This window comes from Lolium perenne, chromosome 7 (assembly GCF_019359855.2).
Source record: "Lolium perenne isolate Kyuss_39 chromosome 7, Kyuss_2.0, whole genome shotgun sequence".
NCBI classification, from domain to species: Eukaryota; Viridiplantae; Streptophyta; class Magnoliopsida; order Poales; family Poaceae; genus Lolium; species Lolium perenne.
Genome location: NC_067250.2, coordinates 272,370,544 through 272,514,722, shown reverse-complemented (window position 1 = coordinate 272,514,722; position 144,179 = coordinate 272,370,544). Strand labels below are relative to the sequence as shown.

The 144,179-nt window shown below is 44.3% G+C and overlaps 2 long non-coding RNA genes across 5 annotated transcripts; one reads left to right on the top strand and one right to left on the bottom strand.

Moving 5' to 3' along the window:
* Positions 1–34,610: 34,610 nt before the first annotated feature.
* On the bottom strand, positions 34,611–80,388 carry LOC139833353 (uncharacterized). Its single transcript, XR_011748963.1, has 3 exons — positions 79,847–80,388; positions 78,580–78,680; positions 34,611–35,071 (listed from the first exon to the last, which is right to left on the bottom strand). It is a non-coding gene; the product is annotated as an uncharacterized lncRNA (long non-coding RNA).
* A 14,407-nt stretch (positions 80,389–94,795) lies between these two features.
* On the top strand, positions 94,796–99,840 carry LOC127312895 (uncharacterized). 4 transcript variants are annotated; one of them, XR_011749056.1, is made up of 5 exons: positions 94,798–95,436; positions 95,579–97,055; positions 97,171–97,604; positions 97,797–98,021; positions 99,223–99,840. It is a non-coding gene; the product is annotated as an uncharacterized lncRNA (long non-coding RNA). The 4 variants fall into 4 exon arrangements; XR_011749055.1 differs by having other exon boundaries at positions 99,219–99,840; XR_007858659.2 differs by lacking the exon at positions 99,223–99,840 and having other exon boundaries at positions 94,796–95,436; positions 97,797–99,212.
* Positions 99,841–144,179: the final 44,339 nt, after the last annotated feature.

Sequence of the window (144,179 nt, the reverse complement as noted above, 5' to 3'; positions counted from 1 at the left end):
ACATCGCCAGGGTCATCTCGCCTTGATCTTATACCTCAATGCACTACATACCGGGCATGCATTCAAATTCTCGTACTCCCGCGGTAGAGGATGCGGTCATTGATGCATGCATGTATCTTCTCGCACCTCTAATCCTAGAGGGCAGACAACCTTCTTTGCTTCGTACGTGCTAGAGGGCAACACGTTCTCCCCTGGAAGCATCTTCTTTATTATTTTCAGCAACTTTTCAAATCCCTTGTCGAAGTACCATTCTCTGCCTTCCATCGCAGCAATTCCAGCGTGGTACCCAGCTTTTTCTGACCATTTTCGCAATTTGGGTACAACAGTTTGTTGTGATCCTCTAACATTTTCTCCAACTTCAACCTCTCCTTTTCATTTCCGCAGTTCATCTTCGCATCAAGAATGGCCCGACCCAAATCGTCATCCGGGTCATCAAAAATCGGCTCATCGAAAATGAGCTCTTCTTCAGCTTCGTCTTCCCCCATTCTACTACCACCGTCTTCAGTGAATAAGCTGGGATAGTTGTCACTATCCTCTTCTTCTTCGTTGTCTTCCAATATAACCCCTCTTTCTCCGTGCTTGGTCCAACAATTATAGCTGGGCATGAAACCATTCTCCAAGTGGACGTGAAGGGTCTTCGAGGTAGAGTAATCCTTCATATTCTTACAGGAACTACATGGACAATACATGAAACCATTCGACTGCCTGTTTGCCTCAGCCACGTTGAGAAAATAATGCATGCCAGTAATGAACTCGGGATGGCACCGGTCACCGTACATCCATTGTCGACTCATCTGCATTTTATATGTATATCACAAATCATTAAGTACACAACATCATGGATATATGAGTGACCAACTTAATTAATATTCAAGTTCATCACATAAAACTAAGTTTTTTTTATAAAAAAGAAGAGGCTCACCGAGGTTGTACGGTGCCGGCTAGGGGACGACGCTAGCGATCGACGGCGGTGAGGACGGGGATGATACTAATTAAAACCTACAAAATATACCATAATTTCAGCTCAAATTGATTATAAAAAAAGTAAAATCCCTAACTTAGGCATTTCATCAAACACCTTGCTAGCACTAGAAAAATAGTACGAGTTAAACTACCAAAGAAATGTGCTAAAATTAGGAACGCCGGAAGAAAGGATGATATTGCTAACCCTTGGATAGATGAGGTCGTTAATCTTGTTAAAATGGTGGAGAAAAATAAAGATTATTGGAGTGTGAGAGGTGCAAAATATTTGGAAATGTGAGAGGAGAAGTGAGAATTGGAGAATGATATGCAGGGGGCTCGGGCGGGTTGGCGCGTGCTGATATAGGGAGGACCCTTTAGTACCGGTTCCTTAGATGAACCGGTACTAAAGGTGTAGCCCTGGCCCCACCTCAGCCTGGAATTTGGGCAGAAACCCTTTCATACCGGTTCGTAACACGAACCGGTATTAAAGGTCCATTACGAACCGGCATAGATGTCCCACCCCTGGAACCGGTACTAATGCCTCCTTTAGTACCGGTTCGTAAGGGAACCGGTACTAAAGGCTTAGATGGATGCTCCATTTTCTACTAGTGGTACGTACATAGCTGCAATCGTCCGTGCATCATCTTATCCTAGATAGAGCGCAGTATAGACGATCGCCTACTTCAAAATCCTCATACAGCATAACTTGAGCTTGTCCCGAGAGATCAAGTCTCTAAACTCCTGATTCGCACTTTGAAGCCCTTTAAACTCGTTAAGTGGGACAGTTAGGTCCCAAAGTAAATCGAGCACTAACAAGACAGGTTGACCGTATTCAGCGTGGCATGTTGACCAGGGCAGCGGAGTCGTGTGTGGTACTGTAGGCGATGTAAACATGCCATTATTTCCACCATGCATGTTCTTTAATCCCATTTTATATTATAGATTCACCCCACACCAGAAGCATCTCTACAGACTACAGCCTCATTGCGATCAGGTGCTACCCAGAGCTAGGGCCTGACGTCAACCGCCTAGCTTGCTTGATTGTACTGACCCATGTGTTGAAGAACAACAGTATAGCTGCCATTTGGACCCGGCCGAACAACCGTATTGGCTACATAGGTATGTTTGGAACATAAGCAATCTAGAGAGCGTTCTTTTAAGACAAACAAATTTGGAAGATGAAAGGTGAAAATGTCGAGATGTGAAAGATCGAGGTCTAACGACTAGAATGAGGAGAATAAGGAATTACAAAATTTACTTAGAAATAGAGCAAGTAAGACTAAAGAAACAGGAAGTAAGAAGAATCTAGCAATAAGATTTGACAAAGACTGCAAGAAATATTGTGGTGCAAAACCATTTGCAGGTGAAAGTATCAAAGAATTTAGCGGATGGCACCAACCATCCTGAAATTTGGCGTGAGGCCCGCCCAACCCAAAATTTGTTTTGTTGCCCTCAGCCGAGCGAGGCGACATAAAACATGATTTTTTTATGTCGCACGCTTCTGCATTTCACGTACCTCATCTCTTCGCACACTTCTCTCATATCCTGCACGACAAGGTCTAGATCAGCCCTTTTCCTCGGTCAGCCTCACACCTCCTTCTCTCCCTCGTCGGGGTCTTTTATAAGTAAATAAAGAACTAAATGATAGCTTTAAAGATGTTGGATGTTTCCCAATGTTCAAGTTGTTGGCAACAAACCCTACATATATATTGGAGAGGCTATGCACTGGTACCCTCCAAATTCACGGACTTAACCTTGTTTTTCTTGAGCTCAATCACCGGGGTGGATCTCGAGGTGATCCCCAAACATTCATGAACATGCTTGAGGATTTTTTTTCCACAAATCAAAAAACTCCTAAACACTACCTAGCTTGCTAAACGGTACCAAATTTCTAATAGTAACAAGTGAAAGCATCTAGGCTAAACGGTGCACTTTCTTTATGTTCCAACTGAGGTCCACATTCGTTCCTCTCTTAAAATTTGCTCAAGAATGAGATTGGGGACTTTCTAAGAGGAAATGTGAATGAATCTCCGATCTGAAAGTCACAATCCGGCATAGCCCGCAAGGGTCAAGTTCCTTAAATAAGAAAGGAGAAGAAAAGAGTTGTCCATACGCCATATGATAGGGAACACATAACATAATTCATGTACATTTTTTATATCTAATTTTTTTATTCATTAAATAGTATTTAAGGTGTTGATTTCATTGTGGTGAATCTAGTCATGCCGGAACCCCGATTGGGCAAACAAGGTGCACCCTATCTTTGTTCTTTAGAGCTAACATTCCATTTTGTTGGAATTATCTTTTCAATCAAGTGACGTATAATTTGAAAGTTTTAGTGTTTCAAGTCTGAGTCAAATTGCAATATCTCATTTGGACAATCTATGATATTTTTAATGTTGGGTTCTATAAGCACTAACACTTCAATTTGCATTTTTCTTAGTTTGAACATTCTAGAGGTGCTAATCAATTTCAAGACTCTAACTTGTATTTTCGAGGTTTTGCACCTCCAATCAATATGTTGTTTAGGCGAAGACGATCAACCACGATCTTATTATTCTTCTCAACTGTTACCCAAGATCAATTCCGACACTTACCACATGCAACTAGTTCAATAACCACAATAGTTTTTACCCTTTTAGAATAATTTTACAACCAATATGTTTCTCTGATATTCAATGCACGCACAATTCTCTTGGATACAAGATAAATAGTGAAAATTCAATAGATAATTTGTGTTGATTCATATAGAAGAAAATGATAGCAACGGACTATTTTTTTTTTGTCGAACACATCTTCTTTGTACATGAAAATGATAGGGGAGGTACACCCAAGTGTGTGAGTTCGCTCACCTATGCTATACTTGTATTAGAACTTAAAATATTTGGGGGAAAAGTAATGGCAAGAAAGATAAATTGAGTATGTTTCAAGTCTATTTTTAATACAGTTCTTCATGTTTAGGGCTCCTTTGGTTCATATGATTTTTATACGAATTATGTATGAAGATCCTATGAAAAAATTGCTATACAAGTTGTTTGATTCATAGTACTCCCTCCGATTCATATTACTTGATGTTAATATAGATGTATCTAGACATATTTTAGTTGTAGATACATCCATTTTAACATCAAGTAATATGGATCGGATGGAGTAACATATCTCATAGGAACTATTGCTATTGGAATTATGTAGTGTAATTTCTATAGGAAAAACGCATTAGATCATATCTCATGGCAAATTTTCCTTGATGCAATCAAAGAGAACTCATCTTTCCATAGGATTCAAGTAGCCTTGATATCTCAATCCTACAATTTTCCTATAATTATGCTTTTATTATCCTATAAATCAAAGAAACCCTTATTTTCTTGCCTGGGACATTCAGGCTAATTTTCTTAGGTACATACTCCGCATGCGATGAATATCCACGAAAATTTGGATATCAAATTATTTTTTGAAAATAAAGAAACTTAGTGCACAAAATCCCTTGAATTTGAAAAAAAAAGGACGAACGGAAGGAAACGGGTCTGGACGAGAGAATGCAGCCGCGCGCTAAGCTGCTAGAGTACGCGCAGCCAGGCGGGGTTTAAAACCCCAAGGCGTGTCCTGCTAGCACGGGACCATCGCGGCCGTCTAGGCAGCAGCGAACGGTGCACATCTCTTCACGTGGCGTGGCCCTAGGCCGTCAGAGCCGCTGCCTTTCCTGCCAGTGAGTAGTGAACAGTAGTAATTATAGCGTGAGAAGCTTCATCAGTGGACGGATGGGGTTCATGCTAGTGCTAGCGTATGTGGGATGTGGCCTTGGCGTTTACAGTTGGTGTCTGTCTCGTTGTCGCTGTGTGCCCCTGGCTCTCTGCAGCAGCTGCTGCTCCGGCATGGCATTGACACTACTTTGGTCTAGAACCTGTCAGTGCTCTCCATCCCTTCACCTCTCCTGCCTCGAAAGCCTGGTGATCATCATGCAAAGCACCCAAATGGCCAGGATCTTCTCTGCACTATCTACAGAGAAAGGATGAAATTTGCTGTCGTTCCGATAGTATAGAAAATGAGCGGCCTAGATGTTGGGGTCAGGTGAAAATATGTGCAAATTCTTTTCGGCGTTTGAAATTTGTTTTTTAAGGGAGCATACGTGCTATAAACGCGACAAGCAATAACGAGGAACAAGAAAATTACAGCAGGAGACACAAAATTTAACATGGAAAACCCTCTCCAACAAAAAGATTAAAAAACACGGACATCAGCTAGCAAAATAATAACAAAAAGATTAATTTAATTTAGATCCCAATATAACAACTCCACCAGATAAATTCCTTCTTGTAGCACAATAATCTCCTCAATAACAAACAAAACACTTGTTGGCGCCAACAGCCAGTTAGACTAAGCAGTTTTACCAACCAAGGTCAAGGAAAGCTCAAGCAATTTGAACTGGTTTTGTCATCATACCAGCAGTATTACCATGAGTACTAATCTTACAGATCTTTAGTTTTCCTTGTGGAACAGTGCCGCAAACATAATGGTATTTGGCACAATGTGTTTCGTCCTCTCATGAAACATTTGATCTATATTAAGGCATATCACACTTTGACTGTCACAAAATAGATTAATGCAAGAATCATCTCCGCAAAACTCGGCAGACAAATCTTTCAACCAAACATAATTTTTGCAAGCTTCGGCAATAGCCATGTATTCTGTCTCAACTATAGATTGGGCAACAAGGCTGTAACATTGCCTTCCAATTCATAGCACATCCACCAATAGCGAACACATTATATGTGAGGGATATCCTCTTATCCAAATCGACAGTAAAATCTAAGTTCACATAGGCATTGAGTCCCTCGCCGGTTTTGCCAAACTTCAACATTTGGATGTGCCATGAAGGTACGTGAAAATTCATTGAATAACTTTCCAATGTTCTTTAACAGTATTAGCTATGTATCGACTGATCAAACTCATAGCATATAAAAAATCAAGACGAGAACAAACCATGCATGGCATACATCAAGAACCAACAACACTAGAATTTGCAAAACGTGACATGTACTCAATATCTTCATCAGTACTAGAACATTGCAATGCTGACAATTTGAAGTGCGGAGAAATATGAGTACCAATAGACTTTGACGCATGCATATTAAAACGATGAAGAACTTTTTTAATGTAATTTTAATGACTAAGAAACAACACACAAGATTTTATATCCCTTAAAATTTCCGTACCTAGTATTTTTTAGCCACACCAAGATCCTTCATCTCAAACGCAGTACTTAATTGAAAATTTAAAGTAGTGATCTCTTTCTTTCTCTTGGCAGTAGTCAACATATCATCAATATATAACAATAAGTATATAGCTGATCCATTAACAACCTTGATGTAAACACAGCTATCATACTGAGATTTCTTAAAATCATGTGCAAGTATAAATGAATCAAACATGTTCCACGAAGGGACCTCTTTAACTTGCAAACAAAATCCTCCTTACTAGGCACAACAAAACCTTCAGGTTGATCCATGTATATCCCCTCTTCAAGTTATCCATGCAGGAAAGTAGTCTTCACATCTAACTGCTCAATCTCAAGTTCATGCACAGACACAATACCAAAGAATGAGCGAATGGAATATGCTTCACAACCAGAGAGAATACATCATTATATTCAATACCTGGAAAAAGGCTGAAACCTTTTGCTAGTAACCTTGCCTTAAACCTTGGAGGTTCATTAGGAGACACGCAAGCCAACAAGTTCTACTCCTCGAGCCAGTTTGGACTCAGCCTTTTGCGTATTTACTTCGGCATGAACACCTGACGACCCAGCAGAAGCACGGCATATTGTACGCCAATATAAGGCGTACACAGTGGTAGCAGGCGAACTCTACAAATGAAGTATATCGGGCATATTCCAACGATGCATCGCACTCGAAGATGGAAAAGCTTTATTGCGAGAGATCCATGAGGGCAGGTGCAGCCACCACGCGAGCAGTCGAGCACTTGTCGCCGAAACTTTCAGAGCTGGGTTCTACTGGACAACACCAGCCGCAGACGCTAGGGAGCTAGTCATGAAGTGCGATCCATGTCAACACTTCGCGCCAGAACCACACGCTCCAGCCACGGACCTAATGATAATCCTCTTGCGCTGCCCTTCGCACAGTGGGGACCGGGTCAAGTCGGGCCAATGCCGAAATCTTCGCCGGGGGGCATACTTTTGTATTGGTCGCAGTCGACAAATTTACCAAGTGGATAAAAGCTATACCAGTCACCAATCAAATAGCTGCAACAACTGTCAAGTTCTTCAACGTGATCACTTGTCGCTTCGGTGTACCGCATAGCATCATCACGGACAATGGAAGCAACTTCGCCTCTGACGAGTTCCATAAATTCTGTGAAAAGCTCGGCATCAAGCTCAGCTTTACTTCGGTCTCACACCCTCAAACCAATAGTCAGGTGGAGAAGATTAACGGTCTAATTTGTGATGGAATAAAGAAATATCTCACAAAGGCAGCTAGTGCGTGGGTCAAAGAGCTTCCATCAGTACTTTGGAGTCTAAGCACCACGCCAAACAAATCAACACAACAAACACCCTTTTTCCTGGTGCATGGAGCCGAAACTGTTATGCCTGCCGATGTCCAATTTGAAGCATCTTGGGTTGTTGCGTACAATGAGAGCACATCTGTTCAAGGACTCCAAGACGTCGTGGATCTAGTAGACGAAGCTCGCGACACCGCCTTGGCACGTAAATATCGCAGCCGAAGGGTACGCACCCAAAGATTTAATGGACCTAGTGTTACGGCTGAAACAAAAAGGACATCTGAAGCTAAAATCTCCATGGGAAGGACCGTACATCATCACCGAAGTCATCATCCCAGGAGGTGCCTACCGCATCAACCAATACTACAACTGGTTTGGTGGAGGGCAACCCATGGAACGTTGCGCTGCTGTGACGATTCTATGGTTAGGACTTTCCCCTCCTTTATTTCATTCAATAAGGCTTCTTGGCCACATCAAAGACAATGTGTACATTAGTTGCAGATTATCAATACAGTTCAAAGTTCGTCCATATAAGTATTATTCATTTTTATCAAGACACCCCGAAGTCACTCGGGAGCTCCATGAAGCTTTTTTGATTGTCACGTCTACTCCCATCGGAAGTGCTGACCCACAAAATAAACATCGTTTACGCGATAACATCTTCTGAATTATCGACGAAGCAAGCATACCCGAGCGCTCCAGCAAATAAAATATCAAACACTAAACGTACGGCTCCGCGTGACACATCATCTTCATGATAAAATCGTTACGAGTCCGTAGAGCCTCGTAGTGCACCTGAACATTCGGAAGTTACCGCCGAAAAAATCCTACATAAACAACGTCTCATGCCAAAAACATCGTTCTTAGGATACTTGTGTTACGAGCATGTCGCGCGTACAATCCCTCGATGACTCGAGGGCTACTGCCGATGCAATTCAAAAATAAGTCCGGCTCTGCAAGATGCATTGTTGCAATGAGTCTGTCGAACTTGCAACATGACTTGATCACTCGTAAGTTGTTGTCGACATTATACAAACTAAAATACAATTCCGCGCCGAAACATCGTTTTTACGATGCTCGAGCCACGAGCTCGTCGAGCTTACGACCCACCCAAACACTCGGGGGCTATCGCCGACACCCGATACCTCTAATATGGTCCTACAAAGAACATCGTTGTCACGATGAAGTTTACTACGGGTCAATCGGCAATGTGACTCCATCATTTTTGTGGACTTCCCTGTCAAACAAAGTCATGACACGAAGAATTGGCTCGCTAATAATTACATCGTTTGCGCGATAACGATTGCTTCCAAGTTTTCATAGAATTACAAGCACAACCCAACAATCAGGGGTCGAAGAAGTAAATATGATTCATCGATTCCAAGACAAGTATCGCACCATGTGCACGAACACCTGACGTATTCTTGGCATGCGCTAATTTGAATTTCATGTCCCTTGATTAGTCTGGGCCCGCAAGTCCGCCTCAGTGCCTACATCCAACCTTGCAACTATAATTGAAGCAGGGCGCCTCGCGATATGGTAATACGGATGCAGCTCCACATTGGCCTTGGCAATCAGTTCCAAATCAAGCGTCGGGTAGCGAGCTAATACAAAGGCTAAGGCGAGTTCGGCTTCGGCAAGAAGTTGATTGCATACCAAAGTCCGAACACTGACAGCATTTTTGAATTTCGCCATCAAAACCAACAAAGTTGACGGGAAGGGATCAAGTGGAAACATGGTTTGCCACACCATGGTCAAGCTTGCATGACACTTATCAAAAAAAACATGCACCTGCTCCACCCGATATTGGAACTTGGCAACAATTGCAGCTTTTGGTATGCTAGTCCAGATCGTGTCGTGCGGTTGTGACAGGTTGGTCATAGATTTGATCTTCTCATGAACACGTTTGTTCTCTTCAAGTGCGTTCAAAGCCATGACTGCCGAAGGAGAAGGAAAATCAATCCACAAAATAATAAGGGCACCTGAAGAACCTAAGAGACAGGAAAAATCGACTATTTACAATTCAAGTTTTCATTAGCCTTCTGCATTTTGTCTAGTGCGCACTACTCGGCTTCGGTGGATAGTTCACCCTTCTTCTTCACCACTGCTTAGCGCGATCCCAACCAAATCTTTCTCCATTTGAGATAATTTTCTGCGTAAATACTGCACGTGCTCAAATTCATTGCCAGTTGCAGAACCCAAAGAACTCTCGGCATGTGGAATAGTTGAAGCCATCTGCAACATATCATCGGGCCTTCATATTCAGAAAATCAACGACAGGATCACAGATTTCAACTCCCATCGGGAGCGTCAAAATAAACAGTTGATCCAAAGGCATTCAAGTGTATCAGTTACAGCTAAGACATAGCAGGTTCAAGGGGCCTAAGTTTGTGTTGATGCACTTGGGGTAGCTTCGGAAGCCGTTTGTTTCTTATGAGCCTCTACCAACTTGAGGAGCTAGCGTGCGCACTTGCGCACCGGATCTCTGTAAATACTAAGGTCGACAGCCATGCCATCCTTGTTCTTTGCCACCGCTTTCGTTAGCTGCTCCATGTCGGCTTCGAAGCCATACCCCATCAAGAGCTGGAACGCAAGGAGCGCTCCATAGAGGTGCGAAGTGCGTTTCAACACCTCGATAGTGCCATCGGTGTTGATGAAGAAGGCATTCACCAGCTCATCCAAGGTTTTCTTCTCATCCAACTTCAGGAATATCAAGGCAAACAGCTTTGCCAGAGCTCCCTTGATCTTTTTTAGTAGTTCTTGGATTTGGTCGCTGGAGTCCATGGTGAAGGAAATAGCATCAGACATAGAGTCGACCCGAAGCCTCTTTGCGCACGCGGTCGACGGGCATATCGGCAGCGCCTGAAGCAATATGAAGATACACATTATAAGTTAAAGCAATTTGGCAAGGGAAGAGGAATAAAAGGAGCTTAAGCCATTTACCTAGGAGGGTCTCGATAGATTTACGGAGGTCACCCTCCTTCTTATATGCTCGGATCTAGGCCTCCGTCCTCTGCTTCTCTTCCTCCTCCAACATCGCCTTCGCTTGGTCCAACTCCTTCAACTTTGCAGCCTCTCGCTGGGCTTCGATTGCCTGTTTGTTCGCCTTCTCAAGTTGTTCAGATGAAGACTTGGCGGCTTCTCGGAGCTGGGTGTTCTCGGCTTCAAGCTTGACGAACTGGGCGGCAAAACCCACTACCATGTCCACTATGGCTTGAATAGGCTACAACAAATAAACAAAATATTTGTTAAGCATTCGAATGACCTTCAAGCCAACACTCGGCTGCAAGCAGTCAACTGTAGGCTCGAGGGCTACTCGGGTATGGACTATCATAAAATATAAAATATAACGACACTTACGGTCCTTCCGAAGACGATGGATTGGGAGCATCTGCTGAAGGAATAGCTGTTGGAGGACTTTCCTTTTGCTTCTTCAGCATCCTCTTCGGCAGCGGAGGAATAATCGGCACCTCTTTCGATGAAATTGGCACCTCTACTCTCGTCGTCACCGTCCTTTCGGAGATGGTCTTCACTTTCTTTGTAGGTGGAGGATCCATCTTCCCATCGGAACTGCATAAAAAGTATGATTACATCGGCTACATGGATGAAGATTATTAGGAATTTCAATAAGACATGCAAGTAAAGATGCTTACGAGCCGGACGACAAATCATCTTTGTCAGCAAAGAAATTCGACGGCTTCTTGGGTGGCGGAGCGGTCAACGCCTCAGGAACTTCCGTAGCAGGAGGGATTCGATCAACATCATCATCATTTTGACCACTAGGGCTTGACTCCATGATACGTCTCCGACGTATCGATAATTTCTTATGTTCCATGCCACATTATTGATGATACCTACATGTTTTATGCATACTTTATGTCATATTTATGCATTTTCCGGCACTAACCTATTAACGAGATGCCGAAGAGCCAGTTGCTGTTTTCTGCTGTTTTTGGTTTCAGAAATCCTAGTAAGGAAATATTCTCGGAAATGGACGAAATCAACGCCCATGGTCCTATTTTTCCACGAAGCTTCCAGAACACCGGGGGAGAAACAAAGTGGGGCCACGAGGTGCCGACACAGCAGGGCCGCGCGGCCAGGGCTAGGGCCGCGCCGCCCTGGCGTGTGGGGCCCTCGTGAGGCCCCCGACTCTGCCCTTCCGCCTACTTAAAGCCTTCATCGCGAAACCCCCAGTACCGAGAGCCACGATACGGAAAAACCTTCCAGAGACGCCGCCGGCGCCAATCCCATCTTCTTGAAATATGCAGGGATGAACCACGGGGGCATCCCCAAGAGAGGAGGATGATATATGATTAAGAAGAGTGAAAAGTCTAAGCTTGGGGATGCCCCCGTGGTTCATCATGTCATGTATGTGCATTGTCATGCCCTCTCTATTTGTCAATTGCCCAACTATAATTTGTTCACCCAACATGCTATTTATCTTATGGGAGAGACACCTCTAGTGAACTGTGGACCCTGGTCCATTCTTTTAATCGAATACAATCTACTGCAATACTTGTTCTACTGTTCTCTGCAAACAATCATCATCCACACTATACATCTAATCCTTTGTTACAGCAAGCCGGTGAGATTGATAACCTCACTGCTTCGTTGGGGCAAAGTACTTTGGTTGTGTTGTGCAGGTTCCACGTTGGCGCCGGAATCCCTGGTGTTGCGCCGCACTACATCTCGCCGCCATCAACCTTGAACGTGCTTCTTGGCTCCTACTGGTTCGATAAACCTTGGTTTCTTACCGAGGGAAAACTTGCTGTTGTACGCATCACACCTTCCTCTTGGGGTTCCCAACGGACGTGTGTCTACACGCCATCAAGCATACTTTCTGGCGCCGTTGCCGGGGAGGAAAGGTAAAAGGCACTCATACTCCGGTCCCAGGTAAAAGTACTTTTCTGGCGCCGTTGTGTGTGTACTCGAAGCTATTTCCTTTAGATCCTGCAATTGCATCTTTTTGTTTCTTGTTTACACTAGTTAGGCATAATGGAAAACAACAAAAATATGAGAGATCTTTATGAACTTTATCTTGAATTAGGACATGATGTGTTTGAAGAGAGAATTAAGAAACCCATGGAACTTTATATGCATGCTAATGGGAATGTTATTACTATGAATGCTTTGAACACCATTGTTGCTAATGCTATGGAAAATTCTAAGCTTGGGGAAGCTGATTTTGATGAGCATGATATTTTTAGTCCCCCAAGCATTGAGGAGAAAATTTACTTTGATGATACTTTGCCTCCTATTTATGATGATTATAATGATAGTAGCCTTTTGGTGCCACCTACTATGGAGGATAAATTTGATTATGATTACAATATGCCTCCTATATTTGATGATAGCTACTTTGTTGAATTTGCTCCCACTATTACTAATAAAATTGATTATGCTTATGTGGAGAGTAATGATACTTTTATGCATGAGACTCATGATAAGAATGCTTTATGTGATAGTTATATTGTTGAGTTTGCTCATGACACTACTGAATATTATTATGAGAGAGGAAAATATGGCTGTAGAAATTTTCATGTTACTAAAATGCCTCTCTATGTGCTGAAATTTTTGAAGCTACACTTGTTCTATCTTCCTATGCTTGCTACTTTGTTCCTCATGAACTTGTTTATTTACAAGATTCCTTTTCATAGGAAGCATGTTAGGCTCAAATATGTTTTGAATTTGCCTCTTGATGCTCTCTTTTGCTTCAAATACTATTTCTTGCGAGTGCATCATTAAAACTGCTGAGTCTATCTTAATGGCGATAAAGAAAGAACTTCTTGGGAGATAACCCATGTGTTTATTTTGCTACAGTACTTTTGTTTTATATTTGTGTCTTGGAAGTTGTTACTACTGTAGCAACCTCTCCTTATCTTAGTTTTATTGCATTGTTGTGCCAAGTAAAGTCTTTGATAGTAGAGTTGATACTAGATTTGGATTGCTGCGCAGTAACAGATTTCTTGCTGTCACGAATTTGGGTTGAATTCTCTGTAGGTAACTCAGAAAATTATGCCAATTTACGTGCGTGATCCTCAGATATGTACGCAACTTTCATTAGTTTTAAGTTTTCTCATCTGAGCAAGTCTGGTGCCTCTAAAAAATTCGTCTTTACGGACTGTTCTGTTTTGACAGATTCTGCCTTTTATTTCGCATTGCCTCTTTTGCTGTGTTGGATGGATTTCTTTGTTCCATTAACTTCCAGTAGCTTTGTGCAATGTCCAGAAGTGTTAAGAATGATTGTGTCACCTCTGAACATGTGAATTTTGATTATGCACTAACCCTCTAATGAGTTTGTTTCGAGTTTGGTGTGGAGGAAGTTTTCAAGGGTCAAGAGAGGAGGATGATATATGATTAAGAAGAGTGAAAAGTCTAAGCTTGGGGATGCCCCCGTGATGCACTTATCAGGTCACTTCTCTTGAAACTATATTTTTATTCGGTCACATCTTATGTACTTTACTTGGAGCGTCTGTTTGTTTTTTGTTTTTGTTTTGTTTGAATAAAATGGATCCTAGCATTCATTGTGTGGGAGAGACACACGCTCCTCTATTGCATATGGACAAATATGTCCTTAGGCTTTACTCATAGTATTCATGGCGAAAGTTTCTTCTTCGTTAAATTGTTATATGGTTGGAATTGGAAAATGATACATGTAGTAATTGCTAAAATGTCTTGGATAATGTGATACTTGGCAATTGTTGTGCTCATGTTTAAGCTCTTGCATCATATACTTTGCACCTATTAATGAATAAATACATAGAGCATGCTAAAATTTGGTTTGCATAATTGGTCTCTCTAAGGTCTAGATAATTTCTAGTATTGAGTTTGAACAACAAGGAAGACGGTGTAGAGTCTTATAATGTTTACAATATGTCTTTTATGTGAGTTTTGCTTCACCGCTTCATCCTTGTGTTTGTTTCAAATAAACCTTGCTAGCCTAAACCTTGTATCGAGAGGGAATACTTCTCATGCATCCAAAATCCTTGAGCCAACCACTATGCCATTTGTGTCCACCATACCTACCTACTACATGGTATTTCTCCGCCATTCCAAAGTAAATTGCTTGAGTGCTACCTTTAAAATTTCCATTCTTCACCTTTACAATATATAGCTCATGGGACAAATAGCTTAAAAAACTATCGTGGTATTGAATATGTACTTATGCATCTTATCTCTTATAAGTTGCTTGTTGAGCGATAACCATGTTCCTGGGGACGCCATCAACTATTTCTTTGTTGAATATCATGTGAGTTGTTATGCATGTTCGTCTTGTCTGAAGTAAGAGTGATTTATCATGATCAAATGGTTTGGGTATGCATATTGTTAGAGAAGAACATTGGGCCGCTAACTAAAGCCATGATCCATGGTGGAAGTTTCAGTTTGGACAACAAACCTCACTCTCTTATGAGAATATTATATGTTGTTGAATGCTTATGCATTAAAGAGGAGTCCATTATCTGTTGTCTATGTTGTCCTGGTATGGATGTCTAAGTTGAGAATAACCAAAAGGGAGAAATCCAATGCGAGCTTTCTCCTTAGACCTTTGTACAGGCGGCATAGAGGTACCCCTTTGTGACACTTGGTTGAAACATGTGCTATGCTATGATAATCCATGTAAATCCAAGCTAATTAGGACAAGGTGCGGGCACTATTGGTATACTATGCATGAGGCTTGCAACTTGTAGGATATAATTTACATAACTCATATGCTTTATTACTACCGTTGATTAAATTGTTTCTTGTTTTCAAAACCAAAGCTCTAGCACAAATATAACAATCGATGCTTTCCTCTTTGAAGGACCTTTCTTTTACTTTTATTGTTGAGTCAGTTCACCTATCTCTCTCTCCACCTCAAGAAGCAAACACTTGTGTGAACTGTGCATTGATTCCTACATACTTGCATATTGCACTTGTTATATTACTTTGCATTGACAACTATCCATGAGATATACATGTTACAAGTTGAAAGCAACCGCAGAAACTTCATCTTCCTTTGTGTTGCTTCAATACCTTTACTTTGAATTATTGCTTTATGAGTTAACTCTTATGCAAGACTTATTGATGCTTGTCTTGAAGTACTATTCATGAAAAGTCTTTGCTTTATGATTCAATTGTTTACTCATGTCATTTACATTGTTTTGATCGCTGCATTCATTACATATGCTTACAATAGTATGATCAAGGTTATGATGGCATGTCACTCCAGAAATTATCTTTGTTATCGTTTACCTGCTTGGGACGAGCAGGAACTAAGCTTGGGGATGCTGATACGTCTCCGACGTATCGATAATTTCTAATGTTCCATGCCACATTATTGATGATACCTACATGTTTTATGCATACTTTATGTCATATTTATGCATTTTCCGGCACTAACCTATTAACGAGATGCCGAAGAGCCAGTTGTTGTTTTCTGCTGTTTTTGGTTTCAGAAATCCTAGTAAGGAAATATTCTCGGAAATGGACGAAATCAACGCCTAGGGTCCTATTTTTCCACGAAGCTTCCAGAACACCGGGGGAGAAACGAAGTGGGGCCACGAGGCGCCGACACAGCAGGGCCGCGCGGCCAGGGCTGGTGCCGCGCCACCCTGGCGTGTGGGGCCATCGTGAGGCCCCCGACTCTGCCCTTCCGCCTACTTAAAGCCTTCGTCGCCAAACCCCCAGTACCGAGAGCCACGATACGGAAAAACCTTCCAGAGACGCCGCCGGCGCCAATCCCATCTCGGGGGATTCAGGAAATCGCCTCCGGCACCCTGCCGGAGAGGGGAATCATCTCCCGGAGGACTCTACACCGCCATGGTCGCCTCCGGATTGATGAGTGAGTAGTTCACCCCTGGACTATGGGTCCATAGCAGTAGCTAGATGGTTGTCTTCTCCTTATGTGCTATCATTGTCTGATCTTGTGAGCTGCCTAACATGATCAAGATCATATATCTGTAAAGCTACATGTGCGTTTGTTGGGATCCGATGGATAGAGAATACTATGTTATGTTGATTATCAATCTATTACCTATGTGTTGTTTATGATCTTGCATGCTCTCCGTTATTATTAGAGGCTCTGGCCAAATTTTTACTCTTAACTCCAAGAGGGGGTATTTATGCTCGATAGTGGGTTCATGCCTCCATTAAATGCAGGACGATGTGACAGAAAGTTCTAAGGTTGTGGATGTGCTGTTGCCACTAGGGATAAAACATTGATGCTATGTCCGAGGATGTAGTTATTGATTACATTACGCACCATAATTAATGCAATTGTCTGTTGTTTGCAACTTAATACTGAAAGGGGTTCGCATGATAACCTGAAAGTGGACTTTTTAGGCATAGATGCATGCTGGATAGCGGTCTATGTACTTTGTCGTAATGCCCAATTAAATCTCACACTACTCATCATGTCATGTATGTGCATTGTCATGCCCTCTCTATTTGTCAATTGCCCAACTGTAATTTGTTCACCCAACATGCTATTTATCTTATGGGAGAGACACCTCTAGTGAACTGTGGACCCCGGTGCATTCTTTTAATCGAATACAATCTACTGCAATACTTGTTCTACTGTTCTCTGCAAACAATCATCATCCACACTTGATACGTCTCAAACGTATCTATAATTTCTTATGTTCCATGCTACTTTTATGATGATAATCACATGTTTTATACACATTATATGTCATTATTATGCATTTTCCGGCACTAACCTATTAACGAGATGCCGAAGAGCCGATTCTTGTTTCTGCTGTTTTTGGTTTCAGAAATCCTAGTAAGGAAATATTCTCGGAATTGGACGAAATCAACGCCCAGGGGCCTATTTTTCCACGAAGCTTCCAGAAGACCGAAGAGGAGATGAAGTGGGGCCACGGGGTGGCCAAACACTAGGGCGGCGCGGCCTGGCCCTTGGCCGCGCCGACCTGGTGTGTGGGGCCCCCGTGTGGCCCCCTGACCTGCCCTTCTGCCTACTTAAAGCCTTCGTCGCGAAACCCCCAGTACCGAGAGCCACGATACGGAAAACCTTCCAGAGAAGCCGCCGCCGCCAATCCCATCACGTGGGATTCAGGAGATCGCCTCCGGCACCCTGCCGGAGAGTGGAATCATCTCCCGGAGGACTCTACACCGCCATGGTCGCCTCCGGATTGATGTGTGAGTAGTTCACCCCTGGACTATGGGTCCATAGCAGTAGCTAGATGGTTGTCTTCTCCTCATTGTGCTATCATTGTCTGATCTTGTGAGCTGCCTATCATGATCAAGATCATCTATCTGTAAAGCTACATGTGCGTTTGTTGGGATCCGATGGATAGAGAATACTATGTTATGTTGATTATCAATCTATTGTCATATGTGTTGTTTATGATCTTGCATGCTCTCCGTTGCTAGTAGAGGCTCTGGCCAAGTCATTGCTTGTAACTCCAAGAGGTAGTATTTATGCTCGATAGTGGGTTCATGCCTCCATTAAATCTGGGACAGCGACAGAAGGTTCTAAGGTTGTGGATGTGCTGTTGCCACTAGGGATAAAACATTGATGCTATGTCCGAGGATGTAGTTATTGATTACATTACGCACCATACTTAATGCAATTGTTTGTTGTTTGCAACTTAATACTGGAAGGGGTTCGGATGATAACCTGAAAGTGGACTTTTTAGGCATAGATGCATGCTGGATAGCGATCTATGTACTTTGTCGTAATGCCCAATTGAATCTCACAATACTCATCATGTCATGTATGTGCATTGTCATGCCCTCTCTATTTGTCAATTGCCCAACTGTAATTTGTTTACCCAATATGCTATTTCTTATGGGAGAGACACCTCTAGTGAACTGTGGACCCTAGTTCATTCTTTTACATTGAATACAATCTACTGCAATACTTGTTCTACTGTTTTCTTCAAACATCATCTTCCACACTATACATCTAATCCTTTGTTACAGCAAGCCGGTGAGATTGACAACCTCACTGTTAAGTTGGGGCAAAGTACTTGGATTGTGTTGTGCAGGTTCCACGTTGGCGCCGGAATCCCTGGTGTTGCGCCGCACTACACTCCGTCACCAACAACCTTCAACGTGCTTCTTGGCTCCTACCGGTTCGATAAACCTTGGTTTCTTACTGAGGGAAAACTTGCTGCTGTACACATCATACCTTCCTCTTGGGGTTCCCAACATCACAAGGAAGCTACTACGCCCACATCAACTGTGCGCAAGCAGCTAATTTTCTGGCGCCGTTGCCGGGGAGATCAAGACACGCTGCAAGGGGAGTCTTCACAATCCAATCTCTTTACTTTGTTTTTGTCTTGCTTTATTTTATTTACTACTTTGTTTGCTGCACTAAAACAAAACACAAAAAAATTAGTTGCTAGTTTTACTTTATTTACTATCTTGTTTGCTATATTTAAAACACAAAAAAATTAGTTACTTGCATTTACTTTATCTAGTTTACTTTACTTACTGCTGCTAAAATGAGTAATTCTGAAGTTGTAGTTCGTTCGTTTAAACAACAAGGTGGAGAAAGTTTTAATGATTCTTGGTATAGAATTAGTAATGCTCATCATAGGTGCACTAAGAAACACTCCACTATTATCCTACTTAGGAACTTTTATGTTGGTATATCTAGTTGGAATAGGTATGTTCTTGATACTCTTTCGGGGGGTAATTTCCTAGGTACTCCTGCTTTAGAAGCTAGTTGCATCATTGAGAGTCTAGTTGGAATACCACCTTTTAATGAAACTAAAAGCGAAATCTCTCTTGAGGATGTTATGAAAAAATTGGAAACCATAGAGAAAAAAATTCCAAGTGTTGAAACTAAATTGGAAATGTTACTTGATAAAACTGATGAACTTGATAAATCCTTAGAAGGAATTGATGAAAGAATTAGTGTTCTAGGAACTTGTGTTGTCCAAGATAATCAAATCAATAGGATTGGAGAACTTGAAGAAGCTATGGGAACCTTGGGTTCAACTTTTTCTTCTCTTAAGTATAAGGAGAAAGCTTATGTGGGTAAGGAACAAAAGTTTATGTATGTCTATACGGTGCCTAAACCAAAAAAATATTATTATAGGCCTAAAATTGACAAAGCCCTTAGTACTACTATAGATGGGGGAGCTAATGATATCAATGCTTCGTCTCTTGATAATACTTGATATACACTTTCTGCGCCTAGCTGAAAGGCGTTAAAGAAAAGCGCTTACGGGAGACAACCCATGTTTTTACTACAGTACTTTTGTTTTATATTTGAGTCTTGGAAGTTGTTTACTACTGTAGCAACCTCTCCTTACCTTAGTTTTATTGCATTGTTGTGCCAAGTAAAGTCTCTATTAGAAGTATGATACTAGATTTGGATTACTGCGCAGAAACAGATTTCTTTGCTGTCACGAATTTGGGTCTAATTCTCTGTAGGTAACTCCGAAAATTATGCCAATTTACGTGAGTTATCCTCAGATATGTAAGCAACTTTCATTAGTTTTAAGTTTTCTCATCTGAGCAAGTCTGGTGCATGTTAAAAATACGTCTTTACGAACTGTTCTGTTTTGACAGATTCTGCCTTTTATTTTGCATTGCCTGTTTTGTCATGCTTGATGGATTTTTCGATTCCATTGACTTTCAGTAGCTTTGTGCAATGTCCAGAAGTATAAAGAATGATTGTGTCACCTCTGAATATGTGAATTTTAATTGTGCACTAACCCTCTAATGAGTTGCTTTGAGTTTGGTGTGGAGGAAGTTTTCAAGGATCAAGAGAGGAGGATGATACAACATGATCAAGGAGAGTGAAAGCTCTAAGCTTGGGGATGCCCCGGTGGTTCACCCCTGCATATATCAAGAAGACTCAAGCGTCTAAGCTTGGGGATGCCCAAGGCATCCCCTTCTTCATCGACAACATTATCAGGTTCCTCTAGTGAAACTATATTTTTATTCCGTCACATCTTATGTACTTTGCTTGGAGCGTCTGTTTGTTTTTGTTTTTGTTTTGTTTGAATAAAGATGGATCCTAGCATTCATTGTGTGGGAGAGAGACACGCTCCTCTGTTGCATATGGACAAATATGTCTTTAGCTTTACTCATAGTATTCATGGCGAAAGTTTCTGCTTCGTTAAATTGTTATATGGTTGGAAACAGAAAGTGCTATATGTGGTAATTGGTATAATATCTTGAATAATGTGATACTTGGCAATTGTTGTGCTCATGTTTAAGCTCTTGCATCATATACTTTGCACCTATTAATGAAGAAATACATAGAGCATGCTAAAATTTGGTTTGCATAATTGATCTCTCTAAGGTCTAGATAATTTCTAGTATTGAGTTTGAACAACAAGGAAGACGGTGTAGATTCTTATAATGTTTACAATATGTATTTTATGTGAGTTTTTCTGCACCGCTTCATCCTTGTGTTTGTTTCAAATAAACCTTGCTAGCCTAAGCCTTGTATCGAGAGGGAATACTTCTCATGCATCCAAAATCCTTGAGCCAACCACTATGCCATTTGTGTCCACCATACCTACCTACCACATGGTATTTCTACGCCATTCCAAAGTAAATTGCTTGAGTGCTACCTTTAAAATTTCCATTCCTCTACCTTTGCAATATATAGCTCATGGGACAAATAGCTTAAAAACTATTGTGATATTGAATATGTACTTATGCACTTTATCTCTTATTAAGTTGCTTGTTGTGCGATAACCATGTTCCTGGGGACGGCATCAACTACTCTTTGTTGAATATCATGTGAGTTGCTATGCATGTCCGTCTTGTCTGAAGTTAGGGAGATTTACCACTCATTTAATGGTTAGAGCATGCATAATGTTAGAGAAGAACATTGGGCCGCTAACTAAAGCCATGATCCATGGTGGAAGTTTCAATTTTGGACATATATCCTCAATCTAATATGAGAACGTTAACTGTTGCTACATGCTTATGCTATAAAGAGGAGTCCATTATCTGTTGTCTATGTTGTCTCGGTATGGATGTCTAAGTTGAGAATAATCAAAAGCGAGAAATCCAATGCGAACTTTCTCCTTAGACCTTTGTACAGGCGGCATAGAGGTACCCCTTTGTGACACTTGGTTAAAACATGTGCATTGCGATGATAATCCCGGTAATCCAAGCTAATTAGGACAAGGTGCGGGCACTATTAGTATACTATGCATGAGGCTTGCAACTTGTAGGATATAATTTACATAACTCATATGCTTTATTACTACCGTTGACAAAATTGTTTCTTGTTTTCAAAACCAAAGCTCTAGCACAAATATAGCAATCGATGCTTTCCTTTTTGAAGGACCGTTCTTTTACTTTTATGTTGAGTCAGTTCACCTATCTCTCTCCACCTCAAGAAGCAAACACTTATGTGAACTGTGCATTGATTCCTACATACTTGCATATTGCACTTGTTATATTACTTTACATTGACAATATCCATGAGATATACATGTTACAAGTTGAAAGCAACCGCTGAAACTTCATCTTCCTTTGTGTTGCTTCAATACCTTTACTATGAAACTATTTCTTTATGAGTTAACTCTTATGCAAGACTTATTGATGCTTGTCTTGAAGTACTATTCATGAAAAGTCTTTGCTTTATGATTCAATTGTTTACTAATGTCATTTACCATTGTTTCAAATCGCTGCATTCATTACATGTGCTTACAATAGTATTGATCAAGATTATGTTGGTAGCATTGTCACTAAGAAATTATCTTTGTTATCGTTTACCTACTCGGGACGAGTAGGAACTAAGCTTGGGGATGCTTGATACGTCTCAAACGTATCTATAATTTCTTATGTTCCATGCTACTTTTATGATGATACTCACATGTTTTATACACATTATATGTCATTATTATGCATTTTCCGGCACTAACCTATTAACGAGATGCCGAAGAGCCAATTGCTGTTTTCTGCTGTTTTTGGTTTCAGAAATCGTAGTAAGGAAATATTCTCGGAATTGGACGAAATCAACGCCCAGGGGCCTATTTTTCCACGAAGCTTCCAGAAGACCGAAGAGGAGACGAAGTGGGGCCACGGTGACGAGGGAATACCTCGGCAATGCCTACGTATTGTAGACTAGGGTTTCGGGAGAGAGCGACGATGGAGATTCCGGGGACGAGATTAGGCACACGACGTACCCAGCTTCGGGTCCCCTCGGTGGAGGATCCCTACGTGCTGCTAGCAATCCAGTATATGAGCATAATATGTTTACATGGTGTCGCCATAGGCGTAGCTATGTTGTCTATCTCTATGTCTATATGTTGGCCTCCTTATTTCGGGTGCCCTGGCTAGCTTTATATATGCAACCAGCCTAGGGTTTTACAAGAGTCCTAGTCGACTACTTCTTCGGGTTGCCTTGTTGGGCCTTCTCCATATTGCGCCTTCTCCATATTGGGCCGAGCCTGGTATACTAATAATGGCTACCCGAAGGGTATGCCCATGTCAGTAGCCCCCGAGTTTATAGGGAAGTCGAAGACTTGCGTAGAAACTCCAAGCATAACCATCTTCGATGTCGAAGAAATACAAGGCGAGGTCCATGTCGTAGATCATGTGTAGCGTAGATGATGTCGACGATTCTTGAAATTATCGGGTGCGCGGCAGCGCTCCCGATGGGAGTAGCCCCCGAGTCTATGGGCAAGTGCTTGCACTTGGGCATAGACTCAAGTTGCACTACTCGATAAAGAACTTAACTATATTTCTGGAAGACTTGATGAAATCCATGTGCTCCCGATGGGAGTAGGCTCCACTCGAGTCGTAGAATCGAGTTGAGTCTACAAACCTGAATTGTCGTAGATGCTGTCGAAGTTATCTTTCTATCGGGTGCGCGACCAGCGCTCCCGATGGGAGTAGCCCCCGAGGCTACAACCAAGTGTTTGCACTTGGGTGTAGGCTCAACTTGCTTTTAATCGACACCACAATTTTTCCTCTTTCTTGTATCTTATCGGGAGGGTGAACAATACTCTCGATAAGAGTAGCCCCCGAGCCTATGGGAAGGTGCTTGTACCTAGGCATAGGCTCAAGTTGCACTACTCGATAAAGAACTTGGCACAACCCCTCTTTTAATTGACTCCAGGCCGTTGCTATTTTTATTTGACATCCATATCTATATTGTACAGGGATAACGGTAGTTGGGGCTAGTTCATCTGACGGATCAGGTACTAGTTAACTGCTCTAGTGGCAATCCGCAAAAACCTACTTCAAGATCGCGTCCCTGGACATGATCTCGGGATACTGGTGTAAACTTCGACAGGTGCCGCTTAAGGTCTTACCATTCTGTCGAGTCCCAGTCATATTTATCGGGTACCTAACGCGTCCGTTAGGATTTTTCTTCGTATCTGTTGATACGGATAAAAGTAGCAGAGCGCAGTCTTTGGCGATGCCACGCCCAGCAGAACGGATCTGGGGTCTTACCTTCGCAAATTTTTGCGGCATTCAGAGATTGATCGCAACTTTGGCGCTCTGAGAATATATTGTCGAGTGCCTTGTTCGACTGATGCAATGACCCATTTTGCGGGCTCTTCTATATTTTCCTTAGGCGTGATGAGACATCCGAATATAATGTGTTCTTCTATATTGTCGGGTACATCACCGATGCTCTTGCTCGGAACAAATGACGAGTCAAAGGACCCGAAGATTTGCCTGTCCTCTTTTTTTTTTTTTTTTTTTTTGGTTCCTCCTTGATGACAATTTCATCGAGTTCCTCCTTCAAGAAAATTTCTTCGGGTCCTCCCTAATTCTTCGGGTCCTCCCTGAGGACAATTCTTCGGGACCTCTTTGAGGATAATTCTTCGGGACCTTCTAGGAGATAATTTTTCGGGACCTCTTAGGAGATAATTTTTCGGGACCTCTTTGAACATAATTCTTCGGGTTCTCCTTGAATAAAATTTCGTCGGGTTCATCCTTGAAGAAGATTTCGTCGGGTACTCTTTTCAATTCGTCGGGTTCTCTCTTGAAGACAATTTTGTCGAGTGCTTTTTTTGATTTCGTCGGGTCCTGTCCGGGACAATTTCATCGGGTACTCTTTTGATTTCGTCGGGTTCCTCCCTGAAGATGATTCTTCGGGTTCTCTCTTATATACTTTGAATTTTGCTTTCTCCTGCACAAATAAACAAACTTTTTCTATCTTTTCCTTGACTCTCTTTTTCGCATGCGGTGTCAGATGCTCAGATTCGATGATATCTAAAGTGAATATACGCCGCGCAGCCCCCGAGTGTCGGGTGCGGCAAAAGTAAACGATAATCAACTTTGTGCAAAATAAAAGAACACTTAGCTTTTTGGACATGATGAAGTCGATGCATGATGAAGTCTTCGAGTGTAGATAAGAAATCTAACCAAAGTAGAAACCACCAAATAGCAAATAATGGATGCCGCCAAATTGTTGATGAAGAAATAGTTGAGCCCCCGAGCACTGCTGGGGTGACATTATGATTTGTTACTTAGATGCGACCCGAGGCGAAGTCATGGTTGAGCCCCCGAGTGTTAGCCATGATGTCGAAAGAAGTTGACATAATCGCGGCGTCATATAAGGTGAAGCCATTTAGGATGAAGCCATTGTCAATAATCTAATATGAGTCCACGAAGAGGAATCCAAGATGAAGTATTTGAGATGAATCCATATTGAAGATGGCGCCATTAAATATAGAGCATATATTGAAGAGGAATCCGCCGATATCATAGAGGATGAATCCATTGGCCCGAAGAATCCAGTAATAACCGTAGAAGATGAATCCACTGATATCATAGAAGATGAATCCATTGTCCCGAAGAATATAAATCCAGTAATAACCATAGAAGATGGATCCATTGACCCGGAAACGCATCGGGTAGTATTGTATAAGAGTAAACCAGTAATATCCATATAAATGAATCTTATAAGATGAACCCGATGAAGAAAAAATCCAATAAGCCGAAGAAGATGAATCCACTGAGCCGAAAAAGGTAATTTCACTAAGCCGAAAATAAATCCACTGAGCCGAAGGAGATATATCTAAAGGCGAAGAAAATAAATTCACCAAGTGATCGAGTGCATTTGTGATAACAAAGTAATGACACAGACCCATTGTTGGGTGAATTTGCTCTAATATTACAATGGCACAGCCCCCGGGTATTCGGGTGTGGTGAAAGTAAAAAATAATTGACTCTCGGGAGAATAACACTTAACTTTTTTATCGGGTGCGACGGAATCGTCGCTGAACCAGGTCGTGCAACGGAGACGGTCGATGTGGGCGCGCAGCTTCTGGCTGACTGTTGTGTCGGATCGCAAATTTGCGACGGCAAATCCCCCGAACGCAACGAGTTTGTTGATGATGGGTCCCTGATTTTTTCCCTGGGTCGTCAGTCATCCTTAAATCCAATATTGTTCTACCAGCCAGCTTCGAAGAAACATGAAAATACAAGATAACCATATGTCGCACGTGAAGGGTTAGATTATATATATAGCAACCAATGCCTAGAAGATCAATGAGAAAAACTATAAAATTGAATAAGAAAAAGGAAATCAGCCAAGGGTCAAGTTCGTGTGGTAGCTTCCAATGATGATGGATGACTCCAATCGATCGAATCAGTTTTTGCATGAGGTCTCTTGCACGTGCCTGGCGTCTCCGTCTGCTCCCAACGGAATTCAATGCGTGATTTTTCAGCCACGAGGGAGTTGTGTGTGCACACGCATTGCAAATCATTAGATCGCCAATTTTTTACGTAGCGTGGCTCTTCCCTGGCTTGATCCTCTTTGCCTTTTCTTCGTGTAGAACGCGGCAGCTTGGCATCCGATAGATCGGCGAATCGTCCGTCGTCCGCCATAAAGTCGAACTCGTATTGAAGAGAACCAATCTGACCAGATGCGATCTGACTTCTATTTGAGATGATGGTTAAGGATCTCGCCCGAATAACAAAATCCAGTCGCCGCGATTCCCACAGACGGCGCCAATTGACGAGGGAATACCTCGGCAATGCCTACGTATTGTAGACTAGGGTTTCGGGAGAGAGCGACGATGGAGATTCCGGGGACGAGATTAGGCACACGACGTACCCAGCTTCGGGTCCCCTCGGTGGAGGATCCCTACGTGCTGCTAGCAATCCAGTATATGAGCATAATATGTTTACATGGTGTCGCCATAGGCGTAGCTATGTTGTCTATCTCTATGTCTATATGTTGGCCTCCTTATTTCGGGTGCCCTGGCTAGCTTTATATATGCAACCAGCCTAGGGTTTTACAAGAGTCCTAGTCGACTACTTCTTCGGGTTGCCTTGTTGGGCCTTCTCCATATTGCGCCTTCTCCATATTGCGCCGAGCCTGGTATACTAATAATGGCTACCCGAAGGGTATGCCCATGTCACACGGGGTGGCCAAACACTAGGGCGGCGCGGCCTGGCCCTTGGCCGCGCCGACCTGGTGTGTGGGGCCCCCGTGTGGCCCCCTGACCTGCCCTTCCGCCTACTTAGGGTCCGTTCGGTTTCAGAACCAGCTAGAATGGAATGGAACGGTTCCACACCTGGAACCCATTCTCGTGTTCGGTTAGACAGAAAAATGGAATGGAACGGTTCCACGAAATGGAATATTCTATCTAGATGCGGAATGCACTCGTCCGGCCAAATCGGCCGGACCGAGTGGAACGGGCCGCTTTCCTCTCTCTCACCTCTCCCTAATCCTCTCTCTCTCATCCCTAATCTCTCTCACCTCGTGCAGCCGGGCGGAGCAAGGCGCGGAGGCCGCCGGAGCCAGGCGTGATGACCGGAGGTTGCTGGGCGGAGGTCGTCGGGCGCGGCGACGCCGGCCTCGTGGTGGCGCGGAGGTCGTCGGGCGCGGCGAGGTGGAACCGCTCGCTCGCGGCCAGGCGGCGGCGGCCCAATCTCGAGCACGGCGCGGCGGCCGGAGGCCGGCCACCTCGAGCACGGCCGGAAGCGCGGCGACCGGAGTCCGCCCCAGCCACGGCCCGAGGCGCGGATGCGACCAGCCACGGCCGCGGAGGTCGCCGGGCGCGGGCAGGCGACGGAGCGGGGACGGTGGCCTCGTCCAGGCGTGGGGACGGCAGCCGCGTCCAGGCACGGCGCGACGGCGGCCTCCACCAGCTCCGGCCCCGAGCCTCTCTCTCTCCTTGCTCCCGCCTGGCCGCCACCAGCTCCGGCCCAGAGCGCGCCGGCGCGGCCCGACTCTGCCACCCGGCCACCTCCTGCTTCGGCTCCATGCGGGACCTGCACCCAAGGTCGCCGGCGCCCGGCCGCCGCGCTCCCCCAGCTCGCGCCCAAGCTTCCTCGACCAGCGCAAGGACGAGGTCGCCGTCCCCACGCCTAATTAGGCTCTAATTAGGCTATAATGAATAATGTTTATATTAATTAGGCTCTAATTAATTAAATTTTAGATTAACTCCATGTGGTTCCATTCCCTCCTTTCCAGATCAACCGAACGCAAGTATGAAGTGGAATGGAATGGAGTGGAATGGAATGGAATGGAATGGTTCCATTCCATTCCACTTCATCCTAAAACCGAACACATCCTTAAAGCCTTCGTCGCGAAACCCCCAGTACCGAGAGCCACGATACGGAAAACCTTCCAGAGACGCCGCCGCCGCCAATCCCATCTCGGGGGATTCAGGAGATCGCCTCCGGCACCCTGCCGGAGAGGGGAATCATCTCCCGGAGGACTCTACACCGCCATGGTCGCCTCCGGATTGATGTGTGAGTAGTTCACCCCTGGACTATGGGTCCATAGCAGTAGCTAGATGGTTGTCTTCTCCTCATTGTGCTATCATTGTCTGATCTTGTGAGCTGCCTATCATGATCAAGATCATCTATCTGTAAAGCTACATGTGCGTTTGTTGGGATCCGATGGATAGAGAATACTATGTTATGTTGATTATCAATCTATTGTCATATGTGTTGTTTATGATCTTGCATGCTCTCCGTTGCTAGTAGAGGCTCTGGCCAAGTCATTGCTTGTAACTCCAAGAGGGAGTATTTATGCTCGATAGTGGGTTCATGCCTCCATTAAATCTGGGATAGCGACAGAAGGTTCTAAGGTTGTGGATGTGCTATTGCCACTAGGGATAAAACATTGATGCTATGTTCGAGGATGTAGTTATTGATTACATTACGCACCATACTTAATGCAATTGTCTGTTGTTTGCAACTTAATACTGGAAGGGGTTCGGATGATAACCTGAAAGTGGACTTTTTAGGCATAGATGCATGCTGGATAGCGGTCTATGTACTTTGTCGTAATGCCCAATTGAATCTCACAATACTCATCATGTCATGTATGTGCATTGTCATGCCCTCTCTATTTGTCAATTGCCCAACTGTAATTTGTTTACCCAATATGCTATTTCTTATGGGAGAGACACCTCTAGTGAACTGTGGACCCTGGTTCATTCTTTTACATTGAATACAATCTAATGCAATACTTGTTCTACTGTTTTCTGCAAACATCATCTTCCACACTATACATCTAATCCTTTGTTACAGCAAGCCGGTGAGATTGACAACCTCACTGTTAAGTTGGGGCAAAGTACTTGGATTGTGTTGTGCAGGTTCCACGTTGGCGCCGGAATCCCTGGTGTTGCGCCGCACTATACTCCGTCACCAACAACCTTCAACGTGCTTCTTGGCTCCTACTGGTTCGATAAACCTTGGTTTCTTACTGAGGGAAAACTTGCTGCTGTACACATCATACCTTCCTCTTGGGGTTCCCAACATCACAAGGAAGCTACTACGCCCACATCAACTGTGCGCAAGCAACACTATACATCTAATCCTTTGTTACAGGAAGCCGGTGAGATTGACAACCTCACTGTTTCGTTGGGGCAAAGTACTTTGGTTGTGTTGTGCAGGTTCCACGTTGGCGCCGGAATCCCTGGTGTTGCGCCGCACTACATCTCGCCGCCATCAACCTTCAACGTGCTTCTTGGCTCCTACTGGTTCGATAAACCTTGGTTTCTTACTGAGGGAAAACTTGCTGCTGTACGCATCACACCTTCCTCTTGGGGTTCCCAACGGACGTGTGTCTACACGCCATCACTCCACTGTATGAGTTAATTCATCGACAGTTGCCCTCCGGCGCTTGGCAATAAATCGCACGACGTCATAATCTTCTTCTTCTTATTATTCTTTTTCTTCTTCGTCTAAAGAGGTGTCTCTATCTTCGACCACCTTGAAGTTTTCCTCAACATTTCATGCGAGATCGTCATTTTCGGGAGCCACTCCAGTCTCGGGTGCAGGAGGATAGCACCTTACAACGGTGGAGACCTGGCGAGATAGAGGAAAATCACCAGGTTAAAATAAAAATATCGAGTACAAGCATCGAATCAGGTATGGAACATCCAAACAATAAAGTCACCTTGGCTGCAAGATGACGGAACTCATATGGATCTTGGACAACCACCTGGCAAATGGACTCCTCTTGGCTGAAGTGCGTCAGACGGCTAACTTCATCAAGGAGCTCCTTTTTCGAGAGATCTGCGGCGTTGATCCAAGTCACATCCTTAGGGCCAGTATACAACCAGATCTGGTGTCTCCTGGACATCACTTGCTGGATCCGACGCCTAAAAAACAAAGCAGCGACCATAGTGTCGGACATCATCCGACCGCCAGCATTCTTTAGGTCCAGAACCTTCTCATACAAATTGTCGGCTATAGCCTTTTCTTCGACAGTCAAGATATTCCACCAAGACTTTTTCGGCATTACCACCAGGATATCTTCAAATGCTGGCAGGTTGGAGTGGTGACCCGAAGCCGGTCGGTCCCTGAGGTAGAACCACTTTGACCGCCAGCCTTGAACGGATTCTCTCATCGGGAAGTTGAAGCGGTTAACTTCCTTCTGAGCGACGAAGTCGGCCCCTCCGACAACATGGGGGCCGTCGCCCCCGCTGTGGTGCTTGACGAAGAATATTTTCTTCCACATACCTCGGTGGGAGTCGATGCCAAGAAAGGCCTCACAGACAGTGATAAATATCGCCAGATGCAAGATAGAGTTCAGCGTCATCTGGCAGATCTGAATGCCGTAGGAAAAGGGAAGGCAACGAAGGAACTCGTTGGCTGGAAGGGACAACCCACGGTGCAAGAAGGCAGGAAACATGACGGTAAATCCATCAGGGGGACTAGGACGAGATTCGGAACCTGGGAAGCAGACGTCTTTCTCGTGAGCAGAAATCAGCCCCAAGCTCCTAATTTTTTTCATCATGCTTGGTCATGGAGGAAGCTATCCAATGGCATTGAAGATCTCTGGCGACGGGAGTGTACCTTTACACGGCGTTGGAACACTTTGAACCAGTGGCGCTCACAGCGGTGCTGGAAGACACGGTGGTCCTTTTCTTTCCCATGACACTGGGGAGTTCTCTTTCGAGCTTTGGAGACTTGAGTAGAGTGACAATTGCGAACGGGAAGCAAGGAAGAAGACAAGCAGTGGAGGAGGGGTGATCTAGATTAACCCTTATCTCCCTTCATAAGGAAAAAAGGTTACTTTAGATCTTGACCGTCAAATCTGCATCGCCGAAAATAAACGGAAATCTAACTCTACACGTGTCGCAAGGGGAGAGAAACAGGCGGTCCACTACCCCACTACGCACGAGAATCAAGAAAACATCTTGGTCAACGCGCAAGATCCGGTCATTTCCTAACTGACCGCACATACGTGGGGTGGCCCACTAGGTCACGTCATGTCAGTCGCGTCGCAGCAGTTGCCACACAGCTAATGACAGCATCAAGATTATCGGTTCCTGTATGACGGAGCACCCGAATAATATTGGAACTAGAAGAAACTTATGATATTCGACTGACCAACTTGTTTCCTACGCATGACTACTTCGAAGTCATCCGCAAGCTCGCGGGCTACTCCCATCGGGAGCGCTGGTCGTGCATACAATAAAAAGATAAAAGCCTCGATGACAAAAAGCATTTAAGGAAAAACGGACCCGAAGGTTCTAGCAATCTAGGTTCGAGCTCGGGACTTGAACCTGTGTAGGGTAAAGTTGTTTTGCTTCGGCGGTTAACCAGTCTCGGTTCGCCGAGTAAAGCTGGGCTCGTTACTCTTATCCCTTACGCACGATCAATTAGTTGGCTTCTCTCGAAGTCTACATTCCTTAAGGACCCGATACATTCAAAAGACATCGGATGAAGAAGAAGATTAAAAAAACATCAACATCAAGATCTTCGAGTAGTACAACTTGAGTCTACGCACGGTTCCAAGCATCCTCCCATAGACTCGGGGGCATCCCATTGGAAGCGTTGTTCGCGCACCCGATAGCAAACGATTTTAATTTTACAACGAGCACAAGATTCAACCTTCTTCAACTGACCAAGACGTTCGGATGAAGACACCTTTAGTCCCTGCTCGAAGCTTCGCTTCGGCCAGTCACTCGGGGGCTACTGATGTGGGCATTACCCTTCGGGTACCCAACATTGGTCTACCTCCTTTGGCCCAACAAGGGGCCCATGAGAATCATCGCAACCCAAGATGGACCAAAATGTCGGTTGCAATGGTGGAAAGATAGAAGGAGACAGATTGTTGATGGACAAGACACGGAAACATCTAATAAGGAAATGATATATTAGATCTCACTGTAACATTGTTGAATCCGAGCAGGACTCTCGGGACCTGGCCTCCTATATAAAGGCCAGGAGAGGGCCTGCTGGAGAAAACTGATTCAACCTACACAATCCACGCATACATCAAACCGAGAAACCTTGCCTTATGGTGAGTTAACCACAACGCATTCTATCGGCTACCTCATTGTAACCTTTTTCATCGATAAATCTAGATCAGACAAGCAGGAGTAAGGGTTTTACCTAATCGAGGGTCCCGAACCTGGGTAAATCTCGCCTTCTGTTCGTTTGGTATCTGATGTCTCGTGCTAACCTGCAGGATTTCGTCAACCCTAAGCCCCTCATGGTGGCATTGCCGAGGAGCCCCCTCGTCACATGGTGGGTTGGGAGTCATTTATTTTGAGAACCAAAATAAAGCTCTATTACTCAAGCAGCTTCACAAATTTTATTGCAAAGTTTATCTTCCATGGGTCAAACTTTTTTGGTCTTTATATACTTTTGGTATAGCTCCTCGTGCACAATCCAGTCGTGGATCCTTCTGGTGGCGCGATATTTTCTCGCTATATACATAAGCATCACAACTAGCAGCGTTGGCAATGGAGAAACAATTCTCTTTTGGAAAGATTTTGGCATGATGATGTTCTCTTATGTGATAAATTCCCTCGCCTTTTCTCTTATACTACTGATGAAGATACCACCATTGAAAAATTCGTTTCCCATCCTCGGCTAAGCAATAGGTTTTCTTTACCTCTTTCGGTTCAAGCCTTCCAAGAATGGGAAGAAGTTCAAGGCATGGTCCATGATTTGGCTATTGATCAAAATGAGATGGACAGCAGAAAGTTTACCTGGAGCTCACCCGGTCCTAATGGCAGTTTGGAAGTCAAAGTGCTTGCCGAAGCTCAGAGTTTTTTGCTTGGCTCCTGTTATGGATCGTCCCAATACTAAGGTCCTCATGCTTCATAAACATTGGCAGTTTGATTGTGATTCTTCATGTGTTCTATGTTGTTCTCTGCAATTAGAATCAATAAATCATCTTTTCTTCGAGTGTGCCTTTGAAGCAAAATTTTGGGAAGCAATTGATATTCAATGGGATAATTCCTTGCAAATATCTGAGTGTTTCATATCTGCACAACATGCTTTCTAGGGTCCTTGCTTCAAAGAGATTGTTATATCTGCTGCATGGAATATATGGAAGGACCGTAATGACTTTATCTTCAAAGATCAAGCCCCCTTCCTTGGCCAGGTGGAAAGTACGATTCAGAAGCGACATGCTGCTCCACCAATATAGAGTTAAATAGAGGCTGGTTCAACCCCTTCTAGCTTCGGTTTTCAATATTTTTCTTAATGTTGCCCTTATTTTGTCCCCACTTCTTCCCTCCTTAATGTAGTTCTCTCCATGTACTTTGTCTTGTTAATAGAAAATATACACCGTAGGGATTTTTCCCTACGGTAACTTGGTCACAAAAAGACAAGATTGCTTTTGATGGATGTAATTCTTGGTTTTAGGGGTGAATGCCTCCAATGCAATTTTTTGACAAAAAGGAATATATTGTTCTTGCGAAGATACCAATTTCACCCAACCTCACAACAACATAGTGCCCTAATAGAAATACGGAAGCACACAACTAAAAAAAGAAAGAAGAATTATAGAAAATAAAAGTTCCTCTATAATGATCTATTCCTTTGAAGAGTGGACCAAACACACCACCAAGACGACACCAGAAATGCATCTTCTCCAAATGTGATGCCTCCAAGAAGGCAACAATGCACATGTGTCGGCATTTCCCTAATCAAAGATCATAGGTTTTCACCCAGAAGAAAGTTCACGCTCACAAAACAATGCCTTCAACAAAGGACATTGTCACATAGAAGCAATTAAGGTTAGACCTTGAGTTTTCACCCTGCATATTTAGAATCTGAATTTCTCCTGTATTGTCACCCCCACTTGCAGATGTCGTGGCTCGTAGTCACGGTTCACTAAGCCAAAACCTCATTTCTACTAGGACTGGAACCACCATTACTAGTCCACAGATCTCGACTTCCATGTCATTCTCTAGGGCTAACTTCATCACGTGACAACAAAAATGTACCACGATGGCAACAAGATGCGAAAAAGCACGGATGCGCGTGAATGAAACCCATCCGATCTAGCAATCTCCAGGCATGTCGTCCATTGGAGTTCATCACTTATACAACATGTTCATCACTTAGAGCCTTCCGAAACTCGACAATCCACTAGAGCAATAAAGACATGCATCTGGAAAACATTTGTCATGGCGTCAAAGGGATGAGACTCGTTGAAACTAGGCTGGTAGATCGATAGATGGGATCCAAGATCCACACCACCACCTCTTCCGCAATATCCCACAGAAGTGCATCGTCGAGTAAGTGGATCAGCGCCACCACCTCGACAAGAGGACTCTGCCTCATCCGCCGCGCTCAACGGGAGGTGCTCACGCCGCCCTAGCCGTGCTTGAATGCCATCGCCCCAAGTGATGAACATGTTGTATAAGTGTTTATTTTAAAATAAAAAATATATATTCTTTTGTTTTACATAATTACCAACATGGTTGACCATATCAGCAGCTGACATAATAGCTAGTATGTGTGTCCCATCAATTGTACCATTGAAACGAGCTCAAATCTTGAGTCATCTAGTCTCTCATGCACTATTGAGGAATTGTGCATCAATAGATTTGATGATATCTCCGGCTAACACATTCATACTATGTAGCACAACAGAAAACTTCCTATTTGTTTCCTCCTTAGATCTCTTGAACCGGTTAGGAACTTGAGTCACAACTTGTGGACTACCAACAGTCCACAAAAGCATTTGAATCGCCTCCTTGGAACACATGCATGATGACCCGTTCAAGAGATAGTTTTCAAACAAAGTTTCTTGCAAGGAATGAAAGAATGACGATGCATTCTAAAGATGTCATAACATTTCTTTGACACACCCAAGTAATCAAATACCCGCTAATTTTACCGTGCATCTTGGTTGCTACCTCTTTTTGTTCATAAGATGCTTCTCGGAATGTGAAAGAATATAATAAATCATTGTAGATCTCGTCACCGACGTGCCTTCCTAAATCCAAAATTAGCATAAACGACAATATATTTGATACAAACAACCATAAATAAAAATAAACCTTATACATAAGGGATTTCAAATATGATGGGTGCATAAGAAAGTATTAAACATAATGGTAGCATAAGGATGCAATCTCTCAGCACTAAGTTGGGTAGAAAGATGCAAATAAAGTATCTATAATTGCATCTTCAACCAACTAAATTTGCCAAATAGTTTTGTTGCTATTTAATTCTCAACACTAACCTCCAGTGCCCCACATTCCACAACATATTTCATTATGGCTTTAATGACTTAAACCAAGTGAGTCGAAGATGAGAAACTGAGATCTTCAAAAATGCAATGGACAACCCAACGCTTGGAGTCTTTCTGCATCATTTTCTTCATTTTATTGTTTGGGGAGTACAGAGCTGCCTAATTACACATGTCGGTAGGGATTATATGGGGATGGGGAAAATTGTATATGTAGTTTTAAGTAGGGCATTTCAGTTCATCAAACTCAATGATGCAACTTGGGAAGCACATCTTGCCTCGCTTTCGGTCTCCTAGCGCATTTCACAAGCCATGCTTCTAAGCAAAACTTTCACATCATTCGGGTGTTTGTTTAGATTTTTTGGACTCAATATCATAAGCACGAGCACAAACAAATAGACACCAGAGGGATTCAACAAAAATCTCATAAGAAAACAAATAACAAAGTACACAACATTGTGTATCTCCTAAAAGCCTTCTTAAATGCCCTATACCTTGAGCTCAAACAAAATACGAAGTGTATCCAAAGGCCCGTTTCGAAGTGCAAGAAGCCAAAAAAAAGGAGAAATCTAGATTATAACCATAACCGGAAGGTCTGCACTAGAATTCTATCCAGATTTCTTAGTTTCATATATGGAGAGTTGCTTGTGACGGTAAAGCACACGTCCGTTGGGAACCCCAAGAGGAAGGTGTGATGCGTACAGCAGCAAATTTTCCCTCAGTAAGAAACCAAGGTTATCGAACCAGTAGGAGATGAAGGCCACGTGAAGGTTGTTGGTGGAGGAGTGTAGTGCGGCGCAACACCAGGGATTCCGGCGCCAACGTGGAACCTGCACAACACAATCAAAATACTTTGCCCCAACTTAACAGTGAGGTTGTCAATCTCACCGGCTTGCTGTAAACAAAGGATTAAACGTATGGTGTGGAGAATGATGTTTGTTTGCAAAGAACAGCAGAGAACAATGATTGTAGTAGATTGTATTTCAAATGTAAAAGAATGGACCGGGGTCCACAATTCACCAGTGGTGTCTCTCCAATAAGATAAATAGAATGTTGGGTGAACAAATTACAGTTGGGCAATTGACAAATAGAGAGGGCATAGCAATGCACATACATATCATGATGACTACTATGAGATTTACTTAGGGCATTACGACAAAGAACATAGACCGCTATCCAGCATGCATCTATGCCTAAAAAGTCCACCTCCGGGTTAGCATCCGCACCCCTTCCAATATTAAGTTGCAAACAACAGACAATTGCATTAAGTACTGTGCGTAATGTAAACAATACAAATATCCTTAGACAAAGCATTGATGTTTTATCCCTAGTGGCAACAGCACATCCATAACCTTAGAACTTTCTGTCACTATCCTAGATTCAATGGAGGCATGAACCCACTATCGAGCATAAATACTCCCTCTTGGAGTTACAAGTATCAACTTGGCCAGAGCCTCTACTAGCAACGGAGAGCATGCAAGATCATAAACAACACATATATGATAGATCAATAATCAACTTGACATAGTATTCCATATTCATCGGATCCCAACAAACACAACATGTAGCATTATAAATAGATGATCTTGATCATGATAGGCAGCTCACAAGATCTAAACATGATAGCACAAGAGGAGAAGACAACCATCTAGCTACTGCTATGGACCCATAGTCCAAGGATGAACTACTCATGCATCAGTCCGGAGGCGGGCATGGTGATGTAGAGCCCTCCGGTGATGATTCCCCTCTCCGGCAGGGTGCCGGAGGCGATCTCCAGAATCCCCCGAGATGGGATTAGCGGCGACGGCGTCCCAGTAACTTTTCTCGTATCGTGGCTCTTGGTACTAGGGTTTTCACGACAGAGAGATTATATAGGCGAAGGGGCAGAGTCGGGGGACGCTCGAGGGGCCCACCCCATAGGGCGGCGCGGCCAAGGGTGGGGACGCGCCCCCTAGGGTGTGGCCGCCTCGTCGCCCCTCTTCGTCTCCTCTTCGGACTTCTGGAAGGCTCCGTGGAAAATAAGACCGTGGGCTTTTGTTTCGTCCAATTTCGAGAATATTTCCTGTGTAGGATTTCTGAAACCAAAAACAGCAGAAAACAGGAACTGGCGCTTCGGCATCTTATTAATAGGTTAGTGCCGGAAAATGCATCAAAATGATATAAAGTGTATATAAAACATGTGAGTATTGTCATAAAACTAGCATGGAACATAAGAAATTATAGATACGTGATACGTCTCCATGCTTGTTTTATGACAATACCTACATGTTTTGCTCACACTTTATAATGATTTCATGCATTTTCCGGAACTAACCTATTAACAAGATGCCGAAGTGCCAGTTCCTGTTTTTTGCTGTTTTTGGTTCCAGAAAGGTTGTTCGGGCAATATTCTCAAAATTCGACGAAACGAAGACCCAACATCTTATTTTTCCCAGAAGCATCCAGAACACCGAAGGAGAATCGGAGGAGGGCCAGGGGGCCACCACACACTAAGGCGGCGCGGCCCCAGGCCTGGCCGCGTCGGCCTACTGTGAGGGGGGCCCAGGCACCCTCCTGCGCCGCCTCTTCGCCTATTTAAGCCCTTTCGACCTAAAAACGCGATACGAATCGACGAAACTCCTGAAAGACTCCAGGGGCGCCGCCGCCATCGCGAAACTCCAATTCTGGGGACAGAAGTCTCTGTTCTGGCACCCTGCCGGGACGGGAAAGTGCCCCCGCAAGCCATCTCCATCAACGCCACCGCCTCCATCATGCTCCGTGAGTAGTTCCCCCATGGACTACGGGTTCTAGCTGTAGCTAGTTGGTACTCTCTCTCCCATGTACTTCAGTACAATGATCTCATGAGCTGCCTTACATGATTGAGATTCATCTGATGTAATCGGTGTTGTGTTTGTCGGGATCCGGTGGATTGTTACATTATGATTAGTCTATCTATAAAGTTTGTGAAGTTATTGTTGCTGCAATCTTGTTGTGTTTAATGCTTGTCACTAGGGCCCGAGTGGCATGATCTTAGATTTAAGCTCTATATGGATTGCTTAGATTGTATCTGCAAGTTGTTTGCACATATTGCTGTCCGGAACCCGAGGCCCCAAGGTGACAGAAATTGGGACAACCGGAGGGGAAGGCTGTGATATGAGGATCACATGTTTTCACCAAGTGTTAATGCTTTGCTCCGGTGCTCTATTAAAAGGAGTACCTTAATTTCCAGTAGATTCCCTAGAGGCCCGGCTGCCACCGGCTGGTAGGACAAAAGATGTTAAGCAAGTTTCTCATTGCGAGCACGTATAACTATATATGGAAAACATGCCTACATGATTAATAATCTTGATGTTCTATCTTAATGCTATTTCAATCCTATCAATTGCCCAACTGTAATTTGTTCACCCAACACTTGTTATTGGAGAGTTACCACTAGTGAAGATAGCTGGGAACCCCGGTCCATCTTTCATCATCATATACTCGTTCTACATGTCATTGGAAGTAGTATCAACTATTTTCTGGTGCCATTACCTCTGTGTTACTATTACTGTTGGTGTTTTACTGTTACTACTGCTCTCATATTACTGCTGCTTTCACATCACCCCTGTTACTAGTGCTTTTCCAGTTGCAGCTGAATTGACAACTCAGTTGTTAAGGCTTATAAGTATTCTTTACCTCCCCTTGTGTCGAATTAATAAATTTGGATTTTACTTCCCTCGAAGACTGTTGCGATCCCCTATACTTGTGGGTTATCAAGACTATTTTCTGGCGCCGTTGCCGGGGAGGCATAGCTCTACTCATAAGTTCACCTGGGGAGTACACTCTACATCTCTCTCTATTTTTGTTTTATTTTATTTTGTTTTGCTTAGTTTACTTTTTCCTAGTTTATTTGTGCTTAGTTTATTTCTGTCTAGTTTTATTTTGCTTAGTTTTATTTTGTCTAGTTTATTTTTGTCTTGTTTTATTTCCCCTATATACCCAAAAATCCATAAAAATTTGAAAAACCGGAAAATTAAAAACTGCTATTATGGGAGAACCTACAACCTATTTGGAGCTTATAGAATTATATAATAATTATAGAGAATCAAGAACGGGTAAAGTTATGAGTGCTGTGATAGAAAAACTGAATACAATTGCTAAAATCTTGCTTAAACGCCATGATATAAACTGTTGCTCTCAACAGGATACTAAACATCTTAAATTTAAATGTGGCTTTAGTGAGGAAGTTTTAATTAAGAGCTATAATTGGAATAGCTATATTCATTTTGGGTTCGAAGAAGTAGAACAATTTGTTTTGTTTATGGGAGCTTCTGAGATCGAATCCTTCATTGCTAAAAATTATGAAACTTGTGTTGTTTGTAAGGACCTTAAAGATGATGTCTCTTCTATTCTTAATTTTTGCATAGAAAGTTACAACAATAATCCTTATATCATTGATTATAAAGAGAGACTCATTAATGCACAAGAATGCACTCACAATTTGCAGGAACCAGTGGATGAACCTGAAAGCTCATTGGATGAAAAAGAGGAGGAAATTGATGAACCTGAAAGCTCATTGGATGAAAAAGAAGAGGAGAGTAATGAACAAAAGGAGGAAGAATGGATTAGCTACCCATGCCAACCTTCTAATGAGAGTAACTATTTATCTCTTACACTATTTGATTGTCCTCCATGCTTACCAAAGGAAGTTGAATGTTATGTTCCCGTGGATTCTCTTGAAATATTCCCTATGAGTAAAACTTGTGAGAATAATTATGCTACTGTTACCTATGATAATCCATGCTACTTTGATAAATCTTATGATAATGCTTTGTTTGTGCCTGATGTCGAAATGCATGGTACTAAAGAGTTTTGCTTGGCAAATGTTTATGATAAATCTCTAGATGATGGTCCTATGTTACTTGATAATATTAATTTTACTACTAATGAAAATGGGATTAGAGAGATCATGACTTTATCTAGGAGTCCCATATCTTTTAAGATTGGTAAATCATCTTGTTATATAATTGACAAAAGTGGGTTTGAAAGTTTTAACCCTATGATGTTTGAGCTTGATAAAAATTATGTGTTTATGGATCATAAAAAGCATGCTTTATGTGATAGTTATGTTGTTGAGTTTGTTCATGAAGCTACTGAAAATTATTATGAGAGAGGAAAATATGGTTGTAGAAATTTGCATGGTACTAAAACACCTCTCTACATGCTGAAAATTTCGAAGTTACTCTTGTTTTATCTTCTTATGCTTGTCACTTTGTTCTTCATGAATTTATTTGTGTACAAGATTCCTATGCATAGGAAGTGGGTTAGACTTAAATGTGTTTTGAATTAGCTTTTTGATGCTCTCTTTTGCTTCAACTCTTATTTCTTGCGAGTGCATCATTAAAATTGATGAGCCCATCTTAATGGCTATAAAGAAAGCACTTCTTGGGAGATAACCCATGTTTTTATTTTGCTACTGTTTTGTTGTGTCTTGGAAGTTGTTACTACTGTAGCAACCTCTCCTTATCTTTATTTTATTGCAATATTGTGCCAAGTGAAGTCTCTAATAGAAGGTTGATGCTAGATTTGGATTTCTGCGCAGAAACAGATTTCTTGCTGTTACGAATTTGGGTATGATTCTCTGTAGGTAACTCAGAAAAATCTGCCAATTTACGTGAATGATCCTTAGATATGTACGCAACTTTCATTAGTTTTAAGTTTTCTTATTTGAGCAACGGAAGTACCTCTTAAAAATTCGTCTTTACTGGCTGTTCTGTTTTGACAGATTCTGTCTCTGTTTTTTGCATTGTCTCTTGTGGACTTTAAGCAAGGCTTTCTAGACATGGAGAGCTGTAGCTAATGTTTTATTGAGTTCTTTCAATGTGTCACTACAGGACCAAGGTGGATTAAAGTTTTTTGACTACTAACCCTCTAATGAAGTTTATGAGAAGTTTTGTGTGAAGGAAGTTTTTAAGGGTCAAGAGAGGAGGATGATATATGATCAAGAAGAGTGAAAAGTCTAAGCTTGGGGATGCCCCCGTGGTTCATCCCTGCATATATCAAGAAGAATCAAGCGTCTAAGCTTGGGGATGCCCAAGGCATCCCCTTCTTCATCAACAATTTATCAGGTTTCTTCTATTGAAACTATATTTTTATTCGGTCACATCTTATGTGCTTTACTTGGACCGTCTGTGTGTTTATTTTCGTTTTGTTTATGTTTGAATAAGATCGGATCCTAGCAATCCTTGTTTGGGAGAGAGACACGCTCCGCTTTTTCATTTGAACACTTGTGTTCTTCGCTTTTAATGTTCATGACAAAAGTTGGAAGCTATTGCACTTGTTGTTATTTGGTTGGAAACAGAAAATGCTTCATATTGTATTGGATAATTTGATACTTGGCAATTGTTTTGAGCTCTCAAGTAGATCATGATTAATCTCTTGCATCATGTAGTTTGAACCTATTAGTGGAGAACTACCATAGAGCTTGTTGAAATTGGTTTGCATGATTAGTCTCTCTAAGGTCTAGATATTTTCTGGTAAAAGTGTTTGAGCAACAAGGAAGATAGTGTAGAGTTTTTTAATGCTTGCAATATGTTCTTATGTAAGTTTTGCTGTACCGGTTCATACTTGTGTTTGCTTCAAATAACCTTGCTAGCCAAAGCCTTGTACTGAGAGGAAATGCTTCTCGTGCATCCAAAACCTTGAGCCAAAACCTATGCCATTTGTGTCCACCATAACTACCTACTATGTGGTATTTTTTCTGCCATTCCAAGTAAATACTTCATGTGCTACCTTTAAACAATTCAAAACTTTATCACTCCTTATTTGTGTCAATGTTTTATAGCTCATGAGGAAGTATGTGGTGTTTTATCTTTCAATCTTGTTGGGCAGATTTTCACCAATGGACTAGCTTCATCCGCTTATCCAATATTTTTGCAAAAAGAGCTGGCGCGGGGTTCCCAGCCCCCAATTAATTAACTTCATTAATAATTCTCTTCACATGTTTTTCTCTGATTCATCAGTAAGCAACTTAATTTTGCAAATAGACACTCCTCCATGGTATGAGATTGTTGGAAGGCACCCGAGGATTCGGTTAGCCATGGCTTGTGTAAGCAAAGGTTGGGAGGAGTGTCACCCATAAATAAAAACTAAAGTACATGTTTAAACAAAAGAGAAGAGGGATGATCTACCTTGCTGGTAGAGATAACGTCCTTCATGGGAGCCGCTCTTTGAAAGTCTGTTTGGCAAGGGGGTTAGAGTGCCCACTACCATTCGTTGACAACAACAAACACCTCTCAAAACTTTACTTTTATGCTCTCTATATGATTTCAAAACCTGAAAAGCTCTAGCACATGATTTAATCCCTGCTTCCCTCTGCGAAGGGCCTTTCTTCTACTTTATGTTGAGTTAGTTTACCTACTTCCTTCCATCTTAGAAGCAAACACTTGTGTCAACTGTGCATTGATTCTTACATATTTGCTTATTTGCATTCATCATGTTACTTTGTGTTGACAATTATCTATGAGATATGCATGTTGAAAGTTGAAAGCAACTGCTGAAACATATATCTTCCTTTATGTTGCTTCAATGCCTTTACTTTGAATCTATTGCTTTATGAGTTAACTCTTATGCAAGACTTTTGATGCTTATCTTGAAAGTACTATTCATGAAAAGTTTTGCTATATGTTATCTATTTGTTAGCAACTATAGATCATTGCCTTTAGTCACTTCATTCATTTCATATGCTTTACAATAGTATGATCAAGGTTATGTAAGTAGCATGTCACTACAGAAATTATTCTTTTTATCGTTTACCTACTCGAGGGCGAGTAGGAACTAAGCTTGGGGATGTTGATACGTCTCCAACATATCTATAATTTCTGATGTTCCATGCTTGCTTTATGACAATACCTACATGTTTTGCTCACACTTTATAATGATTTCATGCATTTTCCGGAACTAACCTATTAACAAGATGCCGAAGTGTCAGTTCCTGTTTTCTGCTGTTTTTGGTTCCAGAAAGGCTGTTCGGGCAATATTCTCGGAATTCGACGAAACGAAGACCCAACATCTTATTTTTCCCGGAAGCATCCAGAACACCGAAGGAGAATCGGAGGAGGGCCAGGGGGCCACCACACACTAAGGCGGCGCGGCCCTAGGCCTGGCCGCGCCGGCCTACTGTGAGGGGGGCCCAGGCACCCTCCTGCGCCGCATCTTCGCCTATTTAAGCCCTTTCAACCTAAAAACGCGATACGAATCGACGAAACTCCAGAAAGACTCCAGGGGCGCCGCCGCCATCGCGAAACTCCAATTCGGGGGACAGAAGTCTCTGTTCCGGCACCCTGCCGGGAGGGGGAAGTGCCCCCGGAAGCCATCTCTATCAACGCCACCGCCTCCATCATGCTCCGTGAGTAGTTCCCCCATAGACTACGGGTTCTAGCTATAGCTAGTTGGTACTCTCTCTCCCATGTACTTCAATACAATGATCTCATGAGCTGCCTTACATGATTGAGATTCATCTGATGTAATCGGTGTTGTGTTTGTCGGGATCCGATGGATTGTTACATTATGATTAGTCTATCTATAAAGTTTGTGAAGTTATTGTTGTTGCAATCTTGTTGTGTTTAATGCTTGTCACTAGGGCCCGAGTGGCATGATCTTAGATTTAAGCTCTATATGTATTGCTTAGATTGTATCTACAAGTTGTTTGCACATATTGCTGTCTGGAACCCGAGGCCCCAAAGTGACAGAAATTGGGACAACCGGAGGGGAAGGTTGTGATATGAGGATCACATGTTTTCACCAAGTGTTAATGCTTTGCTCCAGTGCTCTATTAAAAGGAGTACCTTAATTTCCAGTAGATTCCCTAGAGGCCCGGCTGCCACCGGCTGGTAGGAGAAAAGATGTTATGCAAGTTTCTCATTGCGAGCACGTATAACTATATATGGAAAACATGCCTACATGATTAATAATCTTGATGTTCTGTCTTAATGTTATTTCAATCCTATCAATTGCCCAACTGTAATTTGTTCACCCAACACTTGTTATTGGAGAGTTACCACTAGTGAAGATAGTTGGGAACCCCGGTCCATCTTTCATCATCATATACTCGTTCTACATGTCATTGGAAGTAGTATCAACTATTTTCTGGTGCCATTACCTCTGTGTTACTATTACTTTGCGGTGATTATCAGCATTACTGCTCTCATATTACAGCTGCTTTCACACCACCCCTGTTACTAGTGCTTTTCCAGGTGCAGCTGAATTGACAACTCAGTTGTTAAGGCTTATAAGTATTCTTTACCTCCCCTTGTGTCGAATCAATAAATTTGGGTTTTACTTCCCTCGAAGATTGTTGCGATCCCCTATACTTGTGGGTTATCAATACGTTTGAGACGTATTAAGAGTACAGAGTGTTTCACGGAATTATAACTGGGACACCTATATCCCCCCCTCCATCACTTACCTTGAGAATTACGTATATTGAATCATTCTGATTTTTTCCAAAAAAATCTTATTCTTGTTTAAATTATTTAAATAAAATTTTTTCTGTGATATTTTATAGTGTCCCTTTGAAAATATTTCTAATCACCGCTATGTTATTAGCAAGGACCAAATTTTATTCTATCAGAGTTTAAGGTCACAAGATGTATGGTCTATTGTAGTTCAAGGGACCCAAAATAGAATTTCTTTCCTTTCAGCGCACTTTGTATCGTTGTTTGTGTTGCCATGCATGTGAAACCCACTGCCACATTATCTATCAAAACTTGTCGGGTTGGGAAAGGGGACAAATATGTCCGATTGGAGAATTCAGGGTTTATGTTCACTAGTAGAAAATGGCGCATCAATACCGGTTTCAGAGGGGCTTTTGTACCGGTTAAGCAACCGGTACAAAAGATCCGGTACAAAAGCCCCCCCCCCCTTCGTACCGATTCCTTACGAACCGGTATTAAAGGTCCTCCACGTGGGCTTCTGCTTGTGGCGTACTACAGGGATTGTAACGGCGCCAGAAGGTAGCTTCCTTGTGACGGTAAAGCACTCGTCCTTTGGGAACCCCAAGAGGAAGGTATGATGAATATAGCAGCAAGTCTTTCCTCAGTAAGAAACCAAGGTTTATCGAACCAGTAGGAGATGAAGGCCACGCGAAGTTTGTTGGTGGAGGAGTGTAGTGCGGCGCAACACCAGTGATTCCGGCACCCACGTGGAACCTGCACAACACAATCAAAATACTTTGCCCCAACTTAACAGTGAGGCTGTCAATCTCACCGGCTTGCTGTAAACAAAGGATTAAACGTATGGTGTTGAGAACGATGTTTGTTTGCAAAGAATAGCAGAGAACAATGATTGCAGTAGATTGTATTTCAGATGTAAAAGAATGGACCGGGATCCACAGTTCACTAGTGGTGTCTCTCCAATAAGATAAATAGCATGTTGGGTGAACAAATTACAGTTGGGCAATTGACAAATAGAGAGGGCATAGCAATGCACATACATATCATGATGACTACTATGAGTTTTACTTAGGGCATTACGACAAAGAACATAGACCGCTATCCAGCATGCATCTATGCCTAAAAAGTCCACCTTCAGGTTATCATCAGCACCCCTTCCAGTATTGAGTTGCAAACAACAGACAATTGCATTAAGTACTGTGTGTAATGTAAACAATACAAATATCCTTAGAAAAATCATTGTTGTTTTATCCCTAGTGGCAACAGCACATCCATAACCTTAGAACTTTCTGTCACTGTCCCAGATTCAATGGAGGCATGAACCCACTATCGAGCATAAATACTCCCTCTTGGAGTTACAAGTATCAACTTGGCCAGAGCCTCTTCTAGCAACGGAGAGCATGCAAGATCATAAACAACACATATATGATAGATCAATAATCAACTTGACATAGTATTCCATATTCATCGGATCCCAACAAACACAACATGTAGCATTACAAATAGATGATCTTGATCATGATAGGCAGCTCACAAGATATAAACATGATAGCACAAGAGGAGAAGACTACCATCTAGCTACTTCTATGAACCCATAGTCCAAGGATGAACTACTCACGCATCAATCCGGAGGCGGGCATGGTGGTGTAGAGCCCTCCGGTAATGATTCCCCTCTCCGGCAGGGTGCCGGAGGCGATCTCCATAATCCCCCGAGATGGGATTGGCGGCGACACCGTCCCAGTAACTTTTCTCGTATCGTGGCTCTCGGTATTAGGATTTTCGCGACGGGGAGAATAAATAGGCGAAAGGGCAGAGTCGGGGGAGGCACGAGGGGCCCACCCCATAGGGCGGCGCGGCCAGGGGTGGGGCCGCGCCCCCCTAGGGTGTGGCCGCCTCGTCGCCCCTCTTCATGTCCTCTTCGGACTTCTGGAAGGCTCCGTGGAAAATAAGACCCTGGGCTTTTGTTTCGTCCAATTCCGAGAATATTTCCTATGTAGGATTTCTGAAACCAAAAATAGCAGAAAACAGGAACTGGCGCTTCGGCATCTTGTTAATAGGTTAGTGCCGGAAAATGCATCAAAATGATATAAAGTCTATATAAAACATGTGAGTATTGTCATAAAACTACCATGGAACATAAGAAATTATAGATACGTTTGAGACGTATCAAGCATCCCCAAGCTTAGTTCCTACTCGCCCTCGAGTAGGTAAACGATAACAAGGATAATTTCTGAAGTGACATTCTACTATCATAATCTTGATCAATACTATTGTAAAGCATATGAGATGAATGAAGTGATTCAAACAATGGTTAAGATAATGACTAAACAACTGAATCATATAGCAAAGACTTTTCATGAATAGTACTTTCAAGACAAGCATCAATAAGTATTGCATAAGAGTTAACTCATAAAGCAATAAATTCTTAATAGAAGGTTTTGAAGCAACACAAAGGAAGATATAAGTTTCAGAAGTTACTTTCAACTTCAACATGTATATCTCATGGATAATTGTCAACACAAAGTAGTATGATGAGTGCAAATAAGCAAGTATGTAGGAATCAATGCACATAGTTGACACAAGTGTTTGCTTCTAAGATAGAAAGAAGTAGGTAAACTGACTCAACATAAAGTAAAAGAAAGGCCCTTCGCAGAGGGAAGCAGAGATTACTCATGTGCTAGAGCTTTTTATTTTGAAAACATGGAAACAATTTTGTCAACGGTAGTAATAATTCATATGTGTTATGCATAAAACATCCTATAAGTTGCAAGCCTCATGCATCGAATACCAATAGTGCTCGCACCTTGTCCTAATTAGCTCGGATTTCCATGGATTATCATTGCATTACATATGTTTCAACCAAGTGTCACAAAGGGGTACCTCTATGTCACATGTACAAAGGTCCAAGGAGATAGATCGCATTTGATTTCTCATTTTTGATAGATCTCAACTTGAGGACATCCATACCGGGACAACATAGAAAACAGATAATGGACTCCTCTTAATGCTTAAGCATTCAACAACAGATAATATTCTCATAAGAGATTCAGGATTAATGTCCAATCTGAAACTTCCACCATGATACATGGCTTTGGTTGGCGGCCCAATGTTCTTCTGTAACAATATGCATACTCAAACCATTCAACTCATGGCAAATCACCCTTACTTCAGACAAGACGAACATGCATAGCAACTCACATGATATTCAACAAAAGTGTAACAGTTGATGGCGTCCCCAGAAACATGGTTACCGCTCAACAAGCAACTTATAAAAAATAAGATAAATAAGACATATTCTTTACCACAATAGTTTTTAAGCTACTTTCCCATGAGCTATATATTGCAAAGACAAGGAATGAAGTTTTAAAGGTAGCACACAAGCAATTTACTTGGAATGGCAGAAAAATACCACACAGTAGGTAGTTATGGTGGACACAAATGCATAAGTTTTGGCTCAAGGTTTTGGATGCACGAGAAGCATTCCCTCTCAGTACAAGGCTTTGGCTAGCAAGGTTGTTTGAAGCAAACACAAGTATGAACCGGTACAGCAAAACTTACATAAGAACATATTGCAAGCATTATAAGACTCTATATTGTCTTCCTTGTTGTTCAAACACTTTTACCAGAAAATATCTAGAATTTAGAGAGACCAATCATACAAACCAAATTTCAACAAGCTCTACAGTAATTCTCCACTAATAGGTTCAAACTACATGATGCAAGAGCTTAAACATGATCTATTTGAGAACTCAAAACAATTGCCAAGTATCAAATTATTCAAGACAATATACCAATTACCACATGAAACATTTTCTGTTTCCAACCAAATAGCAATAAACGAAGCGGTTTTCAACCTTCGCCATGCTCATTAAAGTAAAGCTAAGAACACCAGTGTTCATATGCAACAGCGGAGCGTGTTTTTCTCCCACACAAGGAATGCTAGGATCCGATTTTATTCAAACACAAACAAAAATAAAAACATACAGACGCTCCAAGTAAAGCACATAAGATGTGACGGAATAAAAATATAGTTTCACTAGAGGTGATCTGATAAGTTATCGATGAAGAAGGGGATGCCTTGGGCATCCCCAAGCTTAGATGCTTGAGTCTTCTTGAAATATGCAGGGATGAACCACGGGGGCATCCCCAAGCTTAGACTTTTCACTCTTCTTGATCATATTATATCATCCTCCCTCTTGACCCTTGAAAACTTCCTCAACACCAAACTCAAAACAATCTCATTAGAGGATTAGTGCATAATCAAAAATTCACATGTTCAGAGAGGACACAATCATTCCCAACACTTATGGACATTACCCGAGGCTACATAAAGTTAATGGAGCAAAGAAATCCACTCAACATAGTAAAAGAGGCAATGTGAAATAAAAGGTAGAATCCGTCAAAACAGAATAGTCCGTAAAGACGAATTTTTTCGAGGCACTTAACATGCTCAGATGAAGAAGCTCAAATTGAATGAAAGTTGCGTACATATCTGAGGATTACTCATGAATTTTCGCAAATTTTTCTGAGTTTCCTACAGAGGGATCTACTCAAATTCGTGACAGCTAGAAATCTGTTTCTGCGCAGAAATCCAAATCTAGTATCAACCTTACTATCAAAGACTTTACTTGGCACAACAATGCAGTAAAATAAAGATACAAAGGTATTGCTACAGTAGTAACAAGCACCTTGACTCAAATATGAAACAAAATTGCAGAAGTAAAATAATGGGTTGTCTCCCATAAGCGCTTTTCTTTAACGCCTTTCAGCTAGGCGCAGAAAGTGTGAATCAAGTATTATCAAGAGAAGAAGCATCAACATCATAATTTGTTCTAATAATAGAATCAAAAGGCAACTTCATTCTCTTTGTAGGGAATTGTTCCATACCTTTCTTAAGAGGGAATTGATATTTAATATTTCCTTCTTTCATATCAATAATAGCACCAACAGTTCGAAGAAAGGGTCTTCCCAAAATAATAGGACAAGATGCATTGCATTCAATATCCAAGACAGCAAAATCAACGGGGATAAGGTTATTGTTAACCGTAATGTGAACATTATCAATCCTCCCCAAAGGTTTCTTTATAGAATTATCAGCAAGATTAACATCCAAATAACAATATTTCAATGGTGGCAAGTCAAGCATATCATAGAGTTTCTTAGGCATAATAGAAATACTTGCACCAAGATCACATAAAGCATTACAATCAAAATCATTGACCTTCATTTTAATGATGGGCTCCCAACCATCTTCCAACTTCCTAGGAATAGAAGCTTTAAGTTTTAATTCCTCTTCTCTAGCTTTTATGAGAGCATTTGTAATATGTTTTGTAAAGGTCAAATTTATAGCACTAGCATTAGGACTTCTAGAAAGCTTTTGAAAAAACTTAATAACTTCAGAGATATGACAATTATCAAAATCAAAATCATTATGATCTAAAGTAATGGGATCATTGTCCCCAATACTCTGAAAATTTTTAACACTTTTATCACAAACAGTTTCAGCAGTTTCAGACAATTTTGCATGCTTTGTATTAGAAGTAGAAACATTGCCAACACCAATTATTTTACCATTGATAGTAGGAGGTTTAGCAACATGTGAAGCATTAACATTACTAGTGGTGGTAATAGTCCAAACTTTAGCTACATTATTCTCTTTAGCTAGTTTTTCCTCTGTTTCCCACCTAGCATGCAATTCAGCCATCATTCTTAAAAGCAGTTTGTGTACTAATAAATTCTTTAAGCATCACTTCAAGTCCAGAGGGTACACTCCTATTATTGTTGTAAGAATTACCATAAGAATTACCATAACCATTACCATTATTAGAAGGATATGGCCTATAGTTGTTACCAAAATTATTCCTATAAGCATTGTTGTTGAAATTATTATTTTTAATGAAGTTCACATCAACATGCTCTTCTTGAGCAACCAATGAAGCTAAAGGAACATTATTTGGATCAACATGAGATCTACCATTAACAAGCATAGACATAATAACATCAATCTTATCAGTCAAGGAGGAGGTTTCTTCAACAGAATTTACCTTCTTACCTTGTGGAGTCCTTTCAGTGTGCCATTCAGAGTAGTTGATCATCATATCATCAAGAAGCTTTGTTGCAGCACCCAAAGTGATGGACATAAAAGCACCTCCAGCAGCTGAATCCAATAGGTTCCTCGAAGAAAAATTTAATCCTGCATAGAAGGTTTGGATGATCATCCAAGTAGTTAGTCCATGGGTAGGGCAATTCTTTACCAAAGATTTCATTCTTTCCCATGCTTGGGCAACATGTTCATTATCCAATTGTTAAAATTCCTAATGCTACTTCTCAAAGATATAATTTTAGCAGGAGGATAATATCTACCAATGAAAGCATCTTTACATTTAGTCCATGAATCAATACTATTCTTAGGCAAAGATAGCAACCAATCTTTAGCTCTTCCTCTTAAGGAGAAAGGAAACAATTTCAGTTTTATAATGTCCCCATCTACATCCTTATACTTTTGCATTTCACAAAGTTCAACAAAATTATTATGATGGGCAGCAGCATCATCAGTACTAACACCAGAAAATTGCTCTCTCATAACAAGATTTAGTAAAGCAGGTTTAATTTCATAAAATTCTGCTGTAGTAGCAGGTGGAGCAATAGGTGTACATATGAAATCATTATTATTTGTGCTAGTGAAATCACACAACTTAGTGTTTTCAGGAGTATTCATTTTAACAGCAATAAAAATAAGTAAAGCAAACAAAATTAAATAAAGTAAAACAAGTAACTAATTTTTTTGTGTTTTTGATATAAAGAAAGCAAACAAGACAGAAAATAAAATAAAGTAAAGCAAGAGAATAAACAAAGTAAAGAGATTGGATGTGAGAGACTCCCCTTGCAGCGTGTCTTGATCTCCCCGGCAACGGCGCCAGAAAAAGAGCTGCTTGTGGCGTACTACAGGGATTGTAACGGCGCCAGAAAGTAGCTTCCTTGTGACGGTAAAGCACTCGTCCGTTGGGAACCCCAAGAGGAAGGTATGATGAATATAGCAGCAAGTTTTCCCTCAGTAAGAAACCAAGGTTTATCGAACCAGTAGGAGATGAAGGCCACGCGAAGGTTGTTGGTGGAGGAGTGTAGTGCGGCGCAACACCAGTGATTCAGGCACCAACGTGGAACCTGCACAACACAATCAAAATACTTTGCCCCAACTTAACAGTGAGGTTGTCAATCTCACCGGCTTGCTGTAAACAAAGGATTAAACGTATGGTGTGGAGAATGATGTTTGTTTGCAAAGAACAGCATAGAACAATGATTTCAGTAGATTGTATTTCAGATGTAAAAGAATGGACCGGGGTCCACAGTTCACTAGTGGTGTCTCTCCAATAAGATAAATAGCATGTTGGGTGAACAAATGACAGTTGGGCAATTGACAAATAGAGAGGGCATAGCAATGCACATACATATCATGATGAATACTATGAGTTTTACTTAGGGCATTACGACAAAGAACATAGACCGCTATCCAGCATGCATCTATGCCTAAAAAGTCCACCTTCGGGTTAGCATCCGCACCCCTTCCAGTATTGAGTTGCAAACAATAGACAATTGCATTAAGTACTATGCGTAATGTAAACAATACAAATATCCTTAGACAAAGCATTGTTGTTTTATCCCTAGTGGCAACAGCACATCCGTAACCATAGAACTTTTTGTCACTGTCCCAGATTCAATGGAGGCATGAACCCACTATCGAGCATAAATACTCCCTCTTGGAGTTACAAGTATCAACTTGGCCAGAGCCTCTACTAGAAACGGAGAGCATGCAAGATCATAAACAACACATATATGATAGATCAATAATCAACTTGACATAGTATTCCATATTCATCGGATCCCAACAAACACAACATGTAGCATTATAAATAGATGATCTTGATCATGATAGGCAGCTCACAAGATCGAAACATGATAGCACAAGAGGAGAAGACTACCATCTAGCTACTGCTATGGACCCATAGTCCAAGGATGAACTACTCACACATCAATCTGGTGGCGGGCATGGTGGTGTAGAGCCCTCCGGTGATGATTCCCCTCTCCGGCAGGGTGCCGGAGGCGATCTCCGGAATCCCCCGAGATGGGATTGGCGGCGACGGCGTCCCAATAACTTTTCTCGTATCGTGGCTCTCGGTATTAGGGTTTTCGCGACGGAGAGAATAAATAGGCGAAAGGGCAGAGTCGGGGGAGGCACGAGGGGCCCACCCCATAGGGCGGCGCGGCCAGGGGTGGGGCCGCGCCCCCTAGGGTGTGGCCGCCTCGTCGCCCCTCTTCGTCTCCTCTTCGGACTTCTGGAAGGCTCCGTGGAAAATAAGACCCTGGGCTTTTGTTTCGTCCAATTCCGAGAATATTTCCTGTGTAGGATTTCTGAAACCAAAAACAGCAGAAAACAGGAACTGACGCTTCGGCATCTTGTTAATAGGTTAGTGCCGGAAAATGCATCAAAATGATATAAAGTGTATATAAAACATGTGAGTATTGTCATAAAACTAGCATGGAACATAAGAAATTATAGATACGTTTGAGACGTATCAGCTTCTAGGAGAGCGCAGGGCGAGGGAGCTTTGGTACCGGTTTGTAATACGAACCGGTACCAAAGGTTGTCTGCCGCGGCAGAGAAAATGCAGAAATCTCTGCCGCGGCAGAGAATTCAGGGTTTAGGGTTTTAGGAGGGGTTTAGGGGTATCAGACCGTTTCATATCGCATCGATGCGCCTGCTACGCGTTTGGGTTTAGGTAGTACATGAAGATAAAGGTGATGCATAGCCACTTGGTGCATATAATATAACACATGTAATTGCATAAGATCGCAAACTAAGTAGTATGCATGAAGATCGATCTTCATGCATATATAGTGGTACTCTCCGAGACATACTATCTATTACATGTAGCATAGTGGTACTCTCCGAGTCAAACTATATATTACATGTACATCTTCATTCATAGTGGAACTCTCCGAATGGCGGTATGACGTCCCAAATGAAAAATCCCGCCAATTCATCGCCAATTGCTTTGAAGCGTTCCTCGATTGAGATCTTATCCCGCTTTCTTGCCAACCGTAAAAGAATGAGATACAAATGAATACATGAGCTATGTGTGTGTGTGTATATATCAAATCACAAACAAACAATTATTACTGAAACTAAGCACAACTTATGGTAACAAAATAAATTTGTGAATATTATTTTCGTACCTCTTTATTTATTTGATTATTGGTTCTCTCATTGACAATTCTGTGGATGTACTCGCAAACGTAGTATCCACATAGATTAGTCCCCTCTGGTTGTTGCGGGCATTTATGTACAAGAATATAATTCAATGAAACAATAATCAAATATGATAAAGGTGTGTGGACCTAGGTAGTACTACTTACTTTGTTCGCACGCCATATCAGCTTCGGTTTCCATTCATGGGACCGATCTTCCTTGATGAACATTTTCCATACACTGCCCGACAAAAGAAAATGCATAAAAGAGTTATCAATTAGTTGATATCAGGAAATTACCCAAAAGACCGATAAGAATTAAAATTACTTTTTGAGCATAAAAAAGGTCTTGTATAGTATGGCCTCTTTGCTTTGTGAGTCAAAGCCTTCAACCTCTCCTTCATACATTTTAATGACGATAAGAATAAAGTGGAACCTGCGCACGTTTAAATATGCAGTGTCATATATATAAGTCATCAGTTAAAATTTGAACTTCTCCTGAGCAAAATAGAATGTGTTATAAGATAGTAACACTCAGTTGAAGTTGTAAGGCCAAAGTATTATCCTTTTGTCACGTTGTCGCTTCAAAAACCTTAGCAAAGTCTCCGGTGTATCCCTGTCATAGATGGGATCCTCTTTGGTTTTTTCACGCATTGTATCTGGGTCAATGAACCCAATGTGCTTGATTTCATCCCTTTTGCATTCGAGCATCTTCGATCTGCATAATATAGCGCACAAAAGATTATAATTTGCAGACAATGAATGAGCTGAGCTAAAGACTTCTCAAATTACATAAATAAATCACTTACAGACAATAGCAACTGATGATTGATTTGTCGAGGGCCCGGAGATTGTATAACTGAAAGAGTTCGCCGAAGTCAACGCTCACAGAGTATTCTTGGAAGTAGTGCTCTTCCTTAACTCGCACCATGATAGACTCGATCCCTTTCTTTGCGGCATTACTATACCACGCATGCAAATTACGCATACTTTTTGGTAGCTTCCTGAGATTCTCGACCAAATCTTTCCCTTGAAAAAATTTATATTGTACTTCAGCGAAGGGGTAATCGGTGTATTGTCGAGAACTTTGAACGGCCTTCTCGTCAAACACCATGAGATGGGGGACCGATTGAACGGGTTGTTCTCCGAGCTGGTGCACTTGTTGTTTCCCTTTCTTCACTGTGACACCCGTTTGATTGCGTTGTTTCGCCTCCACCATCGCGTCATACGATCTTTCAATAGAACACCTATAGTCAGATGGCGGCGATGGTACAGAGTCATATAGATTCTCAACGGTACGCACAACTTTCACCGGATCTAGTGTCTTCTCAAAAGGTATCTCTGGCGCTTTCTTAGCAAAAAAGGATTTCAGCTGGGACTGACATCTTTCCTCATTTTCCTCGATACTCATTTCCCAAGGTAACTTCTCCATAGGCGGCAGTGGTTTCTCCATTCTAGATCTCTTCCTAGGAGGAGTACCGTTCCGCTTAAAGGACGATGTCTTACGCGGAGGATCTCGAGATGGTGGACTCACGCTGGGGTCTCTCTCAGGTAGGTGTGGACTTTGCTGCTCCTGTGGACTGCTACCAGGGGGAGTCGATGGCCTTTGCTGCTCATGTGGACCGCTACCAAGAGGAGTCGGTGGCCTTTCCTGCTCATGTGGACCGCTACGAGGAGTCGGTGGCCTTTGCAAAAGGACGATGTATTTCTGCGGCCATAGGGTGAAACCGTGCTTGACATCGGCAATTGTCCTCTCATCGTCACCTCTAGGAAAATCAAGCTCCACTGTTTCGAAACCCGGAACAACTTCATCCACCCCGACACGAACACAGCCAGGTGGAATGGGCATATGATGGTGCGTTGCTCCATCTTCATTTGGGTAAACATAGCCGACCGCCACCTTAACAGACGCGGTCCTGAATAACATATATAGCTCGCAATCTGTCTTCTCCGTGACATAATCCACGGGGTAGCTTCCTCCACGCGTTTAGCAGCGCGCCTAGCACGTACGAGTCGGGCCTCACCGGCATCGCCCGCGCCAGATCCATCGCCTCAGCGAGCAGCCCCGAGATCATAGCCGTGTACGCGAACACGTCCCGCTCGCGCTCCGGCATGGCCGCGAACACCTACGTCGCCGCGTCCAGGCTCCCGCACTTTGCGTACATGTCCACCAGCGCGGTGGCCACCGGGCACCCTGTCCACCCCGCCCCTCCCGGGGCCAGCGATGAGGGCGTGCACCCACGAACACCTGGAGCGCGTCCGCGAAGCCGCCCGCGCCGACGTAGGCGCTGAGCATCGCGCTTCAGGCGACGGGCGTCATGTGCAGCATTCCGTCGAACACAGGGCGCACGCACCGTCCAGGTGGCCGGCCCGACGGTGGGGAGCGAGGTCTAGGGAGCAGGCGTCGTCCCTGCTGCAAGCGCCGTCGAAGACGCGGCACGCGGAGGCGAGGTGGCCACGGGCCGCGTAGGCGTGGAGGAGCGGAGCGGCAGCGATGGAGAGATGGACGGAGCTAGGGCCGGGTTGCTCCCATGCTCGCAGAGAGGAGGAGAAAGGGGGAGGGAAAGAAGGAGAGAAAGGGGGAGGTTACCTGCGGCGCCGGGGAGAGGGCGGCGGTGGACGACGAGGCTGCGCGGCGTGGCGCTGCGTCGGCGGCAGAGTGCGACGGCGGCGTCTGCGTGCGTACGTCCTGGCCGCGGGCGTCGTGTGGTTTTTGCGTCTGTGTGTGGCGTCGATTGGCCGCGCGGCTAAGGTAAACGAAGTATTTTTTCTTTTTCTTTTGTTTTTTCTTTTCTTTTTCTGTTTCTTTTCTGTTTCTTTTTTCTTTTCTGTTTCTTTTTCTTTTCTGTTTCTTTTCTATTTCTTTTTCTTTTATGTTTCTTTTTCTTTTATGTTTTTTCTTTTCTATTTCTTTTTCTTTTATGTTTCTTTTTATTTTCTGTTTCTGTTTCTTTTCTATTCTTTTTTCTATTTCTTTTTCTATTTATTTTCTTTTTCTTTTTCTATTTCTTTTTTCTTTTTTCTATTTCTTTTTTCTTTTCTTGTATGTTTCTTTCTTTTCTATTTCTTTCTTTTCTATTTCTTTCTTTTCTATTTCTTTTCTATTTCTTTCTTTTCTATTTCTTTTTTTATTTCTTTTTTCCTTTTCTTTTCTATTTCTTTTCTTTTCTATATCTTTTCTATATCTTTTTCTATTTCTTTTCTTTACTCCCGCCACGACGCCGTCCGCGCGGGAAAGTTTCCAGCCCCAGAAGAATTTCCCTGCAAGCCCGTGAAAGACTCCATCTCCTCTAACAGTAATGGGGAAAGGGTTGGAAAATTTTCCGTGGCGCAGCTTCTCGAAGATGTCGTTGGTGCACACGCCCTACGGCATCTTCGGAAGCTGCGCCTCGGAAAAATTTCCCTGCAAGCCCGTGAAAGGCTCCATCTCCATTGTTAATATCTTACATACAGTAACATCATTACACAAAAGTGATTTCCATACTGAGATACACAAGTTATGATCCCTATCTAGCTACTCTTCCGAGTTTTCTTTGTGTGTTCCCCTTTCTTCTGATTGCGACGCAACCATGGACAATCTTCATTATTTAAGATGATGCTTGGGTCAGTTTTTACCTTGAAGGGTAGAATATCATCAAACTTATTATAATCTTCTGACATGTCTGTCTTGTCATCTACTCGCACGATGTTTCTTTTTCCTGAAAGAACTATGTGGCGCTTTGGCTCATCGTATGATGTGTCCTCTTACCTTTTTTATTTTTTTCGGTTTGCTAGACATGTCTTTCACATAAAAAAACTGAGCCACTTCACTGGCTAGGACGAATGGTTCGGTGTCGTACCCTAGATTCTTGAGATCCACTGTAGTCATTCTGTACTGCGGGTCTACCTGAACCCCGTCTTTCAGGTTGAACCATTTGCACCGGAACAAAGGGACCTTGAAATTAGGTCCATAGTCAAGTTCCCATATATCCTCTATGTACCCATAATATGTGACCTTCTTCCCATTGCCATCTGCTGCATCAAAGCGGACACCACTGTATTGGTTGGTGCTCTTTTTATCTTGGGTGAACGTGTAAAATGTATTCCCATTAATCTCGTACCCTTGAAAAGTCGATATAGTCGAAGATGGTTGCTTGGCCAACAAGTGTCATCAGTGACATTCATGAGACGTGTTTGCAACCAGCCGCCGAAAGTCTTCATGTGTTCTCCATCAATCCAATCTTCACGTTGCTCCGGGTATTTAGAGCGTAAGATATCCTTGTATTCCTCTTTGTACGGAGCCACCAAGATGAAATTATGTAGAACTGTGTAGTGTGCTTGAGTGAAGGAATTTCCGTCCATACACGTTGTTGCTTTCTTTCCTAGCGTGCCTTTTCCACGCAGTCTCCCCTCATAGCGCGATTCAGGAACACCGATCGGCTTAAGGTCAGGAATAAAGTCAACACAAAACTCAATGACCTCCTCTGTTCCATAGCCCTTGGATATGCTTTCTTCTGGCCTAGCACGGTTATGAACGTACTTCTTTAAGACTCCCATTAATCTCTCAAAGGGGAACATATTGTGTAGAAATACAGGACCGAGAACGCCAATCTCTTCGACCAGGTGAACTAGGATATGTGTCATAATATTGAAGAAGGATTGTGGGAACACCAACTCGAAGCTGACTAGACATTGCACCACATCCTTCTGTAAATTTTGTAGAGTTAGTGGATTGATCACCTTCTGAGAAATTGCATTGAGGAACGCATATAGCTTCACAATGGGTACTCGAACATTTTCCGGCAGAACCCCCTCAATGCAACCGGAAGTAATTGTGTCATAATCACGTGGCAGTCATGAGACTTTAGGTTTTGAAACTTTTTCTCTGACATGTTTATTATTCCCTTTATATTCGACGAGAAGCCAGACGGGACCTTGATGCTACCCAGGACTTCAAAAAAGATCTCCTTCTCTTCTTTGGTAAGAGCGTAGCTGGCAGGACCTTGATACTTCTCTGGATTCAGGTTGTTTCCTTCGTGGATACTTTGCTGGTCCTTCCGTGCATCCGGTGTATCTTTTGTCTTTCCATAAACGCCCAAGAAGTTTAGCAGGTTCACGCAAAGATTTTTCATCACGTGCATCACGTCGATTGCAGAGTGAACCTCTAGGAATTTCCAGTAGGGTAGCTCCCAAAATATAGAATTCTTCTTCCACATGGGTACGTGTCAGTTAACATCATGCGGAACAGATTGTCCGCCAGGACCCTTTCCAAAGATCACTTTTAAATCCTTGACCATATCATATGTAGCATCCCCAATACGGCGGGTAGGCTTCGTTCGGTTCTCTGCCTCACCTCCGAAATGCTTTCCTCTCTTTCTTACGTGATGTTGTTTTGGAAGAAATCGACGATGCCCCAGGTACACATTCATGTTTCCCAAATATATACTGTCAGTCTCACCTAAACAGTGTGTGCATGCATTGTATCCCTTGTTTGACTGCCCTGAAATGTTACTAAGAGCAGACCAATCATTGATGGTTACAAACAACAACGCTCGTAGGTTAAATTCCTTTTGTTCGTGCTCATCCCACACATCTACACCTTCTTCACGCCACAACTGTAAAAGTTCTTCAATCAAGAATGGCCCGACCTAAATCGTCATCGGGGTCATCAAATATCGGCTCATAAAAATGGGCTCTTCTTCAGCTTCGTCTTCCCCCATTCTACTATCACCGTCTTCAGTGAACATAGGATAGTTGTCACTATCCTCTTCTTCTTCGTTGTCTTCCAATATAACCCCTCTTTCTCCATGCTTGGTCCAACAATTATAACTGGGCATGAAACCGTTCTCCAGCAGGTGGACGTGAAGGGTCTTTGAGGTAGAGTAATCCGTCATATTCTTACAGGAACTACATGGACAATACATGAAACCATTCGACCGCCTGTTTGCCTCAGCCACGTTGAGAAAATAATGCATGCCATTAATGAACTCGGGATGGCACCGGTCACCGTACATCCATTGTCGACTCATCTGCATTATATATGTATATCAAAAATCATTAATTACACAACATCATGGATATATGAGTGACCAACTTAATTAATATTCAAGCTCATCACATAAAACTAAGTTTTTTTATATAAAAAAGAAGAGGCTCGCCGAGGTGGTACGGTGCCGGCTAGGGGACGACGCTGGCGATCGACGGCGGTGAGGACGGGGATGATACTAAAACCTATAAAACATACTTTAATTTGAGCTCAAATTTCATATAAAAAAATAAAATCTCTAACTTAGGCATTTCATCGAACACCTTGCTAGCACTAGAAAAATAATACGAGTTAAACTACCAAAGAAATGAGCTAAATTAGGAACGCCGGAAGAAAGGATGATATAGCTAACCTTTGGATAGATGGATGTCGTTGATCTTGTTAAAATAGTGGAGAAAAATGAAGATTTGTTGGAGTGTGAGGGGTGCAAAATATTTAGAAATGTGAGAGAGAGAAGGAGAAGGGAAATGAGAAAGGGCCGGGTGCGGTCTGAAGAAAAGGCAGGGACCCTTTAGTACCGGTTCCTTAGATGAACCGGTACTAAAGGTCCAGCCCTGGTCCCACCTCCGCCTGGAAACTGAGCTCAAACCCTTTCTTACCGGTTCGTAATACGAACCGGTATAAAAGGTTCTAAACGAACCGGTATAGATGTTCCTCGCCCGTCTGGGCAGAGGAACCGGTACTAATGCCCCCTTTAGTACCGGTTCGTAAGGGAACCGGTACTAAAGACTTAGATGGATGCCCATTTTTCTACTAGTGGTTGTCCGGTATTTATGTTTTTCATTGTTATAGGCATATATACATTTCTAATGTTACTCCTTCCTGTGTGTACACTATAAAAACATTACAACAAGCAAGCAAATTAACATGGGCTCCACCCGGTGTGGCCTGCATGCATACTAACATCCTAGCTGTGATCCTACATGCACCCAGAGTGCATCCATGGACGACCATAGCCACTTTTGTTGGTTAAGCTAGATGTAGCCTGATTAGCTTAGCTAGCTAGGTCTCTGACCTTTCCCTAGGGGGTCTCTATCAACTCTTGGTAATACAGTGCGCGTCTCATGCATGATGCTGATCACAAACTCAACCCATGTCCTTTCGAGCTATAGCTGCGCGCGCTAGCCGTAGCCCGGAGACCAAAGAACTTGTGTATGCACGCGTGTTCTGCTTAATGAAAAGACGTATAGCTTTTATGTATAACTTTGAACAAGAACACGCATATGTACATGCACTTAGTGCCTCTGCTAAAAAAGAGTATGTGGAAACCAATGTGCACAATATGCTCGATCGGTTTTCTATGGTAGAAGCGTATTTTGATTCCTTTGACATAAATGTTTGCCCAAATAACTCTACTAACATGAAATTTATACGACAAAATAGTTGTATGACATAAACCACATATTAAGTGATGCAGTAATCGCTGATCAAATGCTTTTTAAAACCAATCAAAGGCGTTATATAGGTAGTTTCTTCTGCGCAGATATATTCGCTCGTAAACCATATGGACATCGCTAGATTCGGTTAAGGAACTTTGTTTTCCTTTTTACAAATGGAAATGTCCTCCAGAGTTGCTATGTAAATGACTTTTGTGGAGTCATATATATATAGGAGCACCAGAGGGCTGATTACAGTTTTTTTAGCTCAATCGCATGCGATTACATGCATGGCTGATCTAGAGAGGTGTTTGTCAAGTTTCAAAGTTGTACAGCTCAGTGCCGTCATCAAACATATAAACTAAACACGGTTTATGACAATGACAATGTGGACAAACACATTTCTCTGCTGCAAATTACTCCATTCCAGCTTTTTAAGTACAGATGAAGACCGGTTTGTCAAACCATGTTGAAGGTACTATATATCAGCGAATATATTCCCTTCCTTCTTTTTGAGTGAGTTAATCATAACCCAATTCATATCTTTTGCTCTGGTCTCAAATAAACATGAATGTATATTTGCATATCATTGCGCCAGTATGTGTGGGTCCAGAACTTGAGAAAGCACTACCGATATTTCTGAAACTGTGATAAAATTTGGTGTAATATTTTCCTAACAGAAATTAGGCACTGATTAGTATCATGTGGAGTCGCTTTGTATATCGGTCAAAGCACAATTCAGTTTTCCTCGAGAGCATCAAGTAAAGGACTCTGAGTGATAAGAAGCTTGCCTAACTTTTCTTTATTAGTGCAACATATGGACAATGGTCTCTACATGCAACAAACAGGAACCATGGGTCATTCAGCCAAGGCAAAAAGAAGCACAGCATATTATTGTCTAGTTTCTTTATTCCATTTCGTATGAGATGAGAGAGTTGTTACATATGCAGCATATTTGTTGTGATTTCTCTTCATGATGAGAGATTTAGGTGTGACACTCTAGGAACCCCTTATGCCCAATTAGTTAGCTAGTAACTTTACCTGGGGTAGCCCCTATAAGTCCCTCTTATTTTCGATATTATTCTCCCGCCAAGATTCAAATGCTCATCTTTATCGCATTTGACATTTGCTTCCAAAATTATTATAGTGGAAGATGCTAAGGCTCCATAAGAAAGTGTGGTGGATTGTCGTGATAAACATGATTGGTTGAATCAATTTTAGGTATATGTAGTGTGCATCTTTATTAATTTTTATCACTTCCAGAAATATTGGTAGTGTTTTTTTTTCATTGCAAATGGGATTGGAATTGTGGTCCAAACTTTGAGATCAGGTGTCCCTCGATCCAAATTATGATTCTCCAAGAACCATGTTGTTGCTTGGCTGGCAGGCGACGTTGATCGATAGAAGAGTCAATGTTGAGTTCAATTTTAAAGTTCTGTGGATGTAGGTTTTAGTGTGTGCTAGGTGATTCTGAAAACAAAAATGTATGAAATATACTTTCACACACCAAAGTATGCATGCAAGTAGAAATATGTGAGGCCAAATAAATTATTACCGGACAGAATAATGCATACACTTTTCAGCTATTTTTACATAGAGTGGTGTGGCAACGTGGCATGACCTAGGCTGACTAGATAGGTCCTAAAATGTTTTCATGTTCCTTAGAAACCAAGCAGGTTTAACTCAATCTAGCATTCAAAATTAGCATGCCCAAGTTACTAAATGAACAGCTGGTATCATCTCCCCGGAACTTGCACAAAGAAAAGTACTCCAGTAAGAAGCTGAAGGCTCGAAAAGTGCTATTTACACCTTGTATAGTATAATAATTATTTATTTCATCTCATATCGTTGGGTACAGAAAGGATTAAAAGGAGCCCTTAGAATTTGACATTGACAGTGATGTGTGTGAGGCCCCAATAATTGAGTACTTGGTGTTGTGGCCGGCCTTTGGCCTCGAGCCCTGTGCAATACACGAGTTGACTCTTCTTTTACTCTCTTTCACTCATTTCAGTCCCTTTCTGTCCCCATCCCCAAACCCACATGAATGTGCCTTGTATGTATCTACTCCATGTGCGCGTATGTCGTCTCTCTACTCGAATTCACATATGCAAAGGCATGGCAGGAAGAAGAAAGTAAAAGTTGGAGAGAGAGGTAGATGATGACGACGACGATGATGTTGATGATGCATGCAGGGAGAGGATGCCATAATGCCCAAATCCCTATGCTTAACTAACTCATTCTCCCTTTGGAGTTTGGGGGTCTCGTTTGAGCTGAGTGAGAGGATGGCGTCTAGAGAGGTGTGCCATTAGGTTTTTGAATGACACACTTTGGCTAGCTAGACTTGCTATGGCCCGGAGATGCTAGCTAGTTGCATGCATATGCAGGGCTCCGAAAATCAGTAAGTGTACGACTTGATAAAATATGAATTGTATATCGACCAATTTTTCAACGAATGTATTTTATATATAGCCAAGCACTAGAAAAGGTTCGTTATTCCATCGAATATTAGATTACAAGCAATGAAATGAACAATTAATTAATTTTCAACTTGGAGGCTGCTCATTCTTTTCCTCTCTGAGGAATCAACAGGGGATTAGCAGCTGACCACAATTGTCAATGGAAGATGTTCACCATCAGTTTAAGGTGAACGATACGGCCCGGCTTGGTGATTTGAATTAAGACCTAACACATCGCCTCATGTGCGAAATGAAGCTGACTACACGTATTCGTATACCAGTGGACCTATACCAACAAAGTTCGTACTATAACAATCCAATGCTCAGCTAATAAGTTCTCCGTCGTGCACATGCTCATAAACTTATCCGAGTAAATCCTTAGTTACTACTCCAAGCTACTGTACTTTTCAGTTTTTACCCTCTCAATTTCCAGCAGGATATTTGCAATGTGCGTATTTATTTATACAAATATTATTTCAAAGTAATGCATGGAGTGGGTGTATATGGTTGGTACTGGTCGGTTGCGCTACTGTGGTGTAACAGTGAATTTCTCCAACTCCAAGCTGATAGCTGAAAACAAATCAAATGCTCGGTTTTCTACAAGCAAATAGATGCAATAGGGATACCCCTTGTCGCTTGACAAGAAAGCGCAATAGAAGCTCGACGTGATAGAGCTGGGCCAACCATCACATGCATGCACGCCCCTCTCCCTCTCTCTCTAGTCTCACTTCACCTCTCAACTCAAACACCTCGCTCCCTCTAGCTCTGTCTTTCTCTTTCTACACATCGCCCCTAGTATACTAGTGCAGTACTAGTATTTATCTACAGTACATACGCATACACCAAACCGATGCTCCAAATCTCATCATGCTAGCTCCCTATCACCCTATGAGGTATCCGTCCAGTGATACACGTGAAATTTAATGGATTTGACTCTGTGAAAAATATAGGTTGGAAGCACTAGGATTTTATCTGCCCGTTACAATAAATCTGTCTATTTTGCAAAATGCAGCACAAAATAAACTTTTTCAGAAAGTTCAACAAGATATTATCCTTTTTGCAAACCCTAACATACCGGTGTTTGGGTAGAGGGTTTAACGCCATGGTCATTGATCCAAACTTCGGGAATCATGCAAACACCATGGGCTCTAGGGTTTGCCCCTCTGCCCAAATTCTGGTATGTTTGGCGTTTCGAAAAAAAGTTAGGTGTACTTTGTTGGAGAGGTCATTATGTTAAGAAGTTTGTTAAAAAGGGACAGATTTGCCAATCTATCATAGTACAGAATATATTTTACTTGTAATACATATTTCATATATATAACTATTAGTATTTGTATACCACATCTTGTATATGATTTGAGAAACATAGTCAAAATCTTTAAATTGTAGATTATGTGAAGTTAAACCCAACCTAGCAACTTATGTGGATAGAGTTAATAAGAGTTGCATGATAACTAAATTATACAATGTTTTATTAGATACAAGTGAAAATACTGGAAACTATTAAATAAATAGTTTTATTTGTACATACGGTACATGCTATGTATCTTGTCATTTTTTCTGATTTTGACAAAGTTGTCTGCTACAGTAGAAATAAATTATGTATCTTGTCATGTACATCCCACGCATATATGCTCTTTAACTAAAGTGTGCAACGTACCAGTATGCAAAAGAAAGGAAAACGGACACTAGTGGAGAAGAGGCCTTTGGTCCCAAGCAAATGTCCTAGTGCAGAACCAAACCGGGACCAATGGGGGGCATTGGTCCCGGTTCGTTTTGTCCAGAGCGACCCCACCAGCTAGAGCCTGTCCGGTAGTGGTCTTTGGTCCCGGTTTGTACCAAAAACCGGGACTAAAGGGTCGGCCGCAGGGCGCGCCAGCCCGTGTCAGGCGTGGGAAACCTTTAGTCCCGGCTTGTAATACAAACCGGGTCCAAAGGCCCCCCCTCTGGGCCCGGTTTGTATTACAAACCGGGACAAAGTGCCCAATCTGGTTATATAACCTTGCCCCTGCTCAAGTGTGAGCCACACTTGGCCATTTTTTCACTTTCTTCACAAGAGGGGTGTATTGCTCTCCTCTCTTATTCACATGCACAAGAGGTGTTCGATGAAATGCTTAAGAGGATTTGCCACTTGAGTTTACACAAATCAAGCGACACTTAACTTGCTTTTTTCTTCTTCATCGAGGTTAACAACTTTATCCTTTTCATCTGTAATTGATAAAATGCATGTGTATATATACATCGTGATGTTCTGTAATGGTTTTGATCAGCTTAATTATATCATGCAGATGAATCGGCAATGGATGTACATTGACCGACGGTTTGACGAGTTCACTTCGGGTCTGGATAATTTTATGGCCGTGGCGGAGGCAAACAAACATGGTGGCTTCATGTATTGTCCATGTGTTGATTGTAAGAATACCGTAAATTACGCTCACTCGAGTGTCATTCACAGCCACCTTCTGCGATTCGGTTTCATGCCCAGTTACTATTGTTGGACCAAGCACGGAGAAAGAGGGGTTATGATGGAAGACAATGAAGAAGAGGAAGAGGATGATGACGGTTATCCCAATTTCCATGAATACGATGATACTGGAGAAGGCAATGAAGACAATGAAGTAGAAGATCAAGAGGCAGCAGATGAGCCTGCTGATGATGATCTTGGTCGGGCCATTGCTGATGCAAGGAGAGAATGTGAAACTGAAAAGGAAAGGTTGGTCTTCGACAAGATGATAGAAGATCACAACAAATTGTTATACCCAACTTGCGAAGATGGCCATAAAAAGCTAGGCAGCACACTGGAATTGTTGCAATGGAAGGCAGAGAACGGTGTCACTGACTCGGGATTTGGAAAGTTCTTGACAATAATTAAGAGGAAGCTTCCAAGGGGTAACGAATTGCCCGCGGTACGTACGAAGCGAAGAAGATTGTCTGCCCTCTAGGATTAGATGTGCAAAAGATACATGCATGCATTAATGTTGCATCCTCTACCGCGGTGAGTACGAGAATTTGGATGCATGTCCGGTGTGCACCGCATTGCGGTATAAGATCGAGACGAGATGACCCTGGTGATGTTGAGGGCGAGCGCCCCGGGAAGAGGGTTCTGCCAAGGTTATGTGGTATGCTCCTATAATACCACGATCAAACGCTTGTTCAGAAATAAAGATCACGCTAGGTTGTTGCGATGGCACAAAGAAGACCGTAAGAAAGACGTGATGTTGAGGCACCCTGCTGATGGATCCCAATGGAGAAAAATCGATAGAGAGTTCCCAAACGTTGCACAGGATGCAAGGAACTTAAGGTTTGGTCTAAGTACAGATGGCATGAATCCTTTTGGAGAGCAGAGTTGCAGCCATAGCACCTGGCCTGTGACTCTTTGTATATATAACCTTCCTCATTGGTTGTGCATGAAGCGGAAGTTCATTATGATACCAGTGCTCATACAAGGCCCGAAGCAACCCGGGAACGACATTGATGTGTACCTGAAGCCATTAGTCGAAGAACTTCTACAGCTGTGGTCAGCAGGTGTACGTGTGTGGGACGAGCACAAGCAGGAGGAATTTGACCTAAGAGCGCTGCTTTTCGTAACCATCAATGACTGGCCTGCTCTTGGTAACATTTCAGGACAGTCAAACAAGGGATACAATGCATGCACGCACTGTTTACATGAGCTCGAAGGTTATTATTTGGAAAAATGTAAGAAGGTCGTGTACCTGGGGCATCGTCGATTTCTTAGGACTACCCATCCCGTAAGAAAGAAAGGCAAGCATTACAACGGTGAGGCTGATCACCGGAGGAAGCCTCCCCATCGTGATGGTGTTGATATATTTGGTATGGTCAAGGATCTAGATGTAATATTTGGAAAGGGTCTGGCGGACGGTGCATTCCGAATGACGCTGTCGGACACGCGCCCATGTGGAAGAAGAAATCTATATTTTGGGATCTACCCTATTGGGAAGTCTTAGAGGTCCGCTCTTCAATCGATGTGATGCACGTGATGAAGAATCTTTGCGTGAACCTGCTAGGCTTTCTGGGCGTGTACGGGAAGACAAAAGATACACCAGAAGCACAGGAGGACCAGCAACGTAGGAAAGACCCTAAAAAACTGCATGAGAGAGTTAAAGGACGTCATTACTCCAGCTACGCTCTTACAAAAGCAGAGAAGGAAATATTTTTTGAATGTCTGAGAAGTATCAAGGTCCCGTCTGGCTTCTCCTCCAATATAAAGGGAATAATAAATATGGAGAAGAAAACATTCCAGAACCTAAAGTCTCATGACATCACGTGATAATGACACGGTTGCTTCCGATTGCATTGAGGGGGCTTCTACCGGAAAATGTTCGACTGCCCATTGTGAAGCTATGTGCATTCCTCAATGCAATTTCTCAGAAGGTAATCAATCCAGAAATTCTACCGAGGTTGCAGAATGATGTGGTCCAATGTCTTGTTAGTTTTGAGCTGGTGTTCCCACCATCCTTCTTCAATATTATGACACATCTCCTCGTTCACCTGGTCGATGAGATTTCCATTCTCGGTCATGTGTTTCTACAGAATATGTTCCCCTTCGAGAGGTTCATGGGAGTCTTAAAGAAATATGTTCATAACCGTGCTAGGCCAGAAGGAAGCATCTCCAAGGGCTATGGAACAGAGGAGGTCATTGAATTCTGTGTTGACTTTATTCCTGACCTTAAGTCGATTGGTGTTCCTGAATCGCGGCATGAAGGGAGACTAAGTGGAAAAGGCACGCTAGGAAGGAAATCAATGATATGTAGGGACGGGATTTCTTTGACTCAAGCACACTACACAGTTCTACAAAGTTCCACCTTGGTGGCTCCGTATATCGGTGACCACAAGAACTTTCTACGCTCCCACAACCCGGGGAAGTCGAACGATTGGATTAGACGTGAACACATGTCGACTTTCGGAGGTTGGTTGCAAAAACATCTCATGAATAACAAAGATATTGAAGATCAGCTGTACTTGCTGGCCCGAGACACCATCTTCGATCGTAGTGACTTTCCAAGGGTACGAGATAAATGGGAATACATTTTACACGATCGCCCAAGATAAAAAGAGCACCAATCAAAACAGTGGTGTCTGATTTGATGCAATAATGAATGAAGGCCCAAATGACACATATTATGGTTACATAGAGGATATATGGGAACTTGACTATGGACCTTCTTTTAAGGTCCCTTTGTTTAGGTGCAAATGGGTCAACAAAACAGGAGGCGGGGTTCAGGTAGACAAGTTGTATGGAATGACAACAGTGGATCTCAACAATCTTGGGTATAGAGACGAACCATTCGTCCTAGCCAAGGATGTGGCCCAGGTTTTCTATGTGAAGGATATGTCTACCAAACCAAGAAAAAGAAAACATAAGGAAACAAATACATCAAACGATGAGCCAAAGCGCCACATAGTTCTTTCTGGAAAAAGAAACATTGTGGGAGTGGAGGACAAGACAGACATGTCAGAAGATTATAATAAGTTTGATGAAATTCCACCCTTCAGAGTGAACATTGATCCAAGCATCAAGTTAAATGATGAAGATGCTCCATGGTTACGGCCGAAGAAGATTAAATGATGAAGATATTAAAAGTGGCAATCAAATTCCCATTTATTTTTGTGTAATCATTTAACTGTATGTAAGATATTAAAAGTGAAGATGCGCCACGGGAGATTGCCCAACACTGTTAGAGGAGATGTAGTTGTTCAGGGGCTTGCAGGAAAAAATTCCAAGGCGCAGTTTCTGAAGATGCCGTAGGGCGTGTGCACCAACGACATATTCGAGAAACTGCGCCACGGGAGATTTCCCAACCCTTTCCCCAACACTGTTAGAGGAGATGTAGTCGTTCAGGGGCTTGCAGGAAAAAATTCCAAGGCGCAGTTTCTGAAGATGCCGTAGGGCGTGTGCACCAACGACATCTTCGAGAAACTGCGCCACGGGAGATTTCCCAACCCTTTCCCCAACACTGTTAGAGGAGATGTAGTCGTTCAGGGGCTTGCAGGAAAAAATTCCAAGGCGCAGTTTCTGAAGATGCCGTAGGACGTGTGCACCAACGACATCTTCGAGAAACTACGCCACGGGAGATTTCCCAACCCTTTCCCCAACACTGTTAGAGGAGATGTAGTCGTTCAGGGGCTTGCAGGAAAAAATTCCGAGGAGCAACTTCCGAAGATGTCGTAGGGCGTGTGCACCAACGACATCTTCGAGAAGCTGCGCCACGGGAGATTTCCCAACCCTTCTCTTCATCCATGGGAATGAAACTCTGGTTGGCTTGTTGATCTGTTGGCAAGGTGTATCGATGCTCCTTTTATAGGCACGACATCTCTTCTACTTTGTCTTGTTCCTTCGACAGGGCGTCGTGCGCTACATGCTTTATCTCATCGAGCAGTGCGTCCACCCATGCGTTCTTATCCTGCCGACATCTTTAGTCCCGGTTGTACCCACCAGCCGGGACTAAAGGTTACCCACACGTCCTTATCCCACCGACAGTTTTGTTAGATGACAAAAAAAAGATCTTTAGTCCCGGTTGTACCCACCAGCCGGGACTAAAGGTTACCGTCCTTATCCCACCGACAGTTTTGTTAGATGACTAAAAAAATGATCTTTAGTCCCGGTTGTACCCACCAGCCGGGACTAAAGGTTACCGTCCTTATCCCACCGACAGTTTTGTTAGATGACAAAAAAAAAGATCTTTCGTCCCGGTTGTACCCACCAGCCGGGACTAAAGGTTACCCACACGTCCTTATCCCGCCGACAGTTTTGTTAGATGACCAAAAAAAATGATCTTTAGTCCCGGTTGTACCCACCAGCCGGGACTAATGTTTTCGGCACCACTGCGTTCCCGCCTATTTTTCTTCCCGCGCTTTCCACTGCTTCCCGCCTCCGTCCTCCCGCCATTTTTTCACTATATATATGTAGGCTTGGCCTCCATTTACATATCACATCTAGACTCATATATATCTGCAAACCTCAAGAACTCTGTCCCATGGCTTCCATCGTATCTCTAACCCTCCGGGAGGCGGAGGCGCTTTGCGCGTCGAACTACCCCTGCCCGCCGGGCTACCGCGTCCCGACCGGCTGGTTGCTGAGCGTTGGAGGCGTACCAGTCCCTCCTGTCCCTCTAGGTGTGGCGCGCGAGATGGCCATCACGAACCACTACTACTTCGAGCTCACGCCAGAGCAGCGGAGGAATCCCCAGTGGCATCCCGACTACAGCCCGACTTGGGAAAGCTTCTTCATCAATCAGCGTGAGAGGGCGCTTGCGAGGCACGAGGAGGGCGGCCCGCCTCCTTCGAACTTCAACGAGGCCGGCCGTCGGCTGTGGTGGCGCGGCCGGACTCTGCAGGGCGTCATGGCCTACCGTGGCCCCCGCCTGCGCTACCCTCAGTCCCAGCCCACGCGTTCTCTCCCGCCGAGGTTCGACTACCGCGACCCCGATGCCAGCGACGATGATGACGGCGAGTACGACGACTATAGTGGCGAGTACTATAGGGCTAGGCACGAGTATGACTGAATGACTCGAACAGTCGAATCTGGCAATGTATCTTAATTAATTTCAGTTGAGCTCTGTACTTTCATTCCATGTATCTGGCGGGAACTTTTCTCATCATCAGCGTCTGCCACAACGACTTTATTGAAAATACAATTAAAAAAGATAAACAACTAGTCTAGTCGATCTACTCGTCGTCGGAGGTTGTCTCGGTCCAAATGTCGTCCCACCGAGGGTCGTTGTCGTCCCAAGTTGTATTCGGGTTGTCGAGCTCGAACACGGCGACGGCCCGACGGTGGCGCCTGTTGGACCTGCGATGTGCCCGGAGGTCAGCGAAAAACGCGTCGGTGTTGTCGACGTCGTTGGGGAACTGCGCCCTCCACTGGCGCATCAACTCCTCGTCGTGCTCGGCGATGGCGATCCGGCGCTGCACCTGGCGGTGGCGGCGACGGTCCTCGTCGTCGACGAGGCACGGCGTCGGCGCGAGGAACTCTGCCTCCTCTAGCGATTCGACGTCTGGGAAGTTCATGTCGCGCCGTGGCCGCCGAAATCGCCATGCGGCCGCGTCGTAAGCGCGCACCGCCAGCTCCGGGGTGTTGTACGTGCCGAGGGTGAGCCGGAATCCACCGGCGCGCATCTCAGCGTAGAACCTACCGTTCGGACGCGCTCGGACGCCACGGAAGCCGGACGAGCCGCGACGGCGCGGCGGCATCCCGGCGACGGATGAACGGAGGCGACGGCGATGAGTGGTTCCGCGCGCACGCGGCGCTTTATAGCACAGCGGCGCGGCAAGTTTGGAGACAGATGGCGCGGGGAAGCGGCGGGGCGTGGCACGTGGAAGCGGCATCTACACGTCGCACGGCGGTGGCGGCGGGGCGAGGCACGTGGAAGCGGCATCTACACGTCGCACGGCGGTGGCGGTGGGGCGAGGCACGTGGAAGCGGCGGCGACACGTGGCACGGGGAAGGGACATGTGGCACGGGAAAGGGACACGTGTGGCACGGCGGCGGCGGTGGCCAGTACACGGCGGTGGCGATGGCGGCGGTGGCCAGTACACGGCGGTGGCGGTGGCGGCGGTGGCCAGTACACGGCGGTGGCGGTGGCGACGGTGGCCAGTACAGAGCGGTGGCGGTGGTGGCCAGTACATGGCGGTGGCGGTGGTGGCCAGTACATGGCGGTGGCGACGGTGGCCTGTACATGGCGGTGGCGGCGGTGGACACGACACGGCGGTGGCGACGGTGGCCTGTACATGCATGGCGGTGGCGGCGGTGGACACGTGTGGTAGTGCGGTGGCTTTTTTTTTCATTTGAAATAAGGCGGGAATGAAACTTTATTAAAGAAATTGCCTTTGGACCCGGTTTGTATTACAAACCGGGACTAAAGGCCTTTTTTGCGCGCGCAGCGAAAATCGCAGCAAAAAAGACCTTTAGTCCCGGTTTGTATAACTGCACACTTCGTCTCCGCGCGGAGATCAATCGCGCGGAGACGACGGAACGACGCCGCCAGGCTGCCCAATCGCCGCGCCGTCGCTGCCGCCGCCTGCCGCACACAACCGCCGCCGCCGCCGCACGCGCCGCCTCCTCCTCGGCTGCGCGCACGCAACCGCGCCTCGCGCCGTCTCCGCCGCCTCCTCCTCAGCCGGCAACCGCCGCCGCGTGTCTCCACCGCGCGCAACCGCCGCTGTCTCCGCCGCCTCCTCTCCGCCGGCAACCGCCGCCGTCGCCGCCTCCTCGTCGACCGCGCCTCCTCCTCCGGTAAGAGCCGCCGCCCCACCGCCACTTCTCCTTTTTTTTTTCTTTTTTAGTCTTTTTTTTAGATTAGTTTGTTAAGTTAGAAAAATTAGATTAGTTTGTTAAGTTAGAAAAATTAGATTAGTTTGTTAAGTTAGAAAAATTAGTTAAAACAATAGTTAGAAAATTAATTAGTAAAATTAGTTAGTAAAATATTTAGTTAGTGTGTTAGTGAAAAATAGTTAGAACTTTAGTTAAAACAATAGTTAGAAAATTAGTTAGTGTGTTAGTGTAAAATAGTTAGCGCGCAAAAACGCCGGCGCCCCCCAAATAGAGATGTACGCCGGTGCCCCCTTACGCGGTAGTGCCGGCGCTCTTGCCGGCGCCCCCCAAATAGAGGATGTACGCCGGCGCCCTTACGCGGTAGTGCCGGCGCTCTTGCCGGCGCCCCCCAAATAGAGGATGTTGTGCCGGCGCCCCCTTACGTGGTGTGCCGACGCTCTTGCCGGCGCCCCCAAATAGAGGATGTTGTGCCGGTGCCCCCTTACGCGGTAGTGCCGGCGCCCCCAAAATAGAGTATGTAGTGCCGGCGCCCCCCAAATAGTAGTGCCGGCGCCGACTAACATATAGTGAATTTATTTTTTAATTTATGTTAACGTTGGTACATATATATATGATTTGTTTTCGTAGCTACGATGCCGCGACAGCGACAGCCGGCGGGCCGTGGTCTGACTCTCACCGAGCAGATGGAGCAGATGGGGGAGGTCCGGGACTGGGCTCCGCCGGGGTGGCACTGGGAGGTCTTAGCTTCCGGGTCGCGCACCTTGGTGCGGAATCCGGGTCCCGTCGTCGACCCGGATATTCTTTGGTGGAGGTCTTATGGGCCACGGTCGTTTCAGAGGGAGCCGGCCCCGCCGAAGGAGGTAGCTCAGCGCATTGAAGCGGAGGACACACACGTTCGCCGTTACATGTATGCGTTAGACAACATGTATAGGACCGGATGGAGCGTTATGCAGGGATCTCATGTTAGCTATGCTCCCGTTGTTGTTCCGTGGCTTTGGGGGTACACCCAGCGCGGCTCAGGACCCGGTCGGCGCCCTCTAGGACCCGGTCGGCGCGGTTGAGTGGTTGTAGTAGTGATTGATGTATTAGGGTTAAATAAACATGAACCCGATCTATGCATGCATGTAACTGCACTATCTGCTTTCAGCACTATATTATCAATCCTTAGTTAAGAACTACATATGTAACTCCATTTTCAGTTTTCTGCATTATCCTTAATTTGATCATATGATGGTTCCTATATATAGCTTGCAGGTCATTGTAGAAAACATGGACAGAGATGAAATTCAAGAAAATTTCATGGAGAACCTCATAGCCCACGGTACTCTAGATGATCGTGACGACGACGTCACCGCAACTTATTTGAATGACTCCGGTGAGGGAGCGGAGAATATTGAGGAAGAAGATCCTAATGGCGCCGGTGAGGAACAAGATCATCATAATGGCTCCCGAACTGTAGTTATCACCGAGGTATATAAATTAATTAAGCCGTTGTTGATCGACTAGATGCATTAACTAATTAAATTGTACTGACTATGAATTATTTCTTTTTTAGCCCTCCGGATCGAGCACTTCTTCTGTAAAGTCGAGGAAGCGAGGCCCGGCCAAAAAGTTGGACGCCGGTGTTAGGCATGACATCACCCATATCCGTAATGATGGTAAACCGATTGCTCCAGAGAAAGGTGCAAAGGCATTTATAGCTCAATGCGGAGTGCTTGTTAGGGACCACGTCCCTATCACCGTTCGAGAATGGAACAAGCCGAAGGGACTAGTGCTGTCTGCAGAGGAAGAAGCTCAAGGTCTTTATATCGATGATGTAGCCAAAGACAATATTCTGACCAAGCTCATGGCACATTTCAACATAGTACCTCCAGAGGGGGATGCCGCTGAAAAGGCAAAGATGGAGCAGGCCCTCCGCGACTTTGCCAAGAAGAAGATGGCCGAACTATTCAAGAACCACAAGAAAAGATTGCGCGGGGACTCCGGACAGTGAGAAGGTAAAAGATCACTGGGACGAATTCGTGAAGTACAACACGGAGTCAGAAGAATTTAAGAAAAGGTCGGAAACAAATAAGGCAAATGCTGCGTTGAAGCTATATCACCAAATTCTGGGTCCAGGTGGATACAGGGCTAACCGTCCTAAGTGGGAGGCAGCTGAGGCGGAACTGACCAGGAAAGGGATCAGATTAGGGACACACGGTTGGATCGAACGGTGCAACGAGTGGTTCTACGGGATTGGGGGAACGTTGCATCCAGAAACAGGGAAGTGCATCTATAAGAAAGCTCATCTGAAGGTTCCCATTGAAGCCCTGGAACAAGCACATAGGGACGTGGAGGAGGGGAGGTTCCAGCCCGACAGAGAGAACGATGAGCTGACACGCGCCCTTCGAAACAAAGAACACGGCGGACGAACACGAGGCACAGAAGGCTCCGTTCCGTGGAAGTATGGCTTTCCTGCGGAAAGAAAGAGATTTCCTGATAAAAGCCATGAAAGAAAGGCAAGGGAAACAGACCGCATAGCGTCCTTAGAGGAGGGTTTTAGCACCATGAAAGCCCAATTAACCATGGTAACCCAAGTACTTACATCCCAGATGGCTCAGGGGCAGGCTGTAGATCCTGCATTGCTCGATGCTATCGTCCCGCTACAATCTCAACAACACCGGAAAAGCAGCGTGGCTTCCACTCAGCAGGTGGATAATGATGATGATGACCAGGTGGTCGAGCCTCCTCGCTACCCCCCATGGATGATCTCACTGAGAGCCGTCCTTGTGAGCTGCATGTTAAAGTTTTCAACCTATCCTTCAAGGCGGCGGTCGGCATCCTCTTACCTACAAGGTCTTACCATTGCCGTCCGGTCCAAGACGACTTTGCTGTTGTGATGGTGGATGAAGTGTTGAGAGAATATGAGGGGTTGGTGCTTGAGCACCCTGCAGGTGAAGATGGGGAAATCAAAGAACTGGGAGAAGCCCGTAGAACCACCGTGCAATGGAGGAAGCAGAACATTGTGTTTCCAGGTGAGAAGCCACCAAGCAGGCCACCTCATCCGCCTCCTCCGCCACCTGCGCAGTCTCCTCCGCGTGATGATTCTCCTCTACGCGATGATGATTCCCCTGTGCATGAGCAGTCTCCTCCGCGTGAGAATACTCCGCCGCCTCCTCCTCCTCGTCGTCAGGAGACTCCGCCGCCTCCACCTAAGCAAAAGAGGAAGCTAACCGCGGCACCTTCTACAGCTCCGAAGAGATCATCAACTCCGATGAGGGCACAGACTCCAGAGTTGTTACCACATGAGCAGACTGAAGAGCAAAAGGCGTTTCTTGCGCCGAAGAAGATGTTCATTCCACCGCATACAGTGAAGCACTTTGCCGAGACGAGAATGAAGAGACCTGAGCTGAGAGCTAATTATGACCGCTCTCTTGGACAGTCCTCTAGAGCGAGCAAAGAAGCGAAAAAAGTCGCCCAACTTGGACAGCAGGACAAACAGTCCATACCCCACTTCGCCGTGCAGTCCTATGATGATCCAGAGACGGCATCGATGATCGAACGGGAGGCTAGAGCTCAGGGAGCATCAGTTGAGTACGAAGATTACTATCCAACGGCTGAAGTCGTAAACAAGTATAGATACGGACATGATCTCGTCAAACCTGGTGAGCTCGCGCGTCTAGGGACTCAGATGCGAAGGTTGCATGAATGGTACCTGAGAGCCTGTCGAAGAGGTGATCGCTACCTCACGGTGTATCTTAGAGATGAGCATTACTTCCGGGGGCGGGAGGAGATAAACCTTGAGTTCGAAGAACTGTTTCAGTTATTCAATCAAGACGCCCTCGACAAAGCTGTCATCAGTTGCTACTGCTTGTAAGTGATTTATTTATGTAATTAAGTCTGTAGCTCAGCACTCATTCATTTGCACTAACAATTATCCTCACTATATTCTTTGTGTACGCTATACATTTAATTATGCAGAATGAAGAAGCTCGAATGCAAAAGAGGCAAGCTCCTACCGCTGGGGTTCATTGACCCAGACACAGTTCATGAAGTTACGGTTCAAGACTTCGCCAAGGACACAGAGGACAACATGGTAATGTTTTTAGTGAAGCAAGCAAACAAAGAGGATATATTCTTTCCCTACAACTTCAAGTGAGTGTTATATATAACATACATTATGCTTGTGCACCTTCCACTTTATTCTCGTAATCATTGATCGAGCTATGCTTGTGCAGATTCCACTTTATTCTCCTAATCATTGATCTTCACAAAGGAGTCGTAAATGTCATGGACTCGAAACGTAAAGAACATGCGGAATGGGCGGACATGGCTGCCATCCTCCAGAGGTAATTTCAATCAATTTCGTATTGGCATCTTCATCTGTTCTAATTCGACGATATCATCAACTAATCAATAACTCATTTACTCATTATTGTCGGGCAGGGCTTGGAAACGGTTCATCAATACTGTTCCGGGTAAATGGAAACCGGAGCTTACATTTTAAGATTACCATGTAAGTAGTACTATATATATAGCTATGTCCGTGAAAGTCTATATATGATATTGACTTTCAATACTATGCTTGATTGAAACTCTATATTAGTTTGATCGAACTATTTTTTCGTAAAGTGTATGAGGCAGGAACCCGGGAATAACTTATGTGGATACTACGTCTGCACCTTCATTCGTGACATGGCCTGTCCCAAGGGTGGGGATGCCCGTATACACCAAACTCGTGTACGATAACAAATTTTCACTTAATTAGTACCATCTATTGTATTGAGTTCTATTCATATATATATACTGATCTCCTTTTTTAAATATATAGATGATACGCCTGCGGGACACTCTCATAGCGGAGGATCAAATACGAGCAATTCAAGAGGAAATCGCGGGATTCTTTCTTACCGAGGTCATTACCCAAGGTGGAGAGCACTATGTGGAGGTCATAGATGAGGCGCAACTCCGTAGAGGCTTATAGATTTAGTAAACAGATCCGATCGACTAGCTTTATATTGTAAATATGCATGCATTACGTGTACTGTTGACGATGCCTATATATATTCACGACGATATTTTGTGGTTTCTTGAATGATATATATGCATTGCTAAAACTGCGCGGCGAAGAAACACCCTGTTTCTCTGCCGCGGCAGAGAAACGCTGCTACAGCCTAAACCTGTGCCGCGGCAGAGAAATAGCAATTCTCTGCCGCGGCAGCGAACCTCCAGGCCCGGTTCGTATCACGAACCGGGACCAAAGGCCATCCACCGCGAGCGCCCTAGCCGCACCACGTGGCGCGGCCTTTAAGCCCGGTGCAACTTTGAACCGGGACTAAAGGGGGACCCTTTAGTCCCGCCTAATTGGTCCCGGTTTGGAAACCGGGACTAAAGGCCCAAATGGACCGGGCCTATAGCCCCGTTTTCCACTAGTAGGAGGACAAAGAAATAAAGAACCAATAAACTTACTTGTCCAGTTCAGTATCGGCAGCATGGATTCCATTTGTAGCAACCCTGCCTCCATTGGGCCAGCAGTTGAGCAGTGTAGGCTGCGTAGCTTCTTGTGATCGCTGAAAGATATGCGCAAGAACGTATAAAATATTTGGCCGTAGGTTGCAGCGGTACATCACGCATCAGCATCCCTCTAGCTACGATCTAGTCTCCTCTACCCCTACACTTCACCGCATGCATGATTAACACAGGAAGGAATTAGATAATGTGTGGGTGTTTGTTTGCAATCGCAAGGCTTTAATGAAGCATCAGTAGGCAGCAGCAGCACATGTCTCAAGATCACTAGGCAGTTATATCTTAAGCAGGGCTATCGTCTCTCCTAGCACTAGAGACACAAGCACCTGCTGTGTTGGGTCTAAAAAAGGATCATTAGGGGGCGGCTAGGGCCCGCCCACCAGGCCATCCCTTTCCAAATGGTGCTGATCATGTGATGCTTAGTGGCACTGTAGCACTACTGGTAGTGCTTAGTTAGAATATGTCCTAATTAATTGCTCACCTCTCAGACATGCCACCATTTTGTTCCCTTACTGACCTATGCATGGATGAACAGTGGATACATGAGAGCTTGCTTCATTTGCTTACGTGATGATCATCCAAATTAAGCTTCAGACAGTACAGGGAGTTGTTCATGCCCTGTGCAAGATCATGTAGCAAGCAGCACTAGCACGCAACGGGTTTTGATTTCAGTACATGTACATGCAGAATTACAGCTGGAGGGAGTACGTGTACTGGGCATCCTAGTGCAGGCATATCAAATCACTTGACCATATACCCTCATAATTTAACCACAACCAGCCAAAGCATGGTAAGATAACTAATACGTCGTAATTAAGCCCATAATACCGTCTACGTGTATACTTAGGGCTTCTTTGATTCATAGGATAGAAAATCATAGAAGTAGGAAAGACATACGATTAGAATGTCATGTGTACTTGAATTCTCTTTGATTGTAGCAAAACAATTTCTATGAAGTATGACCAAATGTTTTTTCTATAGGATTTATCACTAGAATCATCCTATAGGATTAGTTTCTATTAATCAAACAACGTATATATAAATTTTTCCATGGAATCCAAATTCTACATAATTCCTACACAAATCCTATAAATCAAAGGAGCACCTAGGCTTTGCTATCATTCAGTACAAGGCTACAAGCTAACTAAGTCTTGAGAGAAAAGACTAACAGATGAGCAAAAGATAAGCACTGTGATGTAGTAGTACTCACTGTAGCACAGCAGCAAGCTGTGGAGTGTGGACTGTGGTTGAGCCCTGATGAACAGTGCGACGCCGCACCGGGGCGGCACGTCGGCATGTGCGGTGTCCGCACGGCCGCACGCACGCACGGCACCGGCTCCTGCTGCTCCTGCATCGATCGATCGATCGATCAATCAGAATTCAGAAACCCCTTTGGGCTGCTTCGACTCCACAGGCACCGCGTCAATCAACGCAACAGCAGCTGCGGGGCGGGCACCAGCACCAGCAAAGCAAAGCTGCGTGAATGCGTGATTGAACCCTCGGCCGGCCCATGGGGCCCCGCGCCCGACAGGCTCGCTCACACGTGCACACGGCCAGGCCGGGGGCATCCTCTGCACTGCACTGTAGCTGCGGCCCCGGACCCGGCCCGGATCCCCTGCAGCCTTCTTCTACTTCTTTCCCCTGCTTGGTCTGGACTCTGAGCTCTGAACCCATACAGTTACGGTGCAGTGCCTGAATATTATCTCCTGCAGTGTCCAAACTGCTGCTGTCGATTGTGGATGAACCCATAAAGTTTTTGTCTACGAGGAAGCAGCATCAAGTTACAAAACGTGCATGTATTCACTCGTAGCAAAAGGATTTCACAGTACAGTAAAGCTGACGACAAGGTAATGCCATATACTGTTCTGAACTTATTAAACAAGGAGTTGCAGAGCTCCAAATAAGGGAATCTAGCTGCTGAACCAATCATCAGTAAGAAACCTACAAACCTGTGAGTGTGAGCCTTGAGAGGGTGCAGCTGCCGAGTGGGAAGTTTAAAGAATATAAATAATAATGATCCAAGACACTTCCAAATGTCGCACGCACACTGGGAACTGTTAACAGTAATACGCAGAAAAGAGCAGTATCTTAGCTTGTCTGGCCTGGTTGGCATCTATTACACAAGTGAGTATAGCTAAGAGAGACAGAAATTCTACTAGTGGAACACAAAACACAGCGACATACGACATACGTGCACTAAGGATGATGATGGAGACATCAAACAATAGCATATCTTCTTATTCGGATGTATTGTGAATGTCCAAGGTATTCAAAAGTTCAGTTAACGTTCACATGGTAGTGCAACTGATGCAACTGGATGTGTGATAGCACTGGGCTTACCGTTTCTGGAGTTTCCATGCCTTTCTCCAATTCCTGAATGCAGAAAGCATTCGTATTGTGCAATGAACCTGTAAATGTCCACGTTACTCAACAATAACATATCTTTTCATTATTGTAATGTTTTTTTTGAATGTCTACGTTACTCGAGAGTTCAGTAAATGTTCACGTGGTAGTATAGCTGATGCAGTTGGAAGTGTGTAAGCGCAACAACAGCACTGGGCTTACCATTTCTGGAGTTTCCATGCCTTTCTCCAGTTCCTGAATGCGGAAAGCAGGGGGGTACTGTGCAATGAACCTGTAATTCATAATCTCGCAAAATCAACATTACAGTGAAACGAAATTACTTACAGATAACATAAGGAGATCTTTGCATATTCTGCAGGTACTGAAAGTGACCTTACCAATGTTTGTCAATAGAACCACCGTACTTTATGAGGAAGAGTACTTTCAGGTGGAGGTTGGAGGAACAGGAGTACAGAACATGCTATGACACTGATATTAGGTCCATGCAGCTGGGTCTCCATTCTGCTTCAAGGAACTAATCTTAACAGTAACCTATTTCATCGTGCATAAAACCTATGTCCATAAAATTGATGTCAGTAGTTTCGACTGCAAATACAGCAGGATTTCCCAGGGAAGGCACTAGATATACCAGATACAGTTATTACAACGAAACAAAATCGCCGAGAATAACTGAAATAGATGGATCAGCAGTGATAAAACTAAATCACTGCTATTTCACTCTTTCTCAGTTTATCTTGTTGATTTGCGTGTTCTTTACAGGCTGAACTGCTATAAATATTCTGTGTGGTAGGCAAAATCGTGTTTTTGAGAATTCATAAGGAAACCAGCTTGTCCCTGGAAAACTTCATGTACGTCTTCATTACATTGAGGCAAACTGCTACTCTTTTTTTACAAATTACAAATAACTGTTCGAGTTCATTGGAAAATACATCTCTTGGCCATCCATCTGAAGGAACTATCTTGAGATGTTGTGCAGTAAAACCCTTGCCTGTTCAGCCAAATCACTCGACAAAAGCTTCTGATATGACCGTCAGTTAACAATGAAAAAGTCTAGTGAATACGATGCCGTGGCCACCGTTTGACTAGTTAGTTAAACTCTGAAGATCAGAGACATGAAAACAGATAAAAAGAATAGAGCGGTTTATATGAAACATGTGCGTAAAATGTACTTTCTACTGGGATATCACCAAGGATTATCAAATCAATGTCTATGCCCACCGACAAAATAAAATCAATTAATAACAACCTATATTTGAGTTCTGACGAACTTAAGAGGAAACTATACTTCTTAATCCTGTGCTGAAATGTTAAATGCCTGATCATATGCTAGCCATGTTGTACATATCTAATCCTAAAGTACTCCTTTCATTTAGAAGTTATGAGAATAGTGACAAAGAAGTAAATTTAAGGGTCTGGCTCACTGACTCATGAAGTCAGGTACGAATATCAGAACATACAAGCTGCTCTAATGCTTACCATGACAACAAAAACTGGTTGAGAAATTAAATCATATATTAACTGTGAACAGCAGAGCAGGTGCAGAACTCTTGTAGGCAAGATGCAATTTTTCATTTCTCTGTGTTATTACACTACTGACTAATATTCAGGCAAACTAAAAATTAGGCATAGTATATACCATTCTCACTTCGGCAATCAAACGATAGACAACGAACTTCTGCTGGTGATACTGACATCTGCAGTTATTCTGAAAGCAGAGACAGCCATAATGTCTGTCTTTCTCCAATTTCTGGAGTTTCCATGCCTTTCTCCAATTCCTGAATGCAGAAAGCAGGGTTATTGTGCAATGAACATGTAATTTATGATCTATCAAAATTAACATTACAGTGAAGCGAAACTACTGACAGATAACACAAGGAGATCTTGCATATTTTGTTGGTACTGAAAGTCACCTTGCCAATGTTTGTCAATAGAACCACCGAACCATGAGGAAGAGTACTTTCAGATGAAGGTTGGAGGAACAGGAGTACAGAACATACTATGGCACTGAACTCGCGCTAATGATCAGTTTCATGCAACTGGGTCTCCATTCTACTTCAAGGAACACATCCTAATAGGAACCTATTCCATCGTGCATAAAACCTATGTCCATCAAATTGAAGTCAGTAGTTTCGACTACAAATGCAGGAGGATTTTCCAGGGAAGGCCTAGATATCCCAGATACGGTCAAATATAACAAAATAAAAATCCCTGAAGAACATTGATAAAACAAGCTCCGCAAAAAAAAAAAAAACATTGACAAAACAAAGTCACGGCGATTTCACTCTTTCAGAATTTGTGTTGTTCATTTGCCTATATTTTACAAACCAGCTTGTCCCTGGCAAACTGCATGTACATTTTCGTCACATTGAGACAAACTGCTATTCTTTGTTTACAAATAACTATTTGAGTCCAGCTGTAACTATATCTATTGGCCATCCAGTTGAAGAAACTATCTTGTGATGTTGTGCAGTAAAACCCTTGCCTGTTGAACCAAATCACCCAACAAAAGCTTCTGATATGATCGTCAGTTAACAATGAAAAAAGTCTAGTGAACACAATACCCTGGCCGCCGTTAGTTAAACTCTGAAAATAAGAGATTGAAAACAAGCAAAGAGAAGAGAGTGGTTTATATGAAACATGTATGCAACATGTGCTTTCTACTGGGATATCACCAAGGATTAGCAAACTAACGTGTATGCCCACCGATAAGCATAAATCAATTAGTAACAAGCTAATAGTGTGATGAATTAAAGAGGAAACTATATTTCTTAAACCAGTGCTATAACATTAGTACTCCATAAAAGTACTATGCTAGCCCTGTTGTACATATCTGATCCTAAAAGTACTCATTTCATCTAACTGTGAGATTTTCAGAACAGTGGCAAAGAGGTAGTTTTAAGGGTCCGACTCACTGAATCTTCTTGAAGTCAAACACGAATATCACAACATACAAACTTCTGACGCATATTCTACACCTTTGGTTGCCATGCCAAAAAAAAAATGAACAACCGAGCAGGTGTAGAACTCTTGGCGACGACATGCACTTTTTCATGTCTCGGTGTTTTACTGCTGCCAACTAATTGATAGACTAATATTCAGACAAACTAAAAATTAGGCATGCTAAATATCATTCCCACTTCAACGATAAAATGATAGATAACAACCGTTTGCATTATTCTGCTGGGTAATAATGATATGTGCATTTTTCGAGAAGCAGAAACAGCCATAATGCAGGTTTCCTTTGGACCATGGGCTGTATATGTGGTTCATATTATCAGAGCGTCACGGAAACATTTGCCAATCGTTGATCGTGTTTCTACAAATTGCCACACATACGGTGTCAAAAAACAAATTTCCACACATACGTGAAGGCAAGGTCGCTACTATCAATCGTCTCACAGCTTTCTTCGATTAAAGGGGCATCGACCGCCAATTTCTTTTACATCCGAGAGAATCGATTCACAGCTAAGCAGTAAGCACACGTGACTGGCTAGTTAGTAACGGAATACATACTTGGACCAACGAATGCAGTGTCGTAACTTATGGATCGGCGAGCAGGTCGAGGGAGGAGATAGGCGGAGAGAAGAAACCTCGGCTGCTGCGCTCGCTTCCTCTCCGGTTGGGGCCTTCTCCCTCCTCGATGACCTAACGATCGACCCCCCCTCTTAATATCGGGCGAGGCGGAGGAGGAAGGCGCGACGGCCGTGAACCCACGCGGGGCCGCGGTGGCGACGGCGAGGCGGATCAGCGGAGCAGCAACCGGTTTGCCTTTGGATTTTGCGACGGCGAGGCGTTTCATTCTTGCGAAAGAGAAGTAGGACGATGAACAGCTTTTGAGCCCACTGGAAAAGGTCAGCTGCTCGTGGGCTGGCCCAGATAAGACCCCGGCCTACTGGACCAAATAACCGGCCCACATATATGAACTGGGTTCGTCAAATATTTTATTAACAAACACACTAAAATAAGATCTCCAACAAAGATAAGATTGATCTCCTGAAGCATTTATTTATGGGCTGTCAAATAATTTTTTGATAGAAATCTGAAAATATTTTTACATTTATTAATTTGTTAAGATGTTCAATAAATAGGGAAAAATCCATGTGTATGTGGTAAACGAGTTGTTCATGAACCCTACGGAACATATTCGGGTATCAAAAATAAATCTCCATGTAATTCGTGAATTTTTTTTATTAATGTGAAAATAGTGTTCATAAAAAATAACCTGGTCATGGTATATTAGAAAAAAATCATGTGTCATATAATAAACGCTCATATATCTCATAGAAAATGTTTATGTACCCCCACCTTAAAATATGTATGGTGCCTATAGTTTTTTATCAAAGTTAAATTTTTATAAGTTCGACCAACTATATAGATGGGGCCAACGATGCACCCATGGAGTTCACGGACATCGCGGTGGGCCCGAGCACCACGTGGCTCATCTCACCCCTCCTTTTATCTGACGCCTTCATCTCGCGAAAAAACATTACACCATATTTTACGGCAATTTTTAGAGGTGATTGTGATACGTAGGAAACATATCCGTTAGCTTTGTAGTTTTTTTTTTCTATTATCCATTATATTTGATCATATTAGGAATTATTACCATTATTTGTTGTGGAATTATTATGCAAACTATAAATGCAAGTAAAGTAAATATTTTTATATTTTTGGATTAAATAATGTAAAAGGTGTTTCTTATTTAAAATTTTCCCAGAATTTATGGGTTCAGTTGCCTACTCTCTCGTAAAGATGGTGTCACGAATATAGCTTTTCTAGACAAGGTAATATCGATGCAATTTCTTTATAGTGTATGATTGCATTTATATTGGCACCATGTTCCAACATACAAATGATGCAACACATCTCGCTAATTCTCCTCTAGTAAGAGAAAACTCTGCATACCAAAATTAAGTAGTTGCATAGGGTATTATTTTATGTACTTTGACATGACGTTGAATATCAAATATGCTTTCTCGAACAAATAAAATCATATGTGTTGTCACTAGATGAATTAAAACACATGTATTCATCTATCCCTGGTGAAGCAAACCATGGAAAGGTAAAAATAACATAGTAGCTATATTTTTGTCATTGTCCACTTGCTTCTGCACTTAGTACCTTAACAAAGATTAGATAAACATCAAAGGGACACAACCTAAACAAATGTATTTCTACCGATTTATCTTCTCATATGGCATAGCATAAGCCCCCGAGCTTAAAACTATTTGATGAAGCACACATTTTTCTGTTTGTCCCCTTAATTAATTCATCCATCTTGCCATAAGTTAAGATTGAGTATAGAATGTGGATTTATAAGAACAATGCAAACTATTCAAACAACGACATCATCGTTATAAGTAATCAGCTAGATATTGCACCATACGTATTGTGAGAGCAAGATCTGCTTCTCCCACTTGATCTAGATGATCAACAACAACTTCTAACACTTGATCTAGATGATCAAGAACTGCTTGTCCCACTTGGTCTAGATGACAAAGATATGCTTCTCCCACTATAGGCACATCATATAGTTCACCATGATAAACCCACCTAATATATGTGCAACCCATCCCATACATTTTTAAACGATCTTCCACTATTTCTCGGGACCTCTTCTCGATATTCATACATCTGCAACACGGGGAATAATGTCCAGGTTGTGACCTTCATTACTATAATCTTCTAGCGGTTGAGCCGACAACAGACTCGTTGTCAAGCTGCATGCGAGCTTGATACCATTTTTGGCTTGCCGGATACCTTGGCGGGTTAGGTGAATTTTTGCTACATGAGGGGTTTGAAGGGAATATGCCGGAGAGACAAATAATAAAATGATTATTATATTATTCCATGTTTATAATCGATGTTAATTTCTCATACTATAATTATATTAATTGGAAACGTTAATACATAGGTGTTTAATAAACAAACAAGAGTTCCTAGTAAGGACTCTCATTTCACTAGCTCGTTGATTAACATGTGATCAAGGTTTCCTGATCATGGACATTGGATGTTGTTAATAGCAGGATCACGTCATTAGAAAAAAGGTAAACGTGTTATACCCAGAGACAGGCTAGCCACAGAGGCTGACGAGCGGGCCAGGAGCTGACTGGATTGATAACTGGGTGGGTTCGCTGAGTTGGCAGGAGCTGATGGAGGGGCCCAGCTGTCAGTAGCACAGGAAAGAATTAAAGCCACAAAAAGGTGGGATTTTGGCTCAAGCAGGAATTGATCTCAGGATCTCTTGAACCGGATCAAGGCAACGAACCAGTGAGAACAGTGGCAGACACGCGACGAGATGAAGTAGTGCAGGCCGGACTTGAGGTTAGCAACCATGGTTGACAGAATGTTGCACATCGAGCCTCGATCTAGCAACCGAGCGGGCGCCTGGATGCGGGAGTCTGCACGCTCGAAGCAGAAGACCAAGGGGAGTTTGTTGGTGGAGGTCTTGGCGTCGGGGAACCGCCGTAGGAAGCAAAGCGACGGTGAATGCCGGCTGCACGCAATAGAGGCTGGGAAAAATTCGAGAAGAGGTCTGGGAGATTCTCCTTCTCACCAGGAATGTGTTGCAGGTCACTTCCGGGCCGGAGGAGGACGGACATCGCCGGAATCGGTGATTTTCGCCGGTGGCCGGAGTTGGGGAACGAGGTCCATGGCGACGATTGCGGAGGCCCCCGACTCAATTTCTTGTACCCAAACCAAGAGGACGATGAGGCGGAGCTGCTGATGGCCTTGGATGTGCGAGGGGGTGGCGAGAACGTTGGGACGCCGACGAGGCCGACGGCGGTGCTCTTGGTTGGTGTTCGGTCACGCACAGAGAAGAAAAAGAAGGCAGAGAGGGTGCGGCGGCGCGAGGAGGGGAGAGGTGAGAGGCTAGGGTTTGGAGAGGGATTAAAAGGGGGAACGAGGGAGCAGGTGGAGGGAGCGCGGCACCGCGGTGGGTGGAGGAGGACCACAGACACGCTCTTCTCGTGGAGAAATAAAAACAACAAGGGGAAAAAGATGGTCGAAGGGGTACGACCAGATCGGGCTGGCCGAAGGAGGCGTTGGGTCGGGCCTTGCTGGGCTGCTTGGTCAGGAAGAAAGAGAGAGGGAAGGAAGTGGCCCAGAGAGGTGGCTGCGAGGAGATGGGCCAGGGGAGAAGGGGAGCCCAGGGTTAGGGTTTGGTTTTTCTTTTATTTTGGAAACCCATTTGAATATAGATTATATTCTGTTTTGAATATTGAGGAAGGAGAGTGAGATTCAAAAACTAGTTTACAAATATTTAAGTTATTTGTAACCAAAACAAAACACATTATATTTCCGAACCTTAATTGTTTTGAAAATGCTTAATTGTAAAATAGGGACTAAGAGTGGGGTTAGGGTTTATTAGATGGAAAAGAGAGAGAAGGGTTTATTAAAACCATATGAGAGGGAAAGATCGATACTAGGGTTTACAAAATAATTTTATTTTGTTTAAAACAGGGATGATATGATGCATGATGCATGATGATGCATAAAAGAAAAGAACAAGCAAAAATCTATAGGGGTACTACCCTGGGCCGTTACAGCTGTTGCCCCCTCCTCCTATATATAGATGGGTGGAGCACCTTTTCCTAGTTGCTCATCTCTTGGCTCTTTGGTTGGTCTCTTCTCCCTCTTCCCCCTGATCCACCATACGAGCTATGGCTTAGTCGAAGCTCTGCTCAAATAGTTTCTCAACCAACACCAACACGCCTGAGTGTTATTGGAGTGTCCAGGTGGATCCTCTACTTCCGCTGCCCCGCTGGAATGAGGGATGGGAGGTCTTCGTCGAGTCGTGCGTGTGACCAAGTACGAAAGTGTTTCCTATTTTCAACGATAGTCTTCATCGCGATCTTGAGATCGGCAAGTAATCCTCTACACCATCCACAACAATCATTCTCGTTAACGCTTTGTGTCTTCAAGGTGAGTTAATCTTAACCACGGGTTGTTTATTACTTGCATCTCCTAGATATGATCTTGGTGCATTTGTGGTTGCAACCGTAAGAATTTTTTTTGTTTTCTATGCAACAAACCCATTAAGGTTGTTATTTGGTTCCCCTGCAACGGCCATGTAGAAACGAGCTCAGGCGTAGATAAGCTTCCCACCCGATAATGTGGCATGTGCATGTTGTTGTCAAGCCTTCTCCATAAGGATAATAGCTTGCGCGATGGCCTCAGGCGAGCGTCTTGACTTGAGGATCTCTATGGCCAATGTGACGTTGTCCAGTGGCGTTGGCAAGACCATGTTACCTTAGTAGTCACGACGAGGAGAAATGCCTCTTGATGATGCTTCTCCCAGCTTAGGCGAAGTAAACAACACCATGACATTAGCCGGATTCGATGGGTAGCATTGTTGAGTTGCACTCCGCGTGTCAGGAACCCGACGCTTAAATTTATACTGAAGGTTCCTGATCTGGTCCATCTGCTTCACAAGGTACCGGCTCTGGTGAGAAAATCTCGACTCCAACCACTTTGATAGGTGTTGTGAGAAAATCTTTTGCGCGCTGACGAGTCTCTCGAGTATCCAGTGGGTCTTTAGCAAAATATTCTTTTGTTTGGGGAACCTCTTTGCTTTCTATGGCATTTTTAGTCGGCAACTAACGCAACATGTCGCGGGTCTTGGTTGTTGTAGCAGCTAAGGCAGCGTTACTAGCTTCCTCCTTTTTGGCCACAACTTTATCAGCATCGCGAATCTGATTGATCGTACTTCAGCTGGTCATGAAGACATGTTCGATGTTGCAGCGGAAGAAGCTACCATCATAGTCTTCTTTTGTTGCTTCATGAGCAGACATAAATCTGTATCCTTCTTCGAAAATGTTCTCGCCCAACTAAGAGGCAGAGGTTTTTCCACTACCATATATTATCCAAGCTAGTGTCACCAGTCTCATTGCCAATGGTGGGAGGAGGGACTCCTTGTTGTCGTCGGTTTTGATAGAGGCGGATCTAGAGTCTACATAGCCAACAAAGTGGCGCTGATCAGAGCCGACATCCTCAACAAGAAGGGAGGACTCAGATCAATCTAGGGAACTTGATTTTGATATTTCTTGGTTACAAAATGATGAGTTTCTACCTCTTGTTAGTAATATTTGGCAGAAACATGTGTATAGTTATGATCCCATTAATATTTTAAACATTAAGTTGAAACGCATATAAAAATCAAAGGATGGGGCTCTAATATTTTTGGTAATAATTGGAAGAGAAGAAAGGAGTTATTAAGAAACGCTAGGTTATCCGTGAGTTGTGCGTCAGGAAAACTAATTTTTTGATGGAGGTACGTAACTTATATGCAGATGAGGAGTTACAATGGGTGCAAAGGTCACATGAAAAATGGTTGTTGCATGGATACCAGAATACTAGCTATTTCCATAGGGTAGCTAATGGGATAAGGAGAGAAAACTCGATTATTTTTGTTGAAAGATGGTGATATAAATATTGAGGGTACTAAAAACATCCTGGAATATGCAACATCTTATTACAAAACACTCTTTGGGCCGGCACTTGGAAATATGTTTAACATAGCTGATGATATGTGGAGTGAGGACAAGAGACTTTCTCACGAGGATAATAATGACTTAGGTAGGACTTTTACTATGGAAGAAGTGAGAGAAGCTTTTTTCTATGAATATGAATCGTGATCCGGGCCTGACGGTATTCCGCTACAATTTTATCAACATTGATGGGAGATTGTGAAGTGGGAAATCATGCATATTTTTCATTATTTCCACGGTTGGAATTTGGATGTGAAAAGATTGACTTATGGTCTTATTGCTTTGCTACCTAAGATTTCTAGTACTGGCAAAATAACTCAATATAGGCTCATATGTCTTTTGAGATGTATTTACAAATTGTTGACAAAAACTTTAACAATAAGGTTGGAACTTTATTGTGATAAATTGTTCAACGTGTATCAAAATGCCTTTATTAAAAGGATAAATATTACATATGGAATTCTTGCTTTGCACAAAAATTTGCATCATACTCATGTGAAAAAAACATATTGGAGTCATTTTGAAACTCGATTTCAAGAAAGCATAGGCCAAGGTTAATTGGGACTTTCTATTAAGACATCATGTTGCTAAAGGCTTATGTGATTTTTGATTACTTGGATTAAACAAATCCTTTATGATGGTACAATATCGGTGAAAAATAACAATGAGTGTGGTCCATATTTTCAAAGTTACAAGGGTGTGGGGCAAGGGGATCCGTTGCCGCCTAGTCTTTTCAACCTGGCCGGGGAATGTTCGACCAAAATAATTGTTAGTGCACAAAAAATTGTATGTTGGTTGGTTTGGCTCCTGATCTCATTGAAAATAGAGTTGTTGTGTTACAATATGCGTATTGTACTGTTGTATGCATTAGTCATGATCATGCAAAAGCTTTAAAATTGAAGCTCCTCATGTACATGTTTTTAGCTATTATTGGGTATAAAAATTATTTACTCAAAAAGTGAGGTATATATGATTGGTGGGGACAATAATATTGCTGAAATATATTTTTCTATGCTTGGTTGTTGCCTATGATTTATTTGGGGATGCCTGTGACTTTTAGAAAATTGAGAAACAGGGATATGGAGTAATGATAGATTTAGGAAGAAACTTGATGCCTGACAAGGCAACTGAAAGAGCAAAATCTATACCTCGTGTTTTGTGTGTTTGATAACAACACTACGATGAATTTCACCGTGTGCATAGTTTGCGTTGGATAGATTTGCAGGTGCACAGTGCCCTCGCTGAATGCATCAGGATCGAAAGACTCCAGCGTAGTTTATAGGTTTTCTGGTTTTTTGTGTGTGTAACGAGGTGACGTAATTGGAGAGGGAAAGAGGAAAAACCAGTTTCAGCTTGACCGGTACTACCTGTACCAAGAGCGTTAGTACTGCTATCGCTATTGGTACCGGTCAGTAGTACCGCAACAGGCTTTGCCCGACGAAAAGCTCACAGTATGTGTTACGGTACCTTGATGGTACCTCGGCCGGTAGTACCACTCCCAAGCGGTATTTCCGAGCAGGTACCGCTTTGGTACCGTAACTATAATCTACGGCACTACCGCCTTGGTACCGCAATGGTACCGGGAGGGAGTCCGGGGCTCGCAGAGTCCCTGCCGGTACCTCTGTGGTACCGGCAGCGGTAGTACCGCCTTGAGCCCCAGCTCGTTTCAACTCCTCTCTCTCTCTCCTCCATTGTTGCTGAGCTCAAAACCTTGAGGATCTCCCTCCCCATCCAACTAATCTTGCCCAAACTTTGAGGATTGGTGGATGAGACCTCGATATATAGTTCTACCAAGAGTGATTTCACCAATATCATCTAGTCCTTAGTGGATCTTGGAGTCCGGGTTCTATGGTGGGATCTTGGAAGAAGAGCTCCTATGGAGGTTAGCTTGGAGTTGTGCTAGCCTCATAGAGTGTTGGGAGCCTCCGGTGTTGTGGAGCTCGCCCCAACCTTGTGAAGGAACCGCCGCCTCGACCGGCTACTTAGTGGAGAAGGGGAAGCTCCTTCGTGGGGCTTTCTCAAGGAACAGGGTGAGGCCGGTCTAGCCATTGAGCCTTCGTGGTTCACACCTTCTGAACGCAGACGTACTCCCTTTTGTGGGAGGAACTGCGGGAAACAAATCGCGCCTCGTCTCCGCTACCCCGGTTTCCCGCTCCCTCTCTCTTACTATCTTGTCGGTTCCTTTACTTTGTTGCATCACATAGGCTCATACTAGGATCACCCTCATCACCAAAGTTGCCACCTTTACTTCCGCATCGCGCCTAAAATTGAAAAAGCTATAAAATTTGTGTAGCGACAATTCACCCCCCTCTTGTTCGCTAACAATCCATTCAAGTGGTATTAGAGCAAGGTTTTCTTGCTCGGGCTTTACCGCCTAAGAAATGGCCGAACAAGAGGCGCTTGGGAATGGGACCCTTCCCGGTGAGCAACTGATAAGTCCAATTTGCATCACTATTTTATATCATAATTTGCTGTTATTCATTGATATATTTCATATTTGGAGATGATACTTATGTTATTTCATATATTTTGCATGATTCATGATTATTGGAGGATCGCGCACCGGAGTCAGGATTCTGCTGGAAAAAGCACCGTCAGAATGCAATATTTCGGAAGATCAACAGTCGATGGAAATTATATGAAAAATCCTATTTTTCCAGAAGACGAAGGGAGCCAGAAGGGGGAGCCGAGGGGACCCGAGGTGGGCCCACCTCATAGGCCGGCGTGGCCCAAGGCCTGGCCGCGCCGCCCTGTGAGGAGGGGGCCCACAGCCCCCTCTCTCCTCCTTTTCTTCGCGTGCGCCTTCGTCCCGAAAACCTAAGCCCCAGGGAAATAGTCGCGGAGCGTCACAGCCGCCTCAGCGAGGCGGAGAACACCAGAGAGAAAAGAGCTCTCCGGCAGGCTGAGTTCCATCGGGGAAATTCCCTCCCGGAGGGGGAAATCGACGCCATCGTCACCGTCATCGAGCTGGACATCATCTCCAGCACCATCATCATCATCTTCATCATCATCACCGCCGTCTCCACCGCTGCACATCTTCACCGCTGTAGCAATTTGGGTTTGATCTTGATTGTTTGATAGGGGAAACTCTCCCGGTGTTGATTTCTACTTGTTATTGATGCTATTGAGTGAAACCGTTGAACCAAGGTTTATGTTCAGATTGTTATTCATCATCATATCACCTCTGATCATGTTCCATATGATGTCTCGTGAGTAGTTCGTTTAGTTCTTGAGGACATGGGTGAAGTCTAAATGTTAGTACTGAAGTATGGTTGAGTAATATTCAATGTTATGATATTTAAGTTGTGGTGTTATTCTTCTAGTGGTGTCGTGTGAACGTCGACTACATGACACTTCACCTTTATGGGCCTAGGGGAATGCATCTTGTACCCGTTTGCCAATTGCGGGGTTGCGGGAGTGTGAAACCCGAGCCCCGTTGGTATATCGATGCGGGAGGGATAGCAGGATCTCAGAGTTTAAGGCTGTGGTTAGATTTATCTTAATTACTTTCTTGTAGTTGCGGATGCTTGCAAGGGGTATAATCACAAGTATGTATTAGTCCTAGGAAGGGCGGTACATTAGCATAGGTTCACCCACGCAACACTTATCAAAACAATGAAGATTAATTAGCCGTATGTAGCGAAAGCACTAGACTAAAATCCCGTGTGTCCTCAGGAACGTTTGGTTATTATAAGTAAACAAACCGGCTTGTCCTTTGTGCTAAAAAGGATTGGGCCACTCGCTGCAATTGTTACTCTCGCACTTTACTTACTCGTACTTTATTCATCTCGTTACATCAAAACCCCACGAATACTTGTGCGTGAGCATTTACAGTGACTCCTTCATCGAAACTGCTTGTCAACACCTTCTGCTCCTGGTTGGGATCGAAATGGTTAATTATCGATGATACTACGATACACCACCTATACTTTTGGGTCATCAAGACTATTTTCTGGCGCCGTTGCCGGGGAGTGAAGCGCTATTGGTAAGTGGAATTGGTAAGGGAAATTTCTACTGTTTGTGCTGATTTTATTTCTGCCTGCTGCCATAATTCATTATGGAGAGATCTTCTCTTGAATGCTTGTTTTGGAAATCTACTACTACTGCAAAAGTAGTGGATGAGGCGCCAGGTAAGGAAGAGATACCATACAAAATACCTATGAAAATTATTGAACGTGTAGTGGATCTTTACTATTAAATGGGAGTTGGTCGTTTGACACTCAACGCATTTGGTGGTCGTCATTGAAACCATCCTGTCCGTCCAATTACCCGCTACCAAAAAAGCACCGTCCGATTCGATTCTCTCCCCGCCCGTCCGTGCTAATCTCCCACCCAAGATATCTCTCGCCTCCTCTCGCCTCTAAACCCTAACCCCTTTCTTCCTCGGTATCCAATTCCAATCACGCCGCCCGCCTCACCACCCGCCACCCTGGATACTCCAGCCCCTCCCACCTCCTACCGGTCCTCTGACGCTCAGGTGCCCCTGCCCCCCTCCTCCTGGTGACCACAGAGCTCCGCACGGACGAGGGACACGCATGCCCGCCGGCCTTGATGGTCGCCCTCTCTCCCGTGGCCAGCCGCGCTACGGCGAGGAGCTGAGGGCAGGCGGAGAGCGAGCGGAGGGTAGGGGAGAGAGAGCCATGGGCATGATAGGCGGCGAAGGGCAAATGAGCATGTCACGATAACGCAAATCACGTCGGCAATCACCCAAAAAAAACATCATCGCTACCACCACAGCGCACCATACAAGTCAATGATGTTCGCCCTAGCACTAGGCCGTCGTCCTCGACTGCGCCCTCCATGCTAGCGCGGCATGGCTATGTCGCCCCAGCGGTGGTGACCGCCACACCAACGCGACACCCTCCGCAGCGCGTCCCGCCCAACGATTCACAGCCATGCGGCTCCGCCATCCCCAGATCGGATCAGATATGGCTCGGTTCTTGAGGTGAGCGTCAAGCCTGGTGATTATCTTGGTGTTCCCTCGATTGGGTAGCACGGTTAGTGCAGGGTCTTTGTGCTGGGATCACATCCCGTTACCTTCATGGAAAAAATGACTTTGGATCTGATTGTGTTTGCTAGAGTAGCAGGATTTTGGTCATCTCAAAATTGGATCCTTTCTTTGTGATGAATCTTGAGGAATGAATGGTGGTTGCATCCAGAAATGCGTAAAGATTTTATCAGTCAGCCTGTTCTCCTTTGTCATATGTCAGAACAAAAGGCTTCAAAATATACCACTGCATTCACCAGCGGTGAATCTTTTTCAGAAGCGGGTGCTTAATGGAAGTTGGGACAATCACTTAGTACTAAAGTCTTCTGCGTTTTTGTTATTGGAGCAGATTTTTTTTTCGAGCTCATGAGATATGACAGCCTCATGCATTATATGAAGATATTCAGTGAAATCTCCTCCGTATTGTTAACAGACTGAAAGTTCAAGAAATGTGATGTTGCCTAATTTATTTCCCTAACTGTTATGCTACCTGAGAGGAGGTTGGAGAATTTATTCGGACAATCACTTAGTACTAAAACATGAAGCTTGTTATGTCCATAATTCTATTAATGGCTTGTCATTCTTTATTGATCATCACAGTGGGATGAATCAGATACCATCTTGAGTCACAGTGTATATCCTTTGAAGTTTTACAATTTTTAGCTTCAGGCCAACATTTGTCCCACAAACTGAAGCAGGGTAGGAGAGCTGAAGTTGTCACACGGATCTGGCCCTTGTATATTTGTATTTGTAGAGCTAATGTGGTTTGCAAATTGCAATTGCAATTTCCTCTTTCGTTAAACCATCAGAAGCTTTTGAACTTTTATTTTTGTTCTTTAAAATGACATATATGTTTAGATCGTTGTGCATTTTTAGGTCTGTTGTTGGTAGTTATGTTAACAATATTATGATGTACTCTTGTAATATACCCTGGACATTTTACTTTTGAAACTTGAACATTTCTTAACATGTTTTTCCTGAAGAAAGAATTCTTTTGGTCAGTATGGTTTCTAAAGATTTATGTCATGACTCTATGCTAAATTCATGTTTATTGCACGTGCTTGAGAAAGAGGCATCACTTATCTTCTTTATCTGAACCCGAGCAAAAATAGATAACACAAATTCTTATAGTTGTTTGCCTATTTGTGTGTAGGTTCCGATGTACAAGCATATAGCAGATCTTGTTGGTAAAAGCGCTACAACGCTTCCCGGCCCTGCAATTACAGTCATTAATGGTGAAACCCATGCTGGAAATAGTCTTCCCATTCAAGCATTTCCACTTTACATGTACAACTATCTTTTGGAGCAAAAGTTTTTGTCAACGGCTAAAAAACTACATACCCGTAACTTTTTAAGTTAGAGGTTGTTTACTCCCTTGTTTCTTCCAATTGATTCTATTTTTAATAAGCACAAATGAAGATGGTCCGTCCATGTATATCAACACCTCTAGATGCTTTAATGTTTTTTTGGACCTTCAAGTAGAGTTTCTTTCTGTAGGAAATTATGATCTTTCAGTTGGTACAAAGAACTTTGAAGAAGGAATGCAGGTGGGCTCAGAGACATATCATTATCTGAAGGTTCCCTCTATTTCTAAGAAACTGCTTCACATATATCTGTAGATAATAATACCATGCATAGTTTCATGTGTTTATCCATGTTTTCCAATCTCATATTTGGACCAACCTGATTCAGGATGGAGCTTGGCTGCGGTGCAGCAATGGCGCCATGGAGGCATGAAGGATGAGTTGGTGCTTGCCTGCCTGAGATGCCGCTGGTGGTATTAGCTATTCCACCCCCACAAAGAGAACAATAATCGTCTCAATGGCCTCCTCTCTTGGGGGATTCTGAAATAGATGCGAATATGGTGGTTGGACGATTCTCGGGAGGGGCACCTGAAGAGCAGCCGGGACGGAAAGGGAAGACATCTACCCGAACGCTCTCACTCACTCCCTTTAGCCAAGCGTGATGTATGGATGGACAGACGAGGGCTACCGAAAGCACCATCTCCCTGAGATCATGGTACCCGCCACTACTGCCAAACTAATCGCCTGGATGGATGAGTTGTCGGTCGCATGAAGTACCCATCAGAAACAACATCATGCTGAGTGTTTGGCGAAGAACATGAGGTACATTGTTTCCTGTAGACTAATTTCGTTAACTGATGTGTCCCTGATGTCTATAACATTTGAATGGGCCGAACAGTTAACACTGTATTTACTCTTTAAGCTCTGCAAGAAAGAACCAAACGATTACCCTGCTGATCTAAGTGTAGACGCCATTTACCCTATGATAGCTGGAATACTGCTTCTCTTTTGCAGGAGGGGACGCTTCTGTGTGATAAATTCCCACGCTTATTCTCCTTTGCATTGGATGAAGATATTTACTCTCTGCTGATGACATTACATCCAAGTTCTATCTCCCTCTCTCAATAGAAGCATTCCAGGAGCTGCAGATAGTTCAGCAAATAGCACAGGACAACCCTCTTACTCTTGATGCTCATGATCAAAGAAGCTTTGTTTGGGGGGAAAATATACTTCAGCAAGGTATTATCGTTTTCTGTTTGAAAGAGTGCCTAAGAATGAGATAATGATTTCCATCTGGTCCTCTAAAACTCTCCCCAAAATCAAGGTGTTTCTCTGGCTTCGTATGCTTGATAGACTAAACACAAGGGATATTATGAGCCGTAAAAATTGGACTGTTGATTCTGGAACAGATTGCTCTTAATGTCTTACGGCCAGCCTGGAGACAAGATCTCACTTATTTTTTGAGTGTGAATTTGCTAGAGGCTGTTGGAATGAAATCAATATTCAGAGGCCGAGCAACAAATCTATGGCAGAAGGGTTTGGGGAAGCTAAAAGCAATTTTCAAGGGCCCTGTTTCGTCGAGGTTTTTGCATGTGCTGCTTGGAACATTTGGAAGTCTCGAAATGATTTTATCTTTCAGGCCATTCCCTTCTCCCTGGGCATATGGAAAGTGGGGTTTCAGAGTGACCTATGGTTGCACCATTATAGAGTCAAGCAGACAGTAGTCCAACCTCTCCTTGACTGGCTCCTAGAGATTTCTAATTAATTTTTTTCCTTATGTCTTTCTTAGGTGCCTTTCAACCACCTTGATGTAATCTTTTTTCTTGGGGGGTTTTCTATGCCCCTTTGTACAGTTTACTTTTTTGTTCATATATAAAAAAAACTATACTGTAGGGGCTTCCCCTACGGTACAGGTGTCAAAAAATACTGCTTCTCTTAACAACTTTATCCGGTCAAGTCTTTTTTATCAAATTGTTTCTATTTCCATTTCCTAAACTTGTTGTCACATTGCCCAAGTGGTCTGGAAAGCTACATTGGGCCTTGTTGTGTCATTCTAACTGTTAACCTTCATCTTTCTAATTGGGTGTGGGATAACATAGTGTTGTGATATATAATTAGTGCTCTAGATATGTGTATCTTTTCTCCATGGTTATTATTGAAAAATATGCATACTAATGCGGCTAGGAACCTTGATAGAGGAGCATACTGTTTACTTGCTTTTATTTTCCGTAGTCTGAAATTCTCTAAAGCTTAATGTCCATCCAGTTCCTTGGATAGAAAAGCTCATTAGCATATCCTCTCATGGCTTCTAGGAAACATGATGGTTTCTTGGCCTTATTTTTGTCTTTTACATCATTGCTCCTTAATACTCCGTAGATATATTTTCGTATCCACAACCAACATGTTCTTATGTTTCTTTTATCCCTTTCTTGGCAGGCAGGCTTTTGTTGGTGTTTCCTTAAACCTGTAATAGGTTACAAGCATTAGACCCTTTGCTGTCGCTGAAGAATCCGCATGTTCTGATATCTGAATATTGGAGGAAAATTTAATATAATTGTATTTGGTGATGCCTTGGAAGGATGAGAGGACATGCCTTCAAGTTTTTCATCAAATAGGATGGTTTCATCCAAGGAGCCACATATGAGCTACATCGGAGGCTCCACAATATTGTATTGAGGGGTTTCATGTTGAAAGATTTAGATGGATCCTATCTTTCATGATTGATCGGGAATGGTGTTCCTGCTGTACTTACGGGCAACTCCCAGTTTAAAATTGATCTGGATGTTTCGTCACCAGTCCCAGGAGATGGTTTAGTACCCGCTGCCGTCAACAAGTTAGCTGTGAGCATTGTTGCATAATAGTTATAAATGATAATTGGAGATGGTTTAGTACCCGTCAACAAGTTAAGTGTGAGCATTGTTGTATAATGTCAAACATTTATAAATGATAAGCAGAGAGAGTTAGTTCCATCATCTTTATATTGCACTTCAGCAGCCTATCATACGAGTCCAATTGATTTGTGGAGTTCTATGTTAGATTATATATCTAATTTTGCACCTTGAAACTTTTGGACCAAAACATGTTCTCGCCTTATCAGAAATTTGTGATAAAACAGTTATTTTCATGAAAAAAAGAGACATGAGGACTTTAAAAACAAATAAAGTACGCATGTAAGTTGTACTATCTCGCATGTGCATCTGAGATTGATACCTTTTCAGAAATAGGTCTGTGTATATGCCTGATCATTTCTTACAGAAATAAACCATTGCTAGATAGTGGTACTTAGCTATAAAAGGGGGACTGGCCACAGTTACTCCATCATCGGCAACTCCGGAGGAGGTGCCTTCTACCATGGTGGATGATCTCGTCCTTCCTTTGAGTTTCGCGGCTATGTAATGATGGCTGGCATGCGTCCTTTTTTTTTTGGTTCGCTAGACATTGATGATGTGATCGTCAAGTCTATGTGATCGATTTATAGGCATCAAAGTTATGTGATCGGTCTTTAATGCTTGAATTTGTAAAATTTATTTGGAGGCCGCATTTGGGGTTGAGGCTAGGAGTCGATGCCACCGGCGCCCCCGTAAGGCCATGTGTCGGACCCTTTATAGGGGGTGAGTGGAGATGCTCTTACCATTAAAATGTTTTCACAGAAGATAAGTTGATTTTTTTCTCTGCATTGTGTTATCACATACTTCCTTGAATCACACTATTTGTATCCTTAAATAATATTATTCAAAGCTCTTGCCATTTTACTTCACCCAATTTTCTTAGTCGTGTGTAGGAATGACATGTGATAAGACCAGAATTTGTGAAAAAGTCACATAATATATTGAGAGATTATTTATACATACAAAACTAGATACGTATCAAAGTTCTCAATTCTCTCATTTACCGAAATTCCCAAAAAGAAAGAAAAGAATAATAATAATAAATTGAAATTCACGGAAATTCAAAAATTATGAATTTTATTATTGTTATTTCACTTAAAAATGAACGAGAAACATAAATAAAGCAATGCCAAATAGGACAAGATATTTCTAAACCCAGATGTAGATGCTCCTGGTTGAATTTTGTTTTGAATAAAATAGCAAATAAATCCTATAAAACTGATATTTTTGTACATCAACAAGTGTTCTAACTGCACACCAAAAATCTCTGAGAAAAGACATATGTAATGATCTAGCAAAAAAAGATAAATTGGAGTGATGTAAGCCACAAATCGAGATGTTCCAAACAACACCACATTTTGTGTTTTTTGCACAAACCACTATATATGTCTTTTCTAGGAGATTTTTTATGTGAAGTTAGAACACTTGTTCATGTTCTTTGTACAAAAATTTCAGTTTTTTTGAATTTTTTTGTTATTTTATTCGATATGTCTTTGTCCAGAACTAGATTTTTCGTGCCAAATAGAAGTATGTAACTTTAAGATTCTGGTGATGAAGATGATCAAAGGACAAGAACAACCCTTATAGTTTCCATAACCTAAATGCTTGGATGGTCTTATTGTCAATTTTTTTAGGAATGTTGTTGTCAAAATATTGATTATAAAGGTGTCTTCATTTATATATCCTCCACACCAATATATTTTTCACGTGATTATGATTACATGTGTGGCTAAAAAATATATTTAAGAAGGCCGTAGCAACGCACGGGCATTCAACTAGTAACCGTTATACAGGAGATGGAACTGTCCACCCTGGAGATCATTTACTGTTCTTACATGAATTATGCGGTTTATGCAAGTTTGCAGGTATTGCTATGGATGAAGTGAGGAAGAAACTATTCTCTATATCGATGTCTGGTAAAGCGGCGCATTGGTATACATTACTGGATAATGGGGATTCTCTTGAATGGAATGATATTGTGCCCCGGTTTTATTCTAAGTTCTATCCTCCAAGTGAAATTCATAAGGACCGGAACCGCATATATAATTTTTGGCCTCATGATGGAGAGAGTATTGCCCAAGCATGGGGGAGATTGAAGTCTTTAATGCTCAAATGCCCCATTCATGAGCTTCCTGGTAATGTTATTATTGATAATTTCTATGCAAGACTTTCTTTTGAAGACAAGACCTTGCTGGATACTTCTTGTTCTGGATCATTCACGCGCAACAAAGAAGAGTTTAAAAGGGACCTTCTTAATCGGATCCAGGAAAATACTGAAGGATGGGAGAACGACAAAGATAGAGAATCAGGTATAAATTATGATTACAAATGCATTGAAGCTTTTATGGATACTGATAAATTTCGTAATATGAGTGCTACTTATGGTCTTGATTCTCAAGTTGCTGCAAATCTTTATAAAGCTTTTGCCTCTCATTATGAATTGCCTAAGAAGAATTTTGATAAGTTTCATGAACCATATAAAGATAAAATTGATTCATCTATAAATAAATGTGTTGTAGTTGAAACTGTGGATCATGTTATTCCTGAAGCTTATATTGAAAAAACTCCTTTCCCTGCTAAAATGAAGGAGTACTCTGTTATAAATAGTGCGGTTCATAAAAGTGAAAAGAAACCTATAGAACCTGAAGAGCAAATAAAAGTTGAACCTGCTGTTGCAATAGTTATAGATCTTGTGACTGAAAATGTGGAGGATGGTCATATTATTTTTTGTGAAGATGCTTCTAATATTGTTTCACATCCTAATAAGTCTAAGAAAGCTAGTGTTCCTATGCTATCTGTTAGAATTGGACATCATTGTTATTATGGTTTATGTGATATTGGTGCAAGCATTAGTGCTATTCCTTATGAGCTTTACACGGAGATTATGCACGAAATTGGTTCTTGTGAACTTGAAGATATTGATGTGGTAATTCGGCTGGATAATAGAGAGACTATCTCTCCAATAGATTAAATATCCTGCTGACTTTTTGGTACTTGGTTCTGCTGCTAGTAAATATTGTCCTATCATTTTTGGTAGACCTTTTCTAAATACTTGTGGAGCTATTATAGATTGCAAGAAAGAGAAAATTTTGACTAAATTTGCTGGTGAATCTTATGAGTTTAACTTCTCTAAATTTACCAAAACTCCTTATAAAGCTGATTCACCTAATAATGATTTTAGAGTTGAACAATGTGCATCTATTGCTCTCGCTCCTAATAACCCTTTGCAGCAACATTTGGAGAATAGTGAGAGTGAAGTTTTTAGGGAAGAAAGAAATGAGCTTGATGAAATTTTTCTCCGTCAACCTATTCTTAAGCATGATTTACCGGTAGAAGATCTGGGTACAACACCGCCACCAAAGGAAGATCCTGTCTTTGATTTAAAACCATTACCTGATAATCTTAAATATGCTCATATTGATGATAAGAAAATATACCCTGTTATTATTAGTTCTAAGCTTACAGAGTTTGAAGAAGAAAGGTTATTGGAAATATTGAAGAAACACCGAGAGGCTATTGGCTACACTCTTGATGACTTGAAGGGGATTTCTCCCTCTATTTGCCAACACGCCATTAATATGGAAGATGATGCAAAGCCTGTTGTTGAACCTCAGCGTCGTTTAATTCCTAAGATGAAGGATATGGTAAGAAATGAGGTATTAAGACTTCTTGAAGCTGGTATTATATATCCTATTGCTGATAGTAGATGGGTTAGTCCTGTGCATTGTGTTCCTAAAAAAGGAGGAATGACTGTTGTGCCTAATGATAATGATGAGCTCATACCTCAAAGAGTAGTTGTAGGGTATAGAATGTGCATTGATTTTCGTAAAGTTAATAAAGTTACTAAGAAAGATCATTATCCTTTGCCTTTTATTGATCAAATGTTAGAAAGGTTATCCAAAAATACTCATTTTTGTTTTCTTGATGGTTATTCTGGGTTTTCACAAATTGCTGTTAAAACTAAGGATCAAGAGAAAACCACTTTCACTTGTCCCTATGGAACTTATGCTTATAGACGTATGCCTTTTGGTTTATGTAATGCTCCTGCTACTTTTCAAAGATGCATGTCTGCTATTTTTCATGGCTTTTGTGAGAGTATTGTAGAGGTATTCATGGACGATTTTTCTGTCTACGGGAATTCTTTTGATAATTGCTTGCGGAACCTTGATAAAGTTTTGCAGAGATGTGAAGAAACTAACCTTGTTCTTAATTGGGAGAAATGCCACTTTATGGTTAATGAAGGAATTGTATTGGGACATAAAATCTCCGAGAGAGGTATTGAAGTTGATAGAGCTAAAGTTGAAGCAATTGAGAAGATGCCCTATCCTAGGGATGTTAAAGGTATTCGTAGTGTTCTTGGTCATGCTGGGTTTTATAGGAGGTTTATTAAAGACTTCTCCAAGATTTCAAAGCCTCTTACTAATCTTCTTCCAAAAGATGTACCTTTTGTTTTTGATGATGATTGTAAGGAAGCTTTTGAAACTCTAAAGAAAGCCTTAACAACTGCTCCTATAGTTGAACCTCCTGATTGGAACTTACCATTTGAAATTATGTGTGATGCTAGTGATTTTGCTGTAGGCTCTGTTCTTGGACAGCGAGTAAATAAAAAATTGAATGTTATTCATTATGCTAGTAAAACTCTTGATGCTACTCAAAGAAATTATGCTACTACTGAAAAAGAATTGTTAGCTGTTGTCTTTGCTTGTGATAAGTTTAGATCTTATATTGTTGATTCAAAAGTTACTATTCATACTGATCATGCTGCAATCAGATACCTTATGCAAAAGAAAGATGCTAAGCCAAGGCTTATTAGATGGGTGCTTCTGTTGCAAGAATTTGATCTACATATTGTAGATAGGAAAGGTGCTGATAATCCTGTTGCTGATAATTTGACTAGATTGGAAAATATTGCTTATGATCCTATTCCTGTCAATGATAGTTTTCCAAATGAACAATTGGCTGTAATAAAGGTGAGCTCGCGAGATAGTCCTTGGTATGCTGATTATGCTAACTTTATTGTTTCCAAGTACTTGCCTCCGACCTTTTAAGCTCAGCAAAGGAGGAAATTCTTTTATGACTTGAGGCATTATTTCTGGGATGACCCACACTTATATAAAGAAGGAGTGGATGGTATTCTGCGAAGATGTGTTCCCGAATATGAACAGCAGGAGATATTGAGTAAATGTCATGGGAGTGCTTATGGAGGACATCACGCCGGAGATAGAACCGCGCAAAAGGTTCTACAATCAGGTTTTTATTGGCCAACTCTCTTCAAAGATGCAAGGAAGTTTATTTTATCGTGTGATGAATGCCAAAGGGTTGGTAATATCTCCAGACGCAATGAAATGCCTATGAATTATACTCTTGTTATTGAACCGTTCGACTGTTGGGGATTTGACTTCATGGGACCTTTTCCCTCTTCAGAAGGTAACACTCATATACTTGTTGTTGTTGATTATGTTACTAAATGGGTGGAAGCCATACCTACAAAAAGTGCCGATGGTGAGACCTCTTTAAGAATGCTTTTAGATATTATTTTTCCTCGATTTGGAGTTCCTAGATATATTATGACTGATGGAGGTTCTCATTTTATTCATGGTGGTTTTAGAAAAACTCTTGCTAAATATGGCATTAATCATAGAATTGCTTCCGCTTATCATCCTCAAACTAGTGGGCAAGTAGAACTATCAAATAGAGAAATTAAATCTATCTTGCAAAAGACTGTTAATAAAACTAGAAAGAATTGGGCTAGTAAATTGAAGGAAGCACTATGGGCTTATAGAACTGCTTATAAAAATCCCATGGGAATGTCACCATATAAAATGGTTTATGTAAAAGCTTGTCATTTACCTTTAGAACTAGAGCACAAAGCTTATTGGGCTGTTAGAGAATTAAATAAAGATCCTAAACTAGCTGGTAATAAGAGGTTGCTGCAATTGAGTTCTCTAGATGAATGGAGAAGTGAAGCTTATGAAAATGCTAAACTCTTTAAAGAGAAAGTTAAAAAATGGCATGATAGAAGGATTATCAAAAGAGAATTTAATATTGGGGATAAAGTCCTATTGTATCGGTCTCGTCTCAGATTCTTTGCAGGGAAATTGCTCTCGAAATGGGAAGGACCATATGTTGTTGAGGAGGTGTATCGTTCAGGAGCAATAAAAATTAGCTCTCTCCAAGGCAATGCCACACAAGTGGTAAATGGACAAAGACTCAAGCATTATATCTCAGGTGATTCTTACAATATAGATGTTGATGTTATTCGAGTGGAAACACCGGAGGCTTTCATCAAAGGGCAAATTGACAGTCCGCCAGAACTCGACTTTGAATAGGTAACAGTACTGGTAATAAAAAGTTCGCAATTTACTTTCCGAACAATGTTTTTGCTGTTTTTGGAAAATATGAAAAATTACGAGATCGAAACGGAGTGGAGGAGACGCACGAGGGGGCGCCCCCATAGGCCGGCGCGGGCCCCATCCTGGCCGCGCCGCCCTATGAGGAGGCTGCCTCGTCGTCCCTCTCCGACTCTGGTTCGACCTGGTACTTTCCGTTTGTCGTAAAAATTTATTCTATATAATCCCCCGGACCCTTGGAGGTCCGTATATCGTTTTCTCGACGTGTTTTGTTTCGAGTTGTTTCTGCCAGGATTTGTTTTCAATCTAGGAGCACCATGGCCTCCAACAACAAGGGCAAGGGGCTTTCGGAGGAAGAAGTGAAAAGGGTGTCATCAAAACAAGAGCAACAAGCCGTTGGGAGTAAGCAAATCTTGGTGGGATCTGTTGACACTCGACGTTCTTTTTCTCATAAATTGCAGGGACCCTTACCACCTGCTCTTAGCCTCGACTCTTTCTTCGTGTTGGAAGAAGCTCTACGAACTACCGATGAGTTTTGTGATCAATACCGGGCTCTAAGAAGAGAAGTGGAGATACTCCAGGAGGAGAATTACCGACTCCGTAGAATGCTGGAATATTACTCGATTCCCGTCACGAGGTCGCCACCGCCAACTTCAGATAACAATGAATCTCTTCGAGTCTTAGTGCAGAATTGCCAAACTGAGAAACTGAAGCTGAGGGAGATCTGTAAGAAGCGTGGGAGGAATTCATCACCACCATCACCGAAGGAGTAATTCATCATCGGTATTGGCATCCCCTTGGTTTGTTCCAAGCTTGGGGGAGTGCCGCGGTATCACATTATCACTATGTTTTACTTTTTACTATCAAGTAGTGTCATATCATGAGTAGGGAAGTTATCATATAAGATGGGTTGCAGTGTGGAAGTATCTCTCCTTTAGTTGGTTGTCTATGTATCCCTTGGTGTGAGTTATCGTTATGGAATATTAATGAGAAGTCTTATCATTTACATATTGCACATCTTATTTTAGTTTGCAATCCTTATTATATGATTGATCTTGTTATTAGTATTGGTATCACTTTGGGAGCACTGAATAAATCTATTTGGTTTTGGCAAACTTAGCATTGGTCAATAGCAACAAAACTTTGAGGTTTAAGTAGAAAAGAGAAATACATGTAGTTGTTTCATTATCTTTCTTTCTTGTTAGCTCATAGCTTATTATTCTGAAGTTAAAATTGTTTGTGCTTACAAGGAAGCTGCATGATTGTTTCTATCACATGTATATTTGTTTGTTTCCCTCGACTCTTATGCTTGCTAATTAACCTTGCTAGCCAAAGACCTGTACTGAGAGGGAATACTTCTCGTGCATCCAAACCTTAACCCAAAACCTATGCCATTTGTGTCCACAATAACTACCTACTACATGGTATTTCCTGCCATTCCAAGTAAATACTTCGTGTGCTACCTTTAAAACAATTCAAAATTTATTACCTCTTATTTGTGTCAATGTTTTATAGCTCATGAGGAAGTATGTGGTGTTTTATCTTTCAATCTTGTTGGGCAACTTTCACCAATGGACTAGTGGCTTCATCCACTTATCCAATAATTTTGCAAAAAGAGCTGGCAATGGGATTCCCAGTCCCAAATTAATTAACCTAAATAGACACTCCTCCATGGTATGTGATTGATGGGCGGCACCCGAAGGATTCGGTTAGCCATGGCTTGTGTAAGCAAAGGTTGGGGGGAGTGTCATCATAATAAAACTAAAATAAAAAGGCACTCCTTCATGGTATGAGATTGTTGGCAGGCACCCGAGGATTCGGTTAGCCATGGTTTGTGAAAGAAAGGTTGGAAGGAGTGCCACACAAAAATAAATATAAAATGGGAGCCGCTCTTTGAAGGTTTGTCTGGCAAGGGGGTTAGAGTCCCCGCTACCAGTCGTTGACAACAACAAACACCTCTCAAAATGTTACTTTCATTCTCCTTATATGATTTTAAAACTGAAAAAGCTCTAGCACATGATTTAATCCCTGCTTCCCTCTGCGAAGGGCCTGTCTTTTACTTTATGTTGAGTCAGTAAACCTATTTCCCTCCATCTTAAGCAAGCATTTGAGTTGTTGTGATCAAACTACTATATTGTGATTTACTTCATCATGTCTTTTATTCTTCCTTGTTTAGTACAAGTTTTATCTGAATGAATATAGCTTTGCAAGTTATCAATGATTATGAGGAGGTTATTATGATTGAGTATGCAAGATGTGCCTTATAAACTTTAACATGAGAGCGCTGCTCAATAGATAAGTATAATCTGTTAACTGTTCTTTGACCAAGAACGAAGTTTGCCATCACCAACTATGATTTCTTATGCACCTTTATTTGTGATTACCTTATACTTGTTTCAAGTTGAATTATATGAGAAAGTTGTTTACTAAAATGTCTTGTGTGAATGAATATGAAGCTTCTTGTCCGTATTTTATTTATCGACTCTTCACTCCATAAACATGTGGTCCTGTTTACCGAGTTCAGTTTCACTTGGGGACAAGCGAAGTCTAAGCTTGGGGGGAGTTGATACGTCCAATTTGCATCACTATTTTATATCATAATTTGCTGTTATTCATTGATATATTTCATATTTGGAGATGATACTTATGTTATTTCATCTATTTTGCATGATTCGTGATTATTGGAGGATCGCGCACCGGAGTCAGGATTCTGCTGGAAAAAGCACCGTCAGAATGCAATATTTTGGAAGATCAACAGTCGACGGAAATTATATGAAAAATCCTATTTTTCCAGAAGACAAAGGGAGCCAGAAGGGGGAGCCGAGGGGACCCGAGGTGGGCCCACCTCATAGGCCGGCGCGGCCCAAGGCCTGGCCGCGCCGCCCTGTGAGGAGGGGGCCCATAGCCCCCTCTCGCCTCCTTTTCTTCGCGTACGCCTTCGTCCCGAAAACCTAAGCCCCAGGGAAATAGTCGCGGAGCGTCACAGCCGCCTCTGCGAGGCGGAGAACACCAGAGAGAAAAGAGCTCTCCGGCATGCTGAGTTCCGCCGGGGAAATTCCCTCCCGGAGGGGGAAATCGACGCCATCGTCACCGTCATCGAGCTGGACATCATCTCCATCACCATCATCATCATCTTCATCATCATCACCGCCGTCTCCACCGCTGCACATCGTCACCGCTGTAGCAATTTGGGTTTGATCTTGATTGTTTGATAGGGGAAACTCTCCCGGTGTTGATTTCTACTTGTTATTGATGCTATTGAGTGAAACCGTTGAACCAAGGTTTATGTTCAGATTGTTATTCATGATCATATCACCTCTGATCATGTTCCATATGATGTCTCGTGAGTAGTTCGTTTAGTTCTTGAGGACATGGGTGAACTCTAAATGTTAGTAGTGAAGTATGGTTGAGTAATATTCAATGTTATGATATTTAAGTTGTGGTGTTATTCTTCTAGTGGTGTCGTGTGAACGTCGACTACATGACACTTCACCTTTATGGGCCTAGGGGAATGCATCTTGTACTCGTTTGCCAATTGCGGGGTTGCCGGAGTGACAGAAACCTGAGCCCCCGTTGGTATATCGATGCAGGAGGGATAGCAGGATCTCAGAGTTTAAGTGTCGTCGTGGTGAACAGACAGATGCCATAGGATGGCTTAGATTGGGGCCGAATGGACGCAAGAGGATTCGGGGGAGGGTTTGTGATCAGGTGGGACGAACTTCCGGATGGTTTCCTCAAGAACTTGGCCAAGACCAGAGGTTGAAGAAGAAAGACACAAGGAAGAACTCACTCTAGATCACCATGTTCATTGATTCACACAAGTTACAGGCTCTGCCTACCTACATACACGCGTACATATCTATCTGCATATATCTCTCTCAGGAGGGCTACCCCTTCCCCTTATATAGGGGAGAGGGTGGCTTACACTGCAAGAAAACCCTAATGGCATCTTTGACTAGACAAACTACTTTATAAAGTTACTTTACAAAGCTACTTTAATCATAGATGACACCGGGGCCTTCTTTAATCAGGGAGGCTGGCGTCCTACGGCTTCTTTCTTCGTCACCTTCTTCTTTATCGTCAGCCCTTCGTTTAAAGCTACTTTGCTTAGCTCATCTTTGTCTTCTAGCTCTGGAGAGGATCTTTGACCAGCCTTGCCGACAAGCTCTTCCTTCCGGTGGTCCGGTACCTTTTCTATCTGGTTCCGGTATCCCTCCTCCGAGGATACCGGCTTAGCCTGTCCAGCCAAACGCCTATCTTAGACTCCGGCATGAACATCTAACCGGTATCCTGATGGCTCAAACCATCCGGTTTGGCATGCCTTTGGCATACCGGGGGTCATCCCCCCAACATTAGTCCCCGAAGCTGGTATAGTCTGGCGGATTCTATCCAACAGACCATGCCAGGTTCTCAAGTCCTTGGATACCGGTTTGATTCATCCGGTGTCATGCTCGGATCCGGCATCTTTGCCCGGATCCTCCTTATCTTTTCTTTACAAGTCATTCTCCGGTACCTTGTCTTCTGGTACCTTAACCATTAAACGCTTCCTCGGCGAAGTCGAGAATATCTCGGGCCCCGCGCCTGACAGAGACATGCGCACTGTGACTGACGCGCCAGTGTCAGTTGTCACTTCGCTTCGACTCCCGCGCGCTCATTTAATGCACCACTGCGGATCCCACTAGCCGTTCGGGATTCCCTGTGTGCCTCCGTGTGGCCTCCTGTTTTTCGCGTGTACCTCTCCGCCACGTGGCGGCCCATGGTGCGAACCGCCGCGGCCCAGCGGTTTTCAGCCCACTTCCCCTCTTCTTTATAAGCGCAACCGCCGCTCCTTCTTCCTCTTCTTCGCATTCTCCACTTCCCTGCGCACAGAGCTCTTCGCCTCCGTGCCTTCGCCGCTCTCCGTTCGCCGCCGCTCGTTCGAGCCCGTCGCCCGGCGAACTCACGCCTCCGTTCCGCCGGACTTCCCCGTGCGGGAACCTTCTCCAGCGCCTTCACTGTACCCGCTGCATTCGTGCTTCCTCAAGGACTTCCTCGCCTCGCCGTCGACGGACTTCCTCGCCGGCCGCAGGCTCACCGTATCTCCGGCGAACCTCTTCCCTTGCGACTCCGCCGCCTCAGGTTAGGCCCGATGCGCCTCTACCTCTTTTCTTCTTGCATTCCAGATCTCGGGGGCGGTAGAGTATTTATCCCTTCTTTATTTTGCTTTTCCTCTTACTCGTAGATCTTCGCGCGAGGGTCTCTTTGGGGAAAACTGTTTTTCGGTAGATTCCGGCGTCGCCTAGATCCATATGTCTAGCGAAGGGTCTCTCCCTGCCACCACCTCTAGCCATCAAGGCAGTAGCACTTCTGACGGGCTAACCGAAGATCTTGCCCGGATGGATCTGGCCTCCAGCCGGAAACAAGAGGCCGGCACATCTAGCCGGGCCTCCGGAAAGGACAAGACACGCGGAGCCTGGAGGGGTTCCGACGTGACTCAGTTTGAGATCGACTGGCTCTACCGGTCTAGGAGGATTCCGGAAGGAGTCATCTGCCGGCTTCCAGGCGACGAGATCCAACCGGTGCTCGAACCCGGTGAAGCCGTAGTTTTCCTTGCTCACTTTGAGCGTGGCTTCGGCCTCCCTGCCTCCGATTTCTTTCGCCAACTCCTTGACTTCTATCGACTCCAACCTCACCACCTTCCCGGCAATGCCGTTTTTTATCTTTCTTGCTTTGTGGCCTTCATGGAGGGCTACATCGGCATCCGTCCCGCTCGCGAGACGTTTGCCCGCTTTTTCTCTCTCCGGATCAACTCGGTCCAGGGCAAGGACATTCCCGAGCCCAAACCCCCCGTTCAATGCGGGTCTTGCATCATCGGCTCCCGCCAAGGGAGCCCCTTTTTTAAGCTCAAAGGCCTCGAGTCCTGCCGTTTGTGGCAGACTACGTTCTTCTATGTGAAGAACAAGAGCGCCACCGACCTCATCAACTTGCCGGCGTTCAACCCGGCGCCGCCCGCTAGGACCAACTGGCAGTATAACCCTGGTACGGATCACAACGAGACGAACCGGGTGGTACGCTTCATGCTGAAGTTGATGAAGGACACCAAGATCTGCTCCAACGATATCATCCGCGCTTTCATCTGCCGCCGGGTGCTCCCCCTTCAGCAGCGCGCTCACAAGATTAGTGAGATGTACGGCCCCGGTGATCCCACCAAGATCACCGGCCTGCCCTTGAGCAAGGAAGATGTAGTCCGAAAGGCTAGCCAAATCTGCCAAACGGACATGCCGGATGACTGGGAGTGGGGCCTTTGCCCTCTCAGCTCCAGAAATCCTCCGTCCCAAGAAGTAAGAAGTTGCGCGGCTTGGGTCGTAATACCGGTAACCTTTATTCTCGCAACTAATCCTCGTTTTTTTCCTTTGTTTTCAGGCTAAGGCCCGCTTCCCCCGGATTGACTCAGACCGGCGAGGCCCTTGCCGGAAGAGGCCTCTGGACAAGTACGATCCTGATCCTGTCATTCATTGGCGGGATCTGAGGATGGGCCGGACTCCAGCTTCACGCCTAGGCAAGTCTCCGCCGCAGCCAGCTGGTTCGTCTGATGACTTGACCTTGCTTGAGGTAGCTTTTCTGTTCGTTTTCTTATGTTCTTTTTGTTACTGTCGTTCTGTAGACACTCCCTCAGCCGGCAACAACCCACAGGTCCACGAGCACGAGGCCCCCCTGCAGGCCGAGGTTGGCGACGAGTTTCTGGGTAAGCTCATGGCCGAGGGCCAGAAGAGCGATCCTCCAGCTGCCGGCGCCGGCCCCAGCCATGCTTCCTCCGGCAAACGCCCTCGGACTGAGGTCATTGGAGGGAAGCAGGTTAGCACCAAGCGCTATAAGCAGAGGCGGATGCCTACGTCTTCCGGGTAAGTTTTATCTCTTTTTATGCTCTTTTTGTTTTCACCGAGTTCTTTTCCGGTTGCTTTTTTCCAACTTGCTCTCTTTTTCCTTTCTTTCAGCCCTGCGCTTGAGCTTGGCTCTGCCGGCTCCGCGAGGACCTCAACTCCTCCTCCTCACTCAAGCCCGGCACCATCTGGTGCCGGCAACAGCTCTGCCTCCCTTTCGGGAGGCACAACAAGTTCGGGGCGCGCGGCCCCAACACCTCCAGATCACCGCGCGGAGGAGGACTTCACCTCCCCTCCAGAGACCCAAGACACCGGCGCCAGCAACATCGGCGCCGGCCAGACTGATGCCGGGCAGGCGGAACCTCTGGTTCCTCCTCCCCCGAAGAAGAAGAAGAAACACCCAAGCTCTTCCCCTACCGCGTCGGAAGCTTCCGCGCCGGTACCTTCTCCTCCTCCCGAGGCCACGCCGACACCGCCGCCCAGCCAAGGACCTTCCGCGGCCAAGCGGCCGGCGCCGTCGGGGACTCCCAAGATCACCAGCTTCCTCAAGCCCGGGGCTTCCCGCGGCAAGGCTGTGGAGGGCGCCGCCTCAAGCGGCTCAGGGGACGTGGTGCTGCACGTTGGCCCCGCTGCCATCGCTGCCCAGGACAAGCCTACCGGCCTCCTGGGCCGGATTGTCGAGCTGAAACGTGCGGGCAAGGACCTGGGGCACCTTCTCCCTTATGCCCAGAAGTGGAATGAGGCGGATATCTCCGCTTCTACCCGCGGCCTGGGGAAGGATCGCCTTCCGGCACCAGATCCTGCCGGGGCTCGGTGCACTGAAGAACACTTCTCGCGGCTTAAACGCGCCGTGAAAGAGTTTGACAGCGCCTGGTACGATGCTACCAACAACGTGGTGGTAAGCTCTACTAAACCTCTTGTATTTTTGTTGATGCCGGTTTCTTTTCTTTCCGGATCTTATCTATTCTCCCAGTCCCCGAGTTTCGTGGTGGAAACGCAGTTTTCAGCGCGAAACTTTAACTAGAGGCATGTGAAACCGGCATAGCCAGTCCCCGAGTTTCGGGTTGAAACCTTGTTTCTCTCTTTCTCACACCCATCTTCCTTTGAACAGAGCACTGCTGACGCCCGGAAGCAACTCTTTGAGGAGCTTCTGTGGGAGCATCGGGACCTTGCTGAGGCCCACAGCCACTGCCAAGGTTGGTTTCTTTGCCCTCCGGCATCTTTTTACCGGAATGTTTCCTTCTTTGATACTTACGCATTCTTTTGCTTAACAGTTGTTCCGGAAGCTACCATCGAGGCCCTGAAGGCCCAGGTCGCCAAGCTTCAAGGTACCATCCTTTCTTTTTCTGCTAACCTGCTCCTTTTTTCATTTCATCTATTGTCGCGTGCTGAAACCTCTCTTTCCGGATTTTAGGCGAGAAGGAGCAGCTCCTCAAGGAGCACAACGAGGCACTGGAGGTCCAGAAGACCGCCCTGGGGGAGGTGAAGGACCAGGCTATGCAGGCCGCGCTCCGGCACGAGCAAGCCTTGAAGGACGCCCAGGTCGCAGCTGAGGCCAGGTTGGCGGAGGTCGTGGAGGACTCCACGAACTCCAACACCGTCTTGACGGCAGAGCTGGAGGAGGAGAGGAAGGCGCGGAAAACAGCGGAGCGCCTCATTGATACCATGACCACTGATCATAAGGAATATGATCGGTTGGTTATGAAGATCGACGCGCTGGCTCTCCGTGAGTCCCTGCCTTGCCTCTTCTTTCGCTTACAAGCTTTCTCTTTCTGAAAATGCACTTTCGTTCCTTGTTCTTCCGACACGCTTTTTTCCGGTGCCTTATGTTTATGCTTTTTTCTTCTTCTTGTAGAGCATTTCCCGGAATCCCAGGCTTACGCTGTGAAGAAGGTGAGGGAGGATCGGATTGCGCGGGAATTTCCCAACTTGGACGCGCACTGGGATGGGTACGACTATCTTGTCGCCCTCTCCGCGCGAGTCCAGCACATGCGCTGCGATCCGATTCTTTGCCTCTGACTGCCGCTGGCCTCAGAGTTTTCCTGCACGGCAGCAACTTGCTGTGGACCGTACCTTCGATCCGGAAAATCTTCCCTTCTTTTGTTATTCCGGTTATCCCGGTGTTGCTCTTGGCGCAGCTGTTCCGGCTCAGGTTGCACTGCCGGCTGCGTTGGGTCTCCCAACGCGTAGCTATCCGCCACACGTATCATTTCTGCCAACGTTGTCGGCATGTTCCGCTGCAACTTTTGCCACAGCGGTGAACCTCTCCTGCATCCACTGCTAAACCAAGCAATGGCCTGTGCCTCGATCACCCCTTCACAGGAGTTCCTTGTGGTGTTCCACCGGGCCAGATAATCCCGGTCTGTTTCGCTCGGGCGCTGTACGCATAGAGCAAGTTGCTGCGGCCGGTTTGGCCTCTGATAGGTGCTGCTGAAATTGCTCACAAAAGCCTCCTCAAAATCCAACCAGCCGTTTATGCTTCCTGCCGGCAAGTTGTTTAGCCAGATTCTTGCCGGTCCAACCAAGAATGATGGTATGATTCTTACGGCCCAACGGCGGTTTCCTCCTCCTGCTACGGTTCCTCCGCCGCCTGCAACGTACACCGCGGTTACGTAATCCGCGAGCCAATCTTCCGGCTTCGTAGTGCCATCGTATGTTTTTGTGTCACGGGGCAACATGAAGTTGCGAACTGGCGGTTTTTCTCTCATGATTCTCGGGCCAAAGCACTTTGGACCTGGAGGACCTTCCTCCTCGATCATTTCTGACAAGTACACCCTATCCAGACGGTGCCTCGCATCCCGTTCCGGTAAGTATCTCTCTCCCAAGCGTTCTCCCAATGGGTTCCGGTACGCTGCCGGTCTTGCAGAATCGGCTTCATCATAACATTCCGGTACCGCGGCCCTTGCCTGCCGGTATCTTGGGGGATCTATTTCCTCCTCATCGTGCGCTGCCCTTGCAGCCCGATAGTTTTGCCCGGTCTCATATCTACCGGCATGATTGTTTCCGGCATAGCCTCCTCTGGCGTAGCCTCGCTCTGCCCCTTGGCTTTTTCTACCGGCATCATGTTGCCCGGCTTTTTGCTTTCCGGCAAGAACAGGATCATACACAGTCATCTGCTGCGCATTCACTTCTTTTTCTCTTCTCCTATCCGGATGGGGGGACGAGGCCTGCCCATGGGACTTGCTACCGGCATTCTTTGTTGAACGCGCGGATTTTGAGGCCACAGCCTTGTTTAGCTTGTCAAGCTGCTCAGCATTTTGCTGCTCAATTGTTTCAAGAAGTTCCCGGACACGCTCTTGCTGCTTTACCAGAGCGTCCCCGGAAAGCGAGTCACATAGCGCTACGGCAGCTTTAGCAGCTTTTATAGTTTTATCCGGGCTACTGTACTTAGGTTTCTCTACAATGCTAACAGATGCAGAGGCACTCTTGCCGGTAAGAATCTCCTTGCGCAAATCCTGATCTAGGTTGCGAGCCTTTAGCCGGTTTTCCGGCATCCTAGCAGCGTGCGCGCTAGCAGAAGCAAAGCCATGGGCAGCGTTGTACTCACGTACGGTTAGGTTTAGCTCGCGCTGCGCCCTGACGATGTCCTTGCCGCTCTCGAGCATCTTCTGGCGCTGCGCCTCCAGCTCCGCCTGAGCCGCTGCCGGGTCGACGTTTTGCGCGATGGGGGTGGCGAGGACGTTCATCGCCGCCTGGAGCGGTGTTTCCGGTGGCGCGGATGATGCTCCCGCTGCGCCTGCACCACGCTCCAGCGGTGGCTTAGCCGCACGGGTCAAAACCGCGCGACCAGCACCTTCTCCCACGGCTTCTTTTCCTGCACCAGCCACACCGGTCATCATTACCTCGACGCTGCCGGCGGCGCGGCCAGCACAGAGCCATCTTGGAGGGTCCGGTGCCACCAGCACCGGCGAGAGGCGCTGGCGCACGGGGACGGTGCCGAAGTAGACGCGGTGGCTGCCAAACTCGATGATGCGGCCGTTCTTGGGGAAGACGCCGCCGTTGGCGAAGCAGCCCGCGTTGTCGTTGATGAAGTCCATGGCGTAGATGCGCTGCACCAACGCGGACACCGTACGCTCGCCGGAGATCTCGAGGACGCCCGCCCGAATGTGAACTCCATCAAGCGCCACTTCTGGCCCCACGGTGGGCGCCAACTGTCGTCGTGGTGAACAGACAGATGCCATAGGATGGCTTAGATTGGGGCCGAATGGACACAAGAGGATTCGGGGGAGGGTTTGTGATCAGGTGGGACGAACTTCCGGATGGTTTCCTCAAGAACTTGGCCAAGACCAGAGGTTGAAGAAGAAAGACACAAGGAAGAACTCACTCTAGATCACCATGTTCATTGATTCACACAAGTTACAGGCTCTGCCTACCTACATACACGCGTACATATCTATCTGCATATATCTCTCTCAGGAGGGCTACCCCTTCCCCTTATATAGGGGAGAGGGTGGCTTACACTGCAAGAAAACCCTAATGGCATCTTTGACTAGACAAACTACTTTATAAAGTTACTTTACAAAGCTACTTTAATCATAGATGACACCGGGGCCTTCTTTAATCAGGGAGGCTGACGTCCTCCGGCTTCTTTCTTCGTCACCTTCTTCTTTATCGTCAGCCCTTCGTTTAAAGCTACTTTGCTTAGCTCATCTTTGTCTTCTAGCTCTGGAGAGGATCTTTGACCAGCCTTGCCGACAAGCTCTTCCTTCCGGTGGTCCGGTACCTTTTCTATCTGGTTCCGGTATCCCTCCTCCGAGGATACCGGCTTAGCCTGTCCAGCCAAACGCCTATCTTAGACTCCGGCATGAACATCTAACCGGTATCCTGATGGCTCAAACCATCCGGTTTGGCATGCCTTTGGCATACCGGGGGTCATCCCCCCAACATTAAGGTTGTAGTTAGATTTATCTTAATTACTTTCTTGTAGTTGCGGATGCTTGCAAGGGGTATAATCACAAGTATGTATTAGTCCTAGGAAGGGCGGTACATTAGCATAGGTTCACCCACACAACACTTATCAAAACAATGAAGATTAATTAGCCGTATGTAGCGAAAGCACTAGACTAAAATCCCGTGTGTCCTCGGGAACGTTTGGTTATTATAAGTAAACAAACCGGCTTATCCTTTGTGCTAAAAAGGATTGGGCCACTCGCTGCAATTGTTACTCTCGCACTTTACTTACTCGTACTTTATTCATCTGTTACATCAAAACCCCCTGAATACTTGTCTGTGAGCATTTACAGTGAATCCTTCATCGAAACTGCTTGTCAACACCTTCTGCTCCTCGTTGGGATCGACATTCTTACTTATCGAAGATACTACGATACACCCCCTATACTTGTGGGTTATCAGCAACCACCTCCACCATCAAACACCGATAGCACAACGGCTACGTTGGGTGACCTCAAGAAATTGGAGTCATCCATCATTAGCGAAATGAAGGCTATGATGATGTAGTTGGTTGCTCCAAAACCAAACCCCGCCATAGATCCGAAGGCAAGTGCCGAGGACTCCTTACCAAAAGCTAATACATTTACTCTTGTTGGCCTTGTCGCTCAATCGACTGAAGTCCCTCAAGAGGGGGAGCTTGGGGAAATCGGCACTTCATCAATAGGGAAGGATGAACCACCGGTTGTTGAACATTTAGGGGGTAATCATGTGGTGCCACCACCAAGTGATTACACCATAAATGTTTCAATTCCAATGCCTCGTATTTTATATCATGGTTCACCACCACTACTTGAATCCAATAGCTTTGAAAATTGGCAATTCTTAATGCGTCCTCATGTGCGCAGCGCTTCCACCGAGCTATGGCGCATCATTGAGGAAGGTTACTCACCACGAGACCCAAGAAAATTGACAAGAAGAGAAGTGGTGGATGACCAACTCAATGTCACCTCCATCAACATGATCCACATGGTTGTCACACCCAAGGACCATGCTCACATCCTCTCTCTCAAGACCGCCAAAGAAGCATGGGATAAACTCCACAAGCTCTTCCTCGAAAATGAGAGCATTCAAAGCTCTCGTTTCGATGAAGTGAACAACATGGCCGCCAAATTCGTCATGATTGAAGCAGAATCTCCCGAAGAGTTGTACCGACGCCTCATCGCCCTTGCCGTGCAAATGCGAGATCTTGGAGCAACTTTTGTGGATGACCATTGGATCAAAAGAGAGTTCTACAACGCTCTCCTCCCTTATGAGGAAGTCAAGTTGACGGCCATCCACCAAAATGCCTCCTTCCGCGCCATGACGTCCGATGAGGTCCTTAGCGAAGTCATCGCTTTGGACATCTCCAAGAAGAATGCAGAGGATCTTGTTGCACGTGCTCACAACACCCGCAAGCCCAAACTCGCATTGAAGATGAGGGAACATGAAGCAAGTGAAAGTGATGAGGATCACATGGAGTGGGGTCCGGACGATCTCCAGACCAAATACCATGAACATATGGCACTCGCCGCCAATAATTTTTGGGATGGGAACAAGACTAGAAGCACAAGACCAAGAGGAAGCTCAAGATACTCGCCTCGTGACTCTCCAAGAAGTTTCTCCAAGAGCCCAAGGGAAGGGCAAAGGGGGAGAACTTGCTACAATTGCGGCGACAAGAGCCACTTCATCGCGGATTGTATCTATGAGAGAAGGTAAGACAATGGTGGGAGGCTTGTCCACAAGGACAAGTTCAAAACCCTCTCCAAAGTATTCTCCAAGTTCTCCTCCAAGCCTAGTGACGCCAAGGTCTCCTTCACCAAGAAGCCTAGAGCTTTCATCATCCGTGAGGAGTATTCCTCCGATGAAGGTGGAGAACATGATGCCAAGAGCTCGAACAAGGAAGATGAGGGAGTGGCCGCCATCGCCATATCTACTCCCTACAACTCCCTCTTCTACTCTCCTAATGGGAACCTCATCGCCAACAACTCCCGTTGCCTTATGGCAAAGGTATCATCGGAGGTAGCATCCCCTTCCAAACCTACATCTTCATCTAATGCCTTATCTATTGATGATGCCCCTAGTCTTACCATTAAGCGCGAGATTGTGGGTTTGGATTCTTTTATCAATAACATGCAAGGGGATACCAAGACCCATGTTGAGGCTTTCATGGCTAAACTAGGTGCAGCTCAAGATCTTCTAGAGGAGAAGGGGAGGCTTGAAGGGAGGCGGCAAATGATATTGCCTCTCTCACTCAAGCTCATGAGAAGGAGCAAAACTTGCGCATGTCTCTTGAAGCAAGTGTTATTACCCTTGAAGTCTCTAACAATGCTATTATCTCCCAACTCACCAAGGATTTAGATAATGCTCTTGCCTTGGAGGGTGAGCTCAAGAATGAGAAGCTTTCTCTTGATGTTGACCACGTCAAGTTACTTGAGGAATTGGAAACCCTCTCCAAAGACCACAAATCCTTGGAAAGCAAGTTTGCAATTCTCTCTAATTCAAGTGATCAACCTCAAGAGGAAGCCCAGAAGGAGAAACAAGTTGAAGTGCCTAACTCTTGTTGTGATGAGCTTGTAGATCCAGTTGCCTCTTTGAGAAGGCATAATGCAATGCTCTTGGAGGTCCAATCCCTCCAAGAACAAGCCTTGGATGAGTACTATTGTTTGAGCAAGGAGAAGGTGCCGTGTTGCAATCATGAAGAAGATATCGCAGCTCTCGAGAAGAACAAGGCCAACCTCTTGGAGTTGAATGTCATGCAAAATGAGTCCTTGATGGAGTGGATCCGCTTGAGCAAAGAGAAGGTCACTTCTTGTGATCATGAGGATGATATTGCCACCTTGAAGAGGAGCAATGCCAAGCTCATGGTGATCAATTCCATGCAAGAGGAAGCCTTGAAGGAGTACTTTCCCTTGAGCAAGGACCGAGTTTGTTGCAATCATGAAGATGGCATTGCCACGTTGCAGAGGCACACGCGCTTACTCTTGAAGATGAACTCTCTCCAAGAAGATGCATTGAAAGAGCATTTCTGAGTGAACAAGGATAAGGAGGTCCAAGTGTTTGATATCACTCACCCTCTCCCGGAACATGAAGATGAATTCAATCGTTTGAAGGCCAAGATTGATAGGCTCCAAATCCAAGCCACATACTTGGAAAGAGTTCTTGAAGCTAAAGATGGAGCCAATACGGGCTATAGCAATGAAGGAGGTGTGGCTATCAAGCCAAAGAGAAATAGAAGAATAAGGACCAAGAATAAGAAGAGCAATGAGAACATGGGTATCACCCGTGAGGGAGGTGACTCTAGCCCAAGGAGGGGTGGAGTCCCCGACCCCACCACAAGGGGCTATGCCGGTGCTAACAACCCTTCTCATGTTCTTTTTGTTGATTACTATGGTCGTATTCATGATCGTTTCGTTGGTCCTTATGAGGAAAATGTTGATTGGACTATTTGGGTTCCCAAACCCCTTGTTACTAACATGATAGGACCCATTGAGAAATGGGTACCTAAATCCAAGACTTGATTCCTTGTAGGACTATGCTTCCGGTGGTGCTAAATGGGTGGTTGATAGTGGAGCCACTAGTCATATGACCGGAAGCAAGGAAATTGTTGTCGACATTGAGCCATCACATTCTACCATATCATATCGCGACAACACAAGGTCAAAGGTATTGGGTCTTGGCAAGGTGGTGGTAACACCCGACATCTCACTTGTGAATGTCCTCCTTGTTGAGACCCTTGGTTACAATTTACTTTTCGTTCATCAAATTGCACGCATGTGTCTTTGTACCTTTTTCGATGAACATATGGTGGTCCTCTTGTGGAGCAAGACACTCCGTGTAGCCTTTGTCGGATATGTGGAGAGCGGGTTGTATGTTGTTGACTTCTCCGGAAAGACAACTTCATCCGCTCTTTGCCTATTTGCTAAAGGTGACAAGGGTTGGTTATGGCATCGGCGACTAGCCCATGTCAACATGAGGACTTTGCAAAGTCTCCACAAGGGGGGCCACATTCTCGGACTAAAAGAAGATGTTTCCTTTTGCAAAGATCGTGTTTGTAGGGCTTGCATTCAAGGAAAGATGCATGGAGCTCCACACAAGGCCAAGACAACCATATCTACCACAAGGTGCTTGGAGCTTCTACATGTTGATCTCTTTGGTCCGCCGTCTCATGAAAGTCTTGGAGGAAAGAAGTATTGCCTCGTCATCATCGATGAACATCCAAGATATTGTTGGGTATTCTTCTTCAAGTACAAGAGTGGGACTCAGCAGACCATGATGGAGTTTGCCAACCAAGTTCAATGCAAGTACGACACCATGATCCTCGCAATAAGGAGCGACAATGGAACGAAGTTCATGAACTACACCTTCGATGACTTCCTCGGCGAAGAAGGCATTCAACATCAATAATCCTAGCCATATACTCCCCAACAAAATGGGGTCGCCAAAAGAAAGAATCGAACCTTGATTGAAGCCGCTCGAACCATAATGATGGAGTACAAGTCCAACTACAACTTTTGGGCGGAAGCTATCTCAACCGCTTGCCATGCTACAAATCGCCTCTACTTTCGCAAGGGTTTGGAGAAGACACCATATGAGATCCTAACCGGTAACAAGCCAAATGTTTCCTACTTCAAGGTCTTCGGATGCAAGTGTTATGTGCTTGTCAAGGACACACGTCTATCCAAGTTTGATTCAAGAGCACAAGAAGGTATCTTTGTTGGCTATGCAACAGATTCTCACGCCTATAGAGTCTTCAACAAGTCCAATGGACGAGTTGTGGAAACTTTTGATGTGGCATTTGATGAAGATGATAGTTCTTTGGAGGAGAGAAATGCTTCTTGTGAGAAAGGAGATGCAATTCCCCCGGTTACCGTAGGGAGGATGGGTGTTGGCTTACGCCGACCTCAAGAGCTACCTCCTATGAGTGCCGGGGAAGGACCAAGTTCTACTCAAGTAGAGCCATCTACACCACAAGGCCAAGCTTCTTCCATTGAGCAACCAAGTGCAAGTCAACTGCTATAACAACCTCAAGTTCGACATCAACAACAACAACAACTGCAAGCTCATCAACAACAACAACAACCACCACCAAGTGATCAAGGCCAAGCTTCAATTTCTACACCGGATGTCTCGGGGACAAACATTCCGGATACTACATTCCCAAACTCCTCCGAGTCATCCGGCTCTCATGATGATGATGATGATGATGATGCCCCCGACAACAACAATAGTGGTCAAGGCGAGGACCCAAACCATGATGAAGATCAAGTGGCCTCACAAGAATCTATTCCCAAGGCCAACTTTCGCCGTGAAGATACTACAACAAGACATTTATGCCTCAAGTCTCATTCCTTGCGCAATGTCCTTGGATATCTAAAGAGCAAGGTGTCTACCCGGAGGCAACTAGCAAACTTTTGCGAGCACCATGCCTTTGTCTCCATGGTGGAACCACTCAAGGTCAACGATGCGCTTGAAGATCCCGATTGGTAGCTAGCAACGCAAGAGGAACTCAACAACTTCAAGAGAAATGATGTGTGGACTCTCATGAAGCGCCCAATCATTGCCGCAATGTTATCGGCACCAAAATGGGAATTAAAGAACGAGCAAGATGAACATGGCATCGTCATCCGCAACAAAGAAAGATTGGTGGAACAAGGCTATTCGCAAGTAGAAGGCGTGGACTTTGGCGAGACATTCGCACCCGTTGCGAGGCTCGAGTCCATCCGTATCCTTTTGGCCTTTGCTGCTCACTATGGTTTCAAACTTCAACAAATGAACGTAAAGAGTGCTTTTCTTAATGGTCCTTTGCATGAGGAGGTATATGTGAAGCAACCCCCGGGGTTCGAGGACCCCCATTTCCCAGACCATGTCTTCAAGCTTAATAAGGCTCTATATGGTCTCAAACAAGCTCCTAGATGTTGGTATGAGCACCTAAGGGAACTGCTTGAAGATCGTGGGTTTGAAGTGGGGAAAATCGATCCCAATCTTTTTACTAATAAAGTCAATGAGGAGCTATTCATATGCCAACTTTATGTAGATGACATCATTTTTGGCTCAGCTAACACAAAGTTTAATGATGAGTTTGCTAAGTTGATGACCGATAGGTTCGAGATGTCAATGATGGGGGAACTCAAGTACTTTGTTGGATTCGAGATCAAGCAAATGCGTCAAGGCACCTTCATCAATAAAGCAAAGTACATTCAACATATGCTCAAGCGCTTTGATATGAAGGGGGCCAACGGTATTGGAACTCCCATGCACTTGAAGTGTCAACTCACCCTCGACGAGACCGGCAAGGCGGTGGACCCCAAGCTCTACCGTTCCATGATAGGTTTGCTTCTTTACCTTCGTGCTTCCCGTCCGTACATCATGTTGAGTGTTGGTATGTGTGCATGGTTTCAAGAAAATCCGAAAGAAAGCCACCTTATGGAAGTGAAGAGGATCTTCCCATATTTAGTTGATACCCCGAACTTTGGACTATGGTACCCAAGGGACACGAACTTCTCATTGGTTGACTTCACCGACTCGGATTGGGCGGAGACAAGGTTGATAGGAAGTCAACATCCGACGCTTATCACTTCCTTGGGAGATCTTTGGTGTGTTGGTACTCGAAGAAGCAAAATTGTGTATTAGGCTCTACAGCGGAGGCCGAATATGTTGACGCGGTGAGTAGTTGTGCTCAAATCTTATGGATGAGGCAAACCTTGCGGGATTATGGACTTGAGTATAGAAAGGTTCCTCTTTTTTGCTCCATCAAGATCGCCTACAATTCGGTACTCCATGGAAAGACGAAGCACATTGAGATAAGGAATCACTTCATTGGGATCACATTGCTAGAGGCGATATTGTTCTACCTTTCATTGGCACCAAGGAGCAACTGTCGGACATATTCACAAAGCCCTTGGATGAGAAGCGTTTCATTGAGTTCAGGCATGAACTAAATATCATAGATCCGTCGAACTTTGCTTGACCGTCGTGCGCACATACCACTCTTTAACTAATGTCTTGATGGAAAGCACGCATGAACATAGGGGGGAGTGTGGTTTAAACTTATTGAGCTATCCCTCCCGCATAATTCATAAATAAATCAAAAACATACTCTAATTTTCAATCAAGTGACTAATGAGCTTCATGTTGAGTCTTAGTTGTGAGTCCTAGATACATCTACGCGACCTCACGCTATTATAATCTTACACGGTGGCCTCGGCCTCCAACCACCTCCTTGAGGATTTTTTGGGTTCTCTTTGGTTCTTCTTGATTTTTTTCTTTGAGTTTCTTTTGCTTTCTTTTGCATTTGGTTTTGGTTTTTGTTTCTCTCTATGTTCTTTGTGGGGGATTCACCCAAGCCTGGCTTTTCATGTTGATCTTTGCAAGCTTGGTTGAGTACTACCTTACCAGTTTCTTCATCTAATCCCAAGCCAATACCTACGTCTTGAGCCATTTCTGTCTAAAAGCACAAGCCTACACCATAATCTAGGTTTCCTGAACTTTGGCAACCGGTACTACCGGTGGTCAGGCCGGTACTACCGCCCCTGTGCAGTGTCATGACGACTGTTGGGATTTTGCCCTGGAATGGTACTACCGCTTGAGATACCGGTTAAGTACCGGGAAGCAGTACTATCGCTTTCACGGCCGGTACTACCGCTTCCGACTTTGACTTAAGGTACCGGGTCGGGACAGATCTATCAAATCCATCACTTTCCCGTACCCACCTCAAGTCAAAGGCAGCGCCCAAGCTTAAGGAACCCAAGGAGACCGGCCCCGATCGCCTCCTCTGGCCATCCCCAGCCAAATATCCTCCGTGGAGAAGCTTCCCCACCCTCTTCTCCTCCATGGCCTCCGGTATGAACTCGAACCTCCCTCTCTAGGGTTCGTTGGATTCCCTAGATGAATAGGATAGGGTTTGTTGGAGTTCTTGGTGGAGATTCATCCTAGAAGGCTTTTCCATGTAGAGGGATACTAGCTAGCAACATTATGTGAAGTTTGTGCCTCAATGCCACGGACCAAAACTAGATCTAGTGGTGCTGTGCTCGAGCGGTAGTAGCGGTCAGTACTACCGGACCAAGTTGCGGTACTACCGCTTAGTGCAATTTCACTATTGTTGCTTGTTAGTGTCCTTTGCGCTGTAATTCCAAGGCTTGTGGACATAACTCCTATCCCCCTACAACCTATGTTGGTCATAGGTTCATCCAAGCCTCGTGGTGGTGCTAAAGTGAAGCCTCCCGTCCCTCGTTGTCGAAGGGATGAAGAGCAAGAAGAGATCATGTCTCCAAGGACTACAAAGCGTCAACGAGCAGCTGTTGCCGTAGCTATGAAGAGAACCACCCCGGGACCCCTCAAGCGCATGAATGAGCTCACCAAGAAGCAATTCATGGATATCCACCGGGTCAATCCATACTTGGTGGAGAAGAACCACCGGTTGTGCCCCAACAACTACTTATATCATCCAAGTCAAGAGATGGTCTACAATGAGGTCTATGGCAGCAAGAAAGAGTTCAATTGATGCCCCCAATGCTCTATAAGTATGGAGAAGCTAGAATCGGAGCCCGACTACTTTGGTGAACAACTAGATATTTGTGAGGAGCTTGGAATTATCCCCTTGATGACCGTCACTCATGATTACTCCGAGGTGCTTTGCCAATTCTATGCCACGGTGGTGTTTCTTGAGGATGAGAGTGGTGTCCGCTCTCTCAAATGGATGGCCAAAGGAATATGTCATGGAGGAAACATGGGAAGAGTTGGCGGCGGGAATTGGTTTTCAACTTGCTCACAATGATGTCAACTTCTTCCGGATTCATCGCCAACACAAGCCCATGAGTAAGGACAAGATGGTTAACCTCTACCTCCCAGACGTGTGCTTTGCGGCAATGCATATGATCTCCTCCCTACCTATGACATCATGAACAGCATCTACCGCAACACCATCAACCCCAAGAACACCAATCATGATGAAGTACACGGTTTCCTCGTCAATCTCCTTGTGCGCACTCAACAGAACAAGGGCAGCAGCAAGCAATTGGATATCATGGACTACATTTGGCATGAGATGCAAGATTGTGCGTTCCTCCGCAAGCTCCTGATGTCTACGCGCGCTTCTATTCCTGTAGACAGTGTTGGGCCTCCAAGAGCAGAGGTTTGTAGAACAGCAGCAAGTTTCCCTTAAGTGGATCACCCAAGGTTTATCGAACTCAGGGAGGAAGAGGTCAAAGATATCCCTCTCAAGCAACCCTGCAATCACGATACAAGAAGTCTCTTGTGTCCCCAACACACCTAATACACTTGTCAGATGTATAGGTGCACTAGTTCGGCGAAGAGATAGTGAAACACATGTGGTATGAATGTATATGAGCAGTAGTAACGGCGCCAGAAAAGTGCTTGTTGGCGTGTAGTAAGTAAACATGCAGCAGAACAGTAAACAAGCGATGATTGCAGTATTTGGAAACAAGGCCTAGGGATAATAGTTTCCCTAGTGGACACTCTCAACATTGATCACATAATAAAACCACTCTACACTCTCTTGTTGGATGATGAACACCACTAATTGTGTAGGGCTACAAGAGACCTCAATGCCGAAGTTAACAAGCTCCACAATATTCGATATTCATATTTAAATAACCTTATAGTGCATGATAGATGATTGCAATTATACCAAGTACTAACATAGCATGCACACTGTCACCATCATACTATGAAAGGAGGAATAGATCACATCAATACCATCATAGTAATAGTTAACTTCATAATCTACAAGAGATCATAATCATAAACTACGCCAAGTACTACATGATGCACACACTGTCACCATTACATCATGGAGGAGGAATAGAGTACTTTAATAACATCACTAGAGTAGCACATAGATTAATAGTGATACAAAACTCATATGAATCTCAATCATGTAAGGCAGCTCATGAGATCATTGTATTGAAGTACATAGGAGAGAGATTAACCACATAGCTACCGGTACATCCCCTTAGCCTCGATGGAGAACTACTCCCTCCTCGTGGGAGACAGTAGCGTTGATGAAGATGGCGGTGGTGTCGATGGAGATGCCTTCCGGGGGCACTTCCCCGTCCCGGCAGCGTGCCGGAACAGAGACTCCTGTCCCCCAGATCTTGGCTTCGCGATGGAGGCGGCTCTGGAAGGTTTCTCGTACCGTGGCTTTTCCGTATCGAAGTTTTAGGTCAGGGACCTTTAAATAGGTGAAGAGGCGGAGTCGGAGGGCTGACGAGGTGGTGACACACTAGGGTGGCGCGGCCAGGGCCTGGGCCGCGCCGCCTACATGTGTGGGCCCACCAGGGCTCCCCTCTGGTGGCTCTCGGGTGTTCTGGAAGCTTCGTCGAATTCTAAGATGCTGGGCGTTGATTTCGCCCGATTCCGAGAATATTTCCTTACTATGATTTCTGAAACCAAAAACAGCAGAAAACAACAACTGGCCCTTTGGCATCTCGTCAATAGGTTAGTTCCGGAAAACGCATAAAATCATCATAAAGTATGTATAAACATGTAGGTATTGTCATAAAACAAGCATGGAACATAAGAAATTATCGATACGTCGGAGACGTATCAGCATCCCCAAGCTTAGTTCCTACTCGTCCCGAGTAGGTAAACGATAACAAGGATAATTTCTGAAGTGACATGCTACCAACATAGTCTTAATCATACTATTGCAAAGTATATGAGATGAATGCAGCGATTCAACGCAATGGTAAAGACAATGATTAAACAACTGAATCATATAGCAAAGACTTTTCATGAATAGTACTTTCGAGATAAGCATCAATAAGTCTTGCATAACAATTAACTCATAAAGCAATAGATTCAAAGTAAAAGCATTGAAGCAACACAAAGGAAGATTAAGTTTCAGAGGTTGCTTTCAACTTGTAACATACATATCTCATGGATATTGTCAGCATAAAGTAAAATACACTACTGCAGAAATGCTTATAGCCGCCATACGTTAGTGACGGGCATAATTATGCCCGTCGCTAGTACAATCACCAGTGACAGTCCCGTATAAGCCTGTCACTAGTAAACGACACTGGTGACAGGCGCATAAAAAAGACAGTCACTAGCGTATTTTGTAGATGCCAGATGAAAGAGCGAAATATGTTAGTGACAGAAAACTATAATTGCCTGTCACCGGTCGGATTTTCTTTTTGTGCCCAGCGGGCTAAGAGTATATTTGGACGCCGGCGCCTGGTGTAAATAGAGGTCCAAATTTAGACGACGTCCTCCGCCGGGTACGGATCGTCCGAATCTGGACGATGCAGCCACGCCACCCCTGCTCTCTCCCCACTCCGCACGGTCGCCGTCGTACTCCCGTCGGCCAGTCGAGGTATGCCTCTGCAGTTTTTTTTAGAGAGAGCGGCGGTAGAGATTAAGAAGATTTAGATTTTACGATTCCATCAACCGCCGCGCAGAAGTAGAGGAGAAGCCCGCGTCACGCGTCGCGTTTAGCCCGCCGGGTGGTCGAGCTCCCTTCCGCTGGACCAGGGGTGGTGGCCGCGCTGAGGAGCGGGTGCGGCGGTCCGGGCAGGTCGTGCACGCGGTGGCTTCGAGCGCCGAGGAGTAGTGGTTGTAGCGGGGCTGCTCGGCCATGGGCGGCGGGACTGGGGAAGGGGGTAAGTGCGAGTAGATTTGCGCACGGATTCGCTGTTCATCAAATTTGGGCATCGATGTTGTACAGATGTGGTTGCTGCTTCGTGCTGCTACAGTTAATTTCATATTGCTGATGCGTCGATTTGTATAGATGCGGAAATAAACTGTTTGTGATTTTTATTGGTAGACACTGAATACTGCAGAATTCTGCTGATGCTACGATATGTAGAGATACAGTAAACTGCTGCTGAGTTTTATTTGTAGACACTGAATTTTGCTGCAGAATTTTGACCTGCTGCTATTTGTTCACGGGTGGACAACTCACATACGGACAACTCGAAGATGAACGGCTCGCAGATGTGCACGCCTTATTTTGCGTAGGCCAAGATATTTTTCCATCCTATTCAGTTACTCCTTAATTCAAACTAAATATTTCTACAGGGATGAACTCAACTTGCTTTTGGGATCTCTTATTTTGTGGTGCCTTTGGAGAGACATTGGTATACAGGATAATCAAGTGAATTGGGATTTCTAAATCTTGGCAAGCTTATTCCCTTGGCATTTTTGTGTTCATTATATAATGGCAGCTAGTGCAAATCCACTTCAGTTTGCTGATCTGTGACATTACTATTTCGAAATATGATCCAACTTATATTAGCTTCTCATTTGTACGTCTCATTGCAAGAGAGAGACTAAATGCAGTTTGGTGTACACAGATCAATCTGTCATGTCTAATTTCTGTACATGTCCTGGTTGCAATTGAATAAGATTGTTCTATCCTTTTCGGCATCCCTAAATTTGCTAGGAAATTAATTGGTCATGGCTCAGTAAACAATGATCATGTATGTTCCATGAGTTGAAATGATCATGTACATCGAATTATTTTTTGTCGATGGACATTTACAGACATAATGATACGAACTGCTTATGGAGCAGCGACCTAAGATGTTTGCTGAAGTACGCGCATCACAGGTATCAGAATTTAAGGTGAGCAGAACAGCCTCTCCTCAGATTACTGTCCTAGTGTAGTGAATAAAGGATTTTTTACCTTATGTACATAGTTTAGGAACTATGGTTACCTACAGTTTGTTGTACATATTTCAAGAGTTTATTTTTTACCTTTTGTGTGTATCTGCCTTTGACCATTTCTAGATCTTTGGTCGAGCATATTGATTGTTGTATATTGTGATGCTACTGTCAAAGTATATAAAAGCTCACAAGTGAGCTGAATAGAATATGATCAAGAGCTTATGAATAGGAAATAGAACACACTATAGCTTCCAGTAGAAATTTACAAATGATTGAGCTATGCACTCTCTTACACTAACACAAAGAGCCACACTCACTGCAGGTCTTTGGCTCGAGGAGACATCCAGAACACACTCCGCGGCTGACTGTGTGTTCACCTCTCCAGCCAGATCAACGGCAAACGACGTGGCCCTTGTGGCTGCTCCGCGGGATGGTGGCAAGGCAGTCCGCCAGTTAAACATATTAGAACTATTTCTATGTAACTCATCTTCAACCTTGGCATTGGAGTGACATGTCCCCTATAATACACATACTTTATATTGTGTTTTCGTTGGATTTAACATGAGATTCTGCCTACTAGATGTTATACTGTACCTGCTTGTTACAGCATATTCATAAAAAATGCAATTTTTTTAATACCGAAATCCATACTAGTGACAGGCATGATAATGGGCTAGTCACTAGAACCCAACATGGCTGCGGCCTTTGATTATTCTAGTGACATGCATCTTTTCTGCCTGTCGCTAGTTACACCTACCAGTGACAGGCAACTTACCTCTCACTAGTGACAGGCAGTACCAGTGACAGCATATTAGTGACAGGCAGCTTGCCTGTCACTGATGAGCAGAAAGTGCCTGTCACTAGAAAGGGTTTCTGCAGTAGTGATAATAAGTGCAATAAGCAAGTATGTAAGAATCAATGCACAGTTAACACAAGTGTTTGCGTCTAAGATAGAAAGAAGTAGGTAAACTGACTCAACATAAAAGTAAAAGAATGGCCCTTCGCAGAGGGAAGCATGGATTGCTATATTTGTGCTAGAGCTTTTATTTTGAAAACAAGAAACAATTTTGTCAACGGTAGTAATAAGGCATATGTGTTATGTATATTATATCCTACAAGTTGCAAGCCTCATGCATAGTATACCAATAGTGCCCGCACCTTGTCCTAATTAGCTTGGATTTACATGGATTATCATAGCATAACATATGTTTCAACCAAGTGTCACAAAGGGGTACCTCTATGCCGCCTGTACAAAGGTCTATGGAGAAAGTTCGCATTGGATTTCTCGCTTTTGATTATTCTCAACTTAGACATCCATACCGGGACAACATAGACAACAGATAATGGACTCCTCTTTAATGCATAAGCATTCAACAACATATAATATTCTCATAAGAGATTGAGGATTGTTGTCCAAACTGAAACTTCCACCATGGATCGTGGCTTTAGTTAGCGGCCTAGTGTTCTTCTCTAACAATATGCATACTCAAACCATTTGATCATGATAAATCACCCTTATTTCAGACAAGACGAACATGCATAGCAACTCACATGATATTGTTGACGTCCGAAACCCACCGGCGGGCAGCGGCCTGTCAACACCGTAGAGCCGGGAAGAGTCTAGAGCTGCGGCTGGCTGAGACCCCTCCGAGCGACGGCCCGCAATGCTCTTCTGGTCACACGCGGCGATGCGAAGTGCAAGGGCGTGCCACCTGACCTATACCTGGTCAGGAAGGTGATGGGGATGCCTCGCTTAGTTCCTGCAGGGCATACATGTAAACATTAAATACGAGCCTCGATCGGCTCTCAGGTTATCCTGTGAATCGGCTCAAAGAGCCGATCCACCCATGATCCGTACGGGGTGCACGAATACCTGGTGGTCCTGCTTGATCAAGATAAAGCTAATGAGATCTACGACGATTTAGGGTTTTCACCGCATAATCGGATCATCCTACTCCAGGTTGGGCCTCGCGGCCACGCACGGTGCTCATAAGCCGATCCTAAACAAGGCCTAAAAACCAACATGAAGTTGATCCTCGGAACATCCTGTTTAGGACTTGCGAACGCCACCCTACGTGCCGCTGGATCCTCCACCCCTTTGTAAGGCCTAACTATTGCGGATATCAAACTAATCCTTGCAGAGCAAGGAGCAATCGTAACGGATCAGATCTACTAAACGATGAACAAGCAGGGTGCCGCCCCCACGCCTGAGATAGGCGTGAGGACGGCTAGATATGCAAGGGTTGCACTACGTAAGCATGTTTATACGAAGAACAATGCTAACCCTAAACATATCTAAGATAACTACGTTGCCCGCCATCAAAGACGCTTCAGTACGGGCAACGCATGAACAACGTGGGGCTTGTGCTGCCTAGATCGCAAGATGCGATCTAGGCAGCATGTCGCTTACCTGATTGAAACCCTCGAGACGAAGGAGTTGGCGGTGCGCCGAGATTGGTTTGTTTTGGGGGTGAACGTTGTGTTGTTGTTTATTCCATAAACCCTAGATACATATTTATAGTCCAGCGGACTTTCTAATTCGGACGTGCACCTAACCGTGCACGAGTAAAACTCTAACTTCTAACTTAAGATATTATCTAATATATTACAGATACATGGGCAATTCAGCCCAACTTCGTATATAAGGCCAATTCTTGTTCTTCCTTCCGTGTATATCTTCAAATCTATCTCAATCGTGGCCCACCTCTGACTCGGTTAAATTCTGGTGATAACACATGCCCCCCTGGTTTTGGAATTGGTAATTCCAAAATCACTCTGTTCTCCTTCGTCGGAACATGTCGTGGCAGAACCGCTGCAGTATCCTCCATCATGATGTCTTGCCTTCTCAACTTCTCCGCGTGATCTGGCAGTTTTTCTCTAGGCACCACTTCCTCGGAAACTGCTGTGGCATTGAATTTCCGCCATATCTCCTTTTATTTAACCGCTACGCACAGTTCTCCTCTGCACCTCCTTCGCACTAGCACCCAACAAAGTCCTCCTGCCACCATGTCTTCTTCCAGCCAGTCCTCTACATCCCGTGAGCCGACGCCGGAGTACAAACCGGCAGGAGTCCATGCGGCGAACATCCGCCGCGCCATTGCGGCCGGGGAGGAGTCAGACCACGACTTCTCCATCTGGTCTGAGGACGACCAATCCTCGACGGACGGGGAGAGCGACCTCCGCTTCCTCGCCGTTGGGGAAACAGAGGAGGAGAGCGACGACGACAGCTTCTCCTGCGACTTCACCTCTTCCGGGGAGGGGGAGGAGCAGGAGGAGGAGGAGGATGACACCTCCTCCGACGAGCCGCCGGCCAAGCGGTTCCACCCCTGGCCGGGCAACCTCAGCGATTTCGACAGCGATGATGACGCTGACGAAGAAGATGAGGACAATGAGGGCCCAACCGGCGGCCACTGGAGCGACGATGAGCCCGCCGGAAGCAGCGCCGATAGCGGCGACGCCGGCGACGACGAGGGCAGCGATGGCCCGTAGAAGGGACCTCTAGAATAATGCCAGTAGTAGTAGATGGGGCAATGTATCCCCTGGTGTTTCCTTTTGAGGGCAATCAGCTCTTCATGTAAGAAATCTCGCCTATCAATGAAGATTTCTTCCCCAATTTGATTTTGCCGATTTCTTCTTAGTTCAATTTAGCCGATTCCCTCTTCTACTGACCTTGCCGATTCGCTCCCCTTGCCAATGCGTAATAAACCGATAACAACGCATCGGTCCTTCGAAGTTCGTCCTTTCCTTCTTCAACTGATGATCTTCTCTAATTCTGGCGGATAATGCAGAATCTTCAGGAAAACCTTGGAATTCTTCCAACCAAAAACGAATGGTCCTTTTCATACTCATCATCTGTGAAGGAGGCTGCGATGGAAAATCAGCCGATGGTACCCCAATCGGCTCTTCAACAGAACATCTACCAGGCCTGCTGCCCCCCGAGCCTTACCCGAGGCGAGAATGTTAGAGAAGAAGCACGAAAACCGATCACCTTTCCTTCTCAGAAAGACCAAAGGCTGGAAATCCTTGACAAGAAGGTTTAGGAACCCGGATCGGCTCGCAGCAGCTGAAGACATTCCATTGTTTTATTCCCGCGAAGAGACAGGAGGCACCACGGCTGGCCTGGACTTGGTGGAGATTCAGTAAACCCCGCATAATTGCGCTAGAGTCGATGGCTGCGCTGAATCAGCTTGGGGTGGCTCTTCAGGGCAAAGATCTTATCAAGGTGAGCTGCCCCCCGAGCCTTAACCAAGGCGAGAGTACCGGCGAGGATGTACATGCCATTGACCCGTTTCCTTCCGTTGAACGCCGGTGTTGTAGATGAAGTACGAAAACCGAAGACTACCCCGACGAAAACGTGAGCCTTGATCTCATAGCCAGTAGATCCTGTTCTTGGCCGCGCATCGGCTGTGTTTAAATTTTTTTTATTTTTTGTATTGGCCGATTTTTCCCTATCGGCCCCCAGTACTTTATTGCACACATGTACCCTTGCATCTTGTTCCCGTATTTAGGTGCCCCCCGAGCCGAATCTGTTAAAGAATGGCAGATATCGGCTCTGTAATTCGCACGTCGGCTCTTGATCGGGTCACAGGTGAACACAAGCAGGACATGTGGTGAGGATAATTTTGGCCGATTGCTGGAATCGGCCTCTATATTGATTGAAGCGCTCGGTGAAGGTCTTGCAATGTCCCTTCATAGATTTTTGGGGCCGATCACACGGATCAGCCTCGCCATGTTCGTGCATAAGTAGGTTCTTGCTACTCGATCCGGCCGGTGGCTCTGTTGAGATCTCGAAAATCTATAGCCACGCGCCATCGGCCGTTCTTCTTCTCCACCGGTACGATGCTTGAGGGTGCTTCTGCCTCGATCCCCGGAGCATCAAACTCCGCTGGAAGGATGAACACCACGTTTGTGCCAGCCGATGTTTCATCATCAGCTTTCTTTTGCTTGGGACGCCACTCCATTCTCCGTGGACGACCTTCTTCATCCAAGGTTCGTTGAACTTTTGCAGCCAGATCAGGCCGTGCCTTCCTTAGCGTATGCAGGTATAACCTTTCGGCTTCCTCCAGGCCGCGCAATCGCTGAACCCTGCGTTTCTGTGAACGGCTGAGCCCGTCAGGGCACCACCTTGGACGGTGGTACCTGTCTTCTTCTTCTTCTAGTCCCTCGTCCTCGGAATCTTCAAGATCTGCCCATCGAGGGGACTCAGCACGTTTGCTCTGTGGCGGGAGAGGCCCTAAACGCTCGAACACAGATACGTTGGCTGCCTCCTTCTTCTTCTTGTTACATTCTGGGCAATTGCCGATTGTGGGCAATCGGCTCATTCCTGAATCCCAGCAGTGTCTGAAGAAAGGGCAGTCCCAGTGTCTGGCGTTGTCATCTTGCTCCCTTGACTTGTCCGTGGCACGGCGCTCGTGCTCCTCCTCATCGCGATCCTGCCGACGACGTCTTCTGGCTTCTCTAGCCAGACGATCTCCTTCATCATCATAGTTGGACCGTCGGCGTTGGTCGTACTGACTCACATATTTGTTGAGGAGGTGATCAGAGAGAGGTCGTTGGTATCTTATATTCTTCACTTCTCCCTCTGTGACGTAGCGCTTACCATCATGATGGAGCCGATCGCGTGGAGCGGCCCCCTCTGTGTCCTTGCTGTGAGAGCAGCTGCCCTCATCTCCATCCTTGCCAGAGTGGCTCCCAGGTCCTACCATGTTGATGCTGAATGAGGGACCTGGCTGGCAACCCTTAGGGTAGGTGACTTCCACCATGTTAACGGCGGGGAAGGGCTGGGTGTCTACCTTCATGGCATACTGGTTGAAAATTAAGCGCCCCTTCTCTATCGCCGCTTGGATGTGCTGGCGCCACACCCTGCAGTCGTTGGTGGCATGGGAAAGCGAGTTGTGGAATTTGCAGTACGGCTTTCCGTTCAGCTCTTGCGCCGTGGGGAACTTGAGACCTTCAGGAATCGTCAACTGTTTCTCCTTGAGCAGGAGGTCGAAGATTTGTTCAGTCTTGGTCACGTCAAAATCGAATCCCCTGGGCGGCCCTGGTGGCTTTACCCATTTGCAGGACACGGGTGTTCCTCCCCGGGTCCACTCAGCCACTGCTACTTCTTGGTCTCCCGCAGGCACTTCACCTTCCTCCGTATCGACCATGACTACTGCACGCTTGAACTTGTCTTGGTACAGGTCTGGGTGGCGCTGTTCATATGCTGATAATCTCTGAACCATGTGCGCCAGCGAGGGATATTCTGCTTGGGAGGCCATGTCCTTGACCTGTGAAGCCAGGCCCGCTGCTGCCAACTCGACTGCTTCCTTTTCGGTTATACGAACCGAATAACATCGGTTCCTCAGATTTCTGAAGCGCTGGATGTATTCTGCTACGGTTTCTCCGCGCTTCTGACGTACTTGTGCTAGATCGGCGAGGCCAGACTCGGCAGCGTCTGAGTGATACTGTGCGTGGAACTGTTCTTCCAACTGCTTCCAAGTCTGGATCGAGTTCGGTGGCAACGAGGTGTACCACCCGAAAGCCGATCCCGTGAGGGACTGTGAGAAGTACCTCACGCGTAGTGGATCCGACACTGACGCCGTTCCAAGCTGTGCCAAGTATCGGCTTACGTGCTCGATGGAGCTAGAGCCATCCGTTCCGCTGAATTTGGAGAAATCAGGGAGCCGATACTTAGGTGGTAGTGGGACCAATTCGTAGTTGTCGGGATACGGCTTGAAATAGCCGATCGTCCTTCTTTTCGGCACCATGCCGAACTGGTCTCTCAGGATCGTGCTGATCTGATCCACGGTGCTGGCTGTAGGAGCGGAACTCTGAAGATTTGCCGGAGTGGCGTACTCAGCCAGCCACACTTGCTTTTCTGATTCTGAGCCAACTGCAGGAGCTGCGCTCTGGAGGTTCGTCGGGGTGGCGTATTTTGTTAGCCACGTCTGCTTCTCAAGCTCTGTTGCTGACGTTTCTCCTGTCTTCGCCGGAGTCCCTGACGCCGTGGCCTGGTTTGAGAGAGCCCAGTTGCCACAGTCTGGCACATACGTGCACGCGTATCCTTGAGGGATCTCCTTGGGCGCCTCAGCCAAGAACTGGTAGTCGCTAGGATCACCACCAATCTTGTAGACGACGAATGCCGGTGCAGCCGGCACTTCAGCAGGCGCTGCCCACGCATATGGCAGCGGTGGACGGGACTGGAGTGTCAACTCTCCTTGATGCGTCCCGAGAGCTGGTCCTGACGGCGAGTATTGGTGGCTCATGATTTCCTGGATCACGCGCAGAGCGACACGCTCCAACGTGTTGACCAAGTTTTCAGAGTGGCGGAATAGCGAGTGAGCCACCAAGTAGTTGATCTCCTGCCGCAGGCCCCTGGTGCGTTCCTCCGACGGGGCAGAGAGGTCGATCCCATCGAGTGCACCTTGTGGTGAGAAACCCTTCCATCTGATGCCATGGGAACGGGTCCTCTGAAAAGAGCCGATGAGGTCGGCTTCGAGGGTGACCTTGATCTCGTCATATCTCTTTTTGAGCTCGTCAGGCAGCTCCTCGTAGGTGACTGGCGTGCCGTCCGTCGCCATCTCAGATGTAGATGGCGATGTGGTTGATGTAGATGATTGTCCCACCGGGCGTGCCAGAATGTGTTGACGTCCGAAACCCACCGGCGGGCAGCGGCCTGTCAACACCGTAGAGCCGGGAAGAGTCTAGAGCTGCGGCTGGCTGAGACCCCTCCGAGCGACGGCCCGCAATGCTCTTCTGGTCACACGCGGCGATGCGAAGTGCAAGGGCGTGCCACCTGACCTATACCTGGTCAGGAAGGTGATGGGGATGCCTCGCTTAGTTCCTGCAGGGCATACATGTAAACATTAAATACGAGCCTCGATCGGCTCTCAGGTTATCCTGTGAATCGGCTCAAAGAGCCGATCCACCCATGATCCGTACGGGGTGCACGAATACCTGGTGGTCCTGCTTGATCAAGATAAAGCTAATGAGATCTACGACGATTTAGGGTTTTCACCGCATAATCGGATCATCCTACTCCAGGTTGGGCCTCGCGGCCACGCACGGTGCTCATAAGCCGATCCTAAACAAGGCCTAAAAACCAACATGAAGTTGATCCTCGGAACATCCTGTTTAGGACTTGCGAACGCCACCCTACGTGCCGCTGGATCCTCCACCCCTTTGTAAGGCCTAACTATTGCGGATATCAAACTAATCCTTGCAGAGCAAGGAGCAATCGTAACGGATCAGATCTACTAAACGATGAACAAGCAGGGTGCCGCCCCCACGCCTGAGATAGGCGTGAGGACGGCTAGATATGCAAGGGTTGCACTACGTAAGCATGTTTATACGAAGAACAATGCTAACCCTAAACATATCTAAGATAACTACGTTGCCCGCCATCAAAGATGCTTCAGTACGGGCAACGCATGAACAACGTGGGGCTTGTGCTGCCTAGATCGCAAGATGCGATCTAGGCAGCATGTCGCTTACCTGATTGAAACCCTCGAGACGAAGGAGTTGGCGGTGCGCCGAGATTGGTTTGTTTTGGGGGTGAACGTTGTGTTGTTGTTTATTCCATAAACCCTAGATACATATTTATAGTCCAGCGGACTTTCTAATTCGGACGTGCACCTAACCGTGCACGAGTAAAACTCTAACTTCTAACTTAAGATATTATCTAATATATTACAGATACATGGGCAATTCAGCCCAACTTCGTGTATAAGGCCAATTCTTGTTCTTCCTTCCGTGTATATCTTCAAATCTATCTCAATCGTGGCCCACCTCTGACTCGGTTAAATTCTGGTGATAACAGATATTCAACAAAGGATAGTTGATGGCGTCCCCAGGAACATGGTTATCGCTCAACAAGCAACTTATAAGAGATAAGATGCATAAGTACATATTCAATACCACAATAGCTTTTAGGCTATTTGTCCCATGAGCTATATATTGTAAAGACAAAGAATGGAATTTTAAAGGTAGCACTCAAGCAATTTACTTTGGAATGGCAGAGAAATACCATGTAGTAGGTAGGTATGGTGGACACAAGTGGCATAGTGTTTGGCTCAAGGATTTTGGATGCACGAGAAGTAATCCCTCTCAATACAAGGCTTAGGCTAGCAAGGTTGTTTGAAGCAAACTCAAGTATTGAACCGGTACAGCAAAACTTACATAAGAACATATTGCAAGCATTATAAGACTCTACACTGTCTTCCTTGTTGTTCAAACCCTTACTAGAAAATATCTAGACTTTAGAGAGACCAATCATGCAAACCAAATTTTAACAAGCTCTACAGTATTTCTTCACTAATAGGTGCAAAGTACATGATGCAAGAGCTTAAACATGAGCACAACAATTGCCAAGTATCAAATTATTCAAGACATTATACCAATTACCACATGTAGCATTTTCTGTTTCCAACCATATAACAATGAACGAAGCAGTTTCAACCTTCGCCGTGAACACTAAAAGCTAAGAACACATGTGTTCATATGAACCAGCGGAGCGTGTCTCTCTCCCACACAAGCATTTATTCAGAGAATGAAAATAACAAAAACGAAAATAAAAATACACAGACGCTCCAAGTAAAGTACATAAGATGTGACCGAATAAAAATATAGTTTCAAGAGAAGTGACCTGATAAGTTGTTGATGAAGAAGGGGATGCCTTGGGCATCCCCAAGCTTAGATGCTTGAGTCTTCTTGAAATATGCAGGGATGAACCACGGGGGCATCCCCAAGCTTAGACTTTTCACTCTTCTTAATCATATATCATCCTCCTCTCTTGACCCTTGAAAACTTCCTCCACACCAAACTCAAAACAAACTCATTAGAGGGTTAGTGCATAATCAAAAATTCACATGTTCAGAGGTGACACAATCATTCTTAACACTTCTGGACATTGCACAAAGCTACTGAAAGTTAATGGAATAAAGAAATCCATCCAACACAGCAAAAGAGGCAATGCGAAATAAAAGGCAGAATCTGTCAAAACAGAACAGTCCGTAAAGACGAATTTTTTAGAGGCACCAGACTTGCTCACATGAAAATGCTCAAATTGAATGAAAGTTGCGTACATATCTGAGGATCACTCACGTAAATTGGCAGAATTTTCTGAGTTACCTACAGAGAATTCAACCCAAACTCGTGACAGCAAGAAATCTGTTTCTGCGCAGTAATCAAAATCTAGTATGAACCTTACTATCAAAGACTTTACTTGGCACAACAATGCAATAAAGTAAGATAAGGAGAGGTTGCTACAGTAGTAACAACTTCCAAGATACAAATATAAAACAAAAGTACTGTAGCAAAATAAACACATGGGTTATCTCCCAAGAAGTGCTTTCTTTATAGCCATTAAGATGGGCTCAACAGTTTTAATGATGCACTCACAAGAAATAAGAGTTGAAGCAAAAGAGAGCATCAAAAAGCAAATATGAAACACTTTTAGGTCTAACCCACTTCCTATGAAAAGGAATCTTGTAAATAAACAAATTCATGAAGCATAATGCAACAAGCATAGAAAGATAAAACAAGTGCAGCTTCAAGATTTTCAGCATATAGAGAGGTGTTTTAGTAACATGAAAATTATTACAACCATATTTTCCTCTCTCATAATAACTTTCAGTAACATCATGAACAAACTCAACAATATAACTATCACTTAAAGCATTCTTATCATGAGTCTCATGCATAAAAGTATCATTACTCTCCACATAAGCATAATCAATTTTATTAGTAATAGTGGGAGCAAATTCAACAAAGTAGCTATCATCAAATATAGGAGGCATATTGTAATCATAATCAAATTTATCCTCCATAGTAGGTGGCACCAAAAGGCTACTATCATTATAATCATCATAAATAGGAGGCAAAGTATCATCAAAGTAAATTTTCTCCTCAATGCTTGGGGGACTAAAAATATCATGCTCATCAAAATCAGCTTCCCCAAGCTTAGAATTTTCCATAGCATTAGCAACAATGGTGTTCAAAGCATTCATAGTAATAACATTCCCATTAGCATGCATATAAAGTTCCATGGGTTTCTTAATTCTCTCTTCAAACACATCATGTCCTAATTCAAGATAAAGTTCATAAAGATCTCTCATATTTTTGTTGTTTTCCATTATGCCTAACTAGTGTAAACAAGAAACAAAAAGATGCAATTGCAGGATCTAAAGGAAATAGCTTCGAGCACTCACAGCGGTACCAGAAAAGTGTTTGGTTACCTGGGACCGGAGTGTGAATGCCTTTTACCTTTCCTCCCCGGCAACGGCGCCAGAAAAGTGCTTGATGTCTACGCGCGCTTCTATTCCTGTAGACAGTGTTGGGCCTCCAATAGCAGAGGTTTGTAGAACAGCAGCAAGTTTCCCTTAAGTGGATCACCCAAGGTTTATCGAACTTAGGGAGGAAGAGGTCAAAGATATCCCTCTCAAGCAACCCTGCAATCACGATACAAGAAGTCTCTTGTGTCCCCAACACACCTAATACACTTGTCAGATGTATAGGTGCACTAGTTCGGCGAAGAGATAGTGAAACACAGGTGGTATGGATGTATATGAGCAGTAGTAACGGCGCCAGAAAAGTGCTTGTTGGCGTGTAGTAAGTAAACATGCAGCAGAACAGTAAACAAGCGATGATTGCAGTATTTGGAAACAAGGCCTAGGGATAATACTTTCACTAGTGGACACTCTCAACATTGATCACATAATAAAACCACTCTACACTCTCTTGTTGGATGATGAACACCACTAATTGTGTAGGGCTACAAGAGACCTCAATGCCGGAGTTAACAAGCTCCACAATATTCGATATTCATATTTAAATAACCTTAGAGTGCATGATAGATGATTGCAATTATACCAAGTACTAACATAGCATGCACACTGTCACCATCATACTATGAAAGGAGGAATAGATCACATCAATACCATCTTAGTAATAGTTAACTTCATAATCTACAAGAGATCATAATCATAAACTACGCCAAGTACTACATGATGCACACACTGTCACCATTACATCATGGAGGAGGAATAGAGTACTTTAATAACATCACTAGAGTAGCACATAGATTAATAGTGATACAAAACTCATATGAATCTCAATCATGTAAGGCAGCTCATGAGATCATTGTATTGAAGTACATAGGAGAGAGATTAACCACATAGCTACCGGTACAGCCCCTTAGCCTCGATGGAGAACTACTCCCTCCTCATGGGAGACAACAACGCTGATGAAGATGGCGGTGGTGTCGATGGAGATGCCTTCCAGGGGCACTTCCCCGTCCTGGCAGCGTGCCGGAACAGAGACTCCTGTCCCCCAGATCTTGGCTTCGCGATGGCGGCGGCTCTGGAAGGTTTCTCGTACCGTGGCTTTTCCGTATCGAAGTTTTAGGTCAGGAACCTTTAAATAGGCGAAGAGGCGGAGTCGGAGGGCTGACGAGGTGGTGACACACTAGGGTGGCGCGGCTAGGGCCTGGGCCGCGCCGCCTACATGTGTGGGCCCACCAGGGCTCCCCTCTGGTGGCTCTCGGGTGTTCTGAAGCTTCGTGGAATTCTAAGATGCTGGGCGTTGATTTCGTCCGATTCCGAGAATATTTCCTTACTAGGATTTCTGAAACCAAAAACAGCAGAAAACAGCAACTGGCCCTTTGGCATCTTGTCAATAGGTTAGTTCCGGAAAACGCATAAAATCATCATAAAGTATGTATAAAACATGTAGGTATTGTCATAAAACAAGCATGGAACATAAGAAATTATCGATACGTCGGAGACGTATCAGCTCCCCCAATATGCACCCTACATCATGAGGCTCATTTGCCTCAAGCGGGAGCAAGCTCGCCGTGGATACCTCCTCTCTCAATGCGGAACGCTCACCACTCAGCGTGTGCGCAACCCTGCTATCAAGAATCATGCGCTGCCAAGGTATGGTCCCAAGGCTGATCCCAAGGACACGGAAGAAGAGGAGGCCGATAGCGATGAATCCGACTTTGTGCCGACCTCCGTCAAGACCAAGGGACTCTTCGCCAAGCTCACCGCGCGCCTCAAGATGTCCTTTTGCTTCAAGGAAGACCTCCAAGACAAGATGTATGATGCCCACATGCAAAACAAGAAGATTTGTCAACGCCAAAAGGCCATGATGATTCATATGGGATTTCCCGTCTCCGATGGCTCTGAGAACATCATCACCCTCCCGAGGAGTGGAAATCCAAGCACAACTGGACGAGCTCCAAAGACTCCATTCCCGAGCACAATTGGGAACATCCCTCTCCACCACCTCATGGACAAGCTCAAGTTCAAGATGAAGACGAAGATGATGAGGACGAGGAGGACCTTGGAGATGATGATGACAAGGAGGACGAGGAGGACAATGATAAGGATGACGAGTGATCTTCTTGGGATGCTAGCATGCTTCCTCTCCCTTTTTGGTGTTCCGATGCCAAAGGGGGAGAAGTTGTTCTATTAGGACGGGTATTTGCATGGGGATGCCAAGAGCTTGGTGCTTCATTTTGGTCTTTTCGACCTTGGCATCACTTTTTATCCCTAGTTATTCGAGAAACTCTATTCGTGTGCTTGCTACTTTGCTACTTTATTCGTGGATCTCCCGGTATGTAATAAGACTTATTATGGTAGCCTATATTGGTTTTCGGTATTCATCTATTGTGGCTACACCATATCTATGGAGGCATAATTATTGGAAATTTGGGTTTTCTCAAGGCAAAGGTATGACTCATTCACTCAAACTCCATGTATC